This window comes from Haematobia irritans, chromosome 1 (assembly GCF_050003625.1).
Source record: "Haematobia irritans isolate KBUSLIRL chromosome 1, ASM5000362v1, whole genome shotgun sequence".
In the NCBI taxonomy this organism is placed as follows: domain Eukaryota; kingdom Metazoa; phylum Arthropoda; class Insecta; order Diptera; family Muscidae; genus Haematobia; species Haematobia irritans.
Genome location: NC_134397.1, coordinates 219,033,203 through 219,177,381, shown reverse-complemented (window position 1 = coordinate 219,177,381; position 144,179 = coordinate 219,033,203). Strand labels below are relative to the sequence as shown.

Below are 144,179 nucleotides of genomic sequence, written 5' to 3'. Positions count from 1 at the left end.
CACTAACCACTGAGCTATGTACCTGTTATGGTCATCAAGAGATAAATATCCATATAAGTTATATTTATATAGCATAGCTTGCGGCGCCCACGAACCGAATAAACAAAGTTTATTTAACAGAAACAAACATTTAGTTTGGCACCGTGGAGCAGTGGTTGCTACGTCTGACTCTCATGCCAAGGGTCGTGGGTTCGATCCCTGCTTCGACCAAAGTTTTTTTTTTTTTTTTTTACATACATTCTACATATGTTCGGAAGATTCCGAAAAAAATGTTCAACATTACATTGTACTATATTAAATTTTGGACTGTAAAATGTGTTTTATTAAAGACCAAAAGTCAGAAAAGAAGAGTGTTTGATATAAACGAAATGGACTCTGTTGTTGTTTCAAAAATAACTTTTTTTATTGAAAAAATAAAAACTTTGTAACAAACGAATTTTTTTGGTGATAAAAGTTTAAAATTTTCGAAGCAATTCAAAAAACTCTAACAAAAGAAAAACGTTTTCGGTAAACGTTTTCCAAACGTTTTTTTTCTTTGCGTGTACATTTTTGTTTGAAATTTTTCGTGCCTTTTTATCATTTTTTCTTTTTTTCATAAGGATCCACTCAGTTTCCCTTGCTAATTCTTCCTCATCCGTTGCATAAACTGTTTGTTGTTCTATGCCCGATTCCATGTTTACTTCGTTGTTTGCGCTTGAAGGAGGCTCCCCTCTTTGTTCATTAGTTCCATAATTAGAATTTTTTGTTTGCATTCCTGCAAATTGAGATCGCAGTGCTTCATTTTCTTGATGGAGTTGGTTGCATACACTTTCCAATAGTTTTATTCTTTCTAAAAGTTCAATATTATGTTGCTCTAACTCTTTGAGTTTGGAGACTCTGAATTGGCTTATGCTATTCCTTGGATTTGCACTCGGTGTGCCATCCATTTTCAAAAGTAACAGTCAATACTTTTGTTTGTATTACTACCCGGTTCATTATATCATGTAACTGACAATAAACTTGGCAGCACTGTTCTTGCCACTATTATGCGTAACACGAACAGATGTTTGATTTTATATTTACTTTTCTGTCTCTGTCAGATTGTTTATCGTAAAAATCGTGTTTTGTTTATGTTATTATTTAATAATTTATTTTGCGATTTAATCAGTGTGTACCACACCAAAACAACTATCTTCACCACCAGGAGTTCAACTCGCGGCGCGATTTGTTTCAATAATTACTTTGTGTTGCAAAAGTTATTATTTTAGACAAAATTTCTTAGACGAAGTATGAGCGTTTATATGCAGGTATTACTACGAACAGTGTTCCGAATCGAAATAAATAATCAATAATAAAATTTTGACAAAATTTTCTATAGAAATAAAATTTTGACAAAATTTTCTATAGAAATAAAATTTTGACAAAATTTTCTATAGAAATAAAATTTTGGCAAAATTTTTTTATAGGAATAAAATTTTGATAAAATTTTCTATAGAAATAAAATTTTGACAAAATTTTCTATAGAAATAAAATGTTGACAAAATTTTCTATAGAAATAAAATTTTGATAAAATTTTCTATAGAATAAAATTTTGATAACATTTTCTATGGAAATAAAATTTTGAAAAAAATTTCTATACAATAAAATGTTGATAAAATTTTCTATAGAATAAAATTTTGATACAATTTTCTTTAGAAATAAAATATTGACAAAATTTTCTTTAGAAATAAAATTTTGACAAAATTTTCTATGGCAATAAAATTTTGACAAAATTTTCTATGGCAATAAAATTTTGACAAAATTTTCTATAGAAATAAAATTTTGATGAAATTTTGTATACAAATAAAATTTTGATAAAATTTTCTATAGAAATAAAATTTTGCCAAAAATTTCTATAGAATAAAATTTTGATAAAATTTTCTATAGAAAAAATTTTGATAAAATTTTCTATAAAATAAAATGTTGACAAAATTTTCTGTAGAATTCTTCCAAAAATAGTAAAAATAAAACATAAAAATAAATTTTTGACACAATTTTCTATCGAATAAAATTTTGACAAATGTTCTATCGGATAAAATTATGACAAAATGTTCTATAGAAATAAAATTTTCTATAGAAATAAAATGTTGAACAATTTTCTATAGAAATAAAATTTTGATAAAATGTTCTATAGAAATAAAATTTTTACAAAATTTTCTATTGAAATAACTTTTTGAAAAAATTTTTTATAGAATACAATTTTGATTAAATTTTCTATAGAAATAAAATTTTTACAAAATTTTCTATAGAAATAAAATTTTGAAAAAATTTCTATACAATAAAATTTTGATAAAATTTTCTATAGAATAAAATTTTGATACAATTTTCTATAAAATATTGAAAAATATTGACAAAATTTTCTTTAGAAATAAAATTTTGACAAAATTTTCTATGGCAATAAAATTTTAACAAAATTTTCTATAGAAATAAAATTTTGATGAAATTTTCTATACAAATAAAATGTTGACAAAATGTTCTATAGAAATAAAATTTTGATAAAATTTTCTATAGAAATAAAATCTTGACATAATTTTCTATAGAAATAAAATTTTGACAAAATTTTCTATAGAAATAAAATTTTGACAAAATTTTCTATAGAAATAAAATTTTGGCAAAATTTTTTTATAGGAATAAAATTTTGATAAAATTTTCTATAGAAATAAAATTTTGACAAAATTTTCTATAGAAATAAAATGTTGACAAAATTTTCTATAGAAATAAAATTTTGATAAAATTTTCTATAGAATAAAATTTTGATAAAATTTTCTATGGAAATAAAATTTTGAAAAAAATTTCTATACAATAAAATGTTGATAAAATTTTCTATAGAATAAAATTTTGATACAATTTTCTTTAGAAATAAAATATTGACAAAATTTTCTTTAGAAATAAAATTTTGACAAAATTTTCTATGGCAATAAAATTTTGACAAAATTTTCTATGGCAATAAAATTTTGACAAAATTTTCTATAGAAATAAAATTTTGATGAAATTTTGTATACAAATAAAATGTTGACAAAATGTTCTATAGAAATAAAATTTTGATAAAATTTTCTATAGCAATAAAATTTTGACAAAATTTTTTTATAGGAATAAAATTTTGATAAAATTTTCTATAGAAATAAAATTTTGACATAATTTTCTACAGAAATAAAATTTTGTTAAAATTTTCTATAGAAATAAAATTTTAACAAAATTTTCTATAGAAATAAAATTTTGACAAAATTTTCTATAGAAATAAAATGTTGACAAAATTTTCTATAGAAATAAAATTTTGTTAAATTTTTCTATAGAAATAAAATTTTGCCAAAAATTTCTATAGAATAAAATTTTGATAAAATTTTCTATAGAACAAAATTTTGAAAATTTTGGCAAAATTTTTTTATAGGAATAAAATTTTGATAAAATTTTCTATAGAAATAAAATTTTGACAAAATTTTCTATAGAAATAAAATGTTGACAAAATTTACTATAGAAATAAAATTTTGATAAAATTTTCTATAGAATAAAATTTTGATAAAATTTTCTATGGAAATAAAATTTTGACAAAAATTTCTATAGAATAAAATTTTTTATAAAATTTTCTATAGAATAAAATTTTGATACAATTTTCTATAAAATAAAATGTTGACAAAATTTTCTGTAGAAATAAAATTTTGACAAAATTTTCTATGGCAATAAAATTTTGACAAAATTTTCTATAGAATTACAATTTTGACAAAATTTTCTATAGAAATAAAATGTTGACAAAATTTTCTATACAAATAAAATTTTGATAAAATTTCCTATGGAAATAAAATTTTGAAAAAAATTTCTATAGAATAAAATTTTGATACAATTGTCTATAAAATAAAATGTTGACAAATTTTTCTGTAGAAATAAAATTTTGCCAAAATTTTCTATGGCAATAAAATTTTGACAACATTTTCTATAGGAATTAAATTTTGATAAAATTTTCTATAGAAATAAAATTTTGACAAAATTTTCTGTAGAAATAAAATTTTGACAAAATTTTCTGTAGAAATAAAATGTTGACAACATTTTCAATAGAAATAAAATTTTGAAAATTTTTTCTATAGAATAATATTTTGATACAATTTTCTGTAGAATAAAATTTAGACAAAATTTTCTATAGAAATAAAATTTTGACAAAATTTTCTATAGAAATAAAATTTTGACAAAATTTTCTATAGAAATAAAATTTTGTAAAAGGCCATTAGTAAATAAGTTTGTTAAAGACTTTCTCAAAATATTTTGTCAGAACTATTGTACTATAAGTTTGATATCGGCTCAAAACGGTGTACACAAAAAGTACTAAATCATTCTCGGGGGTACTACGGTACTGACCAAGGTGAAAAGGTATTGAAAAAAGTACTATAGTACTGCATTTTCCAACCCTGATACACACCAGGGACTAGTCTTTTAGCGTCGTGGGACATGGATCATTTCCCGTAGGGTTTAAAATCAAATTTATATCGTCCCAGCCGTCAAGCCGCTGTCACCAACAAAACTGCGTCGACTTCATTTATTGCTCAAGAGACAGCTAAATTTCCATAAGTTATCCTTTTGAATTCTGATTTCAATCCCAGTCAATTAAAAAACATTTTTTAATAGATTTTAACTCGTCATAGCGTTCACATTTCTGAGTATTCCATTCACAATATTTTGTAAACATTTATCTTAAGGTGGTGTCTAAGACAGTGTGACACGCCGTTGGGTCTCAGCTACAGGAAGGAAATGAAAATTAAATCCGATTGCTCTCATATATACAACAGAAGTTATCTCATGTCCTTTATAAAATGAAGTCGTTGCTTCCCGCCTCGCTTGCGGAATGTAGGGTAACTGCCACCAACATAACATTGTTTGAATAATTTGCAAAACAAAACAATCAAACAATAAAATTAAGTTACGGACGTGACTATTTTTGCACAACTTTTTTTTCTGCTTTCGCAACTAAGAAAGCACTCTCTCAAAATGAATAACATTTTGCAATTTTGCAGCAATGGCATCAGTCACGAGGTAAATTTTACGCGGGCATCTGTGAAATAAGAAAAATGTTCATTTAGTCGCATGTGCAACATACACAAATTGCACAGGCGAGCACCTCATCCATGGCATCCATGGCAACATGGCTAGGGGAGAACAAAACTAAAAACCGCATAAGTGGGTTTACACATTACCAAATACTCCCCAGCGCTGATGATGATGCCGACGATAGGAAACCAGAAAAATACAGGAAACCTACAGGTAATTTAACAGCAACAACAACAACAAAATACTCCTCGTTAGCAACATCATCATCATCGTCGTCATAAACCACAGCACTTGCTACAGCTTCTCCAATGAATTCCCATTTATAATAGGCCTATCAAGTAGTGCAGGGTGGATTGGTGGTTTTTTGATAGAGATGGTATTTTCCTAGTAATGCTTTTGGAAGAAGACCTAAGGCGTTCCATATTTGTAAACATACAATTTCGGAAGACATTCTTGAAAACAATAATTAAATGGAACTATGGACATTCAAGACATGGCATATTGAGTTGATGATGCCCTTGCCTAGCAATGCGTGAGATCTTATCTTATCCGGAGTCAGACCAGAGAATGAAGCCGACCCATTTTTGTCGGCGGACACAAAATATTTACCTCCGGCGGCGTCGGCTTGACGACTAAGCCGATATAAATTATCAACTCGGCGGCGAACAATCATCCATTATCAAATCAATTTGAAGTTATTCGAATGGTATTGAGATTAGTTGTACAATCAATCTTACAATCAAATTTACATTTCATTAACATTTTCTGAGCTAAATTTTTACGAAACTATCATAGTAGGTAGAAATTGATTGATTGTGGATGGAAGATTCAAAATTTTTTCAAAAAATATGATAATTAATAATATATTTTTCCGATTCAAATCGATATTTTTGATTAATTGGAAGCTAAATTTGGGTCGACATATTCGCCGGTGGCGTCGACTGGCAAAAAGTGGTAGGCGGCAACTGAAATCAGTGGTGCGACTCGGCGACTTCATTTTCTGATTCAGACCTATTTATCACCATTACATGGTATATTCTCTGCATAGACTATCATAGTCCAGAGTAAAGGTGTGTGCATGACACGAAATTTTTGTGACTCAGACGGGTTTTATTTATTTACGTGATTTATTGGTTTATGTTATCAGCTATTTGAGTCCGTCCGACTAAAGCTCCTTCTTGCTATCTTTCTAAATTATTAAGTACGAAATACAGGTTCCTTCAGTAACATTCTCTCATCACTGTTGCTTAGCATCACTTTCGTTTTCAATCAGGCGTCACGTGCTCTATACCAAAATGACACAGCGAAAGTATGAGCCACAAATATACAATGTAAATGAATGTGTTCGTTAATTCGAATATTCTCGTCGTGTATGTTAGCAGAATTGAGATAAATTGCAATGACAGCTATAGGCTTGAATTAACGTGTGTGTGTTTAACATAGGGGGGGTTTGTGTGTGCTGCAACATTATGTTGCTACTTGCAAATGTTGCAAAACACTTCACCTCCATTGCCGCATTGGATATTTCAATGGCTTGTATCTGAGATGGCGTCGAAACATGATGACACAGCATCATCATCTCTTACGATGGTCGTTTATGGGTGCTGTAACTCAAGATATCGATCAGCTGGTATATCTTCAACTACCTTGTCTTGTTTGTTGGCTGTTGTTTTTTTCCTTTTTTTGTACTTCCACTGCATCATCAATGAAGTCAATGATGCACCACCACCACCATGTCGCATTGTTATATCTTTTTGGATGTTAGTGCTTTTTTACCATTTCTTGAGGTGCCGAGGTCGATGCGTCTATTTCTTTTTCTGACATTACTCTTTTTCTGTTTTTTTGTTTTTTTTTTTCTTGTTTTGTTATTGTCATGGTTATTTTCAGAGTTTTTCGAACTCTGCGGCAAATCGGCCATTTGTCCGCCCGTCCTTCAGTCATCTCGGTTTGTATGTTTGTCTGAAATACAATGCCAATGTCAAGATAGTAATCATCCTCCATACTCCCATGCTTCCCATGTTTTATTGGCTGGTAATGAAGATCTTTACATTGTAGTAATGCTGCAAAATGGTACAAGTGCATGTGCGCTATGTTCAATTACATGAATTCCAATGTGAACAGTGGTTGCGGAAGTGAATGGGATTTGAAAAATTAAACACATAATGGAATAGTCTAAAGGAAACCAAATACTATCACAAAGCTTTGAAGGACAGAGATTAGATACACTGGTCCTTATAGATATTTAAGAGGCGAACATATTCTTCTTATTTGGATCAAAGTGACTTCGGTTTGTCTTCACACTTAAAAAAACTCACTCCTTCACAATCATCGCATCTACGGAGTCCTATTTATAGGCCACGACACGCGTTCAAAAACATGGAGTATCGCTGGGTTTCCGGTCACGGTTGCCTCCGTTGGTAGAATTTTACCAAAAATTTTAGATTTTTTACTGTTTGGCAAATTGGTAGAATTCTTAAAGTTTTGCTAGATTTTCCAATGCATTCCTTTCCAAAAATGTTCTATAGAAATACAATTTTGTCACAATTTTCTATAGAAACAAAATTTTCAGAAAATTTTCTACAGAAATAAAATTTTTGACAAAATTTTCTTTAGACATAAAATTTTGACAAAATTTTCTTTAGAAAAAATGTTGAAAAAATTTGTCAAAAGTAATAAAAAAACTTTTCCTATAGAAATAAAATTTTGACAAATTTTTTCTAAAAAATTAAATTTTGACAAAATTTTCTACAGAAATAAAATTTTGGCAAAATTTTATACAGAAATAAAATTTTCACAAAATTTTCTATAGAAATAAAATTTTGACAAAATTTGAAATAAAATTTTGACAACATTTTCTATAGAAATAAAATTTTGACAAAAATTTCTATAGAAGTAAAATGTTGACAAAATTTTGCATTGAAATAAAATTTTCTATAGAAAAAATGTTGAAAAAATTTGTCTTAAGAAATAAAATTCTGACAAATTTTTCTATAGAAATAAAATGTTGACAAAATTTTCTAAAGAAATAAAATTTTGACAAAATTTCCTATAGAAATAAAATTTTGACAACATTTTCTATTGAAATAAAGTTTTGACGAAATTTTCTACAGAAATAAAATTTTGACAAAATTTTTACAGAAATAAAATTTTGACAAAATTTTCTATAGAAATAAATTTTTGGCAAAATTTTGCATTGAAATAATATTTTCTATAGAAAAGATGTTGAAAAAATGTTTCTAAAGAAATAAAATTTTGACAACATTTCCTATAGAAATAAATTTTCTATAGAATATAATATTTTGACAAATTTTTCTATAGGAATTAAATTTTGACAAAATTTTTTATAAAAATCAAATTTTGACAAATTCTTCTAAACAAATAAGGTATTGAATAAAATTTTCTATTTAAACAAAATTTTGACAAAATTTTCTATTGAAATAAAATTTTGACAAAATTTTCTATAGGAATAAAATTTTCACCAAAATTTTCTATAGAAATAAAATTTTGACAAATTTTTCTATAGGAATTAAATTTTGACAAAAATGTCTATAAAAATTAAATTTTGACAAATTTTTCTATACAAATAAGGTATTGAATAAAAATTTATATTAAAACAAAATTTTGACAAAATTTTCTATAGAAATAAAATGTTGACAAAATTTTCTATAGAAATAAAATTTTTAAAAAATTTTCTATAGAAACAAAATTTTGACAAATTTTCCTGCAGAAATAAAATTTTGACAAAATTTTCTACAGAAATAAAATTTCTACAGAAATAAACTTATCTATTGAAATAAAATTTTGATAAAGTTTTCTATAGAAATAAAATTTTGACAAAATTTTCTATAGAAGTAACATCTTGACAAAATTTTCTATAGAAATAAAATTTTGACAACATTTTCTATACAAATAAAATTTTAACAAAATTTTCTATAGGAATAAAAGTTTCACCAAAATTTTCTATAGAAATAACATTTTGACAAAGTTTTCTATAGGAATTAAATTTTGACAAAAATTTCTATAAAAATTAAATTTTGACAAATTCTTCTATATAAATAAGGTATTGCATAAAAATTTCTATTAAAACAAAATTTTGACAAAATTTTCTATTGAAATAAAATTTTGACAAAATTTTCTATAGGAATAAAATTTTCACCAAAATTTTCTATAGAAATAAAATTTTGACAAATTTTTCTATAGGAATTAAATTTTGACAAAAATTTCTATAAAAATTAAATTTTGACAAATTCTTCTATACAAATAAGGTATTGCATAAAAATTTCTATTAAAACAAAATTTTGACAAAATTTTCTATAGAAATAAAACTTTGACAACATTTTCTATAGAAATAAAATTTTAACAAAATTTTCTATAGGAATAAAATTTTCACCAAAATTTTCTATAGAAATAACATTTTGACAAATTTTTCTATAGGAATTAAATTTTGACAAAATTTTTTATAGAAAATTAAATTTTGACAAATTCTTCTAAACAAATAAGGTATTGAATAAAATTTTCTATTAAAACAAAATTTTGACAAAATTTTCTATTGAAATAAAATGTTGACAAAATTTTCTATAGGAATAAAATTTTCACTAAAATTTTTTATAGAAATAAAATTTAAAAAAAAAATTCTATAGAAATAAAATTTTGACAAAATTTTCTATTGAAATAAAATGTTGACAAAATTTTCTATAGACATAAAACTTTGACAACATTTTCTATAGAAGTAAAATGTTGACAATTTTTTTTATTATTTACATTTCCAAAATTTTATTTCTATAGAAAATTTTCTCCAAATTTTATTTCTATGGAAAATTTTCTCAAAATTTTATTTCTATAGAAAATTTTGTCAAAATATTATTTCTATAGAAAATTTTGTCCAAATTTTATTTCTACAGAAAATTTTGTCAAAATTTTATTTCTATAGAAAATTTTGTCAAAATTTTATTTCTATAGAAAATTTTGTCAAAATTTTATTTCTATAGATTTTTTTGTTTTTTGAATATTTTATTTCTAAAGAAAATGTTGTCGAACTTTTTTTCTATAGAAAAATTTTTGGAATATTTTATTTCTAAAGAAAGTTTTGTCTAAATGTTATTTCTATAAAAAAAAAAACAATTGACTAAATTTTATTGCTATGGAAAAATTTGACAAAATTTTATTTCTATGGAAAAATTTGACAAAATTTTATTTCTATAGAAGATTTTGTCAAAATTTTATTTCTATAGAAAATAAATATAAATAAAATTTTTACAAAATTTTCCATAGAAATAAAGTTTTGACAAATTTTTCCAAAGAAATAAAATTTTGACAAATTTTTCTATAGAAATAAAATTTTGACAATTTTTTTTATAGAAATAACATTTAGACAAAACTTTCTTTAGAAATAAAATATTCCAAAAATTTTTATATAGAAAAAAAGTTTGACAACATTTTCTTTAGAAATAAAATATTCAAAGAAAATCTATAGAAATAAAATTTTGACAAAATTTTCTATAGAAATAAAATTTTGAGAAAATTGTCCAAGAAATAAAATTTGGAGAAAATTTTGACAAAATTTTGGAAATGTAAATAATATTTGTTTACATTTTCAAGGACATGTCCTATGAAGCAACAATTTCCCAGCAGCATTACCAAGAGTTAAGATGAGCCCGTACTATGTGTGATAACCATAAGCGTAGGAAGGCCTCTGGGGAGGGGGCTTAGGCCCCCCCAGAAAAATTTTAGCCCCCCCCCCCCAGAATTTGAAAACCTATTTACGATTTTAAATTTTTCTAAAAATTAAACAAATATATACAACCGCACAAAGTTCCTCTAAAGACTTTCATACACAATAGAATTACTTTGGTTGTGGTAGCAGTTGCCGATTGCAATGTTTGAAATCTGATATTTATAAAAAAAATCTGTGGTTGAACTTTTGATTTAGATGAATAACTAAAGCTCCTTTATTATTTTGTTTAGTCTGGTTTAGTCAATTTAATTAAAACAAGTATATACGGCCGTAAGTTCGGCCAGGCCGAAGCTTATGTACCCTCCATCATGGATTGCGTAGAAACTTCTTCTAAACACTGCCATCGAATTACTTAAGTTGCGGTAACGCTTGCCGATGGCAAGGTATCTTAAAACCTCCTAACACCATCTTCTAAATTGTATGTAAGTCCATACGTGGTATATATTAAATCAAAAAAGATCGATCCAATACGTATATAATTCAGTTTGACAAAGAAGACATACAATCTTGACAAAATTTTCTACAGAAATACAATTTTAACAAAAATTCCTATAGAAATACAATTTTGACAAAATTTTCTATAGAAATAAAAATTTTGACAAAATTTTCTATAGAAAGAAAATTTTGACAAATATTTCTACAGAAATAAAATTTGAACAAAATTTTCTATTGAAATAAAATTTTGACAATGATGAAAATTTTATTATGAACCGAATAAAATTTTAACAAAATTTTCTCTAGAAATAAAATTTTGATAAAATTTTCTATAGAAATAAAATTTTGGTAGATTATTTTTGGCTGGAGGTCAAATTTGGAGAACGTTTTATATGGGGGCTATATATAATTATGGACCGATATGGACCAATTCTGGCACGGTTGTTAAAGATCATATACTAACACCATGTACCAAATTTCAGCCGGGTCGGATGCAATTTGCTTCTCTTGGGGCTCCGCAAGCCAAATCTGGGGATCGGTTTATATGGGGGCTATATATAATTATGGACCGATGTGGACCAATTTTTGCATGATTGTTAGAGACCCTCTACCAACACCATGTACCAAATTTCAGCCGGATCGGATGAAATATGCTTCTCTTAGAGGCTCCACAAGCCAAATCTGGGGATCGGTTTATATGGTGGCTATATATAATTATGGACCGATATGGACCAATTTTAGCATGGTTGTTAAAGACCATACACCAACATCATGAACCAAATTTCAGCCGGATCGGATGAAATTTTCTTCTCTTTGAGGCTCCGCAAGCCAAATCTGGGGGTCGGTTTATATGGGGGCTATATATAATTATGGACCGATATGGACCAATTCTGGCACGGTTGTTAAAGATCATATACTAACTCCATGTTCCAAATTACAACCGGATTGGATGAAATTTGCTTCTCTTGGAGACTTCGCAAGCCAAATCTGGGGATCGGTTTATATGGGGGCTATACATAATTATGAACCGATGAGGACCAATTTTTGCATGGTTATTAGAGACCATATACCAATATCATGTACCAAATTTCAGCCGAATCGGATGAAATTTTCTTCTCTTTGAGGCTCCGCAAGCCAAATCTGAGGATCGGTTTATATGGGGGCTATATATAATTATGGACCGATGTGAACCAATTTTGCACGGTTGTTAGAGACCATATACCAATATCATGTACCAAATTTCAGCCGGATCGGATGAAATTTGCTTCTCTTTTAGGGTCCGCAAGCCAAATCTGGGGATCGGTTTATATGGGGGCTATATATAATTATGGACCGATGTGGACCAATTTTTGCGTGGTTGTTAGAGACCATATACCAACACCATATACCAAATTTCAGCCAGATCGGATGAAATATGCTTCTGTTAGAGGCTCCACAAGCCAAATCTGAGGGTCCCTTTATATGGGGGCTATACGTAAAAGTGGACCGATATGGCCCATTTTCAGTACCAGCCGACCTACATCGATAACAACTACTTGTGCCAAGTTTCAAGTCGATAGCTTGTTTCGTTCGGAAGTTAGCGTGATTTCAACAGACGGACGGACGGACGGACGGACATGCTTAGATCGACTCAGAATTTCACCACGACCCAGAATGTATATACTTTATGGGGTCTTAGAGCAATATTTCGATGTGTTACAAACAGAATGACAAAGTTAATATACCCCCATCCTATGATGGAGGGTATAAAAATAGTAATTGATACTATTCTTTCATAAATTAATGTCTTAATAATGCTGCAAAAAGGCATAGCCAAAAAGAAGTGAAAATCTTCTTTTTGGGTCCGGAAGTGGTGCAAAATTGGCGGAGAAGCGATGAATGTAATATGAAATTGTCATAGAACGAATGTCCACCGTTTCAAAAGCCGTTGCAATGAAATTGCATCACTTCTTAAGTTGTGATCCAAATTCAGTGTTTTGAATGTGAAGTAAAAAATTTTGTTTTATTTTCCCAAATAATTAATTTTTATATTTTTTTATGATTTTAATGCATTCTAACGCTTGTTTGAAACGTTTCCCTCGAATATTTTCAAAAATTTCTATAATGAATTTAGCATTTTTGTGGCAAAATTTGAATAATTTGTACCATTTTATTTATTCTTACCTTTTTTTAAAAGAAAACAAAAAATTACGCATTAAAATATGAAAAAATGAAATAAAAAAACTTCCTGTGCAGTTAAAATAATTAACTTCTTTGTGAGGACATTTTTGGAAGTGCTTTTAAAGTTGTGACATTAGAACAACTCCTAATTTTTTTGCTGGAAAAAGTGTGGAACTACTTTTAGTTGCTTTATTATAAATTAATTGTCGAGTTATTTTGATGCCTATATTGTTATTCATTTTTATGAAATAAAACTAGCTACGCTAATGGTGATAACTGAAACCGTCCCCTGACGGTATTCTCACACATACGGTAGTTCGGGGACATGGCATAAATGCTCAAAAAACTGTTTAATTTGTCTCAACTACTTACCTCATTTTCGCTAGGAGTATTTACAGCTTAGTTATTTTTCGAAACCACTGTATTTATATGCGTTGATGCGTGTAAATTAATTTGCTGCTTCCATTGTAGCAGTCCGATAGCCTATTCAAGCATCTTCATATGCAATTGTTGATGGTGTATTGCAATTTCGTTTTTTAACAATTCCTATGATGCAATATTTGTTGCTTGCATTCATTGCCGCAAGTATTAAATAATTTAAACAAACAAACAAATAAATATTTTTGACTTCACATAAAAGTAAATATATAATGGCATTATCATCCCTGACCGATCTCATGGCCTTCACAATCATGTTAAAAAGCTTAAATGTTAACGAAAAATGCAAGCGAACCATAATTAAGCGGACATAATACAATCACCACCACCACTAACATCACCATTGTCATTAGTCTCATAGCAATTGTCCACAGCTTCCTAAAAGTGCATGTGCAATGATATGATTGCTGTTCAAGTGTAATTTTATCGAAATGTCAAAAATTGTTTCCAAATTGATGATAACTTTTGAATGGCTGCATCTATCTTACAAGAGCCTATTTATAAATTTCATGAGCCAAGAGTTTATGTCTTTGGCCGCCCACCGTTGTAGTAAATACCTACTTGACCAAAATTTTCCAAAAACAAAAATACTTTAATCACTCTTAGTGATCGGTGGATTGGTGTGGAGCACAAACTGCATCAGCTTCTCCGCGACAAGGTCTTTTGTCAGTATCAGTATTTGGATGCATTCAATGCGTCCGTCTTTCCCTGCCTCAGACATTCGATTTCTCTCCATCAATGAGCAATGAGGTTTTCATTTTTTTCACCCGTCTCCATTCCATGCTCTAGCCCAACTGTCGACAGATTGCACGATGGCCTATAGTGACTTCTTTGGCATTGACTTTGAGATGTTTTTTGTCTGTTTGTTTGCGGCTTCTTGTTCGTTTCATAATTTCTTTTGTTTTTGATATCTGCGGAATTTCTTTGAACATGATATTGATTACAGACACTTACATCATTGTAAGCTGATAGTATGTAGCGCCACCATTGCTGTTGTAAATACGTTACTGATGCATTGGTGCTGCAATTTGTCCATGACTCAAACGCTTCCGTTTATCCTAGGGTCATTTCAATAAATTTTTGGATTAATTGCTTACGATGGCCCTTAGCTCTCACCACTTAGACGAAGACGAATTTAAGATTTTAAGGGAGATCCAAAAAGGAACGTGGCGAGAAATATGTAAGATTTAGGGTATCGCAATCACAATACAGAGTAGGATATAGATGCTGAACAGATAAATTAGGATTTTGCTATTATAGCTATGTCAGATATTAAACCAACCAACTGCCGTTCGCAACATGGTGGGTTAACGAATTCCAATGAGTTCTCGAGCGGGGATTAGATCCATTTCGAGTGGATGTAATGCCACAAATCCGAAATTTTTTAAACCAACGATGCCAATCATTTTACGACACATGACACGTCTTTTGAATAAATAATGAACACAAGCTGAGAGAACAGAAATTTGCGAAAATTATTCCAATATCAAAATATAATACTGAATATAGGCCATAATGTCATTCTTATCCAAAGTCCGTGGTTTAGTTATGTTAGGTATAGTGGCATTTTGGCCCAATATTTGATTTGACTTTTAACTGTGATTGAACCCAGGAACCCTTTGTGGGCTGTGGTATGCTCGCTCAAAGTTATGTTCGCAACAGTGTTGCCAGAAATAGGGGAAATTCCCTACATGTAGGATTTTTTCTAATATTTAGCGTCTTATTTGAAGAACATTTTACCACAAATCTACCAAACAAATATTTCCATAGAAAATTTTATTTCTATAGCAAAATTTCTAAAAAAATATAAACTATTTTCAAATTTTGTCAAAATTATATTTCTATAGAGAAGTCTTTCAAAATTTTATTTTATTGTTACTTATTTATTTATAGACAATTTTATTTCTACAGAATGAACAATTTTATTTTTATTATCAAAATTTTATTTCTATAGAAAATTTTATCAAGATTTCATTTCTATAGAAAATATTGTCAAAATTGTATTCCTTTAGAAAATGTTGTTAACATTTCATTTCTCTAGAAAAGTTTGTCAAAATTTTATTTCTATAGAAAATTTTGCCAATATTTTATTTCTATAGAAAATTTTGTAAAAATTTTATTTCTATAAAAAATTTTGTCAAAATTTTATTTCTATAGAACATTTTGTAAAAATTTTATTTCTATAGAAAATTTTGTCAAAATTTTATTTCTACAGAAAATTTTATCAACATTTTATTTCTATGGAAAATTTTGCTAACATTTTATTTCTATATAAAAATTTGTCAAAATTTTATTTCTATGGAAAATTTTGTAAAAATTTTATTTCTACAGAAAATTTTATTTCTATAGAAAATTTTGTCCAAATGTTCTTTCTATAGAAAATTTTGTCAAAATTTTATTTCTACAGACAATTTTGTCAACATTTTATTTCTACAGAAAATTTTGTCAAAATTTTATTTCTACAGACAATTTTGTCAACATTTTATTTCTACAGAAAATTTTGTCAAAATTTTATTTCTATAGAAAATTGTATCAACATTTTATTTCTACAGACAATTTTGTCAAAATTTTATTTCTATAAAAAATTTTGTCAAAATTTTATTTCTATAAAACATTTTGTCAAAATTTTATTTCTATAGAAAATTTTGTGAAAACTTTATGTCTGTAGAAAATTTTATCAAAATTTTATTTCTATAGAAAATATTGTCAAAATTTTATTTCTAAAGAAAATTTTGTTAAGATTTTATTTCTATTAAAAATTGTGTCAAAATTTTATTTCTATGGAAAATTTTGTCAAAATTTTATTTCTACAGAAAATTTTGTCAAAATTTTATTTCTATGGAATTTTTTTTAACATTTTATTTCTATATAACAAATTTGTCAAAATTTTATTTCTATAGAAAATTGTATCAACATTTTATTTCTATAAAAAATTTTGTCAAAATTTTATTTCTATAGAAAATTTTGTCAAAGTTTTATTTCTATAGAAAATTTTGCCAAAATATTATTTCTATAGAAAATTTTATCAAAATTTTATTTCTATAGAAAATATTGTCAAAATTGTATTTCTAAAGAAAGTTTTGTTAAGGTTTTATTTCTATTGTGTCAAAATTTAATTTCTATAGAAAATTTTGTCAAAATTTTATTTCTATAGAAAATTTTGCAAAATTTTATTTCTCTAGAGAATTTTGTCAAATTTTTGTGGTTGGTACTGATTTTATACATTTTTATACCCACCACCATATAATGGTGACGGGGGTATAATAAGTTTGTCATTCCGTTTGTGACACATCGAAATATCGATTTCCGACTATATGAAGTATATATATTCTTGATCAGGGAGAAATTCTAAGACGATATAACCATGCCCGTCTGTCTGTCTGTCTGGCTGTCTGTCTGTTGTAATCACTCTACAGTCTTCAATAATGAAGAAATTGTGTTGAAATTTTGCACAAAGAGGTGTGCCAAAAATGGTGAGTATCGGTCCATGTTTTGGTATAGCACCCATATAGACCGATCTCCCGATTTAACTTCTTGGGCTTCTAGAATCCTTAGTTTTTATCCAATTTGCCTGAAATTGGAAATCTAGAGGTATTCTAGGAAAATAAAAAGATGTGCTGAAAATGGTGATTATCGGTCCATGTTTTGATATAGCCTCCATATAGACCGATTTTCCGATTTTACTTCTTGGGCTTCTAGATTCCGTAGTTTTTACCCAATTTGCCTGAAATTGGAAATCTAGAGGTATTCGAGGATCATAAAGGGGTGTGCCGAATATATTGAGTATCGGTACAGTTTTTGATATAGTCCCTTATAAACCGGCTCACCGATTTGTGGTCTAGATTCTAGAGTTACAATTAAATGTGGGCTATTCCATGTTTTGGTATAGCCCCCATTACACTGAACTCTCGATTTAACTCCTAGGGTTTCTAGAAATTGTAGTTTTATCCGATCGGGAAATCGGTCCAGTTTTTATAAGCCCAAGACCCCAAATCGGTCGGTTTATATGGGGTCTATGTCAGGACCGATCTGGCCCATCTACGAACTTGACCTGCCTGCAAACAAAAGACGAATCTGTGTCAAATTTCAGGACGATAGCGCCATTATTGAAGGCTGTAGCGTGATTACAACAGACAGACAGACGGACATGCTTATATCGTCTTAGAATTTCTCCCTGATCAAGAATATATATACTTTATATAGTCGGAAATCGATATTTCGATGTGTTACAAACGGAATGACAAATTTATTATGCCCCCGTCACCATTCTATGGTGGTGGGTATAAAAAGAACGAAACAAAATTTATTTCTACACCCTCAAAAAAATCGCTTCTCTAACATATGTTCCAAACATATTTTGCAGGAAGCACATATATTATTGGATACTGCCGAAACATTAATATGTTTGTTTTATGTGAAAATATTATATGTTTGGAAGCATTTTGAGCCCAAAAATATTATATGCTTGGAAGAATTTTCCCCAAAGAAGATTGTGCTCATTCCCTAACATAATTTTCACTTCCACGAAATTTTTAGTTCTTGGTACCTTTTTCTGTAATACAAATAATGTTGAAGAGATTATTCAATTTTATAAATTTTACCTTTCGCCTGGACGGAGAATCGAACCGAGGACCATACAGTTTGTAAGCCAACAGACTATCCACTGGGCTACGTAGCAGTTATAGTCACCAGTATACAATACATTTATATAGCATAGTTTGCAGCGCCCACGAGCCCATGCAAACATAACATTGTTTAAAAGAAACATACATTTGTTGGCCACGTGGAGCAGTGGTTAGCATGTCTGCCTTACATGCAAAGGGTCGTGAGTTCAATTCCCGTTCCGGCCGAACCAATTTTTTTTTTTTGTAATTTAGACATTTATACTATATTAAGTTTTTATAATGAAACTTCGAAATGTGGGTTATTAAAGATTTACAGTCAGAAACAGTGCTTGATATAAACGAAATGGCTTTTGAATAAAATATTTTTTTTTTTCAAAAATAACAATTTTATAACAAAAAATTGTTTTTGGTATAAAAGTTTGAAATTTTGGATGAAAATCAAATCAAAAACTCTAACAAAAGAAGAGTATTAACATACATAAATAACTTTATAATGTACACATAAATTTATTTAGGCGTGAACCGTTTTTTACTAGCATTTAACACCATTTTAAATGCCTTTAAAACTTATCGTGTTTAGTACTTAATTTCATTTTTACCTTTAAGGCCGTTAAAAAATGTGTGTCCACAATGCCAAAATGATAAACAAAACACTTGTCCGCACATACATACAATTCTCCTCTCAAGGCGAAAACACATGCTGTTTTTTCAAATCTCTATACTCTTGGTTCCGAATGTATATTCTCTTTACTCCGAATACTCATTATAATATTCAAATATTTAGACTTAAGCATTTCAAATTTTTGGCCTTATCATAAAGCAGTTTTCCGAAACAACATACAACCGTTTCACAGAAATTGTAAACATATATATGTATACTCGAAATTTGTAATTTTACATATGTTTACATTCACACATATTATTTTTATGAAACATTCATGCCCCAAACATAATATATTTTAACATATTAACATATGTGTCCCAAACATTTAGTGTTAGTTTAGGAACATGTAGTTGGCACTTAAATATATTGTGTTTAAAAATTGTGCCCGAAACACATTTTGTTTATATCGGAACATATGAAAAACCTATTTTTCTAACAGTGTATAGAAGATCTTGTCCAAATTTAAATTAAAAATGTTATTTCTATAAATTTTTTTTTTTTTGCAAATTATTTCCATAGAAATTTTTTTGCAAATTTTAGTTCTATAGAAAATATTCTTAAAATTTGATTTCTATCGTAAATTTTTTCAAAATTTCTTTTCTATAAAAAATTTTGCCAAAATTTTATTTCTATGTTAAGTTTTGTCAAAATTTTATTTCTATAGAAAATTTTGTGTAGAATTCTATTTCTAAATAAAAATTTTGTAAATTTTTTTAAAGGAAATTTTCTCATTATTTTATTTGTATAGAAAATGTTCTCATAATTGTATTGCTATAGAAAATTTTGTCAAAATATTATCTCTTTAGAGATTTGAAGTGCTTCTTTTTTTGGAGAGGAATGTTTCGCAAGATTTACCAAAACATCATGAATTCTACAGACTCATCTATTTAAACCGATGAAGAACTAATGAGGCTTTTTTAGAGTCTTTGAAATCGAAAAGTGTCACCATAATCCTATTGTGGATAACAATATTTAGTATAACTTTCTATACAATCCATGGTGGAGGTTAATTTTTTTAAAGACGTCAAGATACAAAAAATTCAACGAATATAAAGACGAGTTCATTAATTTTGTAAAATGCTTCAGAATTATTAAAGCTAAGTTTTTTTAAGAACTTTTCGTTAAGTAAAAAATCTTTATTTCAGAGAAAAGTGTCTTCTATGCTATACAAAAATGACATTCGTATTTTAGGCACATGCAATTTTTGTATTTATGACAAAATTTTGTTCAGTGCATTCAACACCTGCATTAAAGGTCAAAGTTCAGCCTTGCAGACAAGGTCAAAACCTCCATTAAGGTATTGAAATTATTAGTTTACCTACAAATCCTTATAGACTTTGGGCTACTTAATATAAAATTTAAAACACTTTTCTTCAAATCCCAGATTACTTTTATTTTCAATTTTCCCATTGTAAATAATCCATCCATTTCATTTCATGTCGAAAGACATGCTATAATGATCATCGGTAAATGAAAATAGAAAATAAATGTACTATTAATTCATCCACACCTACAATACACGAGGCATCATGTTAACAACCAACCAAAGGAGTAAAACAATGCCCCAGCCACACAGCTCCTCCATTGCCAGCAATAGAGGAAAAGCAAAAACAACACACAACACAACATTCATATCTGTCCAAATTGCATCCGCATGCAATCATAAAACCAAACAAGCTCTCAATGGCCAAACAAACAAGCCAGAGACATGAAACATACCAGCACATAGGAGCATATTTATGATGTACATTTGCCCAGAGGAGCGATGTACTTCCCTGTTCATTGGTTACTGAAGGCGATTAAAACCTGCCAGCCTACTGTTAAACTCCATAATCATCATCATCTTCATCATCGTTGTTGCAGCATTAAATACCAATACACGATTCAGCCAAAGATGGTTTTAGTATTTTCTGCTTTTTGATGAGGAAAACATGGGATTACTATTACCCCCCCTCCAAAATTTGAAGCAGTTGCAAAAGCGCCATTTAGCCATGGAATACAAACAAACCGCAAGAAAATAGACTCTTACCTATATTCACCCCATCTGGGAAAAGTCAAAGTGTTTTAAGTGAAAAAAATCGAGGTTTATGATCAGCAGCATCTTTAGTATGCTTCCACCTTGGTGCCATATGAACGATGTACAGTAGTTCCAAAACTTAGAGTTAGGGAATTGCAGTGCATAGTGTCATCGCTATAGAACCTATAGAATTTTCAAACAGTAGGTGATCTAAACCTATAAAGTCGATAAATATATAAATGCATCCTTGGAAGAGAATATTTTCAAATGAAGAGACTAAACGTTCTTCTCAATATAATATTTTCTGCAAATCAAATTTGTAGCACTAGGGTAACGATAGTGAATCAAAAACCTATAAAGGGTGATACGGTCAAAATTTGGTCAAGGGAAAACGCGTGTAAATCGGTGAAATCGTTTATTTAAAAAATCAAATTAAATTTCTTTTTCAAGTTCAATTAGTATAAAATTCAGGAAAAATATTCAGTTACGCTTTCGCTTTTCCACATCCGAATTGCCGGGCCTCACGCTTGACACCTGCCATCAGATTTTGTACAGCCACCTTGTCCACCGCAGAAAGTCAGTTTGCCTTGAACTGCTGCTCGTCCTTAGCAGTTTTTTGGTCTTCTTTAGTTTGCGCTTGACAATAGCCCAGTATTTCTCAATTGGGAGGAGCTCTGGCGTGTTGGGAGGGTTCTTGTCCTTGGGAACCACCTGCACGTTGTTGGCGGCGTACCACTCCATGGCCTTTTTATCGTAATGGCAAGATGCCAAATCCGGCCAAAACAGTACGGAACAACCGTGTTTCTTCAGGAAAGGCAGCAGACGTTTATTCAAACACTCTTTCACGTAAATTTCTTGGTTGATAGTCTCGAAAGCTATGATATGCTGCTTTTCAAGCTACAGGTAGAGATGGCTTGCCAAACCAGATATTTCTTTGCGAACTTTGACAGTTTTATGTGCTTGAAAATATCTGCTACCTTTCCCCTTCTTTTTGCCGTATAAAACTCCTGTCCCGGAAGCTGCTTGTAGTCGGCTTTGACGTAGGTTTCGTCGTCCATTACCACGCAGTCAAACTTCGTCAGCATCGTCGTGTACAGCCTCCGGGATCGCGCTTTGGCCGTCGTATTTTGTTTATCATCGCGATTTGGAGTCACTACCTTCTTGTAAGTCGATAGTCCGGCTCGTTTTTTTGCTCGATGCACGGTTGTAGACGATACACCCAGACAAACGTTCCCCAAACACTTTAATTACATTTGTAACGGTTGGTGGCAACTTTTAGCGATTTTGCCAGCTTTGCTTGCGAGTAGGTCGGATTTTTGCGATGCGCGAGCAAAATTTTGATACGCTGCTCTTCTTGCATGGACGGCATTTTGACAACTGAAGAGTAAATTCCAAAATCCAAATAGGAGCAACATTCTACACACACACACCTTCAAAATGAGGGGTGTTCAGGTTTTTTAAATGCAAAATTGAAAGAAATACGTCATGTTTATATTGACCAAATTTTGACCGTATCACCCTTTATCAAATACATTTAACTTTTATTAGAGAATTAAGATGCAACGTCTGGCAATCGATTTTAGTCCATGCATACACTAGTTCTTCAGCCGATGTCACTAACAGTTACGATGTCTGAGGTCATTCATTAAAGATGCCAATATTTACGATGGGAAAGTTGATAAAAATTGCCATCATTTAGTCGAAATATTTCTCAACAGATATGATTTAGGACATCCTAACTGTCACAATCAATTCTACAACTAATTTCATTATCGTTCTTAATCACTCCAGCCAAAAATAACCTGCCGATATTTGGAGAAAATTATACCAAAAAAACTACCTAACAAAAACTCTATTTTAATCAAAATTGTATTTCTGTTGAAAATTTTATCAAAATTTGATTTCTACATAAAATTTTGTCAAAATGTTATTTCTACATAAAATTTTGTCAAAATGTTATTTCTATAGACAATTTTGTCAAAATTTTATTTTTAGAAAAACTTGTCCAAATTTTATTTCTATAGGCCATTTTTTCAAATTTTATTGCTATAGAAAATTTTATTCAAATTTTATTTTTATATAAAATCTTTTCCAAATTTTAATTCTATAGAAATTTTTGTCAAAATTTTATTTCTATAGAATATTTTGTAAAAACTTTATTTCTATAAAAAATTTTGTCCAGATATTATTTCTATAGAAAATTTTGTTCAAATCTTATTTCTATCGAAAATTTTGTTAAAATTTTATTTCTATCGAAAATTTTGTCAAAATTTTATTTCTATAGACATTTTTGTAAAAAATTTACTTCTATAGAAAATTTTGTCCAAATATTATTTCTATGGAAAATTTTGTCCCTATAGTATTTCTACATGCTCACAAAAAATCGCTTCTGTAACATATACTCCCAAACATATTTTGCTTCAAGCATATACATTTTTGGGTATTGCCCAAACATTTATATGTTTGATCTCTTCCAATATATAATATGTTTGAAAGCATATTGGTCTAAACAATATATGTTTGGGTAGTCTAAGTTCCAAACATTTTGTATTTTTGCATCCAAATTCAATAATGTTGTCTTCCAAAAAACAATATGTTATTATGTGAACATATAATATGTTTGGAAGCATTTTGCACCCAAAAATATTATATGCTTAAAAAAAATCTCCCAAACAATATTGTGCTCAAAATTTTATTTATTTATTTATATATTTACAATCATAATGAATTATGAAAATAAACAGGTAATATAGGTGCTAACAACATAGGTTTTCTACCTGAATGCTCAAAATTTTGTTTCTGCCTAATTGTATATTCCCCCACATCTTTCTCACTTCCACGAGATTTTTTAGTTCTTAGCACCTTTTTCTGTAATACAAACATTGTAGAAGAAACTATTCAATTGTATGATTTTTTTATTTTAATTTTACCTTTTGCCGGACGGGGATTCGAACAGCGGACCACACAGTTTGTAAGGATCAAAGAAGTAGCTGATCAATTGCCCAAGGAAAAATAAAATGTTAATTTTGTAATAACAAGCAACAACCACCAACTTAATTCAATATCGCTCCCTGTTAAATAGCGCTCCAAGCTACCAAACACATATATGTTTATAGGCTATTTCTAAATTAATATATGTTTGCATCCCAGCATATTATATTTACAAACATTTTATGTCCCAAACATAATATGTTCTAACATATTAACATATATGTCCCAAACATGTTATGCTAGTTTATGAACATTATATGATTGCACTCAAAAATATTGTGTTTAAAAATTTGTGCTCCAAACATATAATGTTTATAGCCAAACATATGAAAAACAGCCTTTTTCATCCGTGTATACAAAATGTTTTCAAAATTTTATTTCTATAGAAAATTTTGCCCAAACTTTATTTCTATAGAAAATTTTGCCCAGACTTTATTTCCATAGAAAATTTTCTTCAAATTTTATTTCTATAAAAACTTTTGTCCAAATTTTATTTCTATAGAAAATATTGTCCAAATTTATTTAATTGCTTTTATTGTTTTGTTTTTTTTTTTTTTTCAGTGTTTATTAGCCTATCAATAATGGTGTTTGGAGAATAATGTCCAAAATGGTTGGGAAGAATTTCTGTTTCGGATTTTCACATCCTCGCCAGTCCCTTTATTGGACGATGATAGGCTAATAAATAAGGCAATTGTTTCATTTTATGTACTAGAGTACGCTATGTGTACTTCGTACAATAAACAGTCTCGAATGCGCATCATATAAATGCATGATAAATGCATTTTCAAATTTTATTTCTATAAAAATGTTGTCCAAATTATTTTCTACAGAAAATTTTGTACAAAATTTATTTCTATAGAAAATTTTGTTTAAATTTTATTTTTATAGAAAATTTTGTCCAAATTTTATTTGTATAGAACATTTTATTTCTATAGAAAATGTTGTCCAAAAGTTATTTCTATAGTAGAGGTTAGAGGTGTGCATGTGACACGAAATTGTCGTTACTCACGAATATTTTCGTGAGTCGTGAGTCACGCTCATGACAACAGCGTGAGTGTGCGTGAGCGTGATTAACAAACCAAAATGTCGTGCGTGAGCGTGAGTCACGAAAATAATATCTTCGTGAGTGTGCGTGAGTAACGAATTACACTCACGACAATATTCCTGCTCACCAACATAAAACGCTTAAGAGTTAAATTCAATTACAATTCTAGTGGCACCTGAGATGTTAAGAGTTTAATAAAACCCTCGATTTTAATAATGCTCATGTTTTCAGACACTTCGGTAAGGTAAATTAATTATAAAATTATTCGTGTCACGATATTTTTCGTGATTCACGGTATTTTTCGTGAGTCACGGTATTTTTTTTGAGTCACGACGTTTTCGTGCGTGAGTGTGCGTGCGTGAGTGTGCGTGCGTGAGTGTGCGTGCGTGAGTGTGCGTGAATACAAATTTTCTTTTCGTGAGTGTGCGTGAGTCCTACCAAAAATATCGTGCGTGAGTGTGCGTGAGTATGATTTTTCTGTCGTGAGTGTGCGTAATATTTTGCTCATGCTCACGCATACTCACGACGGAAAAATCTTACTCACGCATGATATTGTTTGGTAGGACTCACGCTCACGCACACTCACGAAAAGAAAATTTGTACTCACGCACGAAAATGTCGTGACTCACGAAAAATACCGTCAGTCACGAAAAATATCGTGACTCACGAAAAATATCGTGACTCACGAAAAATGTCGTGACTCACGAACAATTTTTTGAGTAATTATACCCTGCGCCACAATGTGGAACAGGGTATTATAAGTTAGTGCATATGTTTGCAACACCCAGAAGGAGACGAGATAGACACATGGTGTCTTTGGCAAAAATGCTCAGGGTGGGCTCCTGACTCGATATAGCCATGTCCGTCTGTCCGTGAACATATTTTTGTAATCAAAGTCTAGGTCAAATTTGGCACAAGTATGTGTTCTGGCTCAAAATAGAATCCTATTGATTTTGGAAGAAATCGGTTCAGATTTAGATAAAGCTCCCATATATATCTTTCGCCCTATATGGACTAATACGGTCCCAAAAGCCAGAGTTTTACCCAAATTTGGTTGAAATTTTGCAATTTTACAATTAGTAGTGTAGTCAAGTGTGCCCAATTTTATTGAAATCGGTTCAGATTTAGATATAGCTCCTATATATATCGTTCGCCCGATTTGCACTCATATGACCACAGTGGCCAATCTTTTACTCCGATTTAGTTTAAAATTTGCACAGGGAGTAGGATTAGCATTGTAGCTATGCGTGCTAAATTTGGTTGAAATCGATTCAGATTTAGATATATCTCCCATATATAGCTTTCGCCCGATTTACACTCATATGACCACAGAGGCCAATTTTTAACTTCGATTTAGTTTAAATTTTGCACAGGGAGTATAATTAGCATTGTTACTATGGGTGCCAAATTTGGTTGAAATCGGTTCAGGTTTAGATATAGCTCCCATATATATGTTTTTCTGATTTCGACAAAAATGGTCAAAATACCAACATTTTCCGTGTAAAATCGTCACTGCTTAGTCGAAAAGTTGTAAAAATGACTCTATATATATTATATATATCGAGCGATAAATCATAAAAAAACTTTTGCGAAGTTTCCTTAAAATTGCTTCACATTTAAATGTTTCCCATAATTTTTTACTAACATTTTGGTCCACCCTAGTGCATTAGCCGACTTAAATTTTGAGTCTATAGATTTTGTAGAAGTCCAAATCGAGTGATATTTAAATGTATGTATTTGGGACAAACCTTTATATATATAGCCCCCAACACATTTGACGGATGTGATATGGTATCGAAAATTTAGATCTACAAAGTGGTGCAGGGTATAATATAGTCGTCACCGCCCGACTTTAGACTTTCCTTACTTGTTTACCTTAGCGGCGTGTCTGAAAATATGAGCATTATTAAAATCGAGAGCGTTATTACACTCTTAACATCCTAGATGTCGAGAGCGTTATTACACTCTTAACATCCCAGGTGTCACTAAAATTGTAAAAGAATTTAACTCTTAAGCGTTTTATGTTGGTGAGAAGGATTATTTTCGTGAGCGTAAATCTTTACTCACGCACACTCACTCACGCTCACGCACGACATTTTGGTTTGTTAATCACGCTCACGCACACTCACGCCGTTGCCGTGAGCGTGAGTCACGAAAATTTTCGCGAGTCATGACAATTTCATGTCACGTGCACACCCCTATTCTATAGAAAATCTTTTCCAAATTTTTGTTTCTATGAGTATAGAAAATTTTGTGTAAATTTTAGTTCTATACAAAATTTTGTCCAAAATTAATTTCTATAGAAAATCTTGTCTAAATTTTATTTCTATAGAAATTTTTATCGAAATTGTAGTTCCATATAAAATAGGAATATATTGCAAAATCTACCAAAACATCAAGAATCCTACCAATCTACCAAATTAAAATTCGTTGATTGTAAAAAAAAAATTGAAACTGGATAAGGAATTCGTTGCAGAATGCATAGAATATAGTTACAATAAGATAATTGGACCTACTGTTTCGCCGCAGATTTCTTTGGGAATGCAATTCACATACAAAGACCTTAGTGCCTACCCAACTGAAACCTACAGCGACCTTCAGGCCTACTGTTCCACCACAAAGACGAACCGCCACTAGTCACACGTTATATTTCTGCCTTAATGGCGAACGTTTTAGTGGCTGTGTGCTTTATCGAGGTGATTTACAAATCGACAGAACATCCCATACAAATCGACAGAACATCCCAAGCGAAACAGTCAGTTATCAATGAAACATTAACTACTCTACCGATCGTCAATGAAGCGTATTTCTCATCAAGTATTGATCATCGACGAACCGTTCTCCTCCACTACCGATTATAAGCGACCGAACAATTACCAAACATCAACGAACCAAAGTTCTCATCCCTACCGATCATTAACGATCCGAATTTCTCAGCGACTGCCAATCATCAACGAACCGTATTCCTAACCAATTACGAAATCCACCAACGATCATCAACGTATCGAATTCGTAACAATTACCTATCATCAAAAAACCGACGTACACATCAACGTACCGAATCTCTCATCAAATACAGATCATCAAGCAACCGAAGAATCGTAGTACTTACAACCTGCGATTATTTACGAACCGAATTCGTTGTTCATCTCAGTGAAGACACTATTAACCGATTATTTACATATCGAAGACATCCCGAATGTCTGCTCCCATCAGTTCCTGATCATAGTAGAGAGAGTGGCATATATCACACAAGTAAAATATTTTCAGCCAATACAACCGAATTAGTTTGTATTGAACCCGAAATGATAAACACTTGTGTTCGTATTCCGAAAGGTTTACAGAGACCCAGGAGACGAATGAGCTTAACTCAGGCGATGGGGAAAACTGCGCTGCACTATGAACGTCATCAATGTCCCTATGCGCTATTTATGATTCTATACACGAATTTAAGCTATGCCGTGAAAGTTAAGGCTGAATTCCAAAATATTTTATCATGCTCCGGTGACTAAAATAGTTGAGGAGCTTAACTGCATTGAGTGAGTAAGTACGCAAAACGCAAATTTAAAAGAGAATTGTGTCTTAAATTTTTATTTTATTTTTTCGCTTCTTTTTATCAGAATCAATACCAAAATCATTAGTGTAAAGATAAAATCTTTGGAATCGGGCATTCTATCCCCTAAAAATAATGTTCATTCATTCAGCACACCCTCAACCGATACGCAGAGAAAACATACAATTACCTCAAACATGTTCCAAGAGCTAAATTATTTTTGGACGGAGAACATGTAACATGTTTGTCGACAAATGAGATCTGTATCCAAATTTGGATTTCATAGATCCAAGTGTAAAATTGGAGTTCGTTGTTTATGTTACAGAAGTTTACAACAAGAAGTAGAAGAACAGAATAAAAGTAAAAAAATCCACTTTACAACAAGTTCCGCAATTTTATATGGAATCACTGAACCACTGGTTGCCACTGTCTACCGGACAATGGTAATGAAAACGAAAGTGATCATGGGGTACGTTGGAGTTGTTGTGATAGTAAAATGTAGGAAGGCAGAGCGTCTGCAATCATCTCGAACACCTTCTCTTTCATCGAGCCAGCAACAGAAGTAGGCAATAAAAAATAGCAACAACAAAAACAATAAACGGCACGTACCACAAACTTAGCTCTCAAACCAAGCGCCGCCAATCGAGTAGAGTAAAAAGTAAAGAAAACAAAGCAAAAAACAAAAAAAAAAACACAAACGACCATGAATGGTGAACTTAGACGGTTAGGCGGATGATGTTTGTATCGATGTTGCAGGTTTTGGCTAAGAGAGGTGTGCAGCGTTAATCACTGATCATCATTATGATCATCGGCGGCAGCAGCAGCAACAACAGTATGGAATTACGTTAAAACATTACGTTATGGAAGAAATTTTGTCTTTGTTGGTGGCGGCATTGGTCGAGGTGATGGTGAAGGAGCTGCTGCTGCTACTGCTGCCAATGGTAATGGTGGCTCACTGTGTCGCGTAATAATGATTTCAATGAGGCATGCAACAATGGCTCAGCTGTTTCTTTAGCTGTTGACTTATTCGTTTGTTTTTGCAGATTTTTTTTCGAATTAATGTCCGTCCATTTGGATTGTCTTCGCATTGTAACATTGGTTTATTTGGGTGCTGCTGTTGCTTTTTGTCTTTCATACAATTAGTAGTAGTTGTAGTTGTAGTTGTTGTAGTTTTTTTCGGTTCGCCTTCAAGTAGCAGCAGCAGCTCAATAATACCACCGAAGCAAAACCGTTGTAGTTCAAATTTGTAATCATATTCCGGAGTTTGTTACAGTTGCCCACCATCTGTCGTCGCGTAAACAACGGTAATCTCGTAATAAGCACTCTCACACTATCGGATGTACTACGTATGAGACTCGTGTAGAGAGTAATAAAACAACTAACAATAGACATTCGCGCATGCGTTGTAAAATCCTTGCCAATTGCCAATGGAATTGAGGAAAAAACGTTTGTGATATTTCGAAATAATATTCCCTTAAAGGAATTGCTGTCTTAAAACTTTTGTTGTTTTTTGTTTTGTTGTTTTACAGAAAGTGAAGGTGTTTTTATTTTCCATAACCTTAAATTATCATAAATAATACCGTAAATACCTTAATTTTTTTAAACTTGAAAAAACAAATGTTTTAACTGGAGTCGCTAATAAAAATTAAATTCTGTGTTTTTTTTTATTTTTGGATCCTGGCGGCTAAGTGTTTCGATTCAGTGACCTTTAATTATGTCAATAAATTATCCTGTTTTGGACTATGGTTTTAGTTTCGGGTGTTATGAATATGACTTGAATGGTTTTTGAGAACAGTGCATTAACTCGTTAAAAAAAGTGAACAACAATAAAAAATATTAAAAATATTTGAAATAAAATTAAATAAAATATAACAATTAAATCGTAAAGAATTAAAAAGAATAAGAAATAGAAGGATTCACAAAATTTCAGTGATTATTACATGATCATAAAAATTAAATCTAATGTTGTACTCAATTTCGGTTTAATAATTTTCTGACCAAGTAGCTACCAATGTTAATTGTATAATATCGGTCCTTTGAAGTGCTACTACGGGGGTGGCCAGAAATTGAAAAATTGAGATTTAGGGATTTTTATCCCTGAAATGAATATTTTCCACAAACAAATTATACGCAGTTTTTAATTTTAGCATTTCGAAGGAAGGACGGAGAGAAGGCTTAAAATTATAAATTTGCAGATCTAATGATGTTGGTGATAGATCCCATATACTAAAAAATATTGACCTAAAATGAAAAAAAAAACAAAAACAGGCAATATAAAGGACAAATTGATTTACGACCATTTTCATGTAGCTCCGTTAGGCTTTAACTGCCAGTTAACAGAAAGAAAAATGGAAATATGTTTTCTCCGGTTAACTTTAACTGAACAATTTTCAGCAGTTAAGTTTCTAACTGGCATATGGAATATATACGCAAGATGACAGATATGTAGATATCACGGTTTAAAAGTTCGTTAGCTAACGTAGCACTAACGGAGCTTCATGAAAATGGGGGTTAAAATACAAAAATTACACTAGTTTACACTGAAAACGTACATTTGATGAGAGGTGACTTTTCTTATGTATTTTGATCTGCTGAACTCGAAATGTTAAAAATTTTTTATGGAACAGTTTTTGAGATATCCCGTTATTTTTTAGTTTTTCGCTCTTTTTTCACTAACCAAATTATATCTCGAGTTAAAAGTGTTGGATTTGTGATAAGTTAAGTGGTTCAAAAACTATCGATGGAAAAATGCAAATTTTCAAAAAAATCATGTTTTTCCTTTTCCGCCGGAAAAGTAAAAACCATTAAAAAAAAACGTCCGGTTTCTCTTCATGGTCGTATAGATGATACTCTAGCGTAAGTAACAAGACCAACTAGAAAAAAATCGACCGAAAAATTACAAAGTTATAAGCAATTGAGTGAACGAATCCGATGTCAACCACACAAAAAAGTATTTTGTGTGGTCACTGTGGAACAGATTATTATAAGTTAGTGCATATGTTTGCAACACCCAGAAGAAGACGAGATAGGAACATGGTGTCTTTGGCAAAAATGCTCAGGGTGGGCTCCTGAGTCGATATAGCCCTGTCCGTCTGTCCGTGAACACATTTTTGTAATCAAAGTCTTGGTCGCAATTTTAGTCCAATCGACTTCTAATTTGGCACAAGTGTTTTGTTTTGGCTCAGAATAGAACCCTATTGATTTTTGAAGAAATCGGTTCATATTTACATAGCTCCCATATATATATATTTCGCCCAATATTGACTTAAATGGCCCAGAAGCCAGAGTTTTAACCTAATTTGCTTAAAATTTCACACAAGAAAAACAATTAGTACTATGGTCAAGTGTGCCAAATTTTATTGAAATCGGTTCAGATTTAGATATAGCTCCCATATATATCTTTCGCGCGATATGGACTAATACGGTCCCAGAAGCCAGAGTTTTACCCCAATTTGGTTGAAATTTTGCACTAGGAGTACAATTAGTAGTGTAGTCAAGTTTACCAAATTTTATTGAAATCGGTTCAGATTTAGATATAGTTCCCATATATATCGTTCGCCCGATTTACACTCATATGACCACAGTGGCCAATCTTTAACTCCGATTTAATTAAAATTTTGCACGGGGAGTAGAATTAGCATTGTAGCTATGTGTGCCAAATTTGGTTGAAATCGGTTCTCATTTAGATATAGCTCCCATATATAGCTTTCGCCCGATTTACAATCATATGACCACAGAGGCCAATTTTTTGCTACGATTTAGTTGAAATTTTCCTCAGGGAGTGGAATTAGCATTGTAGCTATGCGTGCCAAATTTGGTTGAAATCGGTTCAGATTTAGATATAGCTCCCATATATATGTTTTTCTGATTTGGACAAAAATGGTCAAAATACCAACATTTTCCTTGTTTAATCGCCACTGCTTAGTCGAAAAGTTATAAAAACTACTCTAATTTTCCTAAACTTCTAATACATATATATCGAGCGATAAATCATAAATAAACTTTTGCGAAGTTTCCTTAAAATTGCTTAAGAATTAAATGTTTCCCATATTTTTTTACTAACATTGTGTTCCACCGACTTAAATTTTGAGTCTATAAATTTTGTAGAAGTCTATCAAATTCTGTCCAGATCGAGTGATATTTAATTGGGACAAACCTATATATATAGCAACACATTTGACGGATGTGATATGGCATCGAAAATTTAGATCTACAAAGTGGTGCAGGGTATAATATAGTCGGCCCCGCCCGACTTTAGACTTTCCTTACTTGTTTTTACTAACATTGTGTTTCACCCTAGTGCATTAGCCGACTTACATTTTTAGTCTATAGATTTTGTAGAAGTCTATCAAATTCTGTCCAGATCGAGTGATATTTAAATGTATGTATTTGGGACAAACCTTTATATAGCCCCCAACACATTTGACGGATGTGATATGGTATCGGAAATTTAGATCTACAAAGTGGTGCAGGGTATAATATAGTCGGCCCCGCCCGAATTTAGACTTTCGTTACTTGTTTTTGTGTAACTTTGTCATTTGTCTGTCGTTTTCTTCTTCTAGTTGGTCTTATTACTTACGTTAGAGTATCATCTATACGACCGTGAAGAGAAAAAAAAATTGTTTTCAATGGTTTGTACTTTTCCGGCGGAAAAGGGTCATTGTAAAACATGATTTTTTTTTTTTTTGAAAATTTGCCCTTTATGCATCGATATTTTTTGAACCACTTAACTTATCACAGATCCAATTACACACGCTTATTCGTCACTTCAATACCCTTCATCGGACATCAGTATCAGTTATTCCGGACGGAATGTCAGTGTTTGTAAAGAATCTTACAGTGTGTCGGATCGATACGACTTGTCGGCGATGACTAAATAATCGGTTAATTTGTTATCGATCCCATAAATATGCAGCAGTATCGATTATGCCTTCGGACTTAACTTATAATGTGCACAATATATGGGATGTGTTCGACACGAGCACTGTCGTCCGGAATAACTGATAGTCTGTGAAGCGCATAACTCGAGATATAATTTGTTTAGTGAAAAAAGAGCGAAAAACTAAAAATAACGGGATATCTCAAAAACTGTTCCATAAAAATTAAATAAATTTTTTAACAAATTTTTTCGAATCCAGCAGATCAAAATACATGAAATGTCATCAAATGTACATGCAAAATATTTTATTTTGTAAACTAGTGTAATTAAAAGAAACTTCAAAATCTTTGATTTACAAATCATGTACTTTAAATTTAGGACACGAGCCGTTGAAATTTATGTCTCTCTCTTTTAAAGTTGTATTTCTTTGTAGTAAGATAAATTAAAGTAAAAAAGAAATATTTACAGGAATAATCTTTAAATTAATTGAGTTATTGATTCTTTGGAACAAAGCCAAAAAATTCTCAAAAATAGGCTAATACTTATTTTAAGGATTTTCCATCTTTTTTTTTTTTTTGAAGAATCTATTACAAAAGTTTTTAACATACGTTTATTTGTAGATTAATGCGATAGATTTCTAAAAAATGTCTTTATTTGCTCAGAATCAATACCAATATCCTTAAGGGAAGATCAAAATCATTGATGTCAAGAAAACTTCTTTTGTCTGTAGTTAAACTAATGGAAAATTTCACTTAGTTTTCTAGGTTACATGGCAGCCCGATGTATCAGGCTCACTTAGACTATTCAGTGCATTGTGATACCACAGTGGTGAACTTCTTTCTTATCACTGAGCTAAGCTCAATGAAAAGGGACCTCCTTTTTTATAGCCGGGTCCGAATGGCGTTCTACATTGCAGTAAAACCACTTAGAGAAGCTTTGAAACCCTCAGAAATGTCACCAGCATTACTGAGGTGGAATAATCCATCGCAAATTCAGTGCAATGGCTGTTGAAATGGTGGGCATCCGTCCTATGACAAGCCCATGTTAAATTCTTCATAAAGCTTCTTTAAGCCGTTTTACCGCAATGCTATACGGACTGAATAGTCAAATTTAGCTTGAAATAACGGACTGCCTCTTTACATAACACAACCCAGCAAAAAAATTTGGAAATTGTTCCAAAGGCACAACTTTAAAAGCACTTCCAAAAATTTCCTCCCAAAGATGTGCTTTATTTTAACTACACAGGAAGTCCTTTTAATTTAATTTTTTTATTAATCGCATTTGTCATAATTTTAATAAGTAATTTTAAGTTTTTTTGCCTCAAATAAGTTTGTTAATAAAATAGTACAAATTATTAAAATTTTGTCGAAAAAATGCCAAATTCATTTGGGAATTTTTGAAAATATTTGAGGTCCAACGTTTCAGACAAGCATTAGAAAGCATTAAAAATCATAAAGAATTATAAAAATTATTTATTTGGCAAAATATTAAACAATTTTTTAATTCACATCCAAAATACTGAATTCTAATCACACCTTAAGAAGTGATGCAAATTGTTCAAAGGAGGACGCAAATTTTTGCCTTTAATAACATATTATGTAAACTGTGCATCATAAAATTTGGGTTGCATAAACTTATAGCCACGTAAATATTTTTTCAGTGTACTAAAAGATATGAATAGAATTTGTTAATTTCCAAAGCTTTCCAGCAAAAGAAGCATCGGCCAAAAAGTAGTGGAAATTGGCTATTGTCATAGGACGGATGTCCAACATTTCAATAGCCGTTGCACAGAATTTGCATCACTTCTTAAGGTGTGAATCGAATCCAATGGTTTGCGGGGGAATTAAGAAATTTTGTGATATTTTGACGAATAAATAATTTTTAATATTTTTTTTTATGATTTTTAATGCATTATAACGTTTGTCTGGAACGTTTGACATCAAATATTTTTAAGAAATCGCAATTTTTCTAAAAGGATTTAGCATTTTTTTCGGCAAAATTTAAATAATTTGCACTATTTTATTAATTTCTAATCTGTTTTTAACCTTTTGAAACAATAACATTTTAAATTTCCCTTTAAAAATATGAAAAAAGCGAGTTATAAAAAAATTGGCTCAAATAAATGTTCTGTGCAGTTAAAATAAAGAACATCTTAGAAAGGACATTTTTGGAAGTGCCTTTAAAGTTGTGTCTTTAGAAAAACTTCCAAATTTTTTTGCTGGGTATATCTTAATTTGAACTTTGGCTTTGCCTTAACAGTTGTGGCATTGATTCCGAGCTGGTTGATTCGATGCTGCTTCTTTAAAAGAAAGACAGCCTTTCTTCAACGACATACGACTCTAACAGAGGGATACAAATTTCATTGATGTTCTAAATTAAATGAAGGAAATTTCAAAAGCAACGATTATAAACTTTTAATTAAAATTGCTTTATATTTGTTCCATTTTGTACGACTTTATTATTTTTTATTATTGGTTATTTTTAGATTTATTTTATTTCAAGGTCTCTCAGACTCTCAGATAAAAGACTTTATTTCATATTTACAATCGACGTTTCGTTGGTAATTTCCAACATCTTCTGGGATGAATTTTTATTGAAATATTTCTTTTGTCATATTTTTGATTATTTCTAAATTGTAAAAAAGGCGACAGAGCAGCAACACCACGACATTAAATATATATTTAAAATAATTACAAAAATAAATTAAAATATAACATATGTCTTTTCCTTATGGTTGCGATCACAGAAGAACATAAACTTATGTTTTTTTAAAGAAATTTGTCCTGGATATAATGTTCCATAGTAGATGTATATTTTTTCAGTGTTAGTACCCGTCAAATATGGTGTAAGATTGATATCATATAGTCTGATTAGATCGATCTCATTTTTGGTAAATATAGTATAGATAGTGATTTTAAACCATAAACCTTAAACAAATTTAAACAAGATTATATAAAGAGCTTTAAAAACGTCATCTTGCCTATATTACCCTAACGAATCTATATTAAAACGGGCATTTCAAAATAAAAATTGGTTTTTTGTGAAATAATTTCAAACTCTTCAGACATCCATTAAAACTTTCCAAGAATTTCGAAAACATTTTGTTGTTAAAATTTCTTTGCAATATGAAAACTAGCATAGACCATTTGAATTTCCTATATTTATAAAAATATTTATGGTGTGAACAAATGGTAATTAATGAAGGCAATTATATAATTAAAAGTTTGTCTTTGTCTCGGCATAGTGATGATTAATAGCTAAAGTTACAATCCCCATTCCAACCCATCCAAAATGAAAACTTCCAAAAGCGCCCAAATAAAATGTTAAACTATTTTTATGGGTGATTTTCCCAACCCACCCTTTCTGCTCTTCTTCATAGACATTTTCTTCATAGACATTTAAATAAAATGTTTGGTTTTGTATTCTTAACTAAATATTCATTTGTATGTTAAATATTTTCTATTGTTGTAAAATTTCTGCAACTAAATCGAAATAATTGCAGACTCGTGAAAAACCGGAAACAAGAAACTAGAAACCCTTATTTTAAGGTACATATTCCAAATACACAGAATACCAAGAGAAAGACCTAAATCTAAAACTATTGTAAAATACATTGAAGTGAAGAGTAGGTTAAAGGAAATTTGTTCTGCTTAACTCAATAAATCATAATGTGATATGACAATTGCCTTCCGCAAATAATTTCCCTCAATATTACGGCAATAAAATAATTTCGTAGAGTGAAATTTTTGGTGCGAGACCGTCTATAAAAAAAGTCAACAAATCTTAAAGAGAGCATCGGAAATCAAATAATTTGCTTCAATTATCAAGAATTGTGTCAACAAAAATCTCTGGGGATGGGAAAAAGCAACAACAACAACAACAAAATGTTAATCGCTATTGCTGCCGTTTAGCTTTGAATTTCATTCCATTTCGAGAGAGAGAGAGTGAGAGAGGTCTTTCGTTATTACACTGCTGGTGAAATTTGTGTGAAAATAAAAGTGTTAATTGTTGTACAAATGACATTGAAACTCTATGCGCTGTGAATGATGTTTAAAAATGCCCTTCAATTCCCATTTCCTGCTGTTGTGCCTCGCTTTGATTAATTGGATAACAACAGCTACTGCATCACCTTCAATTGTCTCTCAGTACTATAGGCCCAATCAATTTGCAACAGGTAAGAAAATTTGATATTGAAAATTTACCATTTATTTCAAATAAATATTTAATTATGAGGAATGGTGCCAAGTATAGATGTTACGAAACTCACACATCCCACTTATACTCACACTCAAACAAAAAAGTGAACACAACAGGAAAGAAAATGTAGGTTACACCAAAAAAAAAATTTTCACCAACATTATTCCAATTAAAATTTTTGAATTGAATTCTAAAAAATGTTCAATATAAAATTTAATTGGATCAACAAATTTTTTAATTGAAACTAAATTCAATCACGAAAATTAATAGTAACAATTACATTTCATTGCATGACATTGCATATATGCAATGTTAGTTTCTTGCCTGTCTAGCTCCAATCCTTTTATATATTTTACCATACATTTTTTTCTTATTCGCATTTGGAATCCTCTATGGGATTCCGTTAACTTTCCTTTGTGTTAAATGTAAAAATGCGGAACTAGCTGTGCATCAAAAAAGACAGAAATTATTTAGAATCCCAAAAGTTTGACATTGACAACATTGCAGCCCGAGAAGGAATAGGATCACCTCAAACATGTTTCAGAAGTGTATCTGATTTTGGTAATCATTTTATGTTTGGCGAGAAAACAACATTTTTTTAGTAAAAATATTTCATTTTCCCCATCCAGCAGTAAAATTTTCACTTAAAACATGTTGGATTTGATCACATTCCTCCTCCACGTGTGATATATAGAGATGACACCATGCACTAAGGAAATTGATTAACTGCATGAAATTGCATATATGCAATGTTTCGTAACTTTTCCTCCATTGATCAGAATTGAACGAAAATTGGTTTACGGTATCATAACTCCATATACAAAAGCTCTAACATACCAAAAAATGTTTATCCTTGCTCAAATTAAATCATGCAATGAAGGGTTAATTGGATTAATTAATTATTTTTTAATTGTCGTTGGTGATTGATACTATCATTTCTGTGATTGAAGAAATTTCAATTAAAAATTAATTGCATAAAATAATTTCGTGATTGAGGACAAAAAATATTTTTTTGGTGTAAATTTAGAATTTTCCAATTAAAATTTTAATTGAATTCTAAACAAGTATATACGGCCGTAAGTTCGGCCAGGCCGAATCTTATGTACCCTCTATCATGGATTGCGTAGAAACTTCTACGAAAGACTGTCATCCACAATCGAATTACTTGGGTTGTGGTATCTTAAAACTTCTTAACATCGTTTTCTAAATTGTGAGTTAGTCCATACGTGGTAGAGAGCCAGAATTGAAATATGGCGGTCGCTTATATGGGGGCTATACACAATTATGAACTTGATATGGACCAATTTTTTTGTGATTGGGGATCGATTTATCTGAGGGCTATATATAACTACACTGTTAGAAAAATATGTTTTTCATATGTTCCGATATAAACAAAATGTGTTTCAGACACAATTTTTAAACACAATATATTTAAGTGCAAACATGTAATGTTCCTAAACTAACACTAAATGTTTGGGAGACATATGTTAATATGTTAGAATATATTATGTTTGGGGCATGAATTTTTTATAAAAATCATATGTGTGAATGTAAACATATATAAATTTACAAATTTTGAGTAAACATATATATGTTGTGATATTTTATTCAGAGAGCGACAGAGAGAGAGTATATAGAAAGGAATAGAGATGGAAACCGGGAGGGTTGACGAAAGATATCAACATAACACAGCGAGAGAATGAAAAGAGAGCAATTTCTGTGAAGCCGCTTGTATGTTGTTTCGGAAACGGCTTTATGATAAGGCCAAAAATTTGATATGCTTAAGTCTAAATATTATTTAATTTGAATATTAGAATGAGTATTCGGAGTAAAGAGAATAGACATTCGGAACCAAGAGAATAGACATTTGAAAAAAAAATCTGTATGTGTTTTCGCCTTGAGAGCAGCATTTTATGTATGTGTGGACATGTGTTTTGTTTATCATTTTGGCATTATGGACACAATTTTTTTTTTCTTGGTTCGTTAAAAGAAATCGGAACGTTATCTAACCACTGCTCCACCTGGCCAACAAATGTATGTTTCTGTTAAATAATGTTATGTTTACATGGGCTCGTGGGCGCTGCAAACTATGCTATATAAATGTAACTTATAATGATAATTGTCTATTGGTGACTATAACAGCTACGTAGCCCAGTGGTAGTGTGTTGGCTTACAAATTGCATGGTTCCCGGTTCGATTCTCCATCCAGGCGAAAGGTAAAATTTAAAAAATTGAATAATTTCTTCAACATTATTTGTATTACACAAAAAGGTGCCAAGAACTAAAAATTTCGTGGAAGTGAAAATTATGTGAGGGAATGAGCACAATCTTCTTGGTGAGAAAATTCTTCCAAGCATATAATATTTTGGGCTCAAAGTGCTTCCAAACATATAATATATTCACATAAAACAAACATAATAATGTTTCGGCAATATCCAATAATATATGTGCTTCCTGCACAATATGTTTGGAACATATGTTAGAGAAGCGATTTTTTTGAGGGTGTATAGACCGATATAGACCTAGTTAGGCATGGTTGTTAACGACCATATACTAGCACAATGTAACAAATTTCAACTGACTCGGATGAAATTTGCTCCTCCAAGAGGCTCCAAAACCAAATCTCGGAATCGGTTTATATGGAGGCTATATATGATTATGGACTGATATAGACCACTTTTGGCATGGCTGTTAAATATCATATACTATCACCACGTACCAAATTTCAACCTGATCGGATGAATTTTGCTTCTCCAAAAGGCACCGGAGATCAAATTTGGGCATCGGTTTATATGGGGCTATATATAATTATGGACTGATATGAACCAATTCCTGCATGGTTGTTGGATAACATATACTAACATCACGTACCAAATTTCAACCGAATCGGATGAATTTTGTTCTTCCAAGGGGCTCCGGAAGCCAAATCTGGGGATCGGTTTATTTGGGGCTATATGTAGTTATGGACCGATTTCGACCAATTTTTGCATGGGTGTTTGAGGCCATATATTAACACCACGTACCAAATTTCAACTGAATCAGATGAATTTTTGTCTTCCAAGAGGCTCCGGAGGTCAAATCTGGTGATCGGTTTATATGGGGGCTATATATAATTATTGACCGATGTGGACCAATTTTTGCATAATTGTTAGAGACCAGATACTTACACCATGTACCATGTATTTCATCCGGATCGGATGAAATTTGCTTCCCTTATAGTCTCCGCAAGCCAAATTTGAGGGTCCGTTTATATGGGGGCTATACGTAAAAGTGGACCGATATGACCCATTTGCAATACCATCTGACCTACATCAATAACAACTACTTGTGCAAAGTTTCAAGTCGATAGCTTGTTTCGTTCGGAAGTTAGCGTGATTTCAACAGACGGACGGACGGACATGCTCAGATCGACTCTGAATTTCACCACGACCCAGAATATATATACTTTATGGGGTCTTAGAGCAATATTTCGATGTGTTACAAACGGCATGACAAAGTTAATATACCCCCATTCTATGGTGGAGGGTATAAAAATGTTCAATAAAAAAAATTAATTGGATCAATAAATTTTTTTAATGAAACCAAATTCAATTACGGAAATTAATAATATCAATTGTATTTTTAATAGTATAATTTCATGTTTTAATTGACGTTAGTGATTGATACTATAATTTCTGTGATTGACGAAATTTAAATTAAAAATTAATTGAATCAATTAAATTCGTGATTGAAGACAAAAATATTTCTTTCTGTATAAATTTAGAATTTTTTTCTAAACTATTTTGTAGGTGCACTGATATGACAAAAATAAATAAATATTTTATAAATATTATTAGACATAATTATAAATATTATTAGACATATAATGAAATGATTAGTCAAGCTCGAGGTCTTTAAGACCATTTAATCATTTCATTATATATTGATAAAAGGTCGAATAAAAAGAAAATTAATATATTATTAGACATAATTATTTCTTCTTTTCACTTCTTCTTTTCTTCTTAAAGACATTGCAAGAACGTCTTCGGCGCTTTCCTTCCCTTAAAGATATTGTATTCCCAATCAAAGATGCGGCTTCTTTAAAATAAAGACATTTTTTTGCAACCTATCTGGCTTTAAATCTAGGACCAACAAAATTAAGATACTGATTTCATTTATCAAATTTTGCGCTATTTTTGTGTTATTATAATAAAGCTCTTCATTGAAAATTCAAATTATAAATGATACTTCAAAGTAAAAAAGGTTTTCTTAATTCCCACAAAAAACTTTAAACCAAAGATTCTAAATCCTAAAAATAAGTCTTAGCCTTTATTGAATATTTTTTATCTTAAATCTTAACATTCAATATTTCAGTTAATTTAAGGAGGATTTTTTTTCAATCTAAAATTTGTTTCTTTACATTAAGGAAAATTTGCCTTAGCTGAAAATTATACGACTTTTTTCTTAATAACAAAAATTTGAAGCAAAGTATATAAGCTTTATTTTAATTAAAATTTCATGATTTTAAAGAAATTTGTCCTTAATAGAAGGTTGCTTAGTCTTTAATATCACGTAAATATTTTTTCAGTTTACTATGATAAAGGAGACTTTCTCACACTGAACAAAAACAATTAAAGATTTAATTGATATTGATTGCAAAACTCAATTAATTTTTTGAATTAAAAACGTAACTATTTTCAATTACTTTCTTAGCTGACTCTTTATTTTTAGTTCGATTAAAAAATTTATTATTTGAAATAAATTTTTATTTAAAAATTACAAAAAAAAAACAAGTAAGGAAAGTCTAAAGTCGGGCGGGACCGACTATATTATACCCTGCACCACTTTGTAGATCTAAATTTTCGATACCATATCACATCCGTCAAATGTGTTGGTGGCTATATATAAAGGTTTGTCCCGAATACATACATTTAAATATCACTCGATTTGGACAGAATTTGATAGACTTTTACAAAATCTATAGACTCAAAATTTAAGCTGGCTAATGCCTACGGTGGAACACAATTTTAGTAAAAAATATGGGAAACATTTAAATCTGAAGCAATTTTAAGGAAACTTCGCAAACGTTTATTTATAGTTTATCGATCGATATATATGTATTAGAAGTTTAGGAAAATTAGAGTCATTTTTACAACTTTTCGACTAAGCAGTGGCGATTTAACAAGGAAAATGTTGGTATTTTGACAATTTTTGTCGAAATCAGCAAAAACATATATATGGGAGCTATATCTAAATCTGAACCGATTTCAATCAAATTTGGCCCACATGACTATATTACTAATTGTACTTCTAGTGCAAAATTTCAACCAAATGGAGCCAAAACTCTGGTTTCTGGGGCCATATAAGTCCATATCGGGCGAAAAATATATATGGAAGCTATATCTAAATCTGAACCGATTTCAATCAAATTTGGAACACATGACTATACTACCAATTGTACTCCTTGTGCAAAATTTCAAGCTAATCGGGATAAAACTCTGGCTTCTGGGTCCATATAAATTTGGCACGCATAGCTACAATGCTAAATCTACTCCCTGTGCAAAATTTCAACCAAATTGGGCCAAAACTCTGGCTTTTAGGACCATATTAGTCCATACCGGGCCAAAGATATATATGGGAGCTATATCTAAATCTGAACCGATTTCAATCAAATTTTGCACACTTGACTATACAACTAAGTGTTATGTTTGTACAAAATTTCAAGCAAATCAGTATAAAACTCTGGCTGCTGGGTCCATATTTCCAAAATCATTAGGGTTCTATTCTGACCCAAATTAGGAACATGTGCCAAATTTGAAGGCGATTGGACTTAAATTGCGACCTAGACTTCGATCACAAAAATGTGTTCACAGACAGACGGACGGACGGACAGACACGGTAATATCGACTCAGGGACCCACCCTGAGCATTATTGCCAAAGACACCATGTGTCTATCTCGTATCCTTCTGGGTGTTACAAACATATGCACTAACTTATAATACCCTGTTCCACAGTGTGGCTCAGGGTATAAAAAGAAATCCATCATTTTTATACCCTCCACAATACGATGGGGGTATATTAACTTTGTCATTCCGTCTGTAACACATCGAAATATTGCTCTAAGATCCCATAATGTATATATATTTTGGATCGTGGTGAGTCGATCTAAGCACGGACGGACGGACAGTCAGTCCGTCTGTTGAAATGACGCTGACTTCCGAACGAAACAAGCTATCGACTTGAAACTTGGCATAAGTACCCTGCAAAAAAATTTGGAGGTTCTTCCAAAGGCACAACTTCAAAAGCACTTCCAGAAGATGTACTCCCAATGATGTTCTTTATTTTAACTACCCAGGAAGTTCTTTTCATTACATTTTTCATAACTTGGGTTTTTCATACTTTTAATGGGTAATTTTAACTTTTTTGTTTCAAATAGGTTGTTTTTAACAGAATTGAATTAAGAATTTATAAAAATTATTTATTTGACAAAATATTACAGAATATTTTAATTTACATCCAAAACATTGAATTCGGATCACACCTAAAGAAGTGATGCAAATTCATTGCAACGGCTGTTGAAATGGAGGACTTCCGTCCTATGACAAGCCCATGTTAAATTCATCGCTTCTGCGTCAATTTTGCACCACTTCCGGATCCAAAAAGAACATTTTCATTACTTTTTTGGCGACGCTTTTTTTGCTGTGTAGTTGTTATTGATGTAGGTCGAATGGTATTGCAAATGGGATCAATTGGATCAATTTTACGTATAGCCCCCATATGAACTGACCCCAAGATTTGGCTTACGGAGCCTCTTAGAGAAGCAAATTTAATCCGATCCGGTTGAAATTTGCTACGTAGTGTTAATAAATAGTCTCTAACAACCATGCAAAAATTTGTCCATATCGGTCCCTAATTATATATTGCTCCCATAAAAACCGATCCCCAGATTCGACCTCCGGAGACTCTTGAAGGAGCAAAATTCATCCGATCCGGTTTAAATTTGGTACGTGGTGTTAGTATATGGTCTCTAACAACCATGCAAGGATTGCTCCATATCGGTCCATAATTATATATAGCCCCCATATAAAACGGTCCCCAGATTTGACCTCCGGAACCTTTTGGAGAAGCAAAATTCATCCGATCTGGTTTAAATTTGGTAGGTGGTATTAGGTTTATATCGGTCCATAGTCATATATAGCCCCCATATAAACCGATCCTCAGATTTGGTTTTGGAACATTTCCAAGGAGCAAATTTCATCCGATTCAGTTAAAATTGGCTACATTGTGCTAGTATATGGCTGCTAACAAACATGCCTAACTAGGTTCATATCGGTCTATAGTTAGGTTAGGTTAGGTAAGGTAGCAGCCCGATGTATCAGGCTCACTTAGACTATTCAGTCCATTGTGATACCACATGGGTGAACTTCTCTCTTATCACTGAGTGCTGCCCGATTCCATGTTAAGCTCAATGACAAAGGACTTCCTTTTTTATAGCCGAGTCCGAACGGCGTTCCACATTGCAGTGTAACCAATTTGAGAAGCTTTGAAACCCTCAGAAATGTTACCAGCATTACTGGGGTGGGATAATCCACCGCTGAAAAACTTTTGGTGTGCGGTCGAAGCAGGAATCGAACCCACGACCTTGTGTATGCAAGGCGGAATGCTAAACATTGCACCACGGTGGCCCCCATCGGTCTATAACAGGTTGGGTGATAAGTCCCCGGTCTAACAAAGAAAAACACATTATTTTGTCAAAATTCCTTTTTATTATTCAACATAGTTCCCTTCAAGAGCGATAAAACGATTATAACGACCTTCCAATTTTGGTAGTACTCCTTCGGTTTTGCCTCAAAATAGGCCTCAGTTTCGACGATCGCCTCTTCATTGCAGCCAAATTTTTTTCCCTGCGAGCATCCTTTTGAGGTCTGAGAACAAGAAAAAGTCGCTGGGGGCCAGATCTGGAGAATGCGGTGGGTGGGGAAGCAATTCGAAGCCCAATTCATGAATTTTTGCCATCGTTCTCAATGACTTGTGGCACGGTGCGTTGTCTTGGTGGAACAACACTTTTTTCTTCTTCATATGGGGCCGTTTTGCCGCGATTTCGACCTTCAAACGCTCCAATAATGCCATATAATAGTCACTGTTGATGGTTTTTCCCTACTCAAGATAATTGATAAAAATTATTCCATGCGCATCCCAAAAAACAGAGGCCATTACTTTGCCAGCGGACTTTTGAGTCTTTCAACGCTTCGGAGACGGTTCACCGGTCGCTGTCCACTCAGCCGACTGTCGATTGGACTCAGGAGTGTATATAAAAATAATATGCATTTGATACTAGCGACGCCATCTATGTGTCAGACCAGGGACTTATCAGCCAACCTGTTTGTTATATATAGTCCTCAGATAAACCGAACCCCAATCACACAAAAATTGTCCATATCGGTTCATAATTGTATATAGCACCCATATAAAGCGAACCCCATATTTCAATTCTAGCTCTCTAATAAATTGCCGCGCGAAAGTCCATATCGGTAGCTTTATACCGCGAAAAAAGTATGAAAATTCGATAAATGAGATCTGTATCCTGATTTTAATTTTTTATCCTAATTTTAAAGCCAGACATGTCCAAAATCCAAAACCAAAGTAAACTTTTTTGAGTGAGTCCATTAAATTTTTCATTCTCTGTTTATGATATATGAACAAAGCTATCCATATACAAAAAAATTTTAAAAGCCAAATTAGAACAGATACTCCAAAGTAAAAAAAAGTTTCCTTAATTTCCTCAAAAAATATTTAAATGAAGATGAAAATTCTTCCAAATAGATGAGGTGGCAGCCAGATGTATCAGGCCCACTTAGAGTATTAAGTCCATTGTGATACCACATTTGTGAACTTCTCTCTTATCACTGAGTGCCGCCCGATTCCATGACAAGGGACCTCCTTTTTATAGCCGAGTCCAAACGGCGTTCCACTTTGCAGAGAAACCACTTAGAGAAGCTTTGAAACCCTCAGCGGATAACCCACCGCTGAAAAACTTTTTGGTGTTCGTTCGAAGCAGGAATCGAACCCACGACCTTTTCATTTATTTATTGATATAATAGTACAACAAGTATTGACCTATAACTGTACTGTGTATGCAAGGCGGGCATGCTAACCATTGCGCTACGGTGGCTCTCTTCCAAATAAGTCTTAGCCTATATTTGAAGTTTTTTTTTTCTTTGGCCCAAAAATTCTATATATCATTTAAGTTAAAGATTTTTTAATCAAAAATATTTTTTCTTTACTTTAAGAAAAATTCACCTTACTTCAAACATATACATCTTTAACGCAAGTGAAACAATTTTAAATGAATAATTATGAACTTTTTTTCATTAAAATTTCCTTATTAAAAAAAAAGCCTTTATCCTCAATATTATTTATATTACGCGTTCTAAAATCTAGGGACCATGATCGTTCGTATTACATCAATATTTTTGTAGTGTAGCCCAAGCAATTGACGTGAATACATATATATTAGGGGACTGAGCAAATGAAGGACACCAATATCAGAGCGGCGAAATAAAAATTGAATGAAAAGCAAATTGTTTTTTATTTTATATTAAGTAAAAATATTTTCCTTTTGTCCCATTTCAGATTGTGGAATACGGCCACCTCGAAGAGAACCCAGATTAGACTTTAATGCCGATGATCATAAAAGTTCCCGAAAAGCTAAAATCATAGCTGGAGTACATACCAAAGAAGGACAATTTCCTTGGCAAGCATCGCTGGAATTGTTACACCCCTCATTGGGATTTCTCGGGCATTGGTGTGGTGCTGTATTGATACACCAATTTTGGATACTCTCAGCAGCCCATTGTGTTCACAATGATCTCTTTAATCTACCACTGCCTCCCCTGTGGACTGTAGTATTGGGGGAATATAATCGAGCTATAGAATCAGGCTATGAGCAACGTATTCCCATTGAGAAGATAGTGTTGCACAAAAGCTATCAAAATTTCTTAAACGATTTGGTTCTAATGAAACTATCAAAACCAGCTGATTTATCAAAAAAATCAAATATTCGACGAATATGTCTTCCGTTCACCTTTAATGAACCGGTCTACAAAGAATATGAAGATGACGATGATATTCTTCACTCAGAGGATGAACTGGAGGATCCATTGTTAATGGATTTGGTACAAATACCCGATAAAATGGAAAATTTCCTCAGAAGTGTACAGAGTATACATAGGCATGAAAATTTCACCATGCCCACCATGAAAGATTTGATGGACTTGAAAATTGCTCAACGTTTGAGACGTTTACAAATGGCCTATCGCCAGCAGCAGCAGCAGCGATACAATAGAGAGAGTCGTAATCTAAGACGTAGAAATGATAAAATAATGAAAATTTTCAAAAATCCTTACGACAATCAAGGATTGCCAGAGCAGAAGCATTATCATCGTTACATTGATAGTAATCAAGATTTACCCTACATTGATTGTGTGGCCACGGGTTGGGGTAAGGCCAATGTCACCGGGGATTTGACAGATCTTTTGCTGAAAACAACTGTCCCGCTGCATAATAATCGAAGGTTAGATTTGTTGTATTATCCGTGTTATATTGAATGTTAATATTAAAAAAAAATTGTTTTTTTTTTATTTTAGGTGTAAAGAGGCCTATGGAACATTTGTGAGGATACATAAGGGCCATTTGTGTGCAGGAAAACTCAATGGCAAAGGCGGAACCTGTGTGGTGAGTAGACTCACTTGCTTAAATTTTGGGAGGATGATTTTTGGATAGATAGTTTAGGTATGGCTTGTGGGGAATTTGTATAAAATCGCGTAATGGTACTTTGACTCTCGTAACAATTGGACGCTTCCGACTAAACTATTAGGGATTACTTGTGACAAACGGCTAATGAGGGTAATATAGCAGGGATATTATCCTAACACACCCTACAGGAAAGCATATCACACCCATAGAAAAAATCATCAACGACGTGCACGTTGTTCATGAAAGTGAATCAACACACATGTGGTGTCAAGAGGAGAGCAGATGGTGTCAATCTGTTATCGATAAAATGTTACCATGCATCACCAGCGTTCATGATCTGAAAATGTAATGGTTACGAATTTATAAAAAAAAAAAACTCCGGTACTCGTGACTCGAACCATGATTGTCTGCTACTTACGCGTTAACACACGGTTGCCACTCGAGCCTAAAATAATCTACCAAAATTTTGAGAAAATTCTGCCACAAAACTTCCAAACAAAAAATCTTATATAGAAAATGTTGCCAAAATTTTTTGTAAAAAATAGAAAATTTTGTCAAAATTTTATTTCTATAGAAAAATGTATTTCTAAAGAAAATTTTGATAAAAATTTTATTTCTATAGAAAATTTTGCCAAAATTGTATTTCTGTAGAAAATTTTGCCAAAATTTTATTTCTATAGAAAAATTTGCCAAAATTTTATTTCTATAGAAAACTTTTCGGAAATTTTAGTTCTGTTGAAAATTTTTCCAAAATGTTCACAGAAAAAAAAATCATAAAATTTTTCCAATTAAAGTCTTAATTGAGTTTTACAAAATATTCAATTAAAAATATAATTGATTCTACAATTTTTTTCATTGAAACAAAAATCAATCACAAAAATTAATAATATCAATTATTGTTTCAATTGGATCAATTAATTTTTTTAATTGACATTCAACTAATTTTTTTTATAGCCTACATCATAGGATGGGGGGTATATTAACTTTGTCATTCCTTTTGTAACACATCGAAATATTTCTCTAAGACCCCATAAAGTATATATTCTGGGTCGTGGTGAAATTCTGAGTCGATCTGAGCATGTCCGTCCGTGGTGCAATGGAGCCACCGTGGTGCAATGGTTAGCATGCCCGCCTTGCATACACAAGGTCGTGGGTTCGATCCCTACTTCGACCGAACACCAAAAAAGTTTTTCAGCGGTGGATTATCCCACCTTAGTAATACTGGTGACATTTCTGAGGGTTTCCAAGCTTCTCTAAGTTGTTTCACTGCAATGTGGAACGCCGTTCGGACTCGGCTGTAAAAGGAGGTCCCTTGTCATTGAGCTTAACATGGAATCGGGCAGCACTCAGTGATAAGAGAGAAGTTCACCAATGTGGTACCACAATGGACTGAATAGTCTAAGCGAGCCTGATACATCGGGCTGCCACCGAACCTAATGTATGTCCGTCCGTCTGATGCAATAACGCTAACTTCCGAACGAAACAAACTATCGACTTGAAACTTGACACAAGTAGTTGTTATTGATGCAGGTCGGACGGTATTGCAAATGGGCCATATCGGTCCACTTTTACGTATAGCCCACATATAAACGGACCCCCAAATTTGGTTTGCGGATCCTCTAAGAAAAGCAAATTTCATCCGATCCGGCTGAAAGTTGGTACATGGTGTTAATATATGGTCTCAAACACCCATGCAAAAATTGGTCGAAATCGGTCCATAATTATATATAGCCCTCATATAAACCCATCCCCAGATTTGACCTCCGGTGCCTTTTGGAGAAGCAAAATTCATCCGATTTGGTTGAAATTTGGTACGTGGTGATAGTATACGATATTTAAAACCATGCCAAAAGTGGTCCATATCAGTCCATAATTAAATATACGGGGTCTAGATTTGGTTTTGGAGCCTCTTGGAGTAGCAAATTTCATCAGGTGAAATTTGGTACATTGTGCTACGGTCGTTAACAACCATGCCTAACTACACTGGTAGAAAAAGTTTCGTTAATACGATGAATTTCTACGTTGTATTAACGAAATTCTTCATTAAAAGTCAGCCAACGTAGCATTTCGTTATAACAACGTAATTTTACGTTATATTTACGAAACACTTTGTGGAATACATTTCGTAGTATTAACGAATAATTACGTTGATATTACGTAGCCTTTTCGTTGTATTAACGAATATTATTCGTTGTATGAATGAAATTTATTCGTTGTATGGGTGCAGCTTATACGTTGTATGAATGAAAATTATTCATTGTATGAATGAAAGGCGAACGTTGTATAAATGAACATAAACGTTATATTAATGAAACCCAACCAATTAGCGCATTTGAGTGTAGTAATTGGTAGTGTATTATTTTTTGTTAAGATCTTTGAAATATGGTTTACAGTAAGAAATAATATATAATGATAAATTAAGTAATATAATAAACATATATTGTGACTTTCACTTAAGAAAAAAAAGCCTCTTATTTCTAAGATCAAAAAATGATAATCGTATCACCGTGTCCATTTATCCAATTTTTGTGCAACCAAGGTTCATCACCGTAATTGTTCCGCCTTCCTCATCTGAAAGTTCACTTCCCCGGGGCATTTTCACTAAAGATTAAAAATGTACACTATATTTCTTGCGAATATACAAAAAACACTAATTTAACTCACCTCACCCATCTATGTTTATTATTCACAACGAAACTGTAATGAGCGTGTGCACTCTTCAGCGAAAAGAACGTAAATGTTGTTAATGTTTGCCCATCAGACAAGTTTTCTGTTGAACTTTTTACCGTTTGTTTTTCAAGACGCACACATGTGCTTATTGCCATACTAAGATGTGTATGTACCAATTACATACACGCTAGAGAGAGTATGAAGAGACGTTTTAGAGAGAGAGAGAGAGTAAGGAGAGGCAGAAATACTCAAACTCCCATTCGTATTATTAATGAACATATTTCATTAATATGACGAAATATAACAATTTAAAATTTATTTTTTAACGAGCCATATCATTATATTAACGATCGATTTCGTTTTATAAATGAAATTTTCAATTCCAGTTTCAGAGTATATAAAACGACTGTTTAGTTTAAAAGTTTCCAAAAGTTACTCTCTATGTGCAAATGATTATAATAATTTCATCTTGGAAAATTTTTTTATTCTAATTCTTGAAAAAATTACAAAGTTAATATTCGTAATATTAACGAAACGTGTTTCATTAATATAACGAAAAACCAAAACACAAAATTGTCTTTTAACGATTGATTTCGTTGTATTAACGATCACTTTCGTTCTTATAACGAAAAATTGCGTAATATTAACGAAAAATAATCAACGAAGCCCGTTCGTTAATAATACGAAACATTTTTCTACCAGTGTAGATCCATATCGGTCTATAGTTATATATAGCCCTCAAATCGATACCCAATCACACAAAAATTGGTCCTTATCAAGTCCATAATTGTATATATCCCCCATATAAGCTACATACCATGCGAAAGTCCATATCGATTCGTAATTATTTGTAGACTTACCTATACATAACTTTTTTGACTAATATATACCACGTATGGACTAACTCACAATTTAGAAGAAGTGTTAAGATACAACAACCCAAGTAATTCGACTGTGGATGACAGTCTTTCGAAGAAGTTTCTACGCAATCCATGGTGGAGGGTACGTAAGATTCGGCCTGGCCGAACTCACGGGCGTATATGCTTGTTTTTGTATAATTTATATACAAAAATTAGAGTGTAGTAAATTACTTATACTCAAATTCATATAATTTTATTAAATTTTTTGTCAATTTTATTTATGTTCTCTTTCAGGGCGATTCCGGTGGTCCCCTGCAATGTCGTCTAACAAAAACAGGACCATGGATATTGGCTGGTATTACATCCTTTGGTTCAGGATGTTCTCTAGAAGGTTATCCAGATGTCTACACCCGAACCTCACACTATATGAAATGGATACAAGACACAATAGCTTTTGAATAATTTAGAGGAAAATGTGACCAAATTGAGATGTGTACATAGAGGAGTAATTTTCCGCTTAAGCTAACAATGCTAATAACCTCATTGAAAATTCTGACACCCAAAGTACAAGAGCTGTGTATTTTCATTGCTTGTTAGAATTGTATTGTAGTCAATGTTCGACATCTATTGACAAAATATGGACTATGCAAAACATAAATTAAACTACAAAAAATAATTGCAATAGGCACAATATTATATATCAAATGATGCTCTTAGTGATGCCTTTTACAATTTCTACAATTAAGCACAAAATTCGAAAAATATAGCCCTTTTTGTTCGTAACATACCCTGAGCCATACATTTGGATGATTTGACCCCCAATAGTGCAAATGTGCAATAATAATTCAAAACAATTTTGCAAGTTCTTTTATCGGGCGATGACCTTTTATTACCCTGCGCTACACATTGTCTTGAAGAAGTACAGTCCAACGATGCCACCATCCCATAAACTAAACTGGCGGTGTGAATATAGGTCCCATCCCTAAAGGAATTTGGACCCCAAAAAATTATATGGAAAACAACAATTTGTTATCTCTTTTTAACATAATTTTATTATTTGGACAACATTTTCATTATGAAAATGAATCCCAAATTTGGGATTGTGCTTCGTTTTGAAGTGGGGTCTTTTTTCGCTTTCTGCGGTTTGAACATGGTCACGATTCTAGGTGGGCTAACGCGATTGCATATGGACCCCATTCCAATTAGCTCCAAAACCTAAATGAAGTATGGCCAAAAAATGTTTATGTATTTTGATGAAAATTCACAGAAAAAAATTTCACGAAAATTTTTGCAATTAAAATCTTAATTGAGTTTTAAAAAATATCCAATTAAAAATTTAATTGAATCAACAAATTTTTTTATTGAAATAAAAATCAATCACACAAATTAATAGTATCAATTAATTTTTTAATTGGATCGATTAATTTTTTAATTGTCTGTCAATTAATTTTTTAATTGATACTATCATTTCTGTGATTGAAGACATTTCAGTTAAAAAATTAATTGGATCAATTAATTTCATGATTGAATCAGAAAAAATGTTTGTGTGTTCAATTTATGTTTGGGGCCCGTTTGCATCATGTAAATAAACCCCTAAAATTCAAATGAATATGAACCCCAAAATTTCCTTTTCAGGATTGTATGTCCCTTTCCAGTGGGTCTTGGTAGCAATTAAACACCCTTTTGAATACCATTGTGGCACCAAAAATCGCTGCTGATTTTATCAAAATTTTATTTCTAAAGAAAATTTTGGTATTTTTTTCCTCTATAGAAATTTTTTTCAAAATTCTATTTCTATAGAAAATTTTGCGAAATTTTATTTCTATAGAAATTTTTTTTAAAATTCTATCGAAAATTTTGTCAAAATTTTATTTTTTAGAAAATTTTGTCAATTTTCTTTGTCTAAAGAAAATTTCTTTCTAAATTTTATTTCTATAGAATATTTTGCCCAAAATTTATATCTATAGAAAATTTTGTCAAAATTTTATTTCTATAGAGAATTTTGTCAAAATTTTATTTCTAAAGACAATTTTCTATAGAAATAAAATTTTGACAAAATTTTATATAGAAATAAAATTTTGACAAAATTTTATATAGAAATAAGTTTTGGCCAAAAAATTCTATAAAAATAAAATTATAAAATATAATATATAGAAATAAAATGTTCATAAAATTTTCTATCGAAATAAATTTTGGACAAATTATTTCTATAGAAAATTTTGTTAAAATTTTATTTCTATAGAAAATTTTGTTAAAATTTTATTTCTATAGAAAATTTTTAAAGTTTTATTTCTGTATATTATATTTTATAATTTTATTTCCATAGAATATTTTGTTCAAAATTTATTTCTATATAACATTTTGTCAACATTTTATTTCTATAGAAAATTTTCTTTAGAAATAAAATGTTGACAAAATTCTCTATAGAAAACCAATTTTGAGAAAAGTTTATATAGAAATAAATTTTGGACAAAATATTCTATAGAAATAAAATTATGAAATATAATATATAGAAATAAAAAGTTGACAAAATTTTCTAAAGAAATAAATTTCATCCCCATAGAAAATGTTGTCAAAATTTTATATCTATGGAAAATTTTCTTTAGAAATAAAATTTTGACAACATTTTTTATAGATATAAATTTTGGACAAAAAAAAAGAAAATTAACAACATTTTCTAAAGAAATAAAATTTTGACCAAATTATCTATAGAAACAAAAATTTCTCTAAAGAAAAAAATTTTGAAAAAATTTTCTATAGAAATGGAATTTTGAAAAAACTACTCTATAGAAATAAAATTTTTCTATAGAAAATTATATCAAAATTTTATTGTGATAGAAAATTTAAAAAAATATTTTTTTTTGTATGGAAAATTTTGTTAAAATTTAATTTCTGTAGAAGATTTTGTCAAATATATATAGACAATTTTGTCAAAATTTCTTTTCTTTTGTCAAAATCTTATTTCTATAGAAAATTTTGTCAAAAATTTATTTCTATAGAAAATTTTGTCAAAATTTTATTTCTATAGAAAATTTTGCCAACATTTTCTTTCTATAGAGAATTGAAGTAGCTCTTAGTTAGGTTAGGTTAGGTGGCAGCCCGATGTATCAGGCTCACTTAGAATATTCAGTCCATTGTGATTGGTGAACTTCTCTCTTATCACTGAGAGCTGCCCGATTCCATGTTAAACTCAATGACAAGGGACCTCCTTTTTATAGCCGAGTCCGAAAGGCGTTCCACATTGCAGTGAAACCACTGAGAGAAGTTTTGAAACTCTCAGAAATGTCACCAGCATTACTGAGGTGGGATAATCCACCGCTGGAAAACTTTTTGGTGTTCGGTCGAAGTAGAAATCGAACCCACGACCTTGTGTATGCAAGGCGGGCATGCTAAACACTGCATCACGGTGGCTTCCTAGCTCTTAGTTGGAAAGGAATGTTTTGCAAAATCTACCACACTATCATAAATTCTACCAATCTAGCTAGCAAACAGCAAAAAATCTACCATGTTTGCTAGAATTCTACCAACTTTTACAACCGTGGGTGGCACGCAATTAAGAAAATCATTTAAAATCATACCCTCCACCATAGGATGGGGGGTATATTAACTTTGTCATTCCGTTTGTAACACATCGAAATATTGATCTAAGACCCCATAAAGTATATATATTCTGGGTCGTGGTGAAATTCTGAGTCGATCTGAGCATGTCCGTCCGTCCGTCCGTCCGTCCGTCTGTTGAAATCACGCTAACTTCCGAACGAAACAAGCTATCGACTTGAAACTTGGCACAAGTAGTTGTTATTGATGTAGGTCGGATGGTATTGCAAATGGGCCATATCGGTCCACTTTTACGTATAGCCCCCATATAAACGGACCCCCAAATTTGGCTTGTGAGGCCTCTAAGAGAAGCAAATTTCATCCGATCTGGCTGAAATTTGGTACATGGTGTTAGTATATGGTCTCTAATAGCCATGCAAAAATTGGTTCACATCGGTCCATAATTATATATAGCCCCCATATAAACCGATCCCCCGATTTGGCTTGCGGGGCCTCTAAGTGAAGCAATTTTCATCCGATCCGGCTGAAATTTGGTACATGGTGTTAGTTTATGGTCTCTAACAACCATGCAAAAATTGGTCCATATCGGTCCATAATTATATATAGCCCCCATATAAACCGATCCCCCGATTAGGCTTGCGGAGCCTCTAAGAGAAGCAAATTTCATCCGATCCGGCATAAATTTGGTACATGGTGTTAGTATATGGTATCCAACAATCATGCAGGAGTTGGTTCCTATCAGTCCATAATTAAGCTCCCATATAAACCGATCGCAAGATTTGACCTCCGGTTCCTTTTGGAGATCTGGTTGAAATTTGGTACGTGGTGGTAGTATATGATATTTACCAACCATGCCAAAAGTGGTCCATATCAGTCCATAATCATTTATAGCCCTCATATAAACCGATCCCGAGATTTGGTTTTGGAGCCTCTTGGGGGAGCAAATTTCATCCGAGCGAGTTGAAATTTGTGGATGACAGTCTTTCGTAGAAGTTTCTACGCAATCCATGGTGGAGGGTACATAAGATTCGGCCTTACGACCGTATATACTTGTTTTTTTTTTTATGGATCACCCTATTAAAAAAGGCCGGAAATTATTTTTTGAAAATTGGATTTGGGCTATTCCCCATCAAGTTATTATGAAATCTGCAACAAATGTGTATAATTTTATGCATTTTTTTTTACAGATTTAGGTTTCATTTTAGTGAAAAAATTACGATTTTAGCGGCTAAACTCGAACTTAATACTCACCTTTAGATGCAATCGATTTAAAAAATTCAGATGCAATAATTTTAAATGTGTAACTCTTAATTCATTTTGAAGAATTTAAGCTTAGGATCATTTCTTTCTTAGTTTTAAAAAGATTTTGCTTTTTTTATTTTTGTTAAATATCAAAGCGACAATATTAGAAGGTATACATTCGAATATGTAAGGAGACAATAAGAAACTCTGTTAGTATTGGTAAACACCTACATAGCTTCCCCCAAGTGCCTAAAAGTATGCTACAAGAAATGTCTAACTTGTAATAAAAACACAGCCAATATTTGTTTTTGTTTACTTTTTTTTCGTAATTTCGTTTAATTTCATATTTAAATTATTTATGATATATCTTTGTAATAAACATAATGAGTAACTTAAGACCTAAACTTATATGTATATTTATAATTAAATAATTTGTTGTTGTTTATGTTTATTTTTTTGTATTCTTAAGATACCCCACTAGTTTGTAAAAGAAAGAAAAATGTAATACAAAAAAAATGTGACAAATTGGAATAAACATGAAGCGAAACCCTTTATGAAAGAACTACAAAACTTAACTTAAATTTATTATCACAGCCATAAAATACTTTTCTACGTCTCTTCACCAAAACACAAAAAAAATCTAAACTCAATGACTACGTATACAACGAAGAAGGTACTTTTTTGTAAAAAAAAAGCTAAATAAGAACAAAGAGAAATCTAAGTGACTAACAACTAACACTAGAATTCTAGGACACTAGACTATGAATGAAATTGGCTGATCTATGGTTTGAAAGTGCAACCAAAAAAACTAAGCGAAAGCTAATACATGAAGGCAAGAATAACTGAAAGCATCAAGCGAATTTGTGGTGGTGATGACAACAATGATGGCAATGGCATGGCATGGCCAGACAAAACTCTTCCGTTATTGTCTCATAAATTCGGGCAGTGTAAATGTTGTACTCGTCCTTCTTAGCTGTTTTGCCAGTTCCAATTCCATTTCAATCTCCATGTCCAATAATTCTTGTTGCTCACCCAATTCTGGTTCCATTTCCAACAATTGTTCTTGCTCTTCGCCTCGCGCCAAATCTACAGGCAATTGTGCCAAAGGCAGTAAGGGGGCAAAATTAACATGAGCCTTTTGCAATTTGCGGGCTTTCTTTTTGGTTTCTTCAGCAATGGCCAGCATTTTATTGCAGCTACTGTTATTAGTGCCCGAAGGAATTATAGAAGTGGCAACCATGGCGGCTTTTGATTTTATTGTAGTCGTTGGTATTCTCAAACAATGGAATACGGAGGAGCTAATGAGAGCCATACCGCCTATAAAGAGGGCAATAATTGCTGCATATTGTAAATAAGGACAAACATCGAAAACCAGTCTAAGGAGGACTTTCAAACCGGATGTAAGATCTTGCACCCCCTGCAAAGAGAAATGAGAAAGAAAATAAAACAGAACTTAGTATTGAAGGTGAACATGGACTAATCATAAATGCTAGTAAAAATAAAATAAAAAAATTAAAAAATAAGCTTATTTATAGTCAATTCTCCTTGAAACCAAAAAGAAACTATTTCCTTTTGTGATATTCGTAAAAATAAAATCCAACACAAAGAAGTAAATGAAAATCCTCGGAAAAGTAAATGAATATACACGTTGCAGAATAATAATTTATTTTCGTAAATTTATATTAAAATTTTTATATGGAACACTCGTGGTGTGTATATAAACTGTGCTATAAACATTAAACTTTATATACAAAAACTTCAATAATTAAAACTGCATTATGTTTGACATTAAGACATTTTCATTGCATCCTCTTTTCTGTACGCATTGAAATATTCATCAAGGTTATTAAGGATATAAAAACTATTGTCGAATGTATTATCATTAATTCCACTTTGTTTAATATAAAATCCGTAACATCAATAGAAAAACTGAAATCAAGAGGAAACGACTTCATGCTACCCTACAGCATACAATTACAGTGAAAAAACATCCGCAGTTAAACTAGCGATAAATTTAAAAATAAAAAATTGCAAAAATTATTTGTTAGTACGAGTAGTTAAATTTTATTATTTTTTTTTTCGAAACTTTTCACAGCCCAATGAAATTTAAATTTTAAAGTATGTCTAAAGCAGCCTGCATTGATGGCTTAAAAAATTGATGTATCAAAACAATTTTTATGAAATAAACGTGGGTATAAAGTCCACTGATCGTACACATAAGTTCAGTATGAACTAAAGCGGAAGAAAATCATCCATAATTACTTGGGAATTGAACTCTAAATTGTAAGTTGGTGTGCATGTGGAGCAACTTAAATACCTATATAAGCCAATTCAGTTGACCGGTTTAGGAAGAGAAGTGTATAAATAATTATAAACCGATACAGTGTTGCCAGTATTTTCCGAGCTCTTGTCCCAAAAATGGATCGCTTTTATCCCCAAAAATCCCCAATTTAATTTAAAATTCCTCATAAAAATCCCCAAGAAATTTTTGGCAAGTTTTTTGAAAAAAAAGTAAACGAATAGACTCTGCTGTAGAAAATCCGTACAAAATTAAAAAAAAAAACATTTTAAATAAAATAAAAATGTGCAATTGAATGAAGATTTCAAAACACAAAACCAGGAGACGGGTGCTCAAAATATCATCCGATACCAGCCCCCATCAGAGTTAATTATTGGTATAAAGAGTCATCGAGTCATCTTATGCAAATCCTCGCTCGAGAAATAAAAATGCGAGTTCGGTCAACATATAGTCAAAAATAAAATTGACTTATCGATCAAAATGCGTTGCTATCCCGATATGAACTCTACTCTGGAACTCTACTCAAAATCAGTGATGTACGCATATGAGTCCTTACGAAATAATTTCACAATAGTAAAAAATTTCTTAGGAAAAAAGTAAATTGTAAAGGAGCTCTTGGGCCACCCAAATAAATTCCGTGGAATAAAGAGGAGGAAAGTTTTTTTATATTTTTGAGAATCTCTGTACTTCTATAAGCCTTTTTTTTAAGCATGTAAAGAATTTCATATAAACCATAGTTCTTACTGTGATAATTACTCGTATACTGAACAAATATCGAAAATTCCCCACAAAAATCCCCAAATTTGTGGAAATTCCCCACCAAATCCCCAAGTCCCCAACTCAAAAATGTTGTCCCCATCCACAAAAAAAATATCCCCGATTTGGGGAAAAATTCCCAATACTGGCAACACTGAACCTATATGACATTTTAAACGGATGAAATTATGAGCCGATCTTGGCCAATTTTTGCATAATTCGAAAATAACTTGGTTGAGGTCATTCCTCTCCTTCTATGGGTTTAGAAAGCGTATACTGACATCACGCACCAGGAGTCTCACTATGTAAAATATCACTAAGTAAAAATTGGTCAATATCGACCAATTTTTGCATGGTATTTAGGGGCCACATACTAACAAAACTCCGGAAATCAAATCTCGGAATCGGTTTTATATCGCATCGTATGCAATCTTCTCTTCTTATTGTGAAAAAAAATGGAAAAAAGGCATTTCTTGTTTTGATAAAATACTGTTTTCTGAAGGGAAAAATACGGTGGAAGCAAAAACTTGGCTTGATAGTGAGTTTCCGGACTCTGCCCCAGGGAAATCAACAATAAGTGATTGGTATGCAAAATTCAAGCATAGTGAAATGAGCACGGAGGACGGTGAACGCAGTGGACGCCTGAAAGAGGTAGTTACCGACGAAAACATTAAAAAAATCCACAAAATGATTTTGAATGACCATAAAATGAAGTTGATCGAGATAGCAGAGGCCTTAAAGATATCAAAGGAACGTGTTGATCATATCATTCATCAATATTTGGATATGCGGAAGCTCTGTGCAACATGGGTGCCGCGCAAGCTCACATTTGACCAAAAACAACAACGTGTTGATGATTCTGAGCGGTGTTTGCAGCTGTTAACTCGTAATACACCCGAGTTTTTCCGTCGGTATGTGACAATGGATGAAACATGGCTCCATCACTACACTCCTGAGTCCAATTGACAGTCGACTGAGTGGACAGCGACTCAAAAGTCCGCTGCCAAAGTAATGGCCTCTGGGATGCGCATGGAATAATTTTTATCGATTATCTTGAGAAGGGAAAAACCATCAACAGTGACTATTATATGGCGTTATTGGAGCGTTTGAAGGTCGAAATCGAGGCAAAACGGCCCCATATGAAGAAGAAACAAGTATAAACGGCCGTAAGTTCGGCCAGGCCGCATCTTATGTACCCTCCACCATAGATTGCGCAGAAACTTCTACGAAAGACTGTCATCCACAATCGAATTACTTGGGTTGTGGTATCTTACATCGTTTTCTAAATTGTGAGTTAGTCCATACGTGGTATATATTAGACAAAAAAGGTATGTGTAGGTAAGTCTACAAATAATTACGAATCTATATGGACTTTTTCACGGTACGTATGGAGCCAGAATTGAAATATGGGGGTCGCTTATATGGGGGCTATATACAATTATTGACATGGATCTGAGGTCTATATATAACTATAGACCGATATGGATCTAGTTAGGCATGGTTGTTAACGGCCATATACTAGCACAATGTATCAAATTTCAACTGACTCGGATGAAATTTGCTCCTCCAAGAGGCTCCAAAACCGAATCTCGGGATCGGTTTATATGGGGGCTATATGTGATTATGGACTGATATGGACCACTTTTGGCATGGTTGTTAAATATCATATACTACTACCACGTACAAAATTTCAACCAGATCGGATAAATTTTGCTTCTCCAAAAGGCACCGGAAGTCAAATCTGGGGATCGGTTTATATGGGTGCTATATATAATTATGGACTGATATGAACCAATTCCTGCATGGTTGTTGGATACCATATACTAACATCACGTACCAAATTTCAACCGAATCAGATGAATTTTGCTCTTCCAAGGGGCTCCGGAGGTCAAATCTGGGGATAGGTTTATATGGGGGCTATATGTAATTATGGACCGATTTCGACCAATTTTTGCATGGGAGTTTGAGGCCATATATTAACACCACGTACCAAATTTCAACTGAATCAGATGAATTTTGGTCTTCCAAGAGGCTCCGGAGGTCAAATCTGGTGATCGGTTTATATGGGGGCTATATATAATTATATACCGATGTGGACCAATTTTTGCATGGTTGTTAGAGATCGGATGAAATTTGCTTCTCTTAGAGGCCTCGCAAGCCAAATCGGGGAATCGGTTTATATGGGGGCTATATATAATTATGGACCGATGTGGACCAATTTTTGCATGGTTGTTAGAGAGTATATACTAACACCATGTACCAAATTTCAGCCGGATCGGATGAAATTTGCTACTTTTAGAGGGGGCTATATATAATTATTGACCGATGTGGACCAATTTTTGCATGGTGTTTAGAGACCATATACTAACAACATGTACCAAATTTCAGCCGGATCGGATGAAATTTGCTTCTCTTAGAGGTCTCGCAAGCCAAATTTGGGGGTCCGTTTATATGGGGGCTATACGTAAAAGTGGACCGATATGGCCCATTTGCAATACCATCCGACCTACATCAATAACAACTACTTATGCCAAGTTTCAAGTCGATAGCTTGTTTCGTTCGGAAGTTAGCGTGATTTCAACAGACGGACGGACGGACGGACGGACATGCTCAGATCGACTCAGAGTTTCACCACGACCCAGAATATATATATACTTTATGGGGTCTTAGAGCAATATTTCGATGTGTTACAAACGGAATGACAAAGTTAATATACCCCCCATCCTATGGTGGAGGGTATAAAAAAGTGTTGTTCCACCAAGACAACGCACCGTGCCACAAGTCATTGAGAACGATGGCAAAAATTCATGAATTGGGCTTCGAATTGCTTCCCCACCCACCGTATTCTCCAGATCTGGCGCCCAGCGACTTTTTCTTGTTCTCTGGCCTCAAAAGGATGCTCGCAGGGAAAAAATTTTGGTGCAATGAAGAGGCGATCGCCGAAACTGAGGCCTATTTTGAGGCAAAACCGAAGGAGTAGACCAAAATGGTATCAAAAAATTGAAAGGTCGTTGTAATCGTTGTATCGCTCTTGAAGGGAACTATGTTGAATAATAAAAACGAATTTTGAAAAAAAATGTGTTTTTCTTTGCTAGACCGTGGGCTTATCAGTCAACCTGTTAATACTGTGAAACTTCTCAGTGGAAGTGGACATTCACGGTAGCCAAAATTTTGTCCGCATTTGGAAGATCATTAGACGTGGACTACTCTAACGACATCTATTGACAAAATACCTGTTTTCGACTTTCCAACATTTTATTAATTTCCATACTGTCCACCATTGAATGGGCGTATATTTCTCAGATCCCATAAAGGATATGTATTCTGGATCATGGTGAAATTTATAGTCGATTTAGCGATCTCCTGTCGGCCCGTCCCTCTGTTGAAATCATACTATCATCCGAACGAGATAAGGTATCCTCTTGAAACTTGGCGCAAATGTCCAGCAAAAAAAATTCAAAAATTACCTCCCAAAGATTTTCTTTGTTTTAACTACACAGGAAGTTGTTTTAATTAAATTTTTTATAACTCGCTTTTTATTGAGTAATTTTAATTTTTATATCCTCCACAATAGGAAGGGGGGTATATTAACCGTTGGTAACACATCGAAATATTGGTCTAAGACCCCATAAAGTATATATATTCTGGGTCGTGGTGAAATTCTGAGTCGATCTAACGATATCCGTTCGTCTGTCCGGCTGTACGTCCGTCTGTGGAAACCACGCTAACTTCCGAACGAAACAAGCTATCGACTTGAAACTTGGTACAAGTAGTTGTTATTGATGTATGTCGGATGGTATTGCAAATGGGCCATATCGGACCACGTTTACGTATAGCCCCCATATAAACCCATCCCCAGATTTGACCTCCGGAGCCTTTTGGAGAAGCAAAATTCATCCGATCCAGTTGAAATTTGGTACGTGGTGTTAGTATAAGGTCTTTAAAAACCATGCCAAAATTGGTCAATATCGGTCCATAATCATATATAGCTCCCATATAAGCCGATCCCCAGATTTGGCTTTCGGAGACTCTTGGAGGAGAAAATTTCCTCCCATTCGGTTAAAATGTTCTATGTTGAGTAAATATATGGCCACTAACAACCATTCAAATTAATAATTGCATGGTTGTTAGTGGCCATATTCTTATAGCCCCCCATAAAAACCGATCCCCAAATTTGACCTCGGGAGCCTCTTGGTAGAGCAAATTTCTTGGAGGCGCAAATTTCATCCGTTTGCTAAAATTTAGTACCAGTTACACAAAAATTGGACCATATAGGTTCATAACTGTATATAGCCCCCATATGAACCGACCCCCAAATTCCACCTCTGCCTCTATTGTACCGGGCAAAAAATCATACCGGTCAAGAATTGAATTATATAGGTTTTTAATCTGCCTTTTTTGCCTAATATATACCCCGCATGGACTAAATTCCAATTTAGAAGACGATGTTAAGAAGTTTCAAGATTCCTTGTCATCGGCAAGTATTACATTCAGAGAAGGAATATGATCACCTCAAACATATTTCAAGAGCAAAATGTTATTTTTTGGATGGTGACCATTTAACATACTTATCGCACCCATGAGAATATAACATTTTTGCGACAAACATGGTACATGGTGACCATCCAAAAATAACTTTTTGCTCTTGAAACATGTTTGAGGTGATCATATCCCTTCTCTGCGTGTACGACAACCCAAGTAATTCGATTGTGGATGACAGTCTTTAGTAGAAGTTTCTACGCAATCCATGATGGAGGGTACATAAGATTCGGCCTGGCCGAACTTACGGCCGTATATATTTGTTTTCATTTCAAATAGGCTAAAATCAGAGTACACAGGAAAAAAAATCATCGACATTTTTCCAATTAAAATTTTAATTGAATTTTAAAAAAATATTCAATTAACAAATTTTTTAACTGAAACAAAAATCAATCACAAACATTAGTTGCATCAATTAAATTTTTAATTGGTTCAATTAATTTTTTAATTGGCTATGGGGAATGATACTATCATTTCTGTGATTGAAGACATTACAATTAAAAATAAATTGAATCAATGTTTTTTTTTTGTGTACACCCAGAAAAAGTGTCTTCGAAACTAAAGGAAAAAATGTTCATCAATTTAGTTTAGCCATTTTATTTCCACTCAGTTAATATTTTGTGTGAAATAATAAAATTTACTTGTTTCAGTAAAAAAATCCTAAACTGAAAGCAGTTAGGAATAGTTCATTAACTAGAATAAGGCGTGGAATTTTACTAACACTGTCTTCTTCGCTGGATATAAGAATTTACTACTGAACAAGAAAATTTTATTCACTGATAACAAAGCATTCGTAAAAATAAACAAAAACCGAACTAAAACCAAGTTTCCTCAAATTTAGTAAAATTGCTTACAAAATGATAATTCTGGCTTCCTTTATTATAGAAAGCTTATCATACATACAAATAACACTTGGCATAGAAAAATAGTTTAGTTCATTCGTACTAAGAAGTATTCAATCATTTCAAAACTTAAGGAAACACACTTGTTAGAATATAGGAAAATTTCCTACATTTCTTTTATCTACCTGTAATCGATACCTGTCTTTGATGTAATCGATATGTTTGCGCGTGGGTTGTTTTTTTAGTTGGAACCGCGTTGTTATGGTATATGGAGAGATTGTTAAAAAATAATATAGTAAAATAATATTATAAAAACAAATAAAATATATAAAATTAGTGAGAAAAATGTTCGCTTTTTGAAAATTGGTTTATAAAAAAGAAAACACCAGCAGAATAACAACCCCATCATTCGACTTCATTTTCGAATCTTCAAATATCAGGTAATATTCAGTGACGCTAACCTTTTGTGAAAAAATTGGTTTTGGATTTTTTTTCTTTATATTTGTAGGTATTGAAATTGTAAAAGGTGGACAAAATTGCTAGGCAGCAAATTATTCAAAGTGAAAGGTACTACAAGAAGAAAAAATGTGTTTTAATATTTCAAGGCCAGTCGATGCTGTTGATTCTAAATAAATATATTTAATATATTAATAAAACATGCCTTTTATTGAAGAACAAATTGCTTATATAAATACATAAAATTGTATTTAAAAACGAAGGTAAGCAGATCTAAATTTGAAGTAAAAGGTTTACCACAAATATGTAAGATTTGTCCAAATGAATGAAAAAAGTTCAATAAAATCATTCCATATATGATTTCAATTCAGTTATTTTTTTTTCATTCTGTAGTATAGTGGTACATAAATATACGAAAATGTTAACTAATATACGGAATGCATTCTACCTAATTTCTACGAAAATCACATCATTCAAACAAATAAAAATGTCTTTGGCGCTATACGAAGTTCAACTTTCTTCACAATTAGTTCATTTTAACTTAAAGAAGGGGTCACTTTTTTCTGGGTGTAAGAATTAATAAAAAGATACAAATTATTCAAACTTTTCGAAAAAAAATCTAAATTCATTATGGAAGATGTTGTAGAAATTTTGAGGTCAAACGTTTAAGACAAGCATTAGAATGCATTAAAAATCATAATATAATTATACAAATAAAATATCACAAAATTTTCCAAACCCCACTGAATTCGGATCACACCTTAAGAAGTTATGCAAATTCAGTATAACGTCTGTTGAAATGGTCCTACGACAAGTCAAGCCAAATTTGCCCCACTTCCTGATCCAAAAGGAACATTTTCACTCAAAAAGAGATTTCTTGAATCCACACATTTTGACTTTCCCGTAAGGATTATGATATTGATTCCGAACCAGAAATGATGCTTCTTTAAAATAAACACCTTTTTAAGGAGCTACCTATCTTTAAATCAATACTTTATTACATAAAATTGTCCTTGTGTGAATTGTGTCTCTTAAACATTAGATTTTCTTCCATATTAGATTTTTTCAGTTTAGAATGCAATCCATTTTAACACTTTACCTATTTTCTTTTTCCATATTTTAATAATAAAAATTAGTACTTACAACTTCCATCCATATGAGCGGAAATACTTTATTACGAAATTTGGACATATCGCGATTAAATTTAACATCGTCCACCAGCAAATTAATTTGGAAACGCATAGCTATTTTCATGGGAATTCCCAATTGCTATAGAACATTAAAAAAAGAAAAAAATATATATTTTTTAATTAAAAAACAAAATCTATTTAAATAAGCAAATCTCCACGAAACTTACAGGTTGAATGGCCACCTGGGAACCATGTTTTTCCTCATTGGGACTTAAACCTTCAAATCCATCCAACAATGTTGGATCACCATTGTAAAAATGAGGAAATGAGATAGCCAATGGTATATCTAAAAGAAAACCAGAATAAATGGAAACATTTTTAATTAGAAGTCCAAACGAGCAATTCCTCCAAACTTACTATAATAACAGGGCGTTATATTTCCCAAGCCCTTTTTAAGACATTTTTTATTGGTACAAAAGCATGATGAATTTGAATCGGTCCAATTGCTATCGAATGCATGCTCATCTAATTTAAAATGATATGCATCGAAGCCATTTATTTTACCCGGATGCGAGTACACAACGGGCAATGTGCGACAGAAGGCTTTGCGATAAATACGAAAAGTTTCGCCTGGAGTAATGGTACGTGGAAACAGGGTTCCATCATAGGCTCCATGAATACTATTGCAATTTGTGATACTGAAATAAAGAGCAAAGAGAGGATGTTTTAGTAGGTATGTTAGATATTGGTAATTTTTCACACAAAGCGTTAGTACACAGTTAAAAAAAAGTCTCACCGAAATATTTGCAATTAAGAAGTCATGCATTTAAACACTTAATTGATACAATTAATTTATTAATGAAATTTAGAAAACAAAATTTAGAAAAAAGAAATAGTTCTGAATATGATTTAATTACATTTTTAATTAAGTATTTGTAAATCAGTAACTATTTTAATTAAATGACAATAATGTAATTGACCTGTTGTGCTTACTTTTTTAATTGTATTTCAGGTCCTTCTTAATAAGAATTAGTTTGATGATTTTCGAGTAATTGTTAAATTTTTTTTCGAGTAGTCTTTGACGCACATAAATTGATCAATTAATCAAATTGCACACCGAATGTTCATTTTAAATGACTTCCAGCCGAATAATAAAATAACATAAATTTTAACTAAAATTTAAAATATGATATCTCCTTTGACAATTGTCAAATAAAATTTTAATCGAATCCATTAATTTATTTCATTAAACCAAAAACGACATATAAGATCCCCTTTTTTCATGCGTACATAAAATAATGCCCAAAAATAATTTGGTATATTTTAGTTAATTGGTTCTTAATTTTAACATTGCTTTGTTGCCACCTGAGCCAACAATAATCTATCAAATTTTGAGCAAATTTTACCAAAAATTACCAAACAAAAAAATCTTACTTTCCCGAGAAAAAATTGAGAGATCTAATTTGATACAATTAGATATGAGTAGATCCGAAAAATGGTAAGATCTAATCATATCTAGTTACTATGGAATTAGATCTGATCAGATCTCAAAATTGGCCTAGATCTAATGTCATAGATGTAATTATATCTGTCCCTATATATTATTAGATCTGATGTTAGATCTGGTCATATATGAAATGATATACATTTATATCTAATTCTATCTCATCATATTTTGGTATATCTGCTTACATCTAAAGGGGCCAATTTTGAGATCTAATCATATCTGATTAGATCCCTCAATTTTTACACGGGTTGTTAAAATTGTATTTCTGTCAATATTTTATTTCTATAGAAAATTTTATCAAAATTTCAATTTTTATAGAGAGTTTTGTTAAAATTTTATTTCCATAGAAAATTTGGTCATAATTTAGTTTATAGAAAATTTTATCAACATTTTATTTATACAGAAAATTTTGTCAAAATTTTATTTTTATAGAAAATGTTGTAAAAATTTTATTTTTTAGAAAATATTGTCAAATTTGTGTCTATATAGAAAATGTTAACAAAATTCTATTTCTATGGAAAATTTTGTCAAATTTTATTTTTATAGAGAATTTTGTCAAAATTTTATTTAAATAGACAATTTTGTCAAAAGTTTATTTATAAAGAAAATTTTGTTAACATTGTAGGTTAGGTGGCAGCCCGATGTATCAGGCTCGCTTAGACTATTCAGTCCATTGTGATACCACATTGGTGAACTTCTCTCTTATCACTGAGTGTTGCCCGATTCCATGTTAAGCTCAATGACAAGGGACCTCCTTTTTATAGCCGAGTCCAAACGGGGTTCCATATTACGGTGAAACCACTTAGAGAAGTTTTGAAACCCTCAGAAATGTCACCAGCATTATTGAGGTGGGATAATCCACCGCTGAAAACCTTTTTGGTGTTCGGTCGAAGCAGGAATCGAACCCACGACCTTGTGTATGCAAGGCGGGAATGCTAACCATTGCACCACGGTGGTTCCCAACAATTTTTTATTGAAAATTTTGTCAAAATTTTAATTTTATAGAAAATTTGGCGAAAATTTTGTTTTTTATAGAAATTCTTACCAAATTTTATTTTTAGAAAATTTTGTGAAAATTTTGTTTCTATAGAAACTTTTTTCAAAATTAAAATTTTTATATATATAAAATTTTGTCAATTTTTTTTATATAGAACATTTTATTTCCATTGAAAATTTTGTCAAATTTTTATTCCCATAGAAATTGTATCAAAATTTTATTTCTTAATACATTACTCATCTATTTATTTCTATAGAAAATTTTGTCAAAATTTTATGTCAATAGACAATTTTGTCAAACTTGTATTTATATAGAAAATGTTATCAAAATTTTATTAGAGAATTTTGTCAACATTTTATTTATACAGAAAATTTTGTCAAAATTTTGTTTTTTGTCAAATTTTTATTCCTATAGAAAATTTTATTTAAATTTTATTTCTTAATGCATTACTCATCTATTTATTTCTATAGAGAATTTTGTCAAAAGTTTATTTTTATAGAGAATTTTGTCAACATTTTATTTATACAAAAAATTTTGTTTTTTGTCAAATTTTTATTCCTATAGAAAATTTTATCTAAATTTTATGTCTTAATGCATTACTCATCTATTTATTTCTATAGAGAATATTGTCAAAATTTTATTTCTATAGAAAATTTGGGCAAAATTTTATTTTTATAGAAAATTTTGTCGAAATTTTATTTCTATAGAAAATTTTGTCAAAATTTTATTTATATAGAAATTTTTGTCAAAATTTGATTTTTTGACAAATTTTATTTTCTATAGAAAATTTTATCAAAATTTAATTCCTAACGCATTACTCATCTATTTATTTCTATAGAGAATTTTGTCAAAATTTTATTTCAATAGACAATTTTGTTCAAATTTTATTGTTATAGAAATTTTTTTCAAAATTTTATTATTATGAAAATCTTTTCAAATTTTAATTTTATAGAAAATGTTGTAGAAAATTTATTAATATGGAACATTTTTTTATAGAAAATTTGTCAAAATCTTATTTAAGTAGACAATTTTGTCAAAACTTTATTTTTACAGAAAATGTCAAAATTTTGTTTATTCTGTCAAATTTTGATTTTTAATTTTTTAAAATTTTGTCAAAATTTTATTTATATAGAAATTTTTGTAAAAATTCGATTTTTTGACAAATTTTTATTTCTATAGAAAATTTTATCAAAATTTAATTTCTTAATGCATTACTCATCTATTTATTTCTATAGAGAATTTTGTCAAAATTTTATTTCAATAGACAATTTTGTCCAAATTTTGTTGTTATAGAAATTTTTTTCAAAATTTTATTTTTATGAAAATCTTGTCAAATTATAAATTTTATAGAAAATTGTGTCAAATTTTAATTTTATAATTTCTTAATGCATTACTCATCTATTTATTTCTATAGAGAATTTTGTCACAATTTTATTTCAATAGACAATTTTGTCCAAATTTTGTTGTTATAGAAATTTTTTTCAAAATTTTATTTTTATGAAAATCTTGTCAAATTTTAAATTTTATAGAAAATTGGGTCAAATTTTAATTTTATAGAAAATGTTGTCAAAGTTTTATTTATATGGAACATATTTTTTTATAGAAAATTTGTCAAAATCTTATTTAAATAGACAATTTTGTCAAAACTTTATTTTTACAGAAAATGTTGTCAAAATTTTGTTTATTTAAAAAATTTTGTCAAAATTTTATTTATATAGAAAATTTTATTTACATAAATTTTATTTATATAGAAAATTTTATTTACATAAATTTTATTTACATAAATTTTTTCAAAATTTTATTTTGATAGAAAATCTTGTCAAAATTTAATTTATTTTTTTATAGAAAATTTGTCAAAATCTTATTTAAATAGACAATTTTGTCAAAACTTTATTTTTACAGAAAATGTTGTCAAAATTTTGTTTATTTAAAAAATTTTGTCAAAATTTTATTTATATAGAAAATTTTATTTACATAAATTTTATTTATATAGAAAATTTTATTTACATAAATTTTATTTACATAAATTTTTTCAAAATTTTATTTTGATAGAAAATCTTGTCAAAATTTAATTTCTATAGAAAATGTTGTCAACATTTTATATCTAAAAAATTGTCAAAATTTTATTTCTATAGAAAAATTTATCAAAATTTTATTTCCATAGAAAATTTTATCAAGATTTTATTTCTATAGGAAATTTTGTCAAGATTTTATTTCTATAGAAAATTTTGTCAAAATTGTATTTCTATGGAAATTTTATCAAGATTTAAGTTTGATTGAGTTTTTTTGTATACTGCAAGTTGTAATGTACTCAATTTTCTATAAAATAATAAAAATTGTCATAAAAGTCTCCGTTATAATAATGGATAAATATCGTTGGTTCAAATTTTATTGAAATTTTTTTCTGTATCTTTCTTAATACTTTATTATTCGAAAATATTCATCTACTTACTTTGCTCCTCTCTTCGTCCAGAATTTAATGCTTTTACCACCATTCCAACTATCCAAAGCATAATCTCTTAAATCGCCATCCTGACGTCGTCCATCCGCAGCAGGCAATTTCATCGTTACCGTATTATCACCTTCATCAAACATACGTTCCAATATACCAAATCTTTCGAAATTGATAAAATTCGGTACAAATCGCGATGCCAGCGTTACCAGATTATCATCGTATCCCCAAAGATATTCATGCACTGACAACTCTAACATTGGCTTCGAACCCATTTGTCGAGTCAATGCACTCACACCCAAAGCAGCAAATGTTGACAATGTTGTGGCAGCTGCCATTGCTCCCATATAGGGTATATTCGGTGCAATGATCATATCGACCATGGGATCACCAATTGACTTATCTCGCCTGAATTTAACATCACGTCTAGGTGTAAAGGTCACCGAGTCATTGCCATTGAAGGTTATGTTGTTGTTGGACAATATTTCCTGGTAGACATAGGGACCAACTTCTTCAACCTTGAGTTTGCTATCAATGCCACGTGTGTACGCCTCCAGATTGGTGACATTGAACATATAGACAGTGATGAGAACTTCCAGTGGTGGTTGCAGCCAAAGATTATAGAGTACAGTACCTGGCTTTAAGGTTAATTGCTGTAGTGTGGAATAAAAGATATAAAAAAAAGTGAAAAACATTTTTATTTTGTGGAGTTTGTTTATATTTGCGGCACATTAAGACATGGTAAGAAATATCAGCCGACTATTATCGGGAAATATCAGAAGACTAAGTGCAACTTAAGTTCATGGAGAAAAACAGATTTAACCTACTTCACTTTTGTGAATAGTTGTAATTTTTATCCTTGTCAAGCAAAAGAGTCGAGGTTAAATTCTGAGAAAATAAAGGGAAACCGAATAAGAGAGAACTGGATTATTTGCTAATGCTAGCATTCACTGGAAGTATCTATCATTTCATTATACAGGGTGGCTGATATGTATTGCAACCAACTTCAATTTGCTATAGTTTCTACACCGCTCATCTGATAGCTGACAGATTTATTCCAGTAACAGTTCATTTTATTGTGTACAAGTTTTCAAAAGCATTTAGATTTGATAGTAAGAGTGCTTTATATTTGGCTGGAAAGCGACAAATGGAGCCCTTCAGCATTCCCAGGTGAATACATTTTTTTTCTCGTACCATTGCTGGCTACGATGATGCTGGCAATGTTGCACTGCGTCCACTAACTTACCGAAAACAAAAACATTTACAACACCAGAAATGATCAGAAAAGCAACGCCAGATTTGATCGTAATCACAACGCAGTGGTAGAAAACTTATTTGTGCTCTGACCATATCGCGACAACGAATGCAACACATAAAATATTGAAAAATGTCCATGGACTAAACCTATCTCGCCGATGCACGTAACTTGCCTGTTACCAAATTTGGTTTTCTCCGATGAGAGGCCCTTCCACATTGAACAAACAAAATAATCCAGTTTAATTGCCAAAGGCATCAGCTGAAAATGTAGTCCTACGACTTGATATTATACTCAAGCGCTATTGGTTACCGTAACGGCCTATGTTCGATCCCCGTTGGTACTAATCGCCCTTAGGGTCAATATAAATGCCAACAATGCTCTATAGAAATAAATTTTTGAAAAAAATTATATATAGAAATAAAATTTTGACAAATTTTTCTATCAAAATAAAATTAAAAAAACAAAAAGGTCTTTAGAAATACAATTTTTACAAAATGTTCTGTCAAAACTATAGAAAAAATTTTATAGAAATAAAATTTTAAAAAAATTTTCCATAAAAATCAAATGCTCACCAAATATTCTAGTGAAATAAAATTTGGAGAACATTTTTAAAATTTAAATTCAATCGCAATAAAATATTGACAAACTTTTGACATAAAAACACAATTTGGACAAAATTTTCTATAGAAATAAATTAAAAAAAAAATCTACGAAAATAACATTTTGACATAATTTTCCATATGTTAGAAATAAAGTTGTGAAAAAAATGTCTATAGAAAGAAAATTTTGAAAAAATTTTCTATAGAAATAAAATTTTGAAAAAATCTTCTATAGAAATAAAATTTTATCTATCAAAAGAAAATTTTGACAAACTTTTTAATAGAAATAAAATTTTGACACATTTTCGATTGAAATACAATTTTGAAAATGTTGAAAATAAAATTCTATAGAAATAAAATTAAAAAAAAAACAAATTTTTTTAAAATTTTCGATATAAAATTTTAATAAAATTTTCTATAGAAATAAAATGTTAACAGAATTTTCTATAGAAGAAAAATTTTGACAGAATTTTCTATAGAAGTAAAATTTTAACAAAATTTTCTATTGGAATAAATGTTTAACAAAATTTTCTGTAGAAATAAAATATAGACAAAATTTTCTATAAAAATAAAATTTTGACAGAATTTTCTATAGAAACAAAATTTTGACAACATTTTTTATAGAAGTAAAATGTTGACACAATTTTCTATAGAAATAAAATTTTGACACATTTTCGGTAGAAATAAAATTTTGAAAATGTTGAAAAAAATTTCTATAGAAAGAAAATTTTGAAAAAAATTTTCTATAAAAAATAAAATTTCAAAAAAAAATTCTATAAAAAATAAAATTTAAAAAAACAATTCTACGAAAAAATACAATTTTTAACAAAATTTTCTATAGAAATAAAATTTTCACAAAATTTTCTATAGAAAACAAATGTTGACAGAATTTTCTATAGAAATAAAAATAAAATTTTTAACCAAGTTTTTTATATAAAATTTTGACAAAATTTTCTATAGAAATAAATTTTTAACAAACTTTTCTATAGAAATAACATTTAGACAAGATTTTCTATAGAAAAGAAATTAGAATTTTCTATGGAAACAAAATTTTTTATAGATATAAAGTTTTCACAAAATTTTCTTTAAAAATCAAATTTTTTCAAACTATTCTATAGAAATAAAATGCTGAGAAATTTATTAAAATTTAATTTCAATCGAAATAAAATTTCGATAAACTTTGACATAAAAAAACAATTTGGACAAAAAATTCAATAGAAATAAAATTTTGACAAAATTATTTGTATAAGAAAAATAGCAAAAAAAAATATTTGTATGGAAATAATTTTCGCAAACTTTTGACACAAAGACAAATAGAAATAAAATGTTGACAGAATTTTCTATAGAAATAAAAATAAAATTTTTAACAAATTTTTTTATATAAAATTTTAACAAAATTTTCTATAGAAATAAAATTTTGACAAAATTTTCTATAGAAATAAAATGTTGACAGAATTTTCTATAGAAGTAAAGTTTTGACAAAATTGTTTATAGAAATAAATTTTTAACAAAATTTTCTTTAGAAATAAAATGTAGACAAAATTTTCTATAGAAAAAAAATTTGACAGAATTTTCTATGGAAACAAAATTTAGACAACATTTTTTATAGAAATAAAGTTTTCACAAAATTTTCTTTAAAAATCAAATTTTTTCAAACTATTCTATAGAAATAAAATGATGAGAAATTTATTAAAATTTAATTTCAATCGAAATAAAATTTCTATAAACTTTGATATAAAAAGACAATTTGTACAAAAAATTCAATAGAAATAAAATTTTGACAAAATTTTTTGTATAAGAAAAATAGCAAAAAAAAAATGTTGTATGGAAATACAATTTTGCAAACTTTTGACACAAAACACAATTTGGACAAAATTTTCTATAGAAATAAAATGTTGACAAAATTTACTATAAAAATAGAATTTTGACAAAACTTTCTATAAAAATAGAATTTTGACAAAATTTTCTATAGAAATAAAATTTTGACAAAACTTTCTGTATAAGATAAATTAAGAAAAAAAAAATTAATTTAATTCCTACAAAAATTAAATTTTTACATACTTTTGATATAGAAATAAAATTTTGACAAAATTTTCTATAGAAATAAAATTTTTACAAAATTTTCTATAGAAATAAAATGTTGACAAAATTTTCTATAGAAATAAAATTTTGACAAATTTTTATATAGAAATAAAATTTTGACAAAATTTGCTATAGAAATAAAATTTGGACAAGATTTTCTATAGAAATAAAATTTTGACAAAATGGTCGACCAATAGACGCTCCCCGTTGGTATTCATCGACCATAGTGTCAAGATGCCGACTATTATCGGGAAAAAGTTCTAAGGCAGTATTGAAGACCTAGGCAGACAAACATTTTTGACGCAGACTATGGGCATACGAGACCTTCTGCACTCAGAACGCGTCGGCTAAGAATTTTTACTCAAAAAGGAGGTTCCTCGCTTCATTTCTTGAGCAAAAATACCATCAAAATCTACGGATATCAATCTGTCGGACTTTCGTGACTAGGGCATTATAGAGAGTAAGGTTGGAACTAAAAATATTTAAGCGTCGATAATATCAAGACGGAGCTTCAACTGGAATTTGTCCAAATACCGTAAAATCACTTGCGTGTGGCGATCGATGCATTTGGTGGCAGTTTGAAGGTCATAATTCATGGCAAAGGTAGCCAAATCAAATGTAAACAGATTTTAAAATTTTATGTCATTTCCGGCATTTTTTTCTTCTGACCAATTGAAGACAGTACGAAACATCAGCATAGATTAAGGAAAAATGTAGATATTTAGGGATTCAGTTTTTTACTTTTAAGGTTTCTCCCATAACTCATTCGAGTATGGAAAAGAACTCACACATGTACAAACGTGTGTGAGGCTTTGAGCAAATATCCGTAATTATTGAATTAACTTTATTGTTACTGGATTTTAATGTGATTCCCCACATTCAATCCTTTTAGTCTGTCCTAGTAAATTACCATGACTTTTTTGCATCAATTTATTTCGAACTGGTAATCATTGTTCCATTAATGTCTCAATATATGGTACAACAACGAAAGCTACTACTTACCCAGTCGACAATCATTTGTAAGGGATCCAAAACTAGAATTACAACAGCCAATGCGACCAGTGTCACACCAAGTGCTGCAAATTTCAGAGCATCTGTAACAAAGAACCAGAAACAAATCACAATCAATATATTTTGCAAAATTGATATGTATGGGATGTTTGTAACAGGATTTTTTGTATTATGTATGGAATTTTTGTATTACTTAATTTTCCTAGGAAATAACATGCATTAAGGAGTTGGGGAATCCCTTATGTAGCAAATGAGGAAGTTAATGAAGAGTGTTATTAAATTTGCTCGTAAACAGAAAACCATCAAGCATACTAATTTTTTCATGCATTTCATCCATTGATGGTTTTTTGTACGGCTTCCATGAGTTCATCATAAAAGTGGTAGTTTAAAATTTGGAAGATATCGAATATATTACATACACAGTGTTTTAAAAATATATACATTTCTATAGAAATAAAATTTTAACATAATTTTCCGTAGCAATAAAATTTTGAGAAAATTATCTATAAAGATAAAATTTTGACATAATTTTCTATAGCAACAAAATATTGAGAAATTTTTATATAAAACTAAAATTTTGAGAAAATTTTCTTTAAAAAACAATTTTGGTAAAATTTCTACATTTTCTACAGAAATAAAATTTTCAAAAAATTTTCTATAGAAATAAAAACAAAACTTTTGTGAAAATGCTCTAAAAAATAAAATTTTCAGAACACTTTCTGTAGAAATAAAATTTAAAACAAATTTTGAAATAAAATATTCAGAAAATTTTCCACAGAAATACATTTTTTCATTCCTAAAGCAAAATTTCTTAAGGAATTTTCAGAAAATCTTCTACAAAAATAAAATATGGAGAAAACGTTCTATAAAAATAAAATATTTAGAAAATTTTCTATAAAAATAAAATATTGAAAAAATCTTCTACAAAAATAAAATTTTGACAAAATTTTCTATACAAATAAAATTTTGATAAAATTTTCATTAGAAATAAAAATTTCTGATAATTTTCAATAGAACTAACATTTTGAGAATACAATTTTGAGTAGGTTTTCTACAGAAACCAAGTTTTGACAAAATTTTCTATTAAAATAATATATTGAGAAACTTTTCTATAGATATAAAATTTTGAGAAAATTTTCAATAGAAATAAAATTTTGACAAAATTATCTATTAAATAAAATGTTAGATTTTTTCAGAAAATGTTGAGAATATTTTCTTCAGTAATGAAGTATTGCCAAAATTTACTTTAGGAAAAAATGATGAAATAAAATTTTGGGAAACTTTTCTTTAACAATTACAATTTTGAGAAATATTTCTATAAAAATAAACTTTTGTGTACATTTTCTATAAAAATCAAATTTTGAGAAAATTTTCTCTAAAAATAAACTTTTGAGAAAATGTTCTACAAAAATAAACTTTTGAGAAAATTTTCTATAAAAATAAAATTTTTGAAAAATTGTCTACAGAACTAACATTTTGAGAAATGTTTTACAGAAATACAATTTTGAGTAGGTTTTCTACAGAAACAAAATTTTGACAAAATTTTCTATTAAAATAAAATATTGAGAAACTTTTGAGACAAATTTCTATAAAAATAAAATTTTAAGAAAATTTTATATAAAAATAAACTTTTGAGAAAATTTTCTATAAAATAAAATTTTGAGAAAATTTTCTACAGAAAATTTTTGAAAAATTTTCTATAGAAATAAAATTTTCTGAAAATTTTAAATAGAACTAACATTTTCAGAAATGTTTTTACAGAAATACAATTTTGAGTAGGTTTTCTACAGAAACAACATTTTGACAAAATTTTTTATCAAATAAAATATTGAGAAACTTTTCGATAGAAATGAAATTTAGGGATAAATTTCAATAGAAATAAAATTTTGACAAAATTATCTATTAAATAAAATGTTGGGAATTTTTCTACAGAAATAAATTTTACAGAAAATGTTGAGAACATTTTCATCAGTAATGAACTATTGACAAAATTTACTTTAGGAAAAAAATGAATGATGATAAACTTTTGAAAATTTTTTTCTATAGAAATAAAATTTTCTGAAAATTTTCCATAGAACTAACATTTTGAGAAATGTTTGTATAGAATGCAATTTTTAGAAGATTTTTGACAAAATTTTCTATTAAAATAAAAAATTGAGAAACTTTTCTATAGAAATACAATTTTGACAAATTTATCTATTAAATAAAATGTTGGGAAATTTTCTACAGAAATAAATTTTTCGGAAAAAAATTACTTTAAGAAAAAAATGATGAAATAAAATTTTGGAAAACTTCTATTTACAATAAAATTTTGAGAAAATTTTCTATAAAAATAAACTTTTGAGAAAATTTTTTATAAAAATAAAATTTTGAGAAAATTTTATATAAAAATAAACTTTTGCGAAAATTTTCTATAAAAATAAACTTTTGAGAAAATTTTCTATAAAAATAAACTTTTGAGAATGTTTTCTATAAAAATAACATTTTGAGAAAATTTTCTATAAAAATAAAATGTTGAGAAAAATTTCTAAAAAAATCAACTTTTGGGAAAATTTTTCTATAAAAACAAAACTTTTGAAAAATTGTCTATAGAAATAAAATTTTCTGAAAATTTTCAATAGAAATAACATTTTGAGAAATGTTTTAACAAAAATACAATTTTTAGAAGGGTTTCTGCAGAAACAAAATTTTGACAAAATTTTCTATTAAAACAAAAAGAAAAAGAGAAAAATTTCAATAGAAATAAAGTTTTGACAAAATTATCTATTTAATAAAATACTGGGAAATTTTCTAAATTTTTCAGAAAATGTTGAGAACATTTTCATCAGTAATGAAGTATTGAAGTATATTTACTTAAGGAAAAAATGATAAAAAAAAAATTTGGGAAAATTTTCTTTAACAATAAAATTTTGATAACATTTTCTATAGAAAGAAAATTTTGACAAAATTTTCTACAGAAACAAAAATCTTGAGAAAATTTTTTATAGAAGCATTATGGAAAAAAATTCTATAGAAATAAACTTTTCAAAAAAAAAAATTATAAAAATAAATGTTTCAGAAAATTAGTGTATAGAATATGTGTATAGAAGTAAAGTTTTCAGAATTTTTTTTTAGAAATAAAATTTTCACAAAAATAAAATTATCTATAGAAAAAAATGTTGAGAAAATTTTCTTTAGAAATAAAATTTTCACAGAATTTACAATAGAAATAAAATATTCAGAAAATTACCTATAGAAATAAAATTTTCAGAAAATTTTTTATATAAATAAAATTTTCAGAAAATAAATAAAATTTTCAGAAAATTTTCCATAGAAATAAAATGTAGATAAAATGTTAAAATGTCAAAATTTCTTTGAAATAAAATTATGAAAAAAAAAAAATTCTACAGAAATAAAATATTGATTATTTTTCATCATTCGTCCCAATGTGCAATCTCCTCTCCATGCAAAAGGGCTTGTGTTCATGATATGTAGTTGTTCGTACTCATCTGTCAGTTTTATCGGCATTACTACTAAATCGAAATATCTAAATGATTTAATTAACATAAATAGCCTATCTTGTTTGGGCGTAAGCAAAGTTCACACATACTTTAATATCGAAAGATTAAACAAAACAAAAACAAAACACATGACCACAAAAAATAAACCGGCTTAAAAAATTCCCAAAGTAATGGAACTTTATTTTCATATGAAATCGTGGACCTATGGAAATATTTAATTTATTGGTATAGGTCGGAACAAGACAAGAAGGTAAATCTCAATCTTAAAATCTTGACAACAGCATCCAAAGCTCTCATCTGAAATTGACCGCAAAATGTTGACTGTGTACCGAGCCATAGTAGCAATAGCAACACAACCACCAAAGTTGACAACAACCATAACCTTAGCAATAGTAAGACGCTAAAGTCCCCATGCATTTTTATAGCTAAAATGTTCGGTAAGTCATTCAGTCAATTGGACATATGGTTGGATAAATTGACTATCAAGTGGACAGATGGACAGACGAATTGGTTTCATTCAAAATCAAAATAAAACCACCAACCAAAACAGCAGATCAATGAACCTGACTGGTGTGATGCTAGGTGGTTTTTGACGCATATTATGCCGGCATTAAAACGTCACTGGTGGTGGTGTCTGTGTATTTCTTCATACCGCAATGACCAATCTCTCAGCCATCAATGCTATATGGATGATAGTTTTAAGTCAAATCGGAATCAATCGATGAATGAATTGAATGCTTTAGTCAAGCATGAGGCAATAAATTTATAGTATAAAGCACCAGTTATGGATGGATCAAAACACATTGGGACAACTTAGTAAAAAATAGATAAAGGATGGAGGGAATGAAAATCGAAATTTTCATCCAATTTGCCTTAATTTTGTAATCTAATTTTTTTTTTAATCCACCCCAAAAATGTAATACAAAATATGAATATATTGGGTTCCCCTTCAAGTACCCAACTCAACCCACTGTGTCATATATATTAATGAAATAAGCATAAATCCATTTTTCATTCACTTCGTTACGTTCCACAATTGAATGCAAATTCATAAAATACGTAATTCATCGATGGAAATTTTAAGCTCATATTTTAAAATTCCATTGTATCGAGAGGATATAAAATGTGACATATGAATGCATCTGAGCAAACACAAAAAATTTTTAAATATGCATTTCATGCTCTCGTCATGATACCATCCATTCATCTATGCTAGTTTTAGCCATAGCCATTTAACAAAATTCTTTAAATTACTTTCTTAAACGATTTATATATGAATTATTGGAATTACTTTCTTCAAATTATCCATTTGTTTTGTATCTTCTTCATAAGATTTATGAAGATGAGAATGTCGGAATTTATTTATCTTTTTGTAGAATTATTTAAAAATATTTCTGCGAATAATCCGGCAAGAGTAAATAAAATAAATAATAGGAAATGAATAAATAATACATATTTTTTTAATATCCCCAAAAAACTCATGTAACAAATTTTTAACACACACTTTACGTACCTTCTCCCATCTTCATATGCATCCTATGTAATAAAAATTTTTATTTTTCCACTGATATATAATCTGAACAAAGAAAAAAAAAATAAAGGCAGGATACCAGACCTGTGTCAAAATTTTCTATAGAAATAAAATTTTGCCAAAATTTTCTATAGAAATAAAATTTTGCCAAAATTTTCTATAGAAATACAATTTTGTCAAAAATTTTCAATAGATATACAATTTTGTAAAACTTTTAAATAGGAATAAAATTTTGTAAACATTTTCTATGGAAATTAAATTTTGTAAAAATTTACTATAGAAATAAAAGTTTGACAAAATTTATTATAGAAATAAAATTTTGTAAAACTTGCTGCGGAAATAAAATTTTAACAAAATTTTCTAGAGCAAATAAATTTTATAATAATTTTCTTTAGAAATAAAATTTTGACAAATTTACTATAGAAATAAAAATTTTGACAAAATTTTCTAAAAATTTCCTGTAGAAATAAAAATTTGTCAAATTTTCTATAGAAATAAAATGTTGTCAAAATTTTCTATAGAAATAAAATGTTGTCAAAATTTTCTATAGAAATATAATTTTGTAAAAATTTTCGATAGGAACAAAATTCTGTAAAAATTTTCTATGGAAATTAAATTTTGTAAAAAATTACTATAGAAATAAAATCTTGATAAAATTTAGTATAAAAATAAAACTTTGACAAAATTTATTATAGAAATAAAATTTTGTAAAACTTTCTATGAAAATACAATTTTAACAAAATTTTCTATAGCAAATACATTGTATAAAAATTTTCTTTAGAAATAAATTTTTTACAAATTTACTATAGAAATACAAATTTTGACACAATTTTCAACAGAAATAAAATTTTGGCAAAATTTCCTATAAAAATAAAAATTTGTCAAATTTTCTATAGAAATAAAATTTTGTTAAAATTTTCTATAGAAATAAAATTGTGTCAAAATTTTCTATAGAAATAAAATTTTGTCAAAATTTTCTATAGAAATAAAATTTTGTCAAAATTTTCTCCAGAAATAAAATTTTGTCAAATTTTCTATAGAATTAAAATTTTGTTAAAATTTTCTATGGAAATAAAATTGTGTCAAAATTTTCTATAGAAATAAAATTTTTTATAGAAATAAAATTTGGTAAAATGTTTCTATGGAAATAAAATTTTGTTAAAATTTTCTATAGAAATAAAATTATGTCAAAATTTTCTATAGAAACAAAACATTTTCTATGAAAATTAAATTTTGTCAAAATTGTCTATAGAAATAAAATTGTGTCAAAATTTCCTATAGAAATAAAATTGTGTCAAAATTTTATTTCTATAGAACTAAAATTTTGTTAAAATTTTCTATGGAAATAAAATTGTGTCAAAATATCCTATAGAAATAAAATTTTGTCAAAATTTTCTATAGAAATAAAATTTTGCCAAAATTTTCTATAGAAATAAAATTTTGCCAAATTTTTCTATAGAAATCAAATTTTATAAAAATTTTCTTTAGAAATAAAATTTTGTAAAATTTACTACACAAATAATTTTCTATAGATATAAAATTTTGTAAAACTTTTCAATAGGAATAACATTTTGTAAAAATTTTCTATGGAAATTAAATTTTGTAAAAATTTACTATAGAAATAAAATTTTGATAAAATTTACTATAGAAATAAAACTTTGACAAAATTTGTTATATTTTTGTAAAACTTTCTACGAAAATAAAATTTTAACAAAATTTTCTATAGGAAATAAATTTTATAAAAATTTTCTTTAGAAATAAAATTTTGACAAATTTACTATAGACATAAAAATTTTAACAAAATTTTCAATAGAAATAAAAATAAAAATTTCTCAAAATTTCCTGTAGAAATAAAAATTTGTCAAATTTTCTATAGAAATAAAATTTTGCAAAACTTTCTATGGAAATAAAATGTTGTCAAAATTTTCTATAGAAATAAAATTTTGCCAAAAAATTTCCTATAGGTATCAAATTTTGTAAAAATTTTCTATAGGAATAACATTTTGTAAAAATTTTCTATGGAAATTAAATATTGTAAAAATGTACTATGGAAATAAAATTTAAAAAAAAAATAGTATAGAAATAAAACTTTAACAAAATTTATTATAGAAATAAAATTTTGTACAACTTTCTATGGAAATAAAATTTTAACAAAATTTTCTATAGCAAATAAATTGTATAAAAATTTTCTTTAGAAATAAAATGTTGACAAATTTACTATAGAAATAAAAATTTTGACAAATTTGTCAAATTTGCTATAGAAATAAAATTTTGTTAAAATTTTAAATTAGAAATAAAATTGTGTCAAAATTTTCTATAAAAATAAAATTTTGTAAATTTTCTGTATAAACAAAATTTTGTAAAAATTTTCTATGGAAATTAAATTTCGTAAAAATTTACTATAGAAATAAACTTTACTATAGAAATAAAATTTTGACAAAATTTTTTATAAAAATAAAATTTTGTAAAACTTCCTATAGAAATAAAATTTTAACAAAATTTTCTATAGAAAACAAATTCTATAAAAATTTTCTTTAGAAATAAAATTTTGTAAAATTTACTATACAAATAAAAATTTTGTCAAAATGTTCTAAATAAATTGTATAAAAATGTTCTTTAGAAATAAAATGTTGACAAATTTACTATAGAAACATAAATTTTGACAAAATTTTCCATAGAAATAAAATTTTGTCAAAATTTCCTATAGAATTAAAAATTTGTCAAATTTTCTATAGAAATTAAATTTTGTTAAAATTTTCTATAGAAATAAAATTGTGTCAAAATTTTCTATAGAAATAAAATTTTATCAATATTTTTTATAGAAATAAAATTTTGTAAAAATTTTCTGTAGAAGCAAAATTTTGAAAAATTTTCTATGGAAATTAAATTTTGTAAAAATTAACTATAGAAATAAAATTTTGATAAAATTTTTTATAGAAATAAAATTTTGGAAAACTTTCTATAGAAATAAAATTTTAACAGAATTTTCTATAGAAAACAAATTTTATAAAAATTTTCTTTAGAAATAAAATTTTGACAAATTTACTATAGAAATAAAAATTTTGTCAACATTTTCAATAGAAACAATATTTTGCAAAATTTACTATAGAAATAAAATTTTACAAAATTTACTACAGAAATAAAATTTTGACAACATTTTCTATGGAAATAAAATTTTGACAAAATTTTCTATAAAATAAAATTTTAACAAAATGTTCTATAAAAAAAAAAATTTAACAAAATATTTTATAGAAAAAAATTTTACGATATAAGATTTTTTTGGTAGTTTTTTTCCTAAAATTTGCTACAAATTTTGGTAGATTTTTTGGGCTCGAGTGGCAACCGTGCTTATGGCTGGTCAGAAAGGCCTTGAAACCTACGCCTTTATACACTTTTTTATACCCTCCACCATAGGATGGTGCTATTGATGTAGGTTGGATGGTATTGAAAATCGGACATATTTGACCACTTTTAGGTATAGCTCCCATATGAACCGAATCCCATATTGGGCTTTCGGGGCCTCTTGAAAGAGTAATGAAAAATCTGTTAAAAAAACCATAAACGTAACTCAAACGGCGGCCGGGCCGAATCTCCAGAGATGTGGAGTCATATTGAACTCCAGTATTTTTTATCAACATTGTCTCCAATTTTTACTCCTGTGTATACTGATATCCACAATATTCAAAATGTGTTGTTTTTAGTTAATAATAACGACCAAATGTCAAGCTAAAAATTGTGACGTCTAGATATTGAAGAAGTAAAGTTGGATCGTCGGTCTAAATGTCTGTTATGTAGCAAAAGAAAATTCGCAATATATTCCACGCAGCTTCGTTTCAATCGTTTCATAAGAATTGTAAAAAAGCTTCATTTGAAATGAAAAAGGTTTCATTTGCATAGGAATGTGTTTCATTTGGAATATAAAAGGTTTTGTTTGAAGTGGAAATGCTATTAGGAGCGCAAACTAAAAATACACAAGTTTTTCAAAATGTGTGAGAATATATTGCAAAAATATATACCTACCATACTGATCAAACGAAGTATCGCCCATCGCTATTCATCTTTTGATTAATGTATCTACCGACCCAAAATTAAAAACAATTTTTTCAATATTCATGTATTTTAGTCAAAAAGAGTCACTCAGGTCTCAAAGCTGGAAACCCTTAGTCATATGGGTATATAAAAAACTCATTAAAAAAGAAATCTCTATAAAATGGGTGTAATGACTTTCTGTTGTAACATCTCACATCTACAGTGCGTCAAGAATCTTATTAAAAACTACGTCAATATTTTTATTGCCATAAAATGTAAATTTTCACTGCATGCCCTTCAGATATGTGAGGCATCTGAAGTGCATGTAGTGAAAATTTCCATGCGATACAATCATAACGACAAATTTAGTATACCCCCACCCTATGGTGATAGGTATAATAGGAACCAAAATAGCTTTACGTGTATAGTGAAAAATATTCATAATGAAGTCCTAAGTTCAATTTTAGAAAATTATTCATTATGGTTACATCTCTGGAAATTCGTATCAAGATTTAAATATTCTGCAAAAAATGGATTCATCAGAGACAAGCAACTAACACTTTATAAAGATAACACCGTATTAGACTATTTTTTAAAACCATAGTTGATAATAAATGAAATTACAAATCGTATCGTATCAATCGCATTATAACATATATGAAAATTTCAATTCAGTAAGATATGCGAACATACATTTAGTCTGGTCCACCGTATTTATTTCTTACATACACAAACTAATATTTAATTTCAAAATGAACAGTTATTTACTAGTATTTTTAGAGAATAATGCAAAGTTATCTGTTGTAAAGTTAACAGAAGAATGTAAATATTCCATTGATGGTGTATATGTAATACCACCCACACAAAGTCATCCACACTCTCAATGATATAAACTTTCTTTTAACTGTATAGAATGTTGGACTAGAGAGCGGGAGATTAAGATAGACACTGCTTTAACTAGCTCAACATTTGTGGTGAACTAAGCTTATGCCCCCATTTATTGCAAACTCATCGAACATACTTGATGAGTACTTTGTACTCTCTCACATGCCACAATGTTATCTATGAATGCACCCAGAAACAATTGTGCTTTATAAATGCATACATGTGTTCAATAGATATCCTCAATTCAATCTAAGGTATGTAGAGACCCCAGTTTATTACTATAAAACTTAACGTATTCAATAACCATAGGTAATTTGCAATGACTTTCATATTAATCGCTATAGTAACGTCTACATTAAAATAAGATTTATTTTCAAAATAATTTATTTTCATATAACTGAGGCCAATAAATCCATCGACCAATTAGGCATTTATTAATTAAAAAAAAAAAAAACATAGTTTCAAAATTAACAAAAAACGCAATTCATTGCAACATTTCACAGAGGACTACTGACCAATTAAATAGCAGTTTACAAAAGCGTGTAAGTGAATCACAAAATAAAACGTCAAAGCATTCCTAAGAAAACAAAGGTCAAATGCTTTTAATTAACTGAAACAATAAACGGAAAATATAATGCCATAATAAAACTTTTTTTTTTCAGAAAATATAAATCTTGAAATTTTATTATCAAATGGGTAAAGAGATGAATTAAGAGGCCGAATAAACTATATAAAATCATTTATATTCAATATATATTAAACCAATAAAATTTAAATAATATTAATTTAAACCTTGTGTGCACTCCTTGGGTCAATTTTGATTTTAAAACGTAATTTTTATTCCTTTAGTTATTGGATACTTTTTTGAAACTTTTATTTATTATCTATTACAGGGATGTATGTTTTTAGAAGATAATAATAAAAATAAAATATTTCCATAATCCGCTAAAATAATCCGCACGTGGAAAGGGCACTTATGCAAGGAATGCACAAGGGTTAACTAAAATTCTTTTATTTTAATTCAATATATAGGGCCAGTTAAATTTAAGGAAATTAATTTAACTATAATTATTTTGTTTTAATCCAATAAAGTTAATATATAAAAAAAATTTGTTTGTCAATCTAAAAATTATTACACAAAATGTAAAAACAGAAATTTTATTAAAGGGTAAAGAGATAAATTAAAAGGTCGAATAAACTATATAAAATTATTTATATTCGATATATATTAAACCAATTAAATTTAGATAATATTAATTTAACTAAAATTATTTTATTTTAATTCAATATATATACGGTCAGTTAATGAAATTTAATTTAACTATAATTATTTTGTTTTAATTCAATAAAATTAGGCTATGGTCACACTACACGCAGAGAAGGAATATGATCACCTCAAACATGTTTCAAGAGCAAAATGTTATTTTTGTATGGTGACCATGTAACATGTTTGTCACTAAAATGTTATTTTCTCGTCAAAAATAACCTGCTTGCCGACATGATTTCCGAGAAAATAACATGGTTGCGAAAACCATTTGACATGGTCACCACCCAAAAATAACATTTAGCTCTTAAAACATGTTTGAGGTGATCATATTCCTTCTCTGGGTGTAGACAAATATTTGACCAATATGAGTGTCAAATATTTTTCCAAAATCATTTTCCAAATATCTGGATACAGTTTTTGGAAAATAATTCTACAACGATGTTCCAATAAGAGCTAAAAATGTTTGTTGGTTTGGTTGTGATTTCTGTCAAATATTTGCCCAGTGTGACCATAGCACTAATATACAAAAAAAAAATATTTTTTCAAATTAAAACTTTTTACACAAAATGTAAAACCTGAAATTTTATTAATTTAATTGAATTTAAGTTATTTTAATTCAATATAATTTAAGTCAATTTAGTTTAATTACATTTAACTAAAATTATTGTACTCAAATTTAATTTAGTTTATTGCAAAGTTTGCAAGTTTTTTTGAATTTATTTTAATTTGTTTTAAATATATTGAAGTTTATTTGAATTTAATTTATTATCATTTAATTTATAGCACTCATATTGAAGCTTACTTTACATTTAATCTAATTAATTATCATACAATTAAAATGTAATTATAGAATATAAATAGAATTTAATTAATTGAATTATTAAAAAGAAAATACCAGATGAGTTAAATGGTATATTCCTTTCAATACCTTAATAAAAATCGCTTCATTTGTGTGTCTAAATAGTTCCAACATAATATAGTTCTAATGATCTATAGAGAAGATCAGACAGCACTCATTGATAAGATAGAAGTTCATCACTTATGGAATTACAATGACCTGTTTGACTATTCAGTGAGCCTAAAACAACGGGCTGCCAATATACCTAACCTATAATATGTAGATTAATTTCGACGAAACCCCCCTGCTTTCGATATCAGGCTATTATGAAAAAGTAGAAAAATTTTATTATTTTAATTTTCTATATCACTTATGGCGATTTCGATTGGAAAAATAGGTGCAACATTCTCGAAATTTATGGCAAAATATGAAGGACACTGTCATAAATTTTGTATCCGCATCCCTCATAATATTATTAATTAACAATAACTTTGGAATGGCATTATCATTTGGGCGAAAATACAATGAGGGAAAAAGTAGTGCAACACCAAGGCAACATATTTTTTGTGAATCGAAAACGCCCTTAGATATATTTTTTAATTTCTCGTATTTTATTTTTACTTATTTTTAAGCTACTCCACTTTTAACGTTAAAGCATTCAACAAATACTATACGGCATTGCGTCAAAATACGCAATGACGTCCACATTAGCTGACTTTTCAAGTTCAAGTTCGTTTTGGTCATTTGTTGGTGTGTATTTTTTTTTAATGAACACATGTCCAATATGAAACAAGTGTTGTAAAACATTTTTAAAAGCAACAAAAAATGCCGGTATTTTTCAGTCCGTCCATTAAATTCAATGGAGGCATGGCTATACATATGTAGGTACGAACGTTTAAATATATGAACAAGTTAAATTCAATAATCATAAATGATCAAGTGCAACTGATTTTTGACTTGGTTTGATGCCTATCGATAGGTGGTAATGTTGGTAGGCTTTAAGGAAATAATGCAGAAAATGTGAAATACATAATTACATGTATGTCAGATCGATTGATTGAACTAAACGCTTTGACAGTTTAATCAATCATTTTGACAACGAAAAAAAAAATCATTTGGGGTTATGACCATTTAAAGACAGACATTACATTGACCTCCAAGACATGACAAGTTGACAGAAAAGTTTTAAGCTATGTATGATTTTTTTTTTTTTAAGTTCAAATAAACACTAAAAAATGTATGTAGCAAGATTGAGGTTATACACACGCAAGTACTGGCTATTCCAGAAACAGTAATCGAAATTAAAATGTCTTACAAAATTTAATCGTACTTTTATCCATTTATAAAAAAGCATCCAGAATACAAGAGTTTGTGTGATTTTTTAACCCTCTAATGCCCAATCCCGCCTTTAGGCGGTCTTCGTTATATGAGGAAGCCTTTAGTAAAACACACCTTAAGCCAACAAAACTGGGTAAAATAAAACGAAAATTTAGTTAAAACTGTTCAAGAGGCTTTGCAGCGTATACTGAATTTTACCGTATAAAATTTTCTTGTGTCGTTTTCTTGATTTTGTATCGTTAACATTGAGTTTTTAGTCAGTTGTTAACGAAAAATTGGGGCATTAGAGGGTTAATAGAGTTATTCACATTTAACAGAAGAATTTTTTTAGATATTCACACTCCAAATAAAATAACATTTTAATAGTACAGAATGTTAACGAGAGTAAGAGAGAAAGGGGCACTGCTTCAAGTAAATCAACATTTGCTTATTTATTATAAGCTTATCCTATTCATTTATGGTAAACTCGTCGAACATACCAGATGAGTAATTTGTACTCTCGTTTCAACTAAACTTTCTTTCTCCAACAAAATTAATCAAATCTTTTCCATTTATAAAAGATCTCACCCAATGAAAGGTTTGGAATGATTTCTGATAGACTGAGTTCGTCTTTTAACAGAGTTATCTAGAGTTAACAGAAGAATATAAACACTCTTAAGTAGTGTATGTGTAACACCACCCCCACGCTCTCTTTGAAATAAATTTTTTTTTAACTATACAGAATGTTAGCGAGAGAAAGAGAGAGGAACGCTGCTTTAAGCATACTTGATTAGTACTTTGTACTCCATTTTTAAATTAAATTACAAACTAAAGTATTATGTGAAAAGATTGCCTCCAATGTATGCTCTTGAAACAGGTTTGAGTTGATCATTATCCTTCTCTGTTTGTAATTGAGTTGTTAGGTCATTCTTTGACCTATATTTTCCTATATTACATTTATTTGTACTCGCTTTCTGTAACTACTTTGAATTCAATTCTCTCATTACTTTTGTAACGTATCTTCTGTTATCTTCGTTGAGCGTATAAAATGACCAACAGCGAATTTCAACATTGCAATCCACACAATTTAATGTTTTCCAATTACAGCCAACGCAAGTGTTTAACTTCTCCTATTACGATCATATTTGAAGTTGGCTTTCAAAATCATTTTCGTTTGTTTAGTGGAGTATGCCGGCATGCAATCAATCGCTTTTTTGTCATTGCGGCAGTTACATTTTCATCATCTGAATTACACTCACTTGCCTGGCACTGGAATCGGAAGTGCTGCAGACCAGTTTGAGACACCAATGATGGCAGTGGTGTGATTTATGTCTCCCGCTCTCTTTCTCTCTCTGCCTCTCACATACACAAAAAACACATGATAGTTTTAGAAGCATTAGAAGTGTTTGCTACATGGCATAGATTGGCAACAATTGAACCGCATAGCAGTTGGTAAGGTGCAGGCACTGTGAGAAAAGATGTTTATGAGGCAATGGCAAAATTGATTCTCTCATTATTTATCAAGCTTATTTATTTTTATAAGGATGTGAAATTCGTGAATGCTTGAATGCCAAGATTTACGACTCTGGTACCTGGCTCATGAAATAAATCCCACAAATTAAAAATGATGCAAGTCCCCAATTTGGCCTTCAGAAAAAAAATGCAACGACTTTTGGGGAGTTATTTCATATTTAGGAATTTATATAATTTTCAATTTAGAAATGTATTTCGTTGTGAAATAACACCCAAATTTTCATAGTGAAATAATTTCATATTATTAATTTTGGATTTTTTTCACTTCCAATTGTTAAATAAGGGGAATGTTGCATGATTTTCCTGCTCAGTGTATACAAAGTGCATTGACTTTTCGATATATTCCTCTAAGCATTACATTTGACAGTGTCTCTAGTCTGAGACTAGATTTTACTGTAGAATTATGGGGTTTGTTTGGTTGTTTGTTGGTTGATGTTTCTCCTACAAGCCTGTTTGTTTGTTACGCGCAAGCATGCTGGTTTTTGTTGGTGTATGCATGGCGTTTGCCAGCAGCACTGGGGTTTGTTTTTCGTCGAAATAGTTACTGATATGCGCAATCGCATTTAACGAAATCTAAAATTGTTTGATATTTTATAATGCAATCTTGTAGAGTGCTTACAAATGGTGGGGATTTCAGTGAATATTTTTTTTTTGTCGGCTCTGTTACTAAGTCATATTTAATAGTGGGTCACTTGGCCAACATGTTTGAGTCTGATACACTCAAGTATGGTCACCAAGAAAGATTTGGTATTAAAAAGGATTTTATTTGTTTTTTTTTTTTAGAGATTTTGAAATATTTCATTTCATTTCATAAGCTTACTTTATTGTATTATAATTGGTTTAATTTAATATTTCTAATTCAATTATTTACATAACCATTGATAAGTTATAATTTGTTGTAATTGCTAATATTACATATAGGGGTTAAAAGAGTATGATGTCAATAGTCAAATGGAAACTTGTACAAGTTCCATTCAAAGGTCTTTTTGATGGAATAGAAAGTAATGATTGGTTATTAACTAATAGACTTGTCTTTGAGGGCGAATTACAAGTGAGTAGAATAAATGGTATTCTAGTTTTTCCTTTAAGTGTTGCTTTTATTCATATTTATTTAATTAATTCAAATCTAGTTTACATTGTTAATGGGTGGTCATTCAATCAATCCACGAGTAGTGTTGGTTTATTTTGAAGCGTATTACACCCAGAAAAAAGTAAAAAAAAAAAATTCATGAATTTACTTTAGCCATTTTATTTCCATTAAGTTAAATTTCTGTGTAAAATAATAAAATTGACTTGTTTCAGTAAAAAAAATCCTAAACTCAAAACAGTTCGAAATAGTTCATTAACTAGAATAAGGTATGGAATTTTATTAATACTGCTTTCATCTCGTGTTATAAGAATTTACAACTAACAATAATTTTTTTATTCAGTGATAATAGCATTTGACCAAAATGAGCCTCAACCGTTTTTTGTGGCATATTCGAAATATTTGGATGGGAGTCACTCCCGTAAATTTTTTTTCTATAGAAAATTTTTTTCTATCGAAAATAGAAAATTATGCCAAAATTTTAGTTCTGTAGAAAATTCTGTCAAAATTTTAGTTCTATAGAAAATTTATTTCCAAAAAAATTTCAAAATTTTATTTCTAGAGAATATTTTGTCAATAATTTTATTTCCAAAAAAAGTTTTCAACATTTTCTATAGAAAACAAGATTGTCAAAATTTTATTTCTATAGAAAATTTTGAAAATTTTTTTTTAGCAAATTTTGTCACAATTTTATTTCTATAGAAAATTTTCTCAAAATTTTATTTCTATGGAAAAATTTTTAAAAATTTGTTTTCCATAGAAAATTCTGTCAAAATTTTTTTCTATAGAAAATTTTATCAGAATTTTATTTCTATAGGAAATTCTGTTAAAATGTTAGTTTGTCAAAATCTTATTTCCAAATAACATTTTTGTCAAAATTTTATTTCAAAAAAAAAACATTGTCAAAATTTTATTTCTTAGGAAAATTTTGTCAAAATTTTATTTCTATCGAAAATTTTATTTTCATAGAAAATTTTCCCAAAATTTCATTTCTATAGAAAATTTTTCCAAAATTCTATTTCTATAGAAAATTCTGTCAAAATGTCATGGAAAAATTTTTAAAAATTTGTTTCCCATAGAAAATTCTGTCAAAATTTGTTTCTATAGAAAATTTTATCAGAATTTTATTTCTATAGGAAATTCTGTCAAAATGTTAGTTTGTCAAAATCTTATTTCCAAATAACATTTTTGTCAAAATTTTATTACAAAAAAAAATTGTCAACATTTTATTTCTTAGGAAAATTTTGTCAAAATTTTATTTCTATAGAAAATTCTGTCAAAATTTCATTGTTATAAAAATTTTTAGTAAAAATTTATTGCTATAAAAATGTTAATCAAAATTCCTATAAAAAATTTTATGAAAAATTTATTTGTATAGAAAACTTGTCAAAATTTTATTTCTATAGAATTCCATTCCATTGCAATAATTTAAAGAGTAAGCATACATAGTTCTGTGATATAGATTTAAAGTTTTGCTGCAATATTTACATTTTATTTATTTATTTAGTTATTATTATTGTTTGTGATGTCCAGTTTTAATAATTTATAAATGAAACAAATGTAAAACAATTATATTTCAAATAAAAAAAATCTCTGGAAAAGGTCGGAAAAAAGCCGACGAAACGTCAAGAAAAAAGATGAAATAAACTTGTTTTATTTACATTTATATATATTGACCAAAACAGCCCATTAAAATAAACAAAAATCTATTAAAACTACGTGGTCATAAAAAGAAAACGAAAATTTTTTTCCATCGAAAATATAAAAATCTGTCAAAATTTTATTTCTATAGAAAAATCTGTCAATATTTTAGTTCTATAGAAAATTTATTTCCAAAAAAATGTTCAAAATTTTATTTCTATAGAAAATTTTTTCAAAAATTTTATTTCCCAAAAAAATTGTCAAAACTTTCTATACCCAAAATATCACCTTCGATTGACGGGGTGTTGCCACTCGAGTCAAAAATTCTACCAAAAAACTACCAAACCAAAAAATCTCCCAAATACAAAATTTTGGCAAAATTTTATTTCTATTGAAAATTTTCTCAAAACTTTATTTCTATGGAAAATTTTGTCAAAATTTTATTCCTATAGAAAATTCTATGAAAAATGTATTTGTATACATTGTATACATGTACGGGCCGTACATTTCAAAAAAAGTCGGACTACTTGCTTTTTCTTTTATATATAGAAATAGGGCGGTTATGCAGATATAAAACGGACCGGCTTTACAAACGTCGGGTAGGGGGTGTTCCCTTTCCACCAATTTTTTGTTTTGTAATTGTTCTGTATTCAAGTCGTCGGACAATCTTCTACATTTCCTGTGAATTTCAAGCGTGGTTTGTCACGAGGAGGTATACTTCTAACATTTGTTAAAGTGTTGGACACGGAGAATATGCCTTTCCCAAATTTTCTTGAATTTTCTTTGCTATAAACCTCACGTAGCCCAAGACCTTTCCAACGTGGAAACCGATTAGTGCGTTCTGGAGTTATTGCTTCAGGAAGGAAAACACGACTTATTTTTATATAGTAGATATGAACTAAAAAGGAAATTTTTTGTTTTTCGACTTTTTGTTAAAAATATTTGTCTAGTGTGACCGTACCGTTTAGATTCATGTAGGATATTATGCAGTAAGCTTCAACTCAATTTTACCTCATTCTCACTATATTCTGACTATAAATAATTACGGAATATAGTAAAGCACTGGCTGCTATCCATTTCACACTTTTCACATTGCTTATATGGGCAGCCAATAAAAATGTGGACATTTCCATATAAGTATGAACTGTATTTACTAGATCTTATCATAAGAACAATAGTTAAAAACGTTATTATAAATTCGATATACACGTGAGAGAACTAAGAAAAACAAAAGTACGAAATAATTATTACATTTGCTAAGTTTTCAACCCAGGGAGTTTGGTTGAAAATGTACGTACTTAAATAATTATGTCTCTCATACGTTGCACGTTTCATAAATCGTGGAAAAATTACCGACTGTTTATAAAATAGGATAATTCCATAAATGATGTCAAAAAATTGATAACTAAAAGAGATTTTACATAACAAAATTTCACTATTGTTTCTTTTAGTTTTAAACAGACATATCAATAAATTACTATTATTTATTTAATTATTATTTTTGTTCGAAAAACTCGTACTTGCTCGCATTCAATTTTTTTTTTTCATAATTATTACTTTCAACCTGTATCATATTGCATTATTAGTTTTAACTTTGCGCTAACTATAAGTGAAACTCTTATCATCACATTGAGTTTAATTACAACAAAAGATGGAGCTCACATTTAATCTAGACAATAATATAATATAATAATAGTTATATGTCATTTTGAAATTTACATCCGAGTTATTCCATTTCAAAGTTGACCACTTAAATATATTCACTTGGGAAGAGTAGAGAAGCGGAAATAGGAATTTAGTAGGCATTGCTAATTTATTATGGTCATTCAATGCATCACTATAGCATCCTAACCAATATGACGAGTTATAATGAAACACATTTGATTAATGCTAGACTACAACAATTCGAAGAAAATCGAAGATACGAAAACATGTTTGAAATAAGTAAATAAAATAACACTACTCATTTTGATTACTGCATGCCTTTTCTTTGGGGAGACATCCAAAGATACTCTTCATGGTTTTCATTTCGAACAATGCCAATTTTTATTTTCAAATCTGTATGGAGTTTTGAATTCGAAAGTAATAAAATATTTTTTTTAATTTTTTGAACTGATTTTAAATTAACCTATAAGTTGTAATAAAATCACAGTTTGCTATATTAAAAAAATGGAAGGGCACATTAGTAATGACAGGATTGACAAGAGAAAACGTACAGTGTGGTCGATCGGTATTGTAAAGCCGGAGTCGAGCAAAAATTTTGTGACTCCGATTAACGGTTGCCTTTCATGCCAAATAAAATCTATCACAATTTGAAGAACAATTAAAAAAAACCTACCAAATAATTAAATAAAATGTTGATAAAATTTTTGTCAAAATTTTATCTCGATAGGAAATTTTGTCAAATTTTCATTTCTTTAGAAAATTTTTAAAATTTAATTTATTTAGGAAAATTTTGCAAAATTTCGATTTCTATAGAAAATTTTGTCAAAATTTTAATTCTATAGAAAATATTTTAACAATTTTATTTCTATAGAAAATTTTGTCAAAATTTTATTTCTATAGAAAATTTTGTCAAAATTTTATTTCTAAGAACATTTTTTCACAATTTTATTCGCATAAAAAATTTTACCTTCTGTTTTCTTTTTTATTCCTATAGAAAATTTTATTTATATAGAAAATTTTGTCAATAGTTTATTCCTATAGGAAAATTTATCAAAATTTTATTCATATAGAAAATTTTGTCGAAATTTTATTTTAATTTTGTCAAATATTTATTCCTATAGAAAATTTTATCAACATTTTATTCCTATAGAAAATGTTGTCAAAATTTTATTTCCGTACACAATTTCGTCAAAATTTTATTTTTATAGAAAAATTTGTCAGAATATTATTCATATTGGAAATTTTGTCAAAATTTGATTTCTATAGAAAAATTTATCAACATTTTATTCCCATAAAAAATTTTGTCGAAATTTTATTCCTGCAGAAAATTTTTATGTCAATATATTATTTATTCGCATTGAAAATTTTATCAAAATTTTATTTATATAGAAAATTGTGTCAATAGTTTATTTATCAAAATTTTATTCATATAGAAAATTTTGTCGAAATTTTATTTCCGTACAAAATTTCGTCAAGATTTTATTTCTATAGAAAAATTTGTCAGAATATTATTCATATTGGAACTATAGAAAATAGAAAAATTTATCAACATTTTATTTCCATAGGAAATTTTGTTAAAATTTTATTCCCATAGAAGAGAATTTTGTCTAAATTTTTTCCTATAGAAAAGTTTGTCAAAATTTTATTTCTAAAGAAAATTTTGTCAAAAAATTATTCCTATAGAAAATTTTGTCGAAATTTGATTCCTGTGGAAAATTTTGTCAAAATTTTCTTTTTATAGACAAGTTTATCAACATTTTATTCATATAGACAAACTTGTCGAAATTTTATTCCTGTAGAAAATTTTGTCAAAATTTTATTTCCATAGAAAATTTCGTCATGATGTTATTTCTATAGAAAATTTTGCAAAATATTATTCCTATGGAAAATTTTGTCAAAATTTTATTTGTATAGAAAAATGTTGTCAAAGTTTTATTACTATAGAAATGTCGAAATTTTATTTTTATAGAAAATGTTGTCAAGATTTTATTTCCGTAAAAAATTTCGTCAAGATTTGATTTCTATAGAAAATTTTGTCAGAATGTTATTCATACTGAAAATTTTGTCAAAATTTTATTTCTATAGAAAAATTTATCAACTTTTTATTCCTATAGAAAATTTTGTACAAATTTTATTCCTGCAGAAAATTTTGTCAAAATTTTATTTCCATAGACAATTTTGTTAAAATTTTATTCCCATAGAAGAGAATGTTGTCAAAATTTTATTCCTATAGAAAATTTTATCTAAATTTTATTCCTATAGAAAATTTTGTCAAAATTTTATTCCTAAAGAAAATGTTGTCAAAAATTTATTCCTATGGAAAATTTTATCAACAGTTTATTCCTATAGAAAATTTTGTCGAAATTTTATTACTGTAGAAAATTTTGTCAAAATTGTATTTCCATAGAAAATTATGTTAAAATTTTATTCCCATACAAGAGAATTTTGTCAAAATTTTACTACTATAGAAAATTTTGTCTAAATTTTAATCCTATAGAAAATTTTGTCAAAAATTTATTCCTTTGGAAAATTTTATCAACATTTTATTCCTATAGAAAATTTTGTCAAAATTGTATTCCCACAGAAGAGAATTTTGTCAAAATTTTATTCCTGTAGAAATTTTTTTCAAAATTTTATTTCTATAGAAAAATTTGTCAGAATATTATTCATATTGGAAATTTTGTCAAAATTTTATTTCTATAGGAAAATTTATCAACATTTTATTCCTATAGAAAATTTTGTCGAAATTTTATTCCTGCAGAAAATTGTATTTCCATAGAAAATTTTGTCAAAATATTATTCCTATGGAAAATTTTATTTCTATAGAAAAATGTTGTCAAATTTTTTTTATAGAAACATTTTATCAACATTTTATTCCTATAGAAAAATTTGTCGAAAATTTATTCCTGTAGAAAATTTTGTCAAAGTTTTATTTCTATAGAAAAATGTTGTCAAAATTTTATTTCTATAGAAAATTCTGTCGAAATTTTATTTCTATGGAAAATTTTTTCAAAATTTTATTTCTATAGAAATTTTTGTCAAAATATTATTCAAATGAAAAATTTTATCTAAATTTTATTTTTATAGAAAATTTTATCAACATTTTATTCCTATAGAAAATTTTGTCAAAATTTTATTTCCGTACAAAATTTAGTCAAGATTTTATTTCTATAGAAAAATTTGTCAGAATATTATTCATATTGAAAATTTTGTCAAAATTTTATTTCTATAAGAAAATTTATCAACATTTTATTCCTATAGAAAATTTTGTCGAAATTTTATTCCTGCAGAAAATGTTGTCAACATTTTATTTCCATAGAAAATTTTGTTAAAATTTTATTCCTATAAAAGAGAATTTTGTCTAAATTTTATTTCTATAGAAAAATTTTATCATCATTTTATTCTTATAGAAAAATTTTTCGAAATTTTATTCCTGTAGAAAATTTTGTCAACATATTTATTCCATAGAAAATTTTGTTAAATTTTATTCCCATAGAAAAGAATTTTGTCAAAATATTATTCCTATAGAAAATTTTGTCTTAATTTTATTCCTATAGAAAATTTTGTTAAAATTTTATTCCCAAAGAAAATTTCGTCAAAAATGTATTCCTATGGAAAATTTTATCAACATTTTATTCCTATAGAAAAAATTTGTCGATGTTTTATTCCTGTAGAAAATTTTGTCAAAATTTTGTTTCTATAGAAAAATGATGTCAAAATTTTATTTCTGTAGAATAACTTATCAAAATTTTATTTCTATAAAAATTTTGTTGAAATTGTACTCCTGTAGAAAATTTTGTCAAAATATTATTCCTATGGAAAATTTTGTCAAAATTGTATTCCCATAGAAAATTTTGTCGAAATTTTTATTCCTAAAGAAAATTTTGTCAAAAATGTATTCCAATAGAAAATGTTGTCAAAATTTTATTTCCATAGAAAATTTTGTCAAGATTTTATTTCTATACAAAATTTTGTCAAAATTTTATTTCTATAAAAAATTTTGTCAAAATTTTATTTCTATAAAAAATTTTGTCAAAAATTTATTTCTATAAAAAATTTTGTCAAAAATTTATTCCTATGCAAAATTTTGCCAAAATTTTATTTCCATAGAAAATTTCGTCAAACTTTGATTTTTAAAGAAAATTTATTCAAAATTTTATTCCCATAGAAAATTTTATCAAAATTTTATTCATATAGAAAATTTTATTTCTATAGAAAAATTTTGTCAAAATTGTATTTCTATAGAAAAATGTTGTCAAAATTTTATTTCTATAGAAAAATTTTGTCAAAAATGTATTTCTATAGAAAAATGTCAAAATTTTATTTCCATGGAAAATTTCGTCACGATGTTATTTCTATAAAAAATTTTGTCAAAATATTATTCATATTGGAAATTTTGTCAAAATTTTATTTCTATAGGAAAATTTATCAACATTTTATTCCTATAGAAAATTTTGTCGAAATTTTATTCCTGCAGAAAATTGTATTTCCATAGAAAATTTTGTCAAAATATTATTCCTATGGAAAATTTTATTTCTATAGAAAAATGTTGTCAAATTTTTTTTATAGAAACATTTTATCAACATTTTATTCCTATAGAAAAATTTGTCGAAAATTTATTCCTGTAGAAAATTTTGTCAAAGTTTTATTTCTATAGAAAAATGTTGTCAAAATTTTATTTCTATAGAAAATTCTGTCGAAATTTTATTTCTATGGAAAATTTTTTCAAAATTTTATTTCTATAGAAATTTTTGTCAAAATATTATTCAAATGAAAAATTTTATCTAAATTTTATTTTTATAGAAAATTTTATCAACATTTTATTCCTATAGAAAATTTTGTCAAAATTTTATTTCCGTACAAAATTTAGTCAAGATTTTATTTCTATAGAAAAATTTGTCAGAATATTATTCATATTGAAAATTTTGTCAAAATTTTATTTCTATAAGAAAATTTATCAACATTTTATTCCTATAGAAAATTTTGTCGAAATTTTATTCCTGCAGAAAATGTTGTCAACATTTTATTTCCATAGAAAATTTTGTTAAAATTTTATTCCTATAAAAGAGAATTTTGTCTAAATTTTATTTCTATAGAAAAATTTTATCATCATTTTATTCTTATAGAAAAATTTTTCGAAATTTTATTCCTGTAGAAAATTTTGTCAACATATTTATTCCATAGAAAATTTTGTTAAATTTTATTCCCATAGAAAAGAATTTTGTCAAAATATTATTCCTATAGAAAATTTTGTCTTAATTTTATTCCTATAGAAAATTTTGTTAAAATTTTATTCCCAAAGAAAATTTCGTCAAAAATGTATTCCTATGGAAAATTTTATCAACATTTTATTCCTATAGAAAAAATTTGTCGATGTTTTATTCCTGTAGAAAATTTTGTCAAAATTTTGTTTCTATAGAAAAATGATGTCAAAATTTTATTTCTGTAGAATAACTTATCAAAATTTTATTTCTATAAAAATTTTGTTGAAATTGTACTCCTGTAGAAAATTTTGTCAAAATATTATTCCTATGGAAAATTTTGTCAAAATTGTATTCCCATAGAAAATTTTGTCGAAATTTTTATTCCTAAAGAAAATTTTGTCAAAAATGTATTCCAATAGAAAATGTTGTCAAAATTTTATTTCCATAGAAAATTTTGTCAAGATTTTATTTCTATACAAAATTTTGTCAAAATTTTATTTCTATAAAAAATTTTGTCAAAATTTTATTTCTATAAAAAATTTTGTCAAAAATTTATTTCTATAAAAAATTTTGTCAAAAATTTATTCCTATGCAAAATTTTGCCAAAATTTTATTTCCATAGAAAATTTCGTCAAACTTTGATTTTTAAAGAAAATTTATTCAAAATTTTATTCCCATAGAAAATTTTATCAAAATTTTATTCATATAGAAAATTTTATTTCTATAGAAAAATTTTGTCAAAATTGTATTTCTATAGAAAAATGTTGTCAAAATTTTATTTCTATAGAAAAATTTTGTCAAAAATGTATTTCTATAGAAAAATGTCAAAATTTTATTTCCATGGAAAATTTCGTCACGATGTTATTTCTATAAAAAATTTTGTCAAAATATTATTCATATGGAAAATTTTGTCAAAATTTTATTTCAAAAAAAAAAATTGTCAAAATGTTATTTCTGTGCGCAATGTCTATCAAAACATCAAAAATTCTACCACTTTACCAAACTGTGCAACAGTGTGGCAACCGTGCTCCGACTCCGTCCAAACCAAAATTTTACAAACATTGTTTTATTTTTGTAAAATAAATAATCGAACAACGGAAATTAAGGAATATCAAAAGTAGGTTTCAAACAATTAGGTTAGGTTTGGTACAATGGCAGCCCGATATTTCAGGCTCACATAGATAGGTGTTCGGTCGAAACTGGGGTTAAACCCTCGATCCTATGTAGGCAAGGCGGGCATGCTAACCATTGCACCACGGTGACTCCCAGGTTTCAAATTATACAAATTGTATTGATAAGGGTGAAAGTATACGTCGATATAGATGATGATGTAGAATTTTCTCCGTATGCTAGAAGGGTAGACTACAAGATTAACTGAATCGACCCATTTTAATGCCACCAGTAGTACAAGATTAACTGCATCGACCCATTTTAATGCCACCACCATAATTTTTACATTTCATTTATAACATTATGAAATATGGATTTAGATTATATGTATTCTTGTATTGTAATTTAATAATTTCTATGAAACAGAGAAACTTGTGAAAATTTTTATAGCACTAGTTTTTCTCATTTAATTTTTTTATCTCTTATTATTAAATATGCTCCGGCAATAAAAAAGAGGTCCCGTTTCAGTGAGCTCAACAGCAGTAACGTGGGTGGCCAGTATATCCTATAATATATAACTGAGTCTAACCAATAGCTTTAATATAACCACCAACCCCCCCCCCCCCCCCAACACTTATTCCTCATTTTAAATCTTCATCTCCCAAAAAATAGTTTATTTGTAAGGAGACTTCGTTTATCGAAAACTTCGTTCTGGAGGAAAATATTTTTTCTTTGGGTGTATGTTTATGTTACTACCACGAGTTTCAAATGATAGTTACTAAATATAGCAACACGTGGCATACTAACTCTTACATATATGCATAACCATTAACTATGACATCGTCTAAGATTATTGTCATGGTTATAATGTTAATGGATAAATTAATTTCAATAAAAAAATACAGACATATTTAACCATTGTGGAAATAATATCGATCAATTGACGTATTCGATTACCTTTACCTGGTGAGAGAAATAACGATTTATTGCAATTAAAATTGAATTTTTCACCATAATATTTTAGTATATGATTAACATTTGACTTCGTTATTGCGTATGTGACCAATTAATCTAAAATGATTGCGGCTACCGGTTAATAATTCAATTCTTTTTTTTTGTTGTTGTTTTTTTAAGTGTTCTTAAAGACTAATTCGTTGTGAATGTAGAATTGACTTATAAACAATATAATTAGCATCCATTTAATGCCACGGGGAACAATTATAGATTTATTAGAATTTCAAGTAATATAGGCTGAGAGATTTATATTTGTAATGAATTAATAAAATGACCAAAGTTCTCAATAAAGTTCTGTGGTTTTGATTCATTTTTATTTGCACCATTTTTGATTTGAAGAATTTTCCAAAACAAAATAAATTCTTCAAAAATAATTAACAAAATGTTTATTATCTTTGTAATACATTCGACTATATAAAGTATTTATTTTCTTGATCGTGGAGAAATTCTACGATGATATAACCATGCAAATTTGGCACATATTCATTTCTTGTTTGCAAGCACATCAAGTTCGAAGATAGGCTATATGGTCCAGGGTTTGATATAGACCGATATGCCGATTTGATTTCTTCGACTTTCAGAAACCGTAGTTTTTATTCGATTTACCTGAATTTGGAAGTTTGGAAGAAGTATTTTAGAACCACAAAATAGGTGTAGCGAATATGAGGCATCGTGGTCCTTGTTTTGGTATAGCGCCAATATACATATATGTTTCTACCACGGTTGCCACTCGACCAAAATATAGAGTAAATTTTACCAAAAGTCTACCAAACAAAAAATCTCATTTTGCAAAATTTTATATTTACAGAACATTTTGTCAACATTTTATTTCTATAGAAAATTTTGTCAAAATTTTATTTCTATTGAAAATTTTCTCAAAATTTTATTTCTATACAAAATTTTGTCCACATTTTATTTCTATACAAAATTTTCTCAAAATTTTATTTCTATACAAAATGTTCTCAAAATTTTATTTCTATAGAAAATTTTCTCAAAATCTTATTTCTATAGATAATTTTCTCAAAATTGTATTTCTATAAAAAAAATTATTTCTATAGAAAATTTTCTCAAAATTTTATTTCTATAGAAAATTTTCTCAAAATTTTATTTCTATAGAAAATTTTGTCAAAATTTTATTTCCATAGAAAATTTTTCTCCAAATTTTATTTCTATAGATAATTTTCTCAAAATTTTATTTCTATAGAAAATTTTCTCAAAATTTTATTTCTATAGAAAATTTTCTCAAAATTCTATTTCTATAGATAATTTTCTAAAAATTTTATTTCTATAAAAAAAAATATTTCTATAGAAAATTTTGTCAAAATTTTATTTCTGTTAAAAATTTTGTCAATATTTTATTTCTGTAAACAATTGTGTCAAAATTTTATTTCTGTAAAAAATTTTGTCAACATTTTATATCTATAGAAAATTTTGTCCAAATTTTACTTCTATATGAAATCTTCTCAAAATTTTATTTCTATAGAAAATTTTCTCAAAATTCTATTTCTATAGATAATTTTCTAAAAATTTTATTTCTATAAAAAAAAATATTTCTATAGAAAATTTTGTCAAAATTTTATTTCTGTTAAAAATTTTGTCAATATTTTATTTCTGTAAACAATTGTGTCAAAATTTTATTTCTGTAAAAAATTTTGTCAACATTTTATATCTATAGAAAATTTTGTCCAAATTTTACTTCTATATGAAATCTTCTCAAAATTTTTTTCTATAGAAAATGTTGTCAAAATTTATTTCTAAAGAAAATTTTATCCAAATTTTACTTCTATATAAATTTTTGTCAAAATTATACTTATATATAAAATCTTCTCAAAATTTTATTTCCTTAGAATATGTTATCAAAATTTTACTTGTAAATTTTATATCTCTTGTCCAAATTTTACTTCTAAAAAAATATTCTCAAAATTTTACTTCTATAGAACATATTGTCAGAATATTATTTCTATAGAAAATTTTGCAAAAATTTTATTTCTGTAGAAATTTTGTCAAAATTTAATTTCTAGAGAAAATTTTGTCAAAATTTTATTTCTATAGAAAGTTTTGTCAAAATTTTGAAAATTCTATTTCTAAAGAAAATTTTATCCAAATTTTACTTCTATATAAATTTTTGTCAAAATTATACTTCTATATAAAATCTTCTCAAAATTTTATTTCTTTAGAATATGTTATCAAAATTTTACTTGTATATAAAATTTTCTCAAAATTTTATATCTATTGTCCAAATTTTACTTCTAAAAAAAATATTCTCAAAATTTTACTTCTATAGAACATTTTGTCAAAATTTTATTTATATAGAAAATTTTGTCAAAATATTATTTCTATAGAAAATTTTGTCAAAATTTTATTTCTATAGAAAATTTTGTAAACATTTTATGTCTATAGAAAGTTTTGTCGAAATTTTATTTTTATAGAAAAATTTGTCAAAATTTTATTTCTATAGAAAATTTTGCAAAAATTTTATTTTTATAGAAAATTTTGTCAAAATTGTATTTCTATAGAAAATTGTGTCAAAATTTTATTTCTATAGAAATTTTTGTCAAAATTTTGAATTGAAGCAACTCTTAGTTGGAGAGGCCAAATCTACCAAAACGTCAAAAATTCTAGCAATCTAATCTGATTTTATAAAAATTTTATTTCTATAGAAAATTTTGTAAAAAATTTAGTTCTATAGAAACTTTTATTTCTAAAGAAAATTTTATTTCTATAGAAAATTTTGTCAAAATTTTATTTCTATAGAAAATTTTGTCAAAATTTTATTTCTATAGAAAGTTTTGACGAAATTTTATTTCTATAGAAAATTTTGTTAGAATTTTATTTCTATAGAAAATTAAGTCAAAATTATATTTCTATAGAAAATTTTGCAAAAAATTTATTTTTATAGAAAATTTTGTCAAAATTGTATTTCTATAGAAATTTTTGTCAAAATTTTGAATTGAAGCAACTCTTAGTTGGAGAGGCCAAATCTACCAAAACGTCAAAATTCTAGCAATCTAATTTGATTTTATTAAAATTTTATTTCTATAGAAATTTTTGTAAAAAATTTAGTTCTATAGAAACTTTTATTTCTATATAAAATTGAAGTAACTCTTATTTGGAAAGGTATATTTTCCAAAATTTACCAAACCGCAAAAATTCTACCAATCTTCCAAACAATAAAATATCTACCATTTTTAGTAGAATTCTACTAACTGTGGCAACCGTAATTTCACCACGGTGCCTCTTTTATTGTTAATATGAACTTTCAATTTTCGTTTCCCCCCGTGAAACATCAACTTAGTACTGACCCTTAGGAACCAAGTGAAACCAAACTAAATGAAATCAAGTGAGAAATTATAAATTCATTCAATTCCGATGGGATTTTGTTTAATCAAATTTATATAGTTTAACAGATTGAAAGATCTTACTGAAAGATTCCTGTCTGATGTTATTACTGCTTTAAAATTGTTTAGTCATTCCACGTGAAAAAAATTGAGAAATGATTGAATATCTTGTTTTAACTATGGATTTACATATTAATACAAAAAAAAAACTAAACTAAACAACTAAGTGATTTCATTAATAGCCCCCATTAGATGATATTAATAAAAATATGTTTGTTATTATTATAGAAAATATTGCTGGGCGATTAATATGTCTAGTCTACGTTCATCTGTGGTCACGTTTTGATACAGAATTTTGAAAACATTTATACAATTTTAATTAGACTTGTATCGATGTATTAGATTTTTTCTAAAATATGTCACGTAGTACGTAGTATTTATTGTCGTCAGTTGTTTGCTGCAAGCGATAAATAGATTGAATGAATTTACTTTATAGTTATTCGAAGAGTAATTCTTTTGTAAAAGAAAAGCATCAATCTTATGTTTTTATAACCTGCGCCACACTGTGGAACAGGGTATTATAAGTTAGTGCATATGTTTGCAACACCCAGAAGGAGACGAGATAGACACATGGTGTCTTTGGCAATAATGCTCAGGGTGAGTGCCTGAGTCGATCTGCCCATGCCCGTCCGTCCGTCCGTCTGTCTGTGAACACATTTTTGTTATCAAAGTCTAGGTCGCAGTTTAAGTCCAATCGCCTTCAAATTTGACACAAGCTCATGTTTTTGGTCAGAATATAACCCTATTGATTTTAGAAAAAATCGGTTCAGATTTAGATATAGTTCTTCATATACATCTTTCGCCCGATATAGACTTATATGGCCCCAGAAGCCAGAATTTTTAGCCCAATTTGGTTGAAATTTTGCACTAGGAGTACAATTAGTAGTGTAGTCAGGTGTGCTAAATTTTATTGAAATCGGTTCAGATTTATATATAGCTCCCATATACATCTTTCGCCCGATTTTCCGTCATATTAGAGATTTACGTAGAATTTTGCACAGGGAGTAGAATTAAAATACTAAGTACGCATGTCAAATTTGGTTGAAATCGGTTCAGATTTCTATATAGCTTCCATATATGTGCTTTTCCGATTTGGGCAAATATGACCAAAATACCCTCATTTTCCTTATAAAATTGTCACTTCTAAGTCGAAAACTTGTAAAAGCGACTCAAATTTTCCTTTATTTCTAATACATATCTATCGACCGATCAATCATAAATACACTTTTGCGAAGTTGCCTCAAAATTGGTTCAGATTAAAATGTTTCCCATATTTATACCCTGCGCCACACTGTGTCGCAGATTATAAATTTTGTGCAGATGGAGTCAGATTTAAATGTAACCTTTATATATAACACCCAACACATTTGACGGATTTGATATAGTATCGAAAATGGGGATTTACAAAGTGGTGCAGGGTATAATATAGTCGGCCCCGCCCGACTTTAGACCTTCCTTACTTGTTTTTAATCGATTTAATAGAGAAAATTTTGTTTAAATTTTATTTCTATGGAAATTTTTGTCAAAATTTATTTGTACAGAAAATTTTATCAAAATTTTATCAAAAATTTCTTTCAATGGAAAATTGTGTCAAAATTTTATTTGTAGAGAAAATTTTGTCAAAATATCATTTTTAGAGAAAATTTTATATATATATATTTTTTTTTTGTAGAGAAAATTTTGTCACAATTTTATTTCTTAACAAATTTGTCAACATTTTATTTGTAGATAAAATTTTGTCACAATTTTATTTCTATAGAAAATTTTGTCAACATTTTATTTCTATAGAAAATTTTGTCAAAAATTTATTTCTATAGAAAATTTTGTCAAAATATTATTTTTAGAGAAATTTTTATTAAAATGTTATTTGTAGAGTAATTTTTTTTCAAAATTTTATATCTATAAAAAATTTTGTAGATAAAATTTTTTCACAATTTTATTCCTATTGAAAATTTTGTCACAATTTTATTCCTGTAGAAAATTTTGTTAAAATTTTTTATTCCTATTGAAAATTTTGTAGAGAAAATTTTGTCACAATTTTATTTCTATAAAAAATTTTGTCAAAATTTTATGTGTAGAGAATTTTTTTCACAATTTTATTTCCATAAAAAATTTTATTTCTATAGAAATTTTTTTCAAAATATTATTTTTACAGAAAATTTTATTAAAATTTTATTTGTAGAGAAACTTTTGTCACAATTTTATTTCTATAGAAAATTTTGTCAACATTTTATTTTTATAGGAAATTTTGTCAAAAATTTACTTGTAGAGAAAATTTTGTCACAATTTTATTTCTATGAAAAATTTTGTAACAATTTTATTTCTATAGAAAATGTTGTCACACTTTATTTCTATAGAAAATTTTGTCAAAATGTTATTTCTATAGAAAATTTTGTCAAAATTTTATTTCTATACAAAATTTTGTCAAAATATTATTTTTAGAGAAAATTTTATTAAAAATTTTATTTGTAGAGAAAATTTTGTCACAATTTTATTTCTATAGAAAATTTTGTCAACATTTGATTTCTATAGGAAATTTTGTCAAAAATTTATTTGTAGAGAAAATTTTGTCAAAAATTTATTGTAGAGAAAATTTTGTCAAAATTTTATTTCTATAGAAAATTTTGTCAAAATTTTATTTCTATAAAAAATTTAGTCAAAATTTTATTTCTATAGATAATTTTGTCAAAATATTATTTTTAGAGAAAATTTTATTTGTAGAGAAATTTTTGTCACAATTTTATTTCTATAGAAAATTTTGTCAACATTTGATTTCTATAGGAAATTTTGTCAAAAATTTATTTGTAGAGAAATTTTGTCACAATTTTATTTCTATGGAAATTTTGTAACAATTTTATTTCTATAGAAAATTTTGTCACAATTTTATTTCTATTAGAAAATTTGTCAAAATTTTATTTCTATAGAAAATTTGTCACAATTTTATTTCTATAGAAAATTTTGTCAACATTTGATTTCTATAGGAAATTTTGTCAAAAATTTATTTGTAGAGAAAATTTTGTCACAATTTTATTTCTATGGAAATTTTTGTAACAATTTTATATCTATAGAAAATTTTGTCACAATTTTATTTCTATAGAAAATTTTGTCAAAATTTTATTTCTATAGAAAATTTTGTCAAAATTTTATTTCTATACAAAATGTTGTCAAAATATTATTTTTACAGAAAATTTTATTAAAATTTTATTTGTAGAGAAAATTTTGTCACAATTTTATTTCTATAGAAAATTTTGTCAACATTTTATTTCTATAGGAAATTTTGTCAATAATTAATTGGTAGAGAAAATTTGTCACAATTTTATTTCTATGGAAAATTTTGTAACAATTTTATTTCTATAGAAAATTTTGTCACAATTTTATTTCTATAGAAAATTTTTCAAAATTTTATTTCTATAGAAAATTTTGTCAAATATTATTTTAGAGAAAATTTTATTAAAATTTTATTTGTAGAGAAAATTTTGTCACAATTTTATTTCTATGGAAATTTTGTAACAATTTTATTTCTATAGAAAATTTTGTCACAATTTTATTTCTATAGAAAATTTTGTCAAAATATTATTTTTAGAGAAAATTTTATTTGTAGAGAAAATTTTGTCACAATTTTATTCTATCGAAAATTTTGTCAAAAATTTATTTGTAGAGAAAATTTTGTCACAATTTTATTTCTATGGAAAATATTTATTTCTATAGAAAATTTTTGTCAAAATATTATTTTTAGAGAAAATTTTATTAAAATTTTATTTGTAGAGAAAATTTTGTCACAATTTTATTTCTATAGAAAATTTTGTCAACATTTTATTTCTATAGGAAATTTTGTCAAACATTTATTTGTAGAGAAAATTTTGTAACAATTTTATTTCTATAGAAAATTTGTCACAATTTTATTTCTATAGAAAATTTTGTCAAAATTTTATTTCAATAGAAAATATTGTCAAAATTTTATTTCTATAGAAAATTTTGTCAAAATATTATTTTTAGAGAAAATTTAATTATAATTTTATTCGAAGAGAACATTTTGTCAAAATTTTATATCTATAGAAAATTTTGTCACAATTTTATTTTTATAGAAAATTTTGTCAACATTTTATTTCTATAGGAAATTTTGTCAAAATTTTATTTCTATAGAAAATTTTGTCAAAATTTTATTTGTAGAGAAAATTTTGTCAAAATTTTATTTCTATAAAAAATTTTATCAAAATAATAATTCTATAAAAAATTTTGTCAAAATTTTATTCCTTTAGAAAATTTTGATAAAATTTTATTCCTATAGAAAATTTTGTCAACATTTGATTGCTCTAGAAAATATTGTTAAAGTTTTATTACTATAGAAAATTTTGTTAAAATTTTATTCCTATAGAAAAATTTGTCAAAATTTTATTCCTATAGAAAAATTTGTCAAAATTTTATTCCTATAGAAAATTTTGTCAAAATTTTATTTCTATTTATGGAGGAGTATTTAGTTGTCGAGGAATATTTTGCAAAATCTACCAAAATATAAAGAATTATGCCAATCTACCAAACAGTAAATATTCTACCATTTTTTGGTAGAATTTTACCAACTGTGGCAACCGTGCTCGTGATCCTCCAGTTGAAATTTGGAACGTGATGTTAGTATAGGTCTTTTAAAAAATTCTCAAAACTGCGTCCATAGCGATTCATAATAATCTCATATGAACCCATTCCCAAGTTTGTCTTCCCGAGCCCCCGAAGGAGCAAATTTTGTCCGATCCAGTTGGAATTTCTGTAGAAAATGTTATTTCTATAAAAAATGTTGTCTAAATTTTATTTCTAGAGAAAATTTTATACAAATTTACCCAAGTAATTCGATAATGGATGACATGTTTTAGTGCAACTTAAGATTCTGTCTGGCGGAACTTTAGCCATATATAATTATTTTTTTTTTTCAAATTTATTACAACTCTGACGGCAGAATTCATAGACATTGATAGATTTTCTTCAATCAATTTAAATATAATAAACTATATTGTAGTAAAAATCCTTTATGAAGGTTAAACAATAACACCCAAATTAAATTTAACGGAAATCCAAATATTAATCAATTCAATCAATAAATCTAACAATACATGTTTGTTTAATCATATGGTTAACTCTAGCATGGTATTGATCTAATATGTAAATATATAGTGTATATAGAGTTTTTAATTATAATGTTTATTATAACATAATATTCGAAGGTGTGTATGTATGTGTGTGTTTTTACTCTCACTTTTCTATGACTTTACTTTCAACGGAAGCTACAATAGCGGACATATCAATCCAAATCAGATGAAAAACGTGTCCATAAACGTGGCAAGTAATGATTTGTTTAACAAATGTTAATTGCAATTAAAAGTCAATGATACATATTAATAAATGTAGAAAAGGGACAGTAGTAAACAAGCAGCTTAGAATGTGTAAATATTAAGTAGATCGATATAATTGCCACCTCACGCTTGATCTTATAATTATTGTAAATTCAACCACTTTGCGGTCAGGTTATTATGAAGTTGATATATCAAAAAGTCAAAGAATTTAGGTTAAAATTGATTTTTTTATAAAGATATTTACAAGATTATTTGAAAAAAGATATATGAATTTGATTGATTAAATTATTTTAAAGAAAATCTCAGATACCGACACGGTTGCCACTCATGCCAAATTTAATCTAACAAAACTTAAAGAAAATTTTTCCAAAAATCAACCTAATTTAAAAAATCATATTTTAAAAGTTTTGATCAAAATTTTATTTCTATAGAAAATTTTTGTCAAAATAATATTTCTACACGAAATTTAGTCAAAATAGCATTACTAAAGAAATTTTTGACAAAGTCTTAGTTCAATAGAAAAGTTCGTCAAAATTGCATTTCTATGGAAATTTTTTTCGAAATTTACTTCTATAGACAATTTTGTCAAAATTTTTATTCTAAGAACATTTTGTCAAAATTTCATTTCAATAGAATTTTTATTTCTCTAAAAAAATTTGTCACAATTGCATTTTTATAGAAAATTTTTCAAAATTGTATTTCTATAGAAAATTTTGTCACAATTTTATTTCTGTAGAAAATTGTATCAAAACTTTTTTTGTCAAAATTTTATTTCTATAGACAATTTTGTCAAAATTTTATTCCTCTAAAAATTTTATCAAAATTTTATTTCTATAGAAAATTTTGCCAATATTTTTTATCTGTAGAAAATTTTGTCAACATTTTATTTCTACAGAAAGTTTTGTCAATTTTTTTTCTATTCTGTCAAAATGTTATCATAACCTTATTTCTATAGAAAATTTTGTCAACATTTTATTTCTGTAGAAAATTTTGTCAAAATTTTGTTTCTATAGAAAATTTTGTCACAATTTTATTTCTATATAAAATTTTTTCAAAATTTTATTTCTATAAAAAATTTTTGCCACTCATGCCAAATTTAATCTAACAAAACATAAAGAAATTTTTCCCAAAAATCAACCTAATTTAAAAAATCATATTTTAAAAGTTTTGATCAAAATTTTATTTCTATAGAAAATTTTGTCAAAATTATATTTCTACACGAAATTTTGTCAAAATTGCATTTCTAAAGAAATTTTTGACAAAGTCTTAGTTCAATAGAAAAGTTTGTCAAAATTGTATTTCTATGGAATTTTTTTCGAAATTTTACTTCTATAGACAATTTTGTCAAAATTTTATTTCTAAGAACATTTTGTCAAAATTTCATTTCAATAGAATTTTTATTTCTCTAAAAAAAATTTGTCACAATTGCATTTTTATAGAAAATTTTTCAAAATTGTATTTCTATAGAAAATTTTGTCACAATTTTATTTCTGTAGAAAATTGTATCAAAACTTTTTTTTTTGTCAAAATTTTATTTCTATAGAAAATTTTGTCAAAATTTTATTCCTCTAAAAATTTTATCAAAATTTTATTTCTATAGAAAATTTTGCCAATATTTTTCATCTGTAGAAAATTTTGTCAACATTTTATTTCTACAGAAAGTTTTGTCAATTTTTTTTTTCTATTCTGTCAAAATGTTATCATAACCTTATTTCTATAGAAAATTTTGTCAAAATTTTATTTCTATAGAAAATTTTGTCAAAATTTTATTTCTATAGAAAATTTTTGTCACAATTTTATTTCTATATAAATATGTTCTCAAAATTTTATTTCTATATACAAATTTTGTCAAAATTTTATTTCTATACAAAATCTTGCCAAAATTTTATGTGTAGAGAAAATTTTCTAAAAATTTTATTTCTATAGAAAATTTTGTCTACATTTTATTTCTATAGAAATTTCATTCAAAATTATATTTCCATACAAAATTTTTCTCAAAATTGTATTTCTATAGAAATTTTTGTCAAAATTTTATTTCTATAGAAAATGTCATCAAAATTGTATTTCTATGGAAAATTTTTTCAAAACTTTATTTCTACAGAAAATTTTGTCCAAATTTTATTTCTATAGACCATTTGTCAAAACATTATTTTTATAGAAAATTTTTTCAAAATTATATTTCAATACAATAGTCTGTCAAAATTCTCTTTCTATAAAAATTTTATCAAAACTTTATTTCTATAGAAAATTTTGCCAAAAATTTGTATCTGTAGAAAATTTTGTCAACATTTTATTTCTACAGAAAATTTTGTCAATTTTTTTTTTTTGCTATTTTGTCAAAATTTTATCAAAACCTTATTTCTATAGAAAATTTCGCCAAAATTTTATTTCTATAGAAAATTTTGTCAAAATTTTATTTCTATAGAAAATTTTATCAAAACTTTTTTTTTGTCAAAACTAATTGCTATAGAAAATTTTGTCAAAATTTTATTTCTATTTTGTCAAAAATTTTATTTCTATAGATAATTTTGTCAAGATTTTATTTCCTTAAATTTTTTTTTAAATTTTATTTCTATAGACATTTTTGTCAAAGTTTTAGTTCTATAGAAAACTTTTACAAAATTTTATTTCTATAGAAAATTTTGTCAAAATTTTATTTCTATGAAAAATTCTGTCAAAATTTTACTTCTATAGACAGCTTTGTCAAAATTTTATTTCTAAGAACATTTTGTCAAAATTTAATTTCAGTAGAATTTTTATTTCTCTAAAAAAATTTGTCACAATTGCATTTCTATAGAAAATTTTTCAAAATTGTATTTCTATAGAAAATTTTGTCACAATTTTATTTCTATAGAAAATTGTATCAAAATTTTTTTTGTCAAAATTTTATTTCTATAGACAATTTTGTCAAAATTTTATTCCTATAAAAATTTTATCAAAACTTTATTTCTATAGAAAATTTTGCCAATATTTTTTATATGTTGGAAATTTTTGTCAACATTTTATTTCTACAGAAAATTTTGTCAATTTTTTGTCCATTCTGTAAAAATTTTATCAAAACCTTATTTCTATAGAAAATTTTTTCAAAATTTAATTTCTGTAAAAAATTTTGTCAATATTTTATTTCTGTAAAAAATTTTGTCAAAATTTTATTTCTATAGAAAATTTTATCAAAACTTTTTTTTTGTCAAAATTTTATTTCTATAGACAATTTGTCAAAACAATATTGCAATAGAAAATTTTGTAAAAATTTTATTTCAATAGAACATTTTGTCAAAATTTTATTTCTATAAAAAAAAGTTGTCAGAATTGCATTTCTATAGAAGATTTTGTCAAAATTGTATTCCTGTGGAATTTTTTTCAAAATTGTATTTCTATAGAAAATTTTGTCAAAATTTTATTTCCATAGAAAATTTTTTCAAAATGTTATTTCTATAGCAATTTTTTTTTAAATTATATTTCAATACAATATTATGTCGCAATTTTATTTCTATAAAAATTTTATCAAAACTTTATTTCTATAGAAAATTTTGCCAATATTTTATATCTGTAGAAAATTTTTTCAACATTTTATTTCTACAGAAAATGTTGTCAAAGTTTTATTTCTATTTTGTCAAAATTTTATTTCTATAGACAATTTTGTCAACATTTTATTTCTAAGAAAATTTGGTCAACATTTAATTTCAATAGAAAGTTTTGTCAAAATTTTATTTCTTTAAAAAAAGTTGTCAGAATTGCATTTTGATAGATGATTTTGTCAAAATTGTATTTCTGTAGATTTTTTTTTTTCAAAATTGTATTTCTATAGAAAATTTCGTCAAAATTTTATTTCTATAGAAAATTTTATCAAAACGTTATTTCTATAGAAAATTTTGTCAAAATTTTATTTTTATAAAAATTGTTGTCAAAATTGTATTTAGTACAAGATTTTGTCAAAATTTTAGTTCTATGGAAAGTTTTGTGAACAAAACTCGACTTTACGTCATAAAAAGAGCTACATAACATACTCCCTTCAATTTAAAATTGCCTTTCCGAGTTTTTTTTTTTTTTTTGTCACTATAAAAGTCGCCTAAACGATTTTGATTACCATTAAAAGTCAATCAGTCGGTTTGACTCAATTAAAAAAAAAAATTAAAAAATCGATTAGTCGTTTTGAGTCAATTTTCAAAAGCATATAACGATGATTAGTCGAATTTGGAGATTATCAAAAGTAGACTGGGATTTTTCGACTTTATCCTATTTACGACTCTTTCAAATTTTTTAGACATTTCTAAAATTTGATTAGTCAATCTGACGACTAAGGGTTGCCAATTTTCGCCAAATAAAATACAACTTCATGCCGCCAAACGTTTAGAATAGGTTTTCCTAAATCCAGATACGACAACATGACAAAGACTAAGCACTTCAAATGTTACACCTAGAGAAATATCGACTGATTCAAAATAACACTTCTTGTTGGAAAACTATTTGTACCAAACCACATTTCACACCATGTGAACCAAATTCATGGCCCCACCACACTATACAAAAAACTGGGACTTCCCCAAAGGCAATACGAGTGGTATGTGGTGTGATCAATGCAAGACGTTAGTGGTAAATTAAAACAAATACGAGTACTCAATTCATAAACAAGCAATAAAAGTCAGTTTTTTTTTACATGACGCTTAAACATTATGAATATTTATACGTACTCGTATTTAGTTAGAGATTAAAATAAAAATGAAATAAATAAAACAAAACAACTACATTCATGAGTTTATCGAGAGAATAGTTGTTTGCTTTTTTGTATATATAGTGGAATAATTTAATGAATTCAAAAATATTTTTTATGTAGAATTACATATGGAAGAGAAGAACGTCTTTGAATGGAATTTTACTCTTAGGTGGTAAAAAGAGATCTACAGACATAAGTGGCTGCATTGGTATTAGGGATTACATGCGGGATTTTCAAAAAGCTTTGGTTTTTGTATAAAAAATGAAGATATTCGGTATTTTACAAAAAATCACTAATACAGCGAAATCTGTTTTTCTCAAATTTTTTATAAGTTTGTACTTTTCAAATTGAATATTCTACATCAATTTGTCGTGTTTTTTGTTTTGCAGGCACATTTATTGATACTCAAACAAGATTCAATGTTAAAATCCACAACAAGTATGCATCAGTCGCTTAAACTTGGACGATAATACGGAAATCCATCAGTTTTACTGAAAATGTTCTGATGATTTATTTTAGAAATGTTGCGTTTTGTGAAATTTGATGTACTACACATCAACCAAAATTCTCGGCTCTGATTGACTTTAGCTTTAGATTCATCTTCTGGAATTTCCAACACATATTCACAAATGGCATACCTGGACGATATATCGCATTGGGTAAATGTTACCATGCAAGAGCATAACGACCTTCAATCGTTTTTTTTTGTCGTTACTACGTATATGGCGACTGGTATGTAATGCAACAAAGTAAACCTCTTTGTTGCATTTTGTATATCCTACGCCACACTATGAAATAGGGTATTATAAGTTAGTGCATATGTTTGCAACACCCAGAAGAAAAGGAGTTGGACACATGGTGTCTTTACACCATTAAAAAATTGCTTCTGTAACATATACCCCAAACACATTTTGCTTCAACCATATATATTTTCAGGATTGATCCAAACAAAATATTGTTTGAATTGTTCAAACATATTATGTTTCAACTTAGGCATATACTGGTAGAAAAAAATAATGAAATTTTCTTTGTGTAACATATATGTTTTTTTTAAGGCGCCAATTTGTTACTTCCATTCTTTTACTTACAGTATACTCTGTAGGTCTCTCTTTCTAAACATATATATGTTTATACGCTATTTCTAAATTAATATATGTTTGCATCCAAGCATTTTATAATTAAAAGCATTTTATGTCCCAAACATAATATGTTGTAACATATTAACATATATGTCCCAAACATGTTATGCTAGTTTATGAACTTTATATGCTTACACTAAAAAATATTGTGTTAAAAAATTTGAGTTCCCAACATATAATTTTTACACCTAAACATATGAAAAACAGTATTTTTCGTCCGTGTAGCAACAATGCTAGAGCCGGTCAGACAAATTACAGGTTTTTTCCTGTTTGGTACATTGGTAGAATTCTTGTTGTTTTGTTAATAAAAAAAAAAAAAAAAAATTACCCAACAATGGGGTACATCACAAATTCTTCTAAAAATAAAATTTTGACAAAATTTTCTGTAGAACTAAAATTTTGACAAAATTTTCTTTAGAAAAAATTTTTTGACAAAATTTTCTATAGAAATAAAAATGTGAAAATTTTTCTATAAAAATAATAATTTTCTTTAAAAATAAAACTTTGGCAACATTTTCTATAGAAAAAAAACATTTTGATAAAATTTCCTATAGATATAAAATTTTGGAAAATTTTTCTGTAGAAATAAATTTTTGGAAAATTGTTCAATAGAAATAAATTGCCACCATTTTATTTTAGAAATAAAATTTAGACAAAATCTAATATAAAATAAAATTTTGACAAAATTTTTTATAAAAATAAAATTTTGATAAAATTTTTTATATGAAAAAATGTTGACAAATTTTTTTATAAAAATAAAATTTTGACAAAATTTTTTATAAAAATAAAATTTTGACAAAATTTGTTATAAAAATAAAATTTTGACAAAATTTTTTATAAAAATAAAATTTTTACAAAATTTTCTATAGAAATAAAATTTTCTATAGAAATAAAATTTTAACAAAATTTTCTATAGAAATAAAATTGTGAGAAAAAAATTTCTATAAAAATAATAACTTTCTATAAAAATAAAACTATGGCAACATTTTCTTTAGAACTAAATTTTTGTAAAATTTTTCTATAGAAGTTAATTTTTGTAAAATTTTTCTATAGAAATAAATTTTTGTAAAATTTTTCTATAGAAATAAATTTTTGGAAAAATTTTTCTATAGAAATAAAATGTTGGCAACATTTTCTATAGAAATATAATTTTGAAAAAAAATTTTATATAAAAACAAAATTTTGATAAAATTTTTGTCAAAAATTTTGACAAAATTTTTTATAAAAATAAAATTTTGATAAAATTTTTTATTTAAAAAATAAAATTTTGATAAAATTTTTTATAAAAATAAAATTTTGACAATACTTTCTATAGAAATAAAATTGTGAAAAAAATAAAAATTTTAAAAATGTCCATCCAACCATCTTGCAGTCGATTAGGCTTTGCCCAAATAAATTTGTCAAACATTCTGTTCCTCTGTTGGTTAAGCTACTCTTGTAGTTTAGTCAACACAAAGGTTTTAAAACTGAGATCAAAACAACTTTGGCAAAATTTTCTATAGAAATAAAATTTTGACAATATTTTCTATAGAAAAACAAAAATGTTGACAAAATTTTCTATAGAAATAAAATTGTGACAAAATTTTCCATAGAAACAAAGTTTTGACAAAATTTTCCCTAGAAACAAAATTTTCCATAGAAATAACATTCTCATAGAAAAAAAATTTTTCAATATTTTATTTTTAAATTTCGGTCGTACTATCAACTTCAATTGTATTTCAACTACTGAAATTAAGTGCTAATATAGAAAAATCAGACATTTCTTTCGAATAAAAAAACATTTTCATACTATCTACAAAAAGTGATCAAAAATTTCAAAATAAGATTTTTTTAGATTTGGTAGATTTTTGGTACATTTTTTTCAAATTTTGGTAGATTTCAATCAAATCTGGATTTCAATCAAATCTGCCCTTCATTTTTCGGATCATTTCTGGTGTTGTTACCGTTTATTCACGTCCACTTTTTGGAAGTGAAGCAACACTGCCAGTATTCTGGTACTGGTACGAAAAATAAAATATTTATTCACATTTAAATACTGTTGGGATCTTAAGATAACTACTTGTGGTTTTCCAGTAAAATATAATGCAATCACACTATCACGCATGAATTCCTTAACTAATAATTTTAAACTCTAAATCCAATAGATCCAAATGCTTTTGTAAGCTGGCAAACATTAAAATGAATTGCCACTGGAATAAGTCTATCAACTGTCTGACGAGTTATTTAGAAATGATAGCAACCTGAAATTGTAAAGTACCCCCCTAATATTGTTCACTTCCTTTTAAGATTTACATTTAAAATTGCTTCAATCATAATCTCTATACTTGACGTCATAAGCGGAAAGATACTGTATTAACTACCATCGTTTATTCTTGCTTTAGTTGATAATTTTTTTTTATATCAACGTCAGAACAATTTCCATAATTTTTATATCTTTCACGTATAATTGCTTACGAGAGACCTATTTTGAATTTTTAATTTTGAAAATAATAGAAAAAAATTGAAAACCAATGAATTCATAGAACTAGTAGCTACAAAATTAGTCATAACTTGTAAGAAAATTCCCCGTATTTATAAAAGTATTAAAAATAAATGTATTTATTATTATATAGTTATTTGTCTTTTCCCATTTTTATTTATTTATATACAGTTATTTAACCGGTTTGATAAAATAAACATATGCATGGTCTCACGGACAGATGTACCATAAACTCAATTGATTACCTGGAAAACCAATAAATCGTTTAAGGAAGTATTACAAATAAACAGAAAATTTAGCTAACGCACAGTGGGCTATGCAAATAAGATCCTTATACCATTCAGTGCTTAGAAATCGAATTTTTGGGAAAATATTACCCGTAGACTGTTACGATAAGTTATAACAATTTGGTCACAAGAAAAAGGGCATTTTTTATTTCATGAGTTTTTTATAAAACGTCATGAGTTTTCTTAAATAAATTACAAAACGGTTAATAGTTTATGACAAATATCAGTTTTACGGAATATTTTGCATAATTTTTCAGAAGTTAAAAAAAAACTGGATTGTATTCAAGTAAGAGATAACAGGTAAAATAAACAGTCACATTTCCAAAAAATTCTCATTTTGGAAGAAACTACCTCTTCCAAAGGATGAATGTCTGACATGTAACAAGATGCCTACATTATAGGAAACAATGTTTTATAGATCGTAGATGAACACAAAAAATAAAATGTATAATGGTACTATGGGCAAGTTTTGGAAAATCGGGCGATACATATATATGAGAGCTATATGTAGATTTTCCGATTTATTCCAACTTCAATAGCATTCGTTCTTGTGTCAATAAAACGCCATGTACCGGAATCCTGCGAAAAGCAAAAAATGGATAGACGGACGGACACCAAGGGCTAGATCGACTCATAAGTATGGTTGCCACAGTTGGAAGAATTCTACACAAAATGGTGGAATTCTACACAAAATGGTGGAATTATACACAAAATGGTGGATTTTTTACTGTTTGGTAGATTAGTAGAATTGTTGATGTTTTGGTAGATTCCTCTCCAACTAAGAGGTAATTCTCAAATTTTCTATAAAAAATTAAATTTTGACAAAATTTCTAAAAGAAATAAAATAATTCTAAAAGAAAAAAAATTTCTAAAAGAAAAAAATTTCTATACAAAATAAAATTTTGACAAAATTTTCTATAAAAAATTAATTTTGACAAATATTTCTATAAAAAAATAAAAAAAATAATAAAAAAATTTTTACAAAATTTTCTATAGAAATATAATTTTGACAAATTTTTCTATAGAAATAAAATTTTGACAAAATTTTCTATATAAATAAAATTTAAACAAAATTTTATATAGAAAATAAAATTTTGACAAAATTTTCTATAAAAATAAAATTTTGACAAAATTTTCTATAAAAATAAAATTTTGACAAAATTTTCTATAGAAATAAAATTTTGACCAAATTTTGTATAGAAAGAAAGTATTGACAAAATTTTCTATAGAAATAAAATTTTTGCAAAATTTTCTACAGAAATAAAATTTTGCAAAAATTTTCGATAGAAATAAAATTTTGACAAAATTTCCTATAGAATTAACATTTTGACACAATTTCCTATAGAAATAACATTTTGACAAAATTTTCTATAGAAATACATTTTCTATGGAAATAAAATTTTGGCAACATTTTCCATAGAAATAAAATTTTGACAAAATTTAATTTAGAAATAAAGTTTTGACAATTTTTTTATAGAAATAAAATTTTTACAAAATTTTCTATAGAAATATAATTTTTACAAAATTTTATTTAGAAATAAAGTTTTGACAAATTTTTCTATAGAAATAAAATTTTGACAAAATTTTCTATATAAATAATATTTAAACAAAATTTTATATAGAAATAAAATTTTGCAAAAATTTTCTATAGAAATAAAATTTTGACAAAATTTCCTATAGAATTAACATTTTGACAAAATTTTCTATAGAAATAAAATTTTGACCACATTTTCTATGGAAATAAAATTTTGACAACATTTTCCATAGAAATAAAATTTTGACAAAATTTTATTTAGAAATAAAGTTTTGACAAATTTTTTATAGAAATAAAATGTTTACAAAATTTTCTACAGATATATATTTTTACCAAATTTTATTTAGAAATAAAGTTTTGACAAATTTTTCTATAGAAATAAAATTTTTACAAAATTTTCTATAGAAATAAAATGTTGACAAAATTTTCTGTATAAATAATAATAAATATAATAAATATAAAAATAATAAAATTTAAACAAAATTTTGTATAGAAAATAAAATTCTGACAAAATTTTCTTTAAAAAATGACATTTTGATAACATTTTCTATAGAAAATAAAATTTTGACAACAGTTTCTATAGAAATAAAATTTTGACAAAATTTTATATATAAATAAAATTTTGACAAAATTTTCTTTAAAAAATAAAATTTTGATAAAATTTTCTATAGAAAATAAAATTTTGACAACATTTTCTATAGAAATAAAATTTTGACAAAATTTTCAATAGAAATATATTTCTGGCAAAATTTTATTTAGAAATAAAACGTTGACAAAATTTCCTATATAAATAACATTTTGACAAATTTTTCTATAGAAATGAAATTTTTACAAAATTTTCTATAGAAATATAATTTTGACAAAATTTTATTTAGAAATAAAGTTTTGACAAAGTTTTCTATAGAAATAAAATTTTTACAAAATTTTCTACAGAAAAAAAATTTTGACAAAATTTTCTATATAAACAAAATTTTATATAGAAAATAAAATTTTGGCAAAATTTTCTATAGAAATAACATTTCTATAACAGTTTCTATAGAAATAAAAATTTGATAAAATTTTATTTAGAAATAAAATATAGACAAAATTTTCGTTAGAAATAAAATGTTAACAAAATTTTTTATAAAAATAAAATTTTGACAAAATTTTCTATAGAAATAAAATTTTGACCAAAGTTTTGACAAAATTTCTATAGAAATAGAGTTTTGACAAAATTTTCTATAGAAATAAAATTTTGACAAAATTTTCTATAGAAATAAAGTTTTAACAAAATTTTCTATGGAAATAAAATTTTGACGACAGGTTCTAAGAAATAACATTTTGATAAAATTTTCTACAGAAATAAAATTTTGACAAAAATTTCTATAGAAATAAACTTTTCACAAAATTTTCGATAGAAATAAAATTTAGACAAAATTTTCTACAGAAATAAAATTTTAGCCAAATTTTCTCTAGAAATGAAATTTTGACAAATTTGTCTATAGAAATAAAATTTTGGTAAAGTTGTCTATAGAAATGAAATTTTGACAAAATTTTCTGTAGAAAAAAAATTTTGACAAAATTTTCTATAGAAAATAAAATTTTAACAAAATTTTCTGTAGAAATAAAATTTTGACAAAATTTTCTATAGAAATAAAGTTTTCACAAAATTTTCTATGGAAATAAAATGTTGACGAAAGGTTCTCTAGAAATAGCATTTTGATACAATTTTCTATAGAAATAAAAATTTGATAAAACTTTCGTTAGAAATATAATTTTGACAAAATGTTCTACAGAAATAAAATTTTTGCCAAATTTTCTCTTGAAATGAAATTTTGACAAAATTTTCTATAGAAATAAAATTTTGATAAAATTTTCTATAAAAAATAGAAAAAAACAGAATGACAAAGCTTGTATTTTTTCCATCCCAGGGTGGTGGGAATAATAAATACGACTGAAATAATGATTATTTCATAAAACAGGGAGTTTCCTGATTTCGAGTGATTTAATCGATTCATAAATTAATAATCTTAGCAAAATAACTAATTATTGATATTTTTGAATAAATTATTTGTTGATATCATCGCTCACTCAATTACTATGTCGAATATTATTATCAACAGTTGCAAAATAAATATTTACAAAATATATCCACATACATAATATTTGTTTAAAGCCTATAGCTACATTTATTACATTAGGAGAAATTTAATACTAAAATATTTACAAAATGTCTCGCTGTTGTGCTTCTGTCAATTTGTCTAAAGTGAAAGTCAAATAAATGATGCTAGCGATAAGTTCAATGAATTACCTCTATTCGATATAGCACATTGAATGAAAATTAAAAATACATAATTTAAAAAATTAAATAAAAACATGCCTATTAAACATACAAGCTTAGTCTCAGAAATTTTTTTTATAAATGGGTTATGTCTCTGTAATTCACTATCAAATAATTTACAATTAACTAGCAGTTCAATAAATTTTAAATCTATGTTATACGACATTTTTAGTGTTCAACGTTAATGAGTATCCCATATTTTTAAAGTTAATTACATTGTTTATTAATGTTTTGATTATAAATGTTTAAATTGGACATTACGAATATTGTAAAAATTTCGTTTAATTTTTCCATAAAATATTGGTTTAAATTCTAATTTTGTATTGAAAATTAAATCCATTGTTAATATTTAAAGGTTCATTATTTTTGTTTTCTTTCAGTAATTTTTCTTATATAGTAATACAAAATAAGGAATACGTTTGTAGCTCTTTAATTATAAGAAAGTATTCTCGTTGTGCATAACATAATAAAAAATAATAATTAAAAAAAACTTAAATATATCTAAATAAAATAAATTATAAAACCTTTAACATAAGATGTTTAGATGGACGATCGTTTCGAAAATGTTGATTAACCAACCCAGCAAAAAAGTGCCCCAACTTGAGACCACGGTTGGCTCAATTGGTAGAATTCTACCACAAATGGTAGATTTTTTACTGTTTAGTAGATTGGTAAACTCCTTGATGTTTTTGGTAGATTTTCTACAGAAATAAAATTTTGACAAAACCTTCTATAGAAATAAAATATTGACAAAATTTTCTATAGAAAAAAATGTTGACAAAATTTTCTATAAGAATAAAATTTTGATGATATTTTCTACAGAAATTTTGATAAATTTTTCTATAGAAATAAAATTTTTAGAAAATTTTCTATAGAAATAAAATTGTGGCACAATTTTTTATAGAAAAAAAATTGACAAAATTTTCTATAGAATTTTTGACAAAATTTTTCCATAGAAATAACATTTTGAAATAATTTTTTATAGAAATAAAATTTGACGAAAATTTTCTATATAAAATAAAATTTTGACAAATTTTTTTAAGAACTGACATTTTCTATAAAAAATAAAATTTTTACAAAATTGTCTATAAAAATAAAATATTGACAACAATTTCTATTGAAATAAAATTTTGACAGAATTATATTTAGAATTAAAATTTTGACAAAAATTTTTATAGAAAGTACAATTGTGAAAAAAATATTTTTAGAAATAAAATTTTGAGAAAAATTTTTATAGAAAATAAAGTTTTGACAAAATTTTCTATAGAAACAAAATTTTGACAAAATTTTCTTTAAAAATAAAATTTTGACAAAATTTTCTTTAAAAATAAAATTTGGAGACTATTTTCTATAGAAATAAGATTTAGAGAAAAGTTTCTATAGAAATAACATTTGGAGAAAATTTTCTATAGAAATAAAATTTTGCCAAAATTTTCTATATAACTAAAATTTGGAGAAAAATTTCCAAAAAAACAAAAATTTGATAAAATTTTCAATAGAAATAAAATTTTGACAAAATTTTCGTTAGAAATCAAGTTTTAACAAAATTGTCTATAGAAATAAAATTTTGATAAAATTGTCTATAGAAATAAAGTTTGACAAAATTTTCGTTAGAAATAAAATTTTGACAAAATATCAAAATAAAATAAAATGTTGACAAAATTTTCTATAGAAATAAAATTTTGATAACATTTTCTATAGAAATAAAATTTTGACAAATTTTTTCTATAGAAATAAAATATTGACACAATTTTCTATAGAAATTAACTGTTGACAAAATTTTCTATAAGAATAAAATTTTGATGAAATTTTCTATAGAAATAAAATTTTGACAAGTTTTTCTATAGACATAATTTTTTATAGAAATAAAATTTGGCGAAAATTTTCTACAGAAATATTGACAATTTTTTTCTATAGAAATAAAGTTTTGAAATAATTTTTTATAGAAAAAATCTTTGGCGAAAATTTTCTATAGAAAATAAAATTTTGACAAATTTTTTTAAGAACTAACATTTTCAATAAAAATGAAACTTTTACAAAATTGTATATAAAAATAAAATGGTGAAAAAATTCCTATAGAAATAAAATTTTGACAGAATTTTCTATAGAATTAAAATTTTGAAAACATTTTTTGTAGAAAATAACATTTTTATGGAAATAAAATTTAAGAAAATTTTTCATAGAAAAAAAAGTTTTAACAAAATTTTCTATAGAAATAAAATTTTGACAACATTTTTTATACAAATAAATAAAAAACATTTTTTACACAAATAACATTTTGATAAAATTGTCTATAGAAATAAAATTTTGACAAAATTTTCTATACAAATAAAATTTTAATGAAATTGTCTATAGAAAAAAATTATAGAATATTTTCTATAGAAATAAAATTTGGAGAAAATTTTCTATAGAAATAAAATTTGGACAAAAGTTTCTATAGAAACAACATTTGGAGAAAATTTTCTATAGAAATAACATTTGGAGAAAATTTTACATAGAAATTAAATTTGGAGAAAATTTTCTATAGAAATAAAATTTGGAGAAAATTTTCTATATAACTAAAATTTGGAGAAAATTTTCCAAAGAAATAAGGTCCTGGCAACCAGTCCTAATTTTACTTTTTATATATTTTTTGTAAATTAATTTACACTAAATAAATAAATAAATAAATAAAAAATAAATGGAGAAAATTTTCTATAGACAAAATTGTCTATAGAAATAAAAATTTGACAAAATTTTCTATAGAAATAAAATTTGCAGAAATTTTATGTAGAAACAAGTATATACGGCCGTAAGTTCGGCCAGGCCGAATCTTATGTACCCTCCACCTTGGATTGCGCAGAAACTTCTACGGATGACAATCCACAAATTTCAACTCACATGGTTGTTAAATATCATATGCTACCACCACGTACCAAATTTCAACCAGATCGGATGAATTTTGCTTCTCCAAAAGGCACCGGAAGTCAAATCTGGGGATCGGTTTATATGGGAGCTATATATTATTATGGACTGATAGGAACCAATTCCTGCATGGTTGTTGGATACCCTATACTAACATCACGTACCAAATTTCAATCGAATGGGAAGAATTTTGCCGTTCCAAGGTGCTCCGGAGGTCAAATCTGGGGATCGGTTTATATGGGGCCTATATATAATTATGGACCGATATCGACCAATTTTTGCATGGGTGTTAGAGGCCATATATTAACATCACGTACCAAATTTCAACTGAATCAGATGAATTTTGGTCTTCTAAGAGGCTCCGGAGGTCAAATCTGGTGATCGGTTTATATGGGGGCTATATATAATTATGGACCGATATGGACCAATTTTTGCATGGCTGTCAGAGACCATATACTTACACCATGTACCAAATTTCAGCCGGATCGGATGAAATTTGCTTCTCTTAGAGGCTCCGCAAGCCAAATCGGGGGATCGGTGTATATGGGGGCTATATATAATTATGGACCGATGTGAACCAATTTTTGCATGGGTGTTAGAGACCATATACTAACACCATGTACCAAATTTCAGCCGGATCGGATGAAATTTGCTTCTCTTAGAGGCCTCGCAAGCCAAATTTGGGGGTCCGTTTATATTGGGGCTATACGAAAAAGTGGACCGATATGGCCCATTTGCAATACCATCCGACCTACATCAATAACAACTACTTGTGCCAAGTTTCAAGTCGATAGCTTGTTTCGTTCGGAAGTTAGCGTGATTTCAACAGACGGACGGACGGACGGACATGCTCAGATCGACTCAGAATTTCACCACGACCCAGAATATATATACTTTATGGGGTCTTAGAGCAATATTTCGATGTGTTACAAACGGAATGACAAAGTTAATATACCCCCATCCTATGGTGGAGGGTATAATAAAATTTGGAGAAAATTTTCTATAGAAATAAAATTTGGAGAAAATTTTCTATAGAAATAAAATATGGGGAAATTTAATTTCTTCTATTTTTTTAATTATCGTGTTATTTCTTACAATTCATCCGGAAGTAGAGTAAATTTGGATCAACTCCAATAAATTTTACATGGACCCTTTCGGATAGGTTCCGTTGCGTTAGTAGTTAGACCGGGCCATAGCATACAAAGTACTTTTCGGCATGTTCTTTACTGCTATGCCTTGGTGTCATATTCATTGGCGTTTGTGGCTGAGTGTGCTAATGCGTTCTATTATGCTGCCAACAAACCCAGGTTCGAAGCCCGGTCGGAGCGGAATACTTTTCCAAATTGTGAAAATTATTCAATTAAAATATAAAAGTAAAAAAATACTTATAATAATAAAAACCGAAATTGGTTAAAACTTTTTTTTTAGTTGTTTTGTTTTTTTTTTATTTCTTCATTAAAATCAACTTCCAAGGCGCAACTTCTCAAATAATGCAAAGGATCCGAAAACGAATTTCTCCCGTCCTATGACAAGCCCATGTAAAATACATTGGATATGATCAAAGTTTTCACTAAATACTTGCGTTTGGGGATCCAAATTATTTTTTGGAAGCTCTGTTTTGCTAGGGAATAAGCGGAAAATAAAGTACTTAGGTCCTAAGGTAATCTATTGAAATTAAAATGTGTAAGTATCATCCTTATTTTACTTTCACTTAAGTTTAATTCTATTTAGTTCAATACAAATGAAATTAGTTTGGCAATGCAATTGGTGTATTTGGAAGAGCATTATAAATTGTTCATTATCTTAACATAAATATTTTTAAAATTGTCTATACTAGTTATATTAACATATTAGCAACATATTAATTTTTATTCATGTATATTCATTTTTCATTTTGTCACCCAGGGTGAGTCGGCATTTACAGTTTTTTTATTATCAATAAATTCAATAAGCGTGTCTTGCTAATCCATTCAAAATGCATATGTAATTTTCCGTTTAAAAAAAATATTAGAAAAAAATTATAATGTAAATAAAAAGTGTGTAATATGCTTTTAAATTCCCAGGGAATTTACATAAGGTTATCTTGTAGAATATAGAAAATAAATTTCCCAAAAATATTAGGGTGTTTTTTGCAAAAAATAAATCAATTTTTTGTTAGATTATAGAGAATTTCATACAGCAAAAACTAAAAATATTCTCTACAAAAAATATCAATTCAAAATTTAATAATTTCTCCTAAATATGTGCCTATTTGCATATTTGGTAAGAAAATATTGTAGAATATTTAAAATAAATTTCCCAAAAATATTATTTTCAAGCCATGTCGAAAATACCGCAAGAATTAAAAAAAATATACCAAGAAATTAAAAAAAATTTAAAAAAAAAAATTAAAAAAAAATTAAAAAATTTTAATTAATTTTAAATTTAATTTAATTTTTAAAATTTAAATTTTAATAATTTCTTCGCAACGTTTATTAAAGATGTGCTGTTGTTTAGGCCACCTATTTTAATGTCAAACGCAATGTTGTGGTTGCTGTCAACTCGGAATTGCCACAACACTCCCATTTTGTCTTAAGTATTTAAATTTTGCAGAAATTATGAATTTTATTTCATTGAAGTGTGAACAGCGTTATTCTCATATATCTGGTCCAGTTAGCTATTAAATATCTTCCCATTTTTTTATGAAATCGATACAACTAAAGTGAATCATTGATGTTTATCATTCAAACCGGCATCTATACTACATAGATAGAAGGTCATATTTTAATATTTACTAGGCTTTTGTTACAGAAATAGGCATAAAAGATCAACAGCAAGATCCAGTTCAAATATTTAGTCATTTACATAAACGCATTAACACAAATCATATTCTATGGATTCAATTCAAAATCAAACCAACGTTGAATATGGTCAACCAAATAATGGTCCTTGGATTACAAATTCGATGCAAACTAAAAATGTTTAACTTTTTGGAAAATATGAAGCATTTGTTTATATACAAACAATATTTTTTCTTTAAAAAATCCAATCAAGTAAATTACATTTGGTTAATTATTCCTCTACGAAATGTTCCATCTCGAGCTAAGAAAAATTTAGGATATAACATAAATAAAACATTACTATGTCAATTGCTCTAAAATATTTTCTTTAAAATCATTATTAAAATTATTATTAGCCCGATGTATCAGGCTCACTTAGACTATTCAGTCCATTGTGATACCACAGTGATGAACTTCTCTCTTATCACTGAGTGCTGCCCGATTCCATGTTAACCTCAATGACAAGGGACCTCCTTTTTATAGGCGAGTCCGAACGGCGTTACACATTCCAATGAAACCACTTAGAGAAGCTTTGAAACCCTCAGAAATGTTACCAGCATTACTGAGGTGGGATAATCCACCGCTGAAAATTTTTTAGTGTTCGGTCGAAGCAGGAATCGAACCCACGACCTTGTGTATGCAAGGCGGGCATGCTAACCATTGCACCACGGTGGCTCCCAACCCTCAGGGCATGCTAACCATTGCACCACGGTGGCTCCCACATAACCTAACCTAACCTAACCTACCCTCCACCACAGGATGGGTGGAGGTGTCATTCCGTTTGTAACACATCGAAATATTGCTCTAAGACCCCATAAAGTAACAGGTTGGCTGATAAGTCCCCAGTCTGACACATAGATGGCGTCGCTAGTACTCCATTTTTGTATACTTTGCATTGCTTTAGAAATTGTGCCTTGGAAGTTCATTTGGATGAAGATATTTAAAAAAAAAATTTATACCCTCCACAATAGGATAGTATTTAACTTTGTCATTCCGTTTGTAACACATCGAAATATTGCTCTAAGACCCCATAAAGTATATATATTCTGGGTCGTGGTGAAATTCTGGGTCAATTTGAGCATGTCCGTCCGCCCGTCTGTTGAAATCACGCTAACTTCCGAACGAAACAAGCTATCGACTTGAAACTTGGCACAAGTAGTTGTTATTGATGTAGGTCGGATGGTATTGCAAATGGGCCATATCGGTCCACTTTTACGTATAGCCCCCATATAAACGGACCCCCAAATTTGGCTTGCGATTGCTCTAAGAGAAGCAAATCTAATCCGATCCGGCTGAAGTTTGGTACGTGGTGTTAGTATATAGTCTCTAACAACCATGCAAAAATTGGTCCATATCGGTCCACTTTTACGTATAGCCCCCATATAAACCGACCCCCCAGATTTGGCGTGTGGTGTAAGTATATGGTCTATAACAACCATACAAAAGTTGGTCCATATCGGTCCATAATTATATATAGCCCCCATATAAACCGGATTCCCAGATTTGACCTTCGGAGCCTCCTAGAGGAGCAAAATTTTTCTGATCCAGTTGAAATTTGGTACGTGGTGTCAGTATATGGTATCTAACAACCAAGCAAAAATTGGTCCATATAGGTCCATAATAATATATAGCCCCCATATAAACCGATCCCCAGATTTGACCTCCGGAGCCTCTTAGAGGAGCAAATTTCATCCGATCCAGTTGAAATTTGGTACGTGGTGTCAGTATATGGTCTATAACAACCATGCAAAAATTGGTCCATATAGCTCCATAATTATATATAGCCCCCATATAAACCGGATTCCCAGATTTGACCTCCGGAGCCTTTAAGAGGAGGAGCAAAATTCATCCGATTTGGTCCATATAGGCCTATAGTTATATGTCCAATCACACAAAGATTGGTCCATATCGCCAAAAATAATCTACCAAAATTTTATTTATATAGAAAATTTTGTCAAAAATTTATTTCTGTAGAAAATTTTGTCAAGATGTTATTTCTTTAGAAAATTTTTTCAAGATGTTATTTCTTTAGAAAATTTTATCAAAATTTTATTTTCTTTAGAAAATTTTATCAACATTTTATTTCTATAGATAATTTTGTTAAATTTTTATTTCTATAGAAAATTTTATTAAATTTTTATTTCTATAGAAAATTTTGTTCAAATTTTTATTTCTATAGAAAATTTTGTCAAAATTTTATTTTTATAGAAAATTATGTCAAATTTTAATTTCCATAGAAATTTTGTCGAACTGAATTATATACGTCTTAAATCGGCCTTTTTTGTTTAATATATCCCCCGTATGGACTAACTTACAATTTAGAAGACGGTGTTAAGGATTTTTTAAGATACCTTTCCATCGGCAAGTGTTACCGCAAGCCAAGTAATCTGATTGTGGATGACGGTCTTTAGTAGAAGTTTCTACGCAATCCATGATTGAGGGTACATAAGATTCGGCATGGCCGAACTTACGGCCGTATATATTTATTTTTCCATTTCATTTTTATTTTTATCACTATTTTTTGTTACACTTTTATTTTCTTATTTGCTAATTTTTACAAATTGAAAAACTTCTTCGCTTCCATCCGGAATTGAAACTGGGTCTGTTGGTACCATAACAGAATGCCTTAGCACACTCAGCCTCAAAGGTCGATTAAAATGTTTGTGATATGAACCTAATATGATACCACGGCATGATATTCTAACTACTTCCTGAGATGTTCTTTATTATTATTAATGAAAAAAATAAAGACCGCTCGTTCAAATCTTACCAGCGGCAATTTTTTTATTAAATATTTTTCTAAAAAAATATTTTATTATGTTTTACATTGGTTTTGTTTTGTTTTTTTTTTTTCGCCATATATTTTTGTATGAATATGTTTTTTCCATTAAAAATTAACAACAAATTAAAAATGATCAAAATTTGCAAAACCTTATCATTTTCACTTCCATGAAAGTCAAAAAGCCAAACAGCACAGGTTCAAATCGGAGATGAACTTTTTTAATTTTTTTTTATTATTTTTTTAATTTTTTATTGATTTTCTAATTAATTGTCCAAAACTTAATTTTCACTTCAAGCGACCTAATTCCGTACTTTCTAAGACTTGTCCAAAAGGACTGCATCAGAATTGGAAAAAATCGATAGGGTATCCCGGGATACGGTTTAAATGAAATATTTGTACAACAACTTCCAATATTTTTTGCTGGGTAATTACTAAAAAATTAACAATGCCTTACAAACATAGATCAATTTGTTGTAAATGCAAATGAGAAATATTTTAAGATCAAATTTTAACAACAAAGAAGTGGGCGGCGTGTACATAGTGCACCCAGAGAGGGACTATGATTACCTCAAACATGTTTTAAGAGCTAAATGTTATGTTTGGGTGGTGACCGAGTAACATGGTTTTTGCAACCATGTTATTTTCTCGGAAATCATGTATCTGATTTCGGCAAGTAGGTTATATTTGACGAGAAAATTACATTTTAGTGACAAACATGTTACATGGTCACCATACAAAAATAACATTTTGGTCTTGAAACATGTTTGAGGTGATCATATTCCTTCTCTGCGTGTGGGGTATGTTCCGATATTCGGAATCACAAAAATTTCGTTTGTCTATATTCTCTTAACCGTTTCGGGACGACAGGAATGTTTTTATCCCAGAAAAATTTGAAAAATCATATCTCTGAAAAATCTCACACGATTTGGTTGAAAATCGTCCCAAATCATTATTTATATTCTTCTCTACAAAAAATTTAATACAACTGACAATACAACACATGAAGCTTATGTCAAAAGTCATAAATCAGTTCGCGCGGTTTGAGTTGCTAAAAAAAAATAACAAACTGAATTATATACGAATCTAATCTGTTTTTTGCCTAATATATACCACTTACAGACTAACTTACAATTCAGAAGATGATTTTAAGAAGTTTTAAGATACCTTGTCATCGGTAAGTATTACCACAACCAACGTAATTCGATTGTGGATGACAGTTCTTACTAGAAGTTCTTACGCAATCCATGGTGGAGGGTACATAAGATTCGGTCTGGCCGAAACACTTTGAAAAAAATCGTAAAAAATGAACTTGCGGAAAAATAAAAGCATTTGTAGTATTATTTTATTGAAACTCGATTTGATAATACCAAAAATAGGAAGTAGTTCTTATAAAGCTGGCAAATTTTCTACGTGGATTTAACAAATATAATCGTATAATCTAATCTGCCATAATATATATATATTTTTTTTTTTGGAATGAATTGACATGATAATCTCTCAAATATTCATTAATTATTGGTAAATAACAGGAAGTTGTAAAGATTCCATGCATCCTCAGATTTATTAAACATTCAGTATAAAAATTCAATAGATATGGACTCTGTAAACACTTTTGATTCCGTATAAAAAAAAACATTTACTTAAATTACCGTCACTCATTTCTGTTTTTTTTTATTTACAATTTGTTTACTCTCTAAGACGGAAGCTAATTTGTTTTATACTGACAATAATATTAAATGTATTTATCATTTATGATCATTTAAATCAAATAAGACAACATAACAAAACAATTGTGGTGTTTACTTCATGTTTATATTATTTAAATTGATTTTCTTTTATAACAAATATGTTTAAGCTCTTCCGATTTCAGGGTTTCATTCATAAAAACAACCCCCTGATTCCACGTCCACCATAAAACCAATTTACTATCACCGTTAATCCTTCACATTAGATGATTTCCCTATCCGTTGTTTTTTTTTTTTTTTGACAAGTGAGATTAATGTTTTGTAAGCTGTAATTAAACTGTTATTAGCTGTATATAGAACTTGTCCAAGCATTACTAAACTAAACACAAAATCACACACACACACACACACCAGCACACATACACCCATTTAGTTCAACTATAAAATTTATTTCAAAATTCGATTTAATTCATTTTGATGGAAAACATAAATTATGGATACCATACAAAATTTTCTAATTGATAGTTACATTCTCACACAGTGGCTGTGGCCATTCTCATTCGTTAAGATTTTAATAATACCCCAATGACCTTAATCGGCAAATGTAGGGGGGGGGGGGATTCCTGCTGCCGATATTGACAATGCAAACATTGACATTTTTATTCTCTGAGGAATTTTAGCAGTAACATAAGCCTGTGATGGTGAAAATAGCATAAGTCTATGTTACCTTTTTTTTTGTATATGTCACTCTACATAATCCAACTAAATTAATGAAAATGGACCCATGCGAAAGATATTATGGACTAGAGGACTTTGTACACTGAAAAAATATGGTAGAGGGCACATTTTATTTTATACAGAATATGACAGCAAAGCTTTTTTTCTTGACTAAAAATCGCTAAATTTTTCATTGAAAGCGTTTTCCTTTCGATTGAGTTTTCCACCTATTGGCATAGCCAATAATTTTTTGTGGGTGGGGGGCCTTAACTTACACAAAGCATACATTTAAGACAAATTCTCATGTAAAATTAAGTTTTGTTTAATGGGAAATAAATTTGTATTCATTAGTTTTTATTGTATTTCTATAGCAAATTTTTCTATAGACATAAAATGTAGAAATAAAATTTTGACGAAATTTTCTATAGAAATAAAATTTTGACAAAATTTTCAATGGAAATAAAATTTTGGCAAAAATTTCTTTGGAAATAAAATTTGGACAAAATTTTCTCAAGAAATAAAATTTTGATAAAAATTTCTATAGAAATAAATTTTTGACAAAATTTTCTATAGAAATAAATTTTTGACAAAATTTTCTATAGAAATAAATTTTTGACGAAATTTTCTATAGAAATAAAATTTGACGAAAAATTTTCTATGGAAATAAAATTTTGACAAAAATTTCTATGGAAATAAAATTTTGACAAAATAGAAAATTTTGTGAACATTTTATTTCTATAGAAAATTTTGTTAACATTTTATTCTATAGAAAATTTTGTTAAAATATTATTTCTATAGAAAAATTTTTTAAAATTTTATTTCTATAAATTTTTTCAACATTTTATTTGTATAGAAAATGTTGTCAAAATTTTATTTCTAAAGAAACCTTAGAATTTTATATCTAAAGAAAATTTTATTTCTATAGAAAATGTCCTCAAAATTGTATTTCTATAAAAAGTGCTGTCAAAATATTATTTCTATAGAAAATGCTGTCAAAATTTTATTTCTATAGAAAATTTTGCCCAATTTTATTTCTATAGAAAATTTTGTCAAAATTGTATTTCTGTAGACAAATTTGCAAACATTTTATTTGTATAGAAAATGTTGTCAAAATTTTATTTCTAAAGAAACCTTAGAATTTTATATCTAAAGAAAATTTTATTTCTATAGAAAATGTTCTCAAAATTGTATTTCTATAAAAAGTGCTGTCAAAATTTTATTTCTATAGAAAATGCTGTCAAAATTTTATTTCTATAGAAAATTTTGCCCAATTTTATTTCTATAGAAAATTTTGTCAAAATTGTATTTCTGTAGACAAATTTGCAAAAATTTTATTTCCATAGAAAATTTTGTCAAAAATTTATTTCTATAAAAAATTTTGTCAAAATTTTATTTCCATTGAAAATTTTGTCAAAATTTTAACAAAATTTTCTATAGAAATAAAATTTTAACAAAATTTTCTATAGAAATAAAATTTTAACAAAATTTTCTACAGAAATAAAATTTTGAGAAAATTTTCTATAGAAATAAAATTTTGACAAAATTTTCTATAGAATGAAATTTTGACAAGATTTTTGATAGAAACAAAATTTTTAAAAAATAGAAATAAATTGTTGACCTAGGTTAGGCTAGGTTAGGTGGCAGCCCGATGTATCAGGCTCACTTAGACTATTCAGTTCATTGTGATACCACATTGGTGAACTTCTCTCTTATCACTGAGTGCTGCCCGATTCCATGTTAAGCTCAATGACAAGTGACCTCCTTTTTATAGCCGAGTCCGAACGACGTTCCACATTGCAATGAAACCACTTAGAGAAGCTTTGAAACCCTCAGAAATGTCACCAGCATTACTGAGGTGGGATAATCCACCTCTGAAAAACTTTTTGGTGTTTGGTCGAAGCAGGAATCGAAGCAAGGCGGGCATGCTAACCACTGCACCACGTTGGCTCCGATTGTTGACCTAAGTTTCTATAAAAAAATAATTTTGGTAAAACTCCCTATAGAAATAAAATTTTTACAAAATTTCTGTAGAAATAGAATTTTCTAGTAAAATTTTCTCCAATTTGTGTAGATTATTTTTGGCTCGAGTGCTTGCATACAATTGGTTCAATCGCAGTTTTGAACAAATACCAATCAGTTTTTCCAGTGATGGATTATCGCTATTGTAACGCTGGTGATATTTCTGAGTTGAACGCCGTTCGGGCTCGGCTATTACAAGGGGGTCTCTCTAAGAGAGAAGTTTACCACTGCGGTATCATAATGGATTGAATAGTGTGCCTGCAATAACGTTCTGTCACTAGACCTAACCAACATGGACGTGAAATAGTTCAACGGGACAGGTTCAAGTCCCCACTGGCAGATAATGAAGCCGACCCATTTTCGTCGGCAGCGGATGACACTAAATTTTTGCCTCGGGCTGCCACTAGACCTAAGCGAACCTCATTTTCTTCTCTTTAACCACTCTCAAATGTTCCAAATGTTCACTAGTTAAGTAGGGTAACCAATTTGTGGGCCTCGCCAGACTTTTTAGCACTTATGTTGATATTTATTTTTGTAATTTGTAAGTTATCTAATTTATCCAAATACTGGCACTGTGTCATCGCTGTAACAGCAACAAAGTATCATAGCATCATCGAATTAAAACAATAGATTTTAACACATTGTCATGATGTTCACATCCATACAGCGATTGATTGATCTATTCTAAATATTTGCTAACTGGCAACAACAGGAAGTTAGCCAATCTCAGCCATTTGAGGAGGCTTGCTTTTGATGCTAATAAAGACAACAAAAACAAAAAACAAAAAACTAAACTTACTTGCAGTTCTAGTCGATGTTGATGCGAATAATTTCATTTTTATTTGTTTTTATTTTTACGACAATCACTTATGGTAATCACACATACACAAAATTGAATTTTTATAAAAAATTTTTTTGTTGATATTTTTCTCAGTGAACAACAGTTGCTTTTGTTTCTTTCCTTTAAACAATGAGTACTATTTTTTTGTTTTAAATTTTTGTAAAAAAAACGTAAACGTAAGTTATTATATTTAAGATTTTATGAAATTTTCTTTAACACTTTTATCTGTAAATTATTATATATTTATTTTTTTCATAAAAAATTCATTTTGTTTTACTTTTTTTCAAAAAATTATAGCCTTTTACTTTATTCGATTTAATTATCTCACATAATTCGTTTGATATTTGACAATTCGAAATTCGTTCTTGTATTTCTTTATCCGAGTACATTTAAAGAAGAAAAAAAATCAATCAAATCAAAATCTCTTTTTTTATTTAGTTTTATTTTCGTTATTTGGGTTTCCGTTTCTTGTAATCTCGATATGCTATGTTCTCGGTTTGTTTAGACTCTCGACGCGTACTTGTAAACAGCGCGAGTTTTTCAAAATCAATGTTTATCTCGCACAATGCGACTAACCCTTTTATATAGACTTTGTCGAGTTAACCGGTCTGTCTTACTAGATTTTTAGCTGCGATTCATTTTGCTATTTTCTACCTCAATTTCGGCAAAACTACAGCGGCCAGCAGAATCTCTAGCAGCTGCAGCACAACAACAACTGCATTTAATTGCCTCTGAATATACGGACATACAGACCATTCGTACTATACAACAATGGCAACGTCATAGCGGCCAAGTAAGCTGGTCAACAATTCTTAAACTAAGCCAAGTTGTAATCTTAGTTGCTAGAGCTGATGCTGCTGTAACAATCACCTCTCAACTCTCAGTACTTAGCTCACTTGCAAATAAGTGGACAAGATCAATCGACTAACCACCACTGGTCAATCGATTAACACCGGGTGTCGCGAGGGCTTGAAAAAGTAGGAAAAAAAACAAAACCACACTAAAGCTATGATTAAAGTCTACTCAGAGAGTAAGAGAAAGATGATGGCTAGAGAGAGAGAGAATAATAGAGTTAATAAACACACAAGCAGCATCAAGCATTATTCTTTACTCATTGACCATAGAGGCACGCAGAATCTTTGTCATGCATTGTAACGTGTTGTGAGATATTGAGCCTATTCTCTAGGCACCGGTGGTTTTTTGGCGGTTATAATGACATGACACCAACCAATGTCATCAAAGAGTCATTCGGTCAGCAACTTAGACACTCAGTCGCTGGTATGGAGTACAGTTTGGAGCAAATCTGTGGGTTTTGGTCTTTTAGTTTTTTATTCAAACAAAACTCAACAAGCTTTCGTCAAAATTTAATTTAAAAATCAACATCTCATGTTTTAATATCCCTTTTTAACTGTCTGCTTTTATTTGCTTCTAAAGGAAAAATCCCTTTTTCATTTTAGTCTCTTCTCGTTTCAAAAACCGGGATTTCCACTCTATTTGGTTAAAGGCACGCCGAAAAGAAGACAAAAGTCCTAACTACATAACAAAAATTTTTGGAAATCGCAGCATTTCAGCTGAATACACATAAGCGTAGGAAGGCCTCTGGGGAGGGGGCTTAGACCCCCCCAGAAAAATTTTAGCCCCCCCCAGAATTTGAAACTCTATTTATGATTTTCCATTTTTCAATAAATGTCAATAGTTTTTTTTTTAATTTTTATAAAAATTAGACAAGTATATACAATCGCACAAAGTTCCGCTAAAGACTTTCATGAACAATCGAATTACTCGGGTTGTGGTAGCAGTTGCCGATGGCAATGTTTGAAGTCAGATATTTATGAAATGAAGCTGTGGTTGAACTTATGATGGATTTAGTTTAGTCAATTTAATTAAAAAAATAGTAATTGATATTAAAACTATACTTTCATAAATTAATATCTTAATATTGCTGCGAAAAAGCTTTGCCAAAAAAGTAGTGAAAATGTTCTTTTTGGGTCTAGAAGTGGTGCAAAATTGGCGGAGAAGCAATGAATGTAATATGAGCTTGTCATAGGACAAATGTCCACCGTTTCAACAGCCGTTGCAATGAATTTGCATCACTTCTTAAGGTGAGATCCGAATTCTGTGTTTTGAATGTGAATTAAAAAATTTTGTGATATTTTCCCAAATAAATGATTTTTATATTGTTTTTATGATTTTAATGCATTCTGACGCTTGTTTGAAACGTTTTTCCTCGAATAATTTCCAAAATTATCGATTTTTCTATAATGGATTTAGCAGTTTTGTGGCAAAATTTAAATAATTTGTACCAATTTATTTATTCTTACTGTTTTTTTAAACTATTTGAAAAAAAGAAAACAAAAAATTACACATTAAAATATGAAAAAAAAGAAGTAAAAAACTTCCTGTGTAGTTAAAATAATTGAGGACATTTTTGGAAGTACTTTTAAAGTTGTGCCTTTAAAACAACTCACAATTTTTTTGCTGGGAAAAGTGTGGAACTACTTTTAGTTGCTTTATTATAAATTAATTGTCGAGTTATTTTGATGTCTAATTTTTATTCAATTTTATGAAATAAAACATTAATTGAGCCTATAAGTTCGGTCTATAAATTTTTCGCTAGGGGGGCTATACCCCCTAGGAAAATTGTCTAGCTACGCTAATGTGAATACATTAAATATATTAAAACAAAAATGCGATGTTATTGTGCAAAATTGAATAAAAAGTGGCAAAAAGTGGATGGACCAATCGATCGATTTAATTTGCTTGGCTTCAGGGAGAACTTTTGTTTAAACCCCTTGTGGTACTTCTACACTCAAAAAAAGTTTACTTGGATCCAAAGATTTTGACCTACCCTTAAGGATTTTGCTATTGATTCCGAGCCAAAGATGCGGCTTCTTTAAAATAAAGACATTTCTTACGGACCTCCCTGGCTTTAAATCTAGGATTTGGATACAGATCTCATTTATCGAATTTTTATTCTCTCTTTGTGATATATTAATAAAGGTATTTATGTACAAACAAATTCCAATTTGAAAATACAAATTATGGCAAGTACTTCAAAGTAAAAACTGCTTTCTTAATGCTAAAAAACTTTAAACCAACGACGCAAATCTTTAGGATAAGTCTTAGCCTATATTTGAAGCGTTTTTATCTTAAATTTAAAAATTCAAGACGACAGTTGAGTTAAATACTTACTCTTTAAATTAAACAGGGTTTTCTTTATTTTAAGGAATATTTGCCTTATTTCAAAGATCTATAACTTCAGCAGAGAGACGCAAAATTTCAAAATTTGTGTCCTAAATTTAAGGAAAACAAGTATATACAGCACTAAGTTCGGCCGGGCCGAATCTTAAATACCCACCACCATGAACCAAATATTAGGGTTTCCTTTGAAATTTCAGGAGGGCTTGAGGACTTGAGGACACTTCCCGAAGATAAATTTAAAGATTTCACCTATGAGGACTATATCAGATTCTGGATTTATAAGAACCATTTTTGTTTGAGTTTTAGAGGAATCATTAACATCTCTTGTAAGTGTGCAAGAAAATTATAAAATAACGTCTTAATTTGAAATCTTAAATCTGTGGAAGTAAAATCTGGAAATTTTACATTGAGTTTCAAGCAATTTTCATGATCAGTGCGCCTTCTACACCGTCAAGAAGTGAAGTCGGTCTATATGGAGGCATTATCAAATGGACCGATAAAAACTTAATCCGATACACGTTTTTGTGAGCCTAAACTATCAGAATATTTACAAATTCAGGCAAATCAGATAAAAACTACGGTTTCTAGAAACCCAAGGAGTTAAATCGGGAGATCGTTTTTATGGGGGCTATACTAAAATATGGACCGATACTTACCGTTTTCGGCACACCTCTTTATGACCCGAAAATACCTCTAGATTTCCAATTTCAGGCAAATAGGAAAAAAACTTCGGATTCTAGAAGGCCAAGAAGTAAAATCGGGAAATCGGTCTATATGGGGGCTATACCAAAATATGGACCGATACTCACTATTTTCGGCACACCTCTTATGGTCCTAAAATACCTCTAGATATCCAATTTCAGACAAATTGGATAGAAACTACGGTTTCTATAAGCCCAAGACCCAAAATCGGGAGGTCGTTTTATATGGGGGCTATACCAAAACATGGACCGATACTCACAATTTTTGGCACACGTATTTGTGGTCCTACAATACCTCAAGATTTCCCATTTCAGGTAAATTGAATAAAAACTGCGGTTTCTACACGGATGAAAAAGACTGTTTTTCATATGTTTGGCTATAAACATTATATGTTTGGAACACAAATTTTTAAACACAATATTTTTGAGTGCAAGCATATAATGTTCATAAACTAGCATAACATGTTTGGGACATATATGTTAATATGTTAGAACATATTATGTTTGGGACATAAAATGTTTGTAAATATAAAATGTTTGGATGCAAACATATATTAATTTAGAAATAGCCTATAAACATATATGTGTTTAGTAGCTTGGAGCGCTATTTAACAGGGAGCGATATTGAATTAAGTTGGTGGTTGTTGCTTGTTATTACAAAATTAACATTTTATTTTTCCTTGGGCAATTGATCAGCTACTTCTTTGATCCTTACAAACTGTGTGGTCCGCTGTTCGAATCCCCGTCCGGCAAAAGGTAAAATTAAAATAAAAAAATCATACAATTGAATAATTTCTTCTACAATGTTTGTATTACAGAAAAAGGTGCTAAGAACTAAAAAATCTCGTGGAAGTGAGAAAGATGTTGGGGAATATACAATTGGGCAGAAACAAAATTTTGAGCATTCAGGTCGAAAACCTATGTTGTTAGCAGCTATATTACCTGTTTATTTTCATAATTCGTTATGATTGTAAATATATAAATAAATAAATAAAATTTTGAGCACAATATTGTTTGGGAGAATTTTTTTAAGCATATAATATTTTTGGGTGGAAAATGCTTCCAAACATATTATATGTTCACATAATAACATATTGTTTTTTGGAAGACAACATTATTGAATTTGGATGCAAAAATACAAAATGTTTGAAACTTAGACTACCCAAACATATATTGTTTAGACTAATATGCTTTCAAACATATTATATATTGGAAGAGATCAAACATATAAATGTTTGGGCAATACCCAAAAATGTATATGCTTGAAGCAAAATATGTTTGGGAGTATATGTTACAGAAGCGATTTTTTGTGAGCGTGTATAAGCCAAAGAAGTAAAATCGGGAGATAGGTCTATATGGGGGCTATACCAAACTATGGACCGATACTCACAATTTTTGGCACACCTCTTTATGGTCATAAAATACCTCTAGATTTCAAATTTCAGGCAAATTGGATAAAAACTACGATTTCTATAAGCCCAAGACCCAAAATCGGGAGGCCGTTTTATATGGGGACCATACCAAAACATGGACCGATACTCACAATTTTTGGCACACGTATTTGTGGTCCTACAATACCTCAAGATTTCCCATTTCAGGTAAATTGAATAAAAAATGCGGTTTCTATAAGCCCAAGAAGTAAAATCGGGAGATCGGTCTATATGGGGGCTATACCAAAACATGGACCGATACTCACCATTTTTGGCACACCTCTTTGCGGTCATAAAATACCTCTAGATTTCAAATTTCAGGCAAATTGGATAAAAACTACGATTTCTATAAGCCCAAGACCCCAAATCGGGAGGTCGGTTTATATGGGGACTATATAAAAGCCTGGACCGATATAGCCCATCTTCGAACTTGACCTGCCTGCAGACAAAAGACGAGTTTGTG

General features: G+C 28.3%; 2 protein-coding genes across 2 annotated transcripts; one reads left to right on the top strand and one right to left on the bottom strand.

Moving 5' to 3' along the window:
* The first annotated feature begins 37,109 nt into the window (after window positions 1-37,109).
* Window positions 37,110-53,234, top strand: LOC142219475 (trypsin-1). Its single transcript, XM_075288443.1, has 4 exons — window positions 37,110-37,767; window positions 47,404-48,343; window positions 48,417-48,504; window positions 52,350-53,234. The coding sequence occupies exons 1-4, from the start codon at window positions 37,650-37,652 to the stop codon at window positions 52,515-52,517; spliced, it is 1,314 nt and encodes a 437-aa protein (XP_075144558.1). The 5' UTR covers window positions 37,110-37,649; the 3' UTR covers window positions 52,518-53,234.
* Window positions 53,235-57,156: 3,922 nt separating this feature from the next.
* LOC142222604 (scavenger receptor class B member 1) lies at window positions 57,157-138,945 on the bottom strand. The gene is made up of 7 exons (XM_075292820.1): window positions 138,343-138,945; window positions 76,775-76,866; window positions 71,834-72,486; window positions 67,295-67,575; window positions 67,105-67,223; window positions 66,891-67,016; window positions 57,157-58,272 (listed from the first exon to the last, which is right to left on the bottom strand). The coding sequence occupies exons 1-7, from the start codon at window positions 138,377-138,379 to the stop codon at window positions 57,778-57,780; spliced, it is 1,803 nt and encodes a 600-aa protein (XP_075148935.1). The 5' UTR covers window positions 138,380-138,945; the 3' UTR covers window positions 57,157-57,777.
* Window positions 138,946-144,179: the final 5,234 nt, after the last annotated feature.

Excerpts from the sequence above, each read along its gene's own strand:
- LOC142219475 (XM_075288443.1), top strand. The coding sequence starts at position 37,650 with ATGCCCTTCAATTCCCATTTCCTGCTGTTGTGCCTCGCTTTGATTAAT. Across the intron at positions 37,768-47,403 it reads GCCCAATCAATTTGCAACAG|ATTGTGGAATACGGCCACCT; the intron begins GTAAGAAAATTT and ends GTCCCATTTCAG. Across the intron at positions 48,505-52,349 it reads GCAAAGGCGGAACCTGTGTG|GGCGATTCCGGTGGTCCCCT; the intron begins GTGAGTAGACTC and ends GTTCTCTTTCAG.
- LOC142222604 (XM_075292820.1), bottom strand. The coding sequence starts at position 138,379 with ATGAAATTATTCGCATCAACATCGACTAGAACTGCAA. Across the intron at positions 76,867-138,342 it reads AACATCGACTAGAACTGCAA|ATGCTCTGAAATTTGCAGCA; the intron begins GTAAGTTTAGTT and ends TCTTTGTTACAG. Across the intron at positions 67,017-67,104 it reads CCCAGGTGGCCATTCAACCT|CAATTGGGAATTCCCATGAA; the intron begins GTAAGTTTCGTG and ends AATGTTCTATAG.